The sequence below is a fragment of the Carcharodon carcharias genome, chromosome 14, assembly GCF_017639515.1.
Source record: "Carcharodon carcharias isolate sCarCar2 chromosome 14, sCarCar2.pri, whole genome shotgun sequence".
Lineage (NCBI taxonomy): Eukaryota > Metazoa > Chordata > Chondrichthyes > Lamniformes > Lamnidae > Carcharodon > Carcharodon carcharias.
Genome location: NC_054480.1, coordinates 9,176,143 through 9,291,200, shown reverse-complemented (window position 1 = coordinate 9,291,200; position 115,058 = coordinate 9,176,143). Strand labels below are relative to the sequence as shown.

At 44.1% G+C, this 115,058-nt stretch overlaps 1 protein-coding gene across 1 annotated transcript; it reads right to left on the bottom strand.

The window, feature by feature from the left end:
* Positions 1 to 10,319: 10,319 nt before the first annotated feature.
* LOC121287245 (double-strand-break repair protein rad21 homolog) lies at positions 10,320 to 92,380 on the bottom strand. The gene is made up of 13 exons (XM_041204944.1): positions 92,237 to 92,380; positions 90,221 to 90,350; positions 85,267 to 85,366; positions 69,112 to 69,212; positions 64,081 to 64,272; positions 61,326 to 61,433; positions 60,130 to 60,243; positions 50,060 to 50,289; positions 48,577 to 48,691; positions 45,222 to 45,367; positions 36,491 to 36,601; positions 31,474 to 31,551; positions 10,320 to 11,668 (listed from the first exon to the last, which is right to left on the bottom strand). The coding sequence occupies exons 1-13, from the start codon at positions 92,378 to 92,380 to the stop codon at positions 11,480 to 11,482; spliced, it is 1,758 nt and encodes a 585-aa protein (XP_041060878.1). The 3' UTR covers positions 10,320 to 11,479.
* Positions 92,381 to 115,058: the final 22,678 nt, after the last annotated feature.

Sequence of the window (115,058 nt, the reverse complement as noted above, 5' to 3'; positions counted from 1 at the left end):
GTTCATGGAGTGGAATCTCTTCCTGTTGATAAAGGCACCCAGCTGACCAACTGCTGCCTTGATGGCCACGTGTGCAGTCGATGGCACTCTGAATGTGGGGTAACCTAGCAATTGCTGCAAAGCTTCTGACTCACTCAACCCGCTGACCTTGTTTGTGTGGTACAGAATAAAGGTCAGTACCTGTCTGAACAGAGCTGTTGACACCAGCTTGATGCAACTGTGGACAGCTGATTGGGAGACCCCACACAGATACCCCATTGACTCCTGGAAAAAGCCGGAGGCACAGAAGTTGAGGGCCACAGTGACCTTCAGAGCCACTGTTACGGGGTGTCCACCCACACAGTTGGAGCTGATCTCAGGGCCACTCATCTAGTAAATGCAGGTGACAGTCTCCCTTGAGAGGCGGTGCCTCCTTCGGCATTGCACCTTTGACATATTGAGGTAGCTGCATCACCGCCTGTAAACCCTAACAGTGGGATAGTGGTGTCTTCTGCGACCCCTTCTGCCTTGGACTGCGCCTATTGTGCCTGCGCCTCTCCTCCCACAGGTCCCTCCCCTGGAAGCTGCATGGAGACATGTAGCCTTCTTACCCTCCCTCCTCAGAGGAGGTACCCCCAGTGAAGACCACAATCCCCATTATCATGGTAAAGGAAGGCTGCCTGATACCTGGAAGGGCCCATACGGTCTGAATTCTCCAGGGGCCTGGCAGACAGCAATGAGTCCTGAAATGAGGCCTGGAAATGCTAAGAATGGAGCCCTGAACAGAGATGAAGCTGGCAAATACCAATAAGCAATCAGCTGAAAACTGTCTCCAAAACCATTCATAACTCACACCAGCAATGCTGCTGATCCTTTTAATCCCACCCTTGGATGAGGTTTGAGGAAATGTCGGCTGGCTGCCTGCCCATTTTTGCTGTGTGACGAGCAGAAAATTGCACGGGCAATGAAAAATCTCAGACAATTGCACTGTTGAGGGCCTTAAGTAGCCTGTTAATTAATGGCGGGCGCAGCTCCACGTGTGCCCGCTGAATGAAAGATCGCGAGAGTGAGCAAAGATGTCGGGACACTTGCCTGACATCATCATTCGGGTTGGGTGCGCGCTCGCCCAACGGGGGCAAAATGCAGCCCCTTGGGTCAGTGCGGTGTTGAGTAACGATGTGCAAAGGCCTTGACATAGAGATAACTCCTTGTTTGTACCCTTTACTGTATATTGTTAGGAACTAGAGATAGTTTTAAGTATGTTATATTTGTATTTGTGGGTGTTAGGAATGAAGTTTAATATGTGTTTCTGTATTGATGTGTTAATAAAAGGGACAACTTGAGTTTTAGTTTCACTTTAAGAGATGGAGGCCCCGCCGCCCCCCCCCCCCCCCCCCCACCCGCCACACACACAGGTGAAGAAATCAAAAGCAGTTTGAGTTCAGTTGGTCAGTGTGCTCTAAATTTGAAAAGAGTTGCCAGCAGAAGCAGCATAGGAGAGTGACAGATAGCAAGTCCCAAACTAAAGTGGAAGCAGGTGTCAGAAGAGTCTGGACACAGTAGGGGGATCTGCAAAGAAAGCAGGTTTCCCCAAGGAACAGAAGAAAGAAGGCCCCAAGAAGACCTTCTAGTCAAAGGGAAAGAATAGGAATCTGGAACAGGTCCTGTTAAGTGAAGTTAAGAGTGAAGAGCAGAGGTAGGCTCCAAGTTTAAAAAGGGAAAGCTTCAGGATGCAGACTTAAAGCAAAAAATAGGCTTGCGAGAAGCCAGAAGATCCAAGAAGACAGCTGAAGGTCTGTAACTGTTTACTATGGGCATGTGAAGCAGTGGCATTCTGTTGGCATGGCCGAGCATTTGAAAGAGAGTGCCTGGAAGGAAGCTTGAATGCATATGGCGATCAGAAGGAGAGTTCAAAACACTGGAGGTGGACACTTGTGGAAAGCGTCTGACAGAAAGAGTTGTTTGGGAGAAGATTCCAAAGCAGGTTCTGTGAGAGTGGAGATTGGAAACCCTCAACAAAAACAGAATTACCTGGAAAAACTCAGCAGGTCTGGCAGCATCGGCGGAGAAGAAAAGAGTTGACGTTTCGAGTCCTCATGACCCTTCAACAGAACTTGAGTTCGAGTCCAGGAAAGAGCTGAAATATAAGCTGGTTTAAGGTGTGTGGGGGGCGGAGAGATAGAGAGACAGAGAGGTGGAGGCGGGGGGGGGGTTGTGTGTGGTTGTAGGGACAAACAAGCAGTGATAGAAGCAGATCATCAAAAGATGTCAACGACAATAGTACAATAGAACACATAGGTGTTAAAGTTAAAGACAGAGTTCAGTGAGACCAGTTGGCTCACAGTGCGACAGAGTGAGTTGATGAGGGATCCATAGAATCTGTTTGGGTGGCATCTGTCACTTGGTTTCAGAGTGTGTGTCCGACCACAGGTTATCAATTGGTTTACATGGACTGTGTACTTACTGTGAACATTAGAGTATAAGATAGCTTTTGTAGCTCCTTACAAATCTGTATATATCTGTAAAGGTATAGTTGTGGACGAAGGATTGTTGTAATATAGTTCACCTTTTCCTGTTTTAATAAGTGTTTTATTCTTTAGTTAAAAGTTCATCAGCTGACTCCTGTGACTCTGTTCAGTAGCCACTCTCCATGCATCTAAACAAAAAAAAAGTTGGGATCTATCAAGCCTGATTCCACTCTGGGATCTGGCTTGTCCAGTAGTAACATCAGCTGGGATCATAACAATATGTACATAGTTACAAGCAGTTAATAAATACTTGCTGTTAACTTATTGAAGACTACGAAGACTTCTTTAAGAGACACCATTCTGTAACCAACACCCTCCCACAGCAGGTTCAAAGGACATACTTAGTCGGATACGTCCTTTTGACAGATTCATCCCAGAGCATTTTTCTTTATTTGTTATCCTATTGCACATATGCAGCAGGTTTTTATGGTGTTGAGAGGGCAATCACCTATTGCCATCTTCTGCCAGGTATTTTAGATTACTGTTCTTTAGAAACAGTTGCCTTTGAAAGTCACAAGGGTACCCTTTGTTTACCTCATGTACCATTAAGGCTCCTCAAGGGGACTATGGGCAGAATTTTTAGGTTGGCGAGCGGGTATACGCCTGACACCTCTGACCGAGAAATGAAGTGTTTTGACGTTGGCCGAGCGTGCCGACGTCACCGCACACCCTCACGATATTTCACTAGGCGGGCGGGCAATGAAGATGGAGGCACGCCTACCTTACATTAACTGGTCAGTTAAGGCCCTTGAGACACCAATTGTCCCAGAGTTTACGTGGCCTGTGCGATTTTCAGGCCATTGCAGAGGCTAAACAGGCAGGCGGGCAGGCCACATTTTCAAAAACCTCATCCACCGGCGGGATAAGTGGGGTGAGTAGGCTTGTTAATGCGAGTAGTTTCCACTTTAGCTTATAACTTGCTGCTGCTTGCTTGTCTGAACAGGGCATCTTTATTTCGCTTCAGAGCTGCTTTGACAGAAATAAGACGCTTCAGTTCAGGACTCTGGAGGAGTCTTACCACTTGGGATCTTCCAGGTATCAGACAGCCTTCCCTTACCTTGGGAATGGGGATTGTGGTCTCCACTGGAAGCACCTCCTTAGAGGAGGAAGAGAGGGCCAGAAGGAGGAGGAGGCCAGGTGTCCCTATCCAGCCTCCAGGGGAGCACCCTGTAGGAGGAGAGGCGCAGGCACAAGGGCGCAGGGCCAACAGGAAGTCGAAGGCGGAAGGGCTGCAGAAGACGCCACTATCCTGCTGCCAGGGTTTACAGGTGGCAATGCAGCTATCTCCATATGTCTGAGGTGCAATGCCGAAGGAGGCTCCGCCTCTCAAGGGAGAGGGTGACCTCCATCTGTTAGAGGATCAGCCCTGAGATCAGCTCCAGCTGTGTGGATCGACACCCCAAGCCAGTGGCACTGAAGGTCACGGTAGCCCTCAACTTTTATGCACTTTAGGCACTTTCCAGAGGGCGATGTTCCCAATCAGCTGTTCACAGTTGTGTCAAGCTGGTGACAGATGTTCTGTTCAGGTGTGCACTGACTTCCATTAATTTCTGCATGGATGACGCCGGCCAGACAGAGCGAGCCAGAGGCTTTGCAGCAATTGCTGAGTTCCCCCACGTCCAGGGTGCAATCGACTGCACACGTGGCCATCAATGCACCAGTGAGCCGGATGCCTTCGTCAACAGGAAGGGCTTCCATTCTATGAATGTGCAGATAGTGTGTGACCATAGGATACAGATTTTGCAAGTCTGTGAACAGTACCCAGGCAGCTCCCATGACACTTACATTCTCAGACACTCCCAGGTGCTGAGGCTCTTCAGTGCTCCAGCCTGGCTGGATGGATGGCTGCTGGATGACAAGGGCTATCCCCTCAAAAGGTGGCTCATGATGCCTCTCCGCCACCCAAGAACAGAGGCTGAGCAGCAGTACAACAGGAGCCATGGGTCCACGAGGGATGTGGTGGAGAGAGCCATTGGTCTTCTCAAGATGCGCTTCCGATGCCTGGACCGTTCAGGGGGCGCACTCCAATACCTCCACATCATTTCACTGATACTGGTTGCACGCTATGCTCGCCACAATCTGGCGCTGGAAAGGGGGTATTGGAGGAAAAAGATCTTGATGCAGCTGCTCAGACAACAGACGATGAGTCTAGTAGTGAGTCCGAGGGTGAGAACAGTCAGGATAACCTGGGCAATCTCCAGGGAGACAGAAACACCCGGAACGCTTTGATCCAACGCTCCTTCAGCTAGCTTACCAAATAAGAACAACCACCACCACATGCCAGGGCTGCAGGCTCCATACTCGATCCCTGACAAGAACATCAGCTTGGTCAACAACATGCACTATGTGCCATTTCAATAAAGCTTAATGAGAAACAAGTCAGTCATAACATAATGGGTTACCCTGCACCTGCAAAACTAATGAAGCACCCAGAGGCTTGTTGTACGAAAACACATTTAATAATATGGTGCCTGCCATAAAGTTAAATGAAATTCAGAGGTGTTTTCCATCACACCAATTAAGAATTAAATTAAAAGTGGGGAAAACAAATATCACCTTGCTTAGGCTATGTTGTGATTAAGGTGCTTTAAGTTTGCGTTTGCAGCTGCTACGTCTAGGCACTCTCCTCTCACTGGCATTGGCATTGGAGACAGCCTGCTCACAGTGCTTGGCCTTGGTGACCTTGGCGGGCGTCTGCTGGCCTGTAGAACCTGTGCTGGCCCCGCCTGGGAGGGAGCAACCAGTTCCACAGCTGGCTTCACCTCAGTCACTGCAGCCTCATCAGGTGCCACGATCACTGGCAAAGGGTGGAGGAGCTGCTGTCCTCATCTGGAGCGCCCTAAGAGGTGCCTGCAGAGCCAACAGGCAGCTTGTGCGCCAATATGAGGTCACTCTGGACCTCCCTGCTCACGATTGATGAACGGGCACCTAGCTGGGATACTGGGTGCCCAATCCATCTCCCATACTGACAGTGACCACCTGAGGTCATTGCCAGTGTGAGGGCTTGTAGGTCCGAGCGCACCCCCAGGAAGCCCTGATTCAACTCCTGGAGGATTCCCTTTGTGGAGGAGGCATTGCACGCGACCATGAGGGTCATTGCATTGCTCACGCTCCTCAAGAACCCCTCCACAACGGAGAACAAGACACATATTCCCTCATGTATCCCCGCCAGATCCTCCCACACACACTGCTGGATGTCCAGCATCTGCTGCCTCAGGGACGACTCCAGAGGCCCATCATCAGCCACTGACTGAGCATGTTCCTCGTCCCCAACAGTTCTCCAACTGCCGACGTCCTGGGCACTCTCTCCCTCCGCCTGTACCTCAAGCAAGTGTGAAGTTCCCTCACCAATGTACTTGAGATACTAGCCACCAATCTAATGCCCACCGAGGTGCTGGTATCTGCGCTGGTGCCTGCTTGGCAGAGAGGTGTGATGCAGGTGCATTCTGTTGGGTGCTGTCCTCCGGGGTCAGTAGTGGGCCTTCAGGCTTCTCACCCCAATGGGCTGTTGGTGAGCCTGAAAGAAAGAACAAGGACGTGTCATTAATTTAAGTCATTACACTGTTACTGTGCTTGCCTGCCACCTGGATGAGACAGGATGCCCTTGTCTTTCCATTATCAATGGGGATTACAGGTTCGAGGTTCACAGATATATAGATACTACAGTGGAATGGTTGCAATGACAGACATTCTGACTTCAGTGCACTGCACTCTTACCTCCCTTGGCACCCCAACCTCACCGTGGTCGGTTGACCTAGGCACATGGCGCCTCTCCAGCTCCATGGCCTCCTGCTCATATTGGGTCAAGATGAGTAGTGGAGCAGTCCCCTGCCAGTCTGCAATCTCTCGGCATTGTTATGGAATGTTTTCTCCTGAAAGGATAGAGGGGCATTGATTAGTCCACCCTGTACCTGCATTGTCATTGCAGCCTGGCCAACCCCACCTTAAGAATACCTCGCAGGGCTCAGCCAATTTGTGTCCCTGGACTCAATCTAAGCACCCCCTTGCCCAGATGCTTCCTCTTTGACATTTGCCACTCACACTGTAAGACCGTGAGGTCCAAGGGAGGGATTGGCAACTCTTAACTGTTGTGCTAAGTGACCCATGCCAACACGGTACTCACCCTTCCTGATCGCAGGAGATTGTTGAATCGCTTCCAGCATTGGATTCATGTGTGCCTCACCATATCAAGACTACCGACCTTGGATGCCACTTCTTCTCAGGCCCTTTTAATGTTGGGGGGTGGGGTGCGCCTCGTTCCTTCCCTGAGGACAAGGACTTCTCACCGTGCTGCCACCTCCTTCAGGAGGGCAGCGAGGCAATCGTCAGAGAAATGTGGGACCAACTACCCCGCCGACCTGCCCTCCCACCTGCCATGTCCACCAGCAACCGGATCCATCATGATGACTTCGCGTCCCTCTGTGGCAGCCTTCCAGGGGCTGCCTGGGCCACTTTTGAATTGGCTGCCGGGTTACCGTTGGACCTGGTGGGTACTGAGCTTGCGCCCCCCCTCCCGCCCCTTCTTGCTGTTGCCACTGCCGCGTCTTACGCTGGGTGGGTCTTAATTGGCTCACCCGCATAAAATCACAGTGCGGAGCCAATCATGGGCGGCGGTCAGGTTCCTGACTGTCCCCCTACCCCAAACCTGCCTGACAAGCGAAAAGTTCTGGCCCATTTATACACACTTTCAGGAACTTTCCACTCAAAGAAAACTTGAAAGAAAGTGACTCTTTAAATCCTGTCTTTTCATTCAACACAAATATAAAAGACGCATTGATTAAAATTCTAAATATCTCCTGTTTTTAAGGCAATTTCATCAACTTACAAATTATAAACCTAAACAGATTCCACTTTTTCATACAGTGCCTTTGATGACTGTGTTGGCAGACACATGATTTGTTAGTGAGCTGTTGGTAAAACTGTGCATTCCATTTTCTTCTTTCTGCACTCCTTAATACAACCGTATGATCTGCTGGGGATAATTCGATTTGTCTTTCAAAATCCGCCATTTTATCCATCAGTGCAGATTTAACCATAGTAGGATGCACCATTTAATTATGCTGGTATAAGAGAAGCTAAGGATGTAAATTTAAATTAATGAGAAAAAGTAACTTGCATTTACTTTCATATGTTCAGGACATCCCAAAACACACCGCAAGCAATTATTATATTTTGTTATACATAACTTGAGAAGATGTTAGAAAAAAATTCTGGATTCAATTCTCCCCCTACCCAACAAGCAGAAACCAGGTAGCTGGGCAGTTATAAACAGCCAACTTACTTAACAGCTTAGACCCTGACCTTTTGCGATGTTAAGTTTGCAGACTTTTGCAGGTGGATGAGGTACCTGCCCAAATCAGGCAGGAGCCTCATCAGCATATGCAAATATTGCACCCCAGTTCCAAGTGGGGAAATTGCTGTGGGTTTTCCATTTGGCAGAATTAAGGTGCTTCGAAGACAGAAAAGGCCCTTCTAAAACTTACCTCTGTGAAGTAGAATTGCTCCCGGGGCCTACAAGAAAAGTAATGGTCTCACCTATCTCAGACTCCATAGAGACCCTCCCAAAACTCTCTTCCTGCTAAATACCTGGAATCCAATGAATCGATTGAGAATTTCCCCTGCAGGCACCCACTTTCCACCCTCTTCATTCCAGTTCTAGGCAGGGAGTGGATGGATGGTATTTAAATGAGGTTCAGGATTTAAGGAGAGCAGTGAATGTGCTCTGCTCTCACCCCTGTGCCCTGCCAAAACCCAGTAAGGGATGTGTAGGAAGCTGGAAAGTAGGCAGGAAAACTTGGTACATGATTCAATGGGTTGAATGGTCTTTTCCTGTCCTTGACTTTCATTCTGCTCTTATGTTTCAGTGCTTGGATTTGTCAGCTGGCAGGATAATACAGGCAAGGCAGAATCCCAAATTGAAGCAACCTTTAACTGATTCATTGTCACTAATAAACCCTGTTGTTACCAGTTTTGATCGCATAGGGAGTTTATCTGGTCTATAAGTAAGCCTTACAGAGGGAACATTTCTTGCCTCATTTATAGCTGGAGCTGCTGGGGATGCAGGGTGCAGGCCAGAGGTTTTCTTCTGCCGGTCAGACAGCTGTTTTTATTTTTAAATGCCATTTTATGCCATCAAAGTGTTATGTGGGTTTGCAAGATCTAAACACAACTGAGCCTGCATTTAATTAAGTTGGTGCATGGAATGCACCCATCTCCTCCTGATGGGTCTTTGGTCTGATTTTTACTGACGAATCTCTATCAACAAACAGCTCAGTTGGGAATAAATACAAGCATTTCCTATCATTTGATTCTTCCATAGAACCACACATTACAGCAATGAGATAGAACTCAATGCTTAGAACCTCTGGAAAAGGATTACAAATCCCAAAGAAAATAGTTTAACATACCAGTGACAGTTGAATAATTTATTCCTTGCTAACGTATTGACTAATGCAAGTCCATGTCTGCCTTCAGGTGAATGTAAAAAAAATCCCATGGCACTATTTTGAAGAAAAGTAGGGAGTTTCTCTCCAGCGTCCTGGGCAATAGCAGTATTTATCTCTCAATCAACTTCACAGGAACAGATTATCTGGCCATAATCACATTACTATTTATGGGAGTTTGCTGTGTGTAAATTGGCTGCTGTGTTTCCTACAGTACAACAGTGACTACACATTAGTGTATAATTAGCAACAAAGCACTTTGGTACAATCTAGTGTCATGAATGATAGCATATAAATGCAAATCTTTCTTTCTTGTGATAAATTTGAACTAGTTTAACCAGAAGGATATGGTCTTTTAGCAGGTTATTTTTTCCACTGTTTTGAAGAGCTCTGGAGAATGCAGTGAAATCCCTGCTAATTCAGGTCACAAACAGTATAATGGGCTGGGAATGTTAACTGTTTTCTTCTCCACAGATCCTGCCAGACCTGCTGTATATTTCCAGCATTTTCCATTTTGCCAGGTTTCTAGCATCTATTTTAGTATACCATTTTAGTATGAGGTTTGTTGTTTCATCACCCAAAAGGTCAACTTCCAGCTCATAGCAAGCTGGCTTTTGTGGTGGGAACGAGTATTGGAAAGTAGCCTGAATTGGAACAACCTTTCTGGGTCTAATGATCTTTTAATGCTCTCGTGTTTATGCTGGGCTGTTATACAATTGTATTTGAACACACTGCTTATAAAACTTATTAAAAAAATGGAACTAAATTTAATGTTCAATAATCTCTGTACACACAAGTGTAGTAGAGTGGTGGTGTGAACACTTTGGCCAGAATTTTACGTTCGGCATGCGGATGCATGCCCGAGTGTAATATGATGCGCGATACATCGGGCGTGCTTCCCGACGTCACCACACACTCACGCGATTCTTCGTTCGGCGGGTGCACACCACAATCCGCTGCCTGTCCACTAATGATTGAAAGGCCTATTAAGGCCATTAACGAGCTCATTAAGTTGAAATTTACGCTGCCTGTCCAACCTAACAGTTGACAAGTGTTTTAAAAAGCACTTCAATCTCCCTGAGGCAGCGCCAGGCCTACTCTCCCTCCTCCCCCCGCCCGCACAGGGTGCTACCTCTTGCGATCCATACTCGGCAGATCTTAATCAGCCCACCCGCGTGAAATTGCGGTGCAGAGCTGACCACGGGTGGCAGCTGGCTCCCTGGCCGCTCTCGCCGAGCCCACCCAATGAGGGAAAAATCCAGGCCTTTAAATCTAATCTCCCAACAGATCAAAGCATATTTCTTGGCCTTTTATAAAGCTAATTTTTATAATTATTGCAGCAACATAATAAATCATTCTGCCAGCCTACTGTTTGCAAACACCAGCAAACATGTTTATTTCCGTACAAAGGTTAAATAATCACAGCCAAAAACCACAGTTCCAAAAACCTCAAAGCAAACACTTCCAATTGAGCAACAGAAGCAAATACAAATTATTTTGTGGCAATTATTGCTGGCCATAATAAAATTATTACCTGCCTTCAAAGTGAATACAGCCATAAGGAATGATTATAACAAATAGAAAAACACAAAGTGAAGCAAATCAAGCTATTTGCAAAAATACAACTGCTTTTAAATACCAAAACAATACAAACCTAAAACTTTTAAACTAACACCTTAAAATAATGTTTTATGATTGAAATTATGCTGATATAAAGAAATGTATAATCTTTCTGAACACTCAATGTTAACAGGACACATTGATAGGATGAGGACATTCACCACATACCAAGATAAATAAGTGCATCAACAACCATAGATCTTTAGGAGTATATTAATTATTCTTGTTTCTGGGACTATTGGATCGCCTGGGTGGGTGCCCTTAGGGCTGTGCACTCCTCCCTCCCTTTTTCCTGTATTGTCTGAGCACAGGTCAATACCCCAGGCACAGGACAAGGAAAATCTTCCCTTATAAATTAACTTAGTGGGGCTGAACATTAGTGAGTGAATGGAAGTACAGGACAATTGGACCAAAATACCCACCTTGGCCAACTGCTAACCTCACTGTATCTAATCAGTGTAAGTAGTGTGTGGTACTGCTATTACATTTCAGGCTGACCTTTGTTTAATGTCCTTTGAATTCTTGCCATCATTAAGCTACACTCAAGGCATTAATGGGAATGTTGACAACAAGCTACTGAAGCAGTAGATCAGCTAGGAATTTTTCTCTGCGGAGTCTAATTAATTCTGAGAATTTTTTTGGATTGGTCAGTGTGTTTTAATTTACTTGAAACTTAAATTCTCTGGGAGGAACTCTATCTTTATCCTGAGGTGAACTCTTCCTTTATCACAGGAGGGCTGCTGTAGTATCTCAGGTCAGAAATATAAAAAAAAGCTTAAGACATTTGTGGCTTGAGAAATGGTCATCATCATCTGAATCATAAGTTGTAATGCAATGTTAAAGGGTATAAAAATACTTCTTGTAATCCTGAAGACTATTTTAAAGAGACAAAAAGAATACAGTACGTAATCAGAGGTAAAATGTTGCTCCTGGGGTTGCGACGATGTCACTATAGGGTGATTTTTGGATGAGTTCAAGCACCAACTGTTTCTTGAGCATCAGGAGACTGTAGAATTTAGCAGCAGCCTGTTTGCGATTGTGGTCCCTGCACAACTCCTGTAGGCTGAAAAACTTTGTACCTGTTCTGTGATGGATCCGCTAGAAAAAATCAAACATAGAGGTAAAACAAACCACCAGTGCATTGAAAAGCATGGAAAATGGCCAGAGGAAAAATTATGCTATTTTAAAAAGATCGAAACCTCAGGTTATGCGCAGCACTAAAGGTGTAGCACAGTGCAAAGGAAAAACATACAAGAAAGTGTAAAATCATAAAATCATGGGGAGGCGGTGGCTTAGTGGTATTGTCGCTGGGCCAATAACCCAGAGACCCAGGGTAGTGAACTGGAAACCTGGGTTTGAATCCCGCCATGGCAGATGGTGAAATCTGAATTCAAAAAAAAATCTGGAATTAAAAGTCTAATATAAAACCATCGTCGATTTGTTGTAAAAACCCACCTGGTTCACTAATGAAGGTAATCTGTCATCCTTACCTGATCTGGCCTACATGTGACTCCAATGTGGTTGACTTTTAAATTCGGGATGGGTAATAAATGCTAGCCTCCCCATGAATGGAAAGGGTTTTGTGATGGAATAGTAGGATTAACAAGCAGAGTCAGCATGGCTTCATAAAGGGGGAATAATATCTGACAGATTTATCAGAATTCTTTGAGGAGGTACCAAGCAGGATAGATAAAGGGGAACCGTAGATGTAATATATTTGGATTTCCAAAGGGCGTTCGATAAGGTAATGCACGTAAGGTTACTTAATAAGATAAGAGCCCATGATGTTGGGGGTAGTATATTAGCATGGATAGAGAATTGGCTAACTAATAGAAGACGGAGAATTGGGTTGGGGGGGTGCATTTTCAGGATGTCAACCTGTCACATGAGTTGGGACATGTCCATAATTTTTACAAAAACTTTATTAAAATTTTTAAGAACCTACATGAAACCTCATCCCGGCCATGGATGAGGTATCATGCTATTTTAAATTCCTGCCGGGGCTCCAGGCCTGCCTGCCAACCTTAAATTTAAATGGGACGCAGTGACATCGGGAGTTCCATCCGACATAACCACATGTCATTTTACGCGTCGGCGAGCGGGCTCCAGCCCCCGCTCACTGATGGGAAAATCCTGCCCCTAGAATACTGTGATTAGTTTTGGTCCCTTTATCTAAGTAAAAGATATATTGGCATTGGAAGCAATCCAGAGGAGGTTCACTAGGTTGATTCCAGGTATGGAGGGATTTTCTAATGAGAAGAGGTTGGGTAGGTTGGGCCTGTCTAGGACCAGGGGGCATAATCTCAAGGAAAAAAGCAAATTCATTTCCTATTAGGTACAAAGTAGATAGGGAACTAAATCATTAGATTCTAACTAATTAACAGAAAGAGGGAAATCAGGAATTAAAGGCTAGTTAGCCTGGAATCTGTTGTTGCAAAATTACTGGAGTCAAAGGATAGAATGACTGGATATATGAAAATTTTCAGCTGATCAGAGAGAACCGCCATGGATTTATAAAGGGTAGAATATGCCTGCCGAACCTGATTAGTTATCTCTTCAAAAAAATTCAAATTAGTGACAGGAGTAGGGGGATGTCTTTGAACATTACTTATATGGACTTCCAGAAGGAGTTTGATAAAGTCTCTCACAACAGATTGTTAGTTAAAGCCAAAGCTCATGGAATTGAATGCAAATTATTCACCAGGGTAGGAAATTGGCTGAGCGGCAGGAAACAAAGAGTAGGGATAATGGGCAGATTCTCTACTTGGTAGCATGTGACTAGTGGTTTCCTGCAAGGATCTGTGTTGGGCCGTCAACAATTCCACATATTTATTAACAATATTAACAACTTTGATGGTGGGATAGAAAGCCATATATCCAAGTTAACCGATGATGCAAAGGTAAGCATTGCAGATGAAAGCATAAAATTACAAAGAGATTTTAATAGATTAAGTGATTGGTAAAAACTGTGAAAATAGATTTCAATGTAGGCAAACATGAGATCATCCACTTTGGATCTAAAAAGAATAAAACAGAGTACTTTCTCAATGATGAAAAGCTAGAAACAATGCAAATCCAGAGACCTGGGGGTTCATGTACTTGGATCATTAAAATGTCATTAACAAGAACAGAAAATAATCAAAAAGCCTAATGCAATGCTGGCCTTTATATCTAGAGGACTGTAGTACAAGGGGGTAGAAGTTATGCTTCCACTATACAAAGCCCTGGTTGGACCACACCTGGAATACTGGGAGCAGTTCTGGGCACGACACCTTCGGAAGGATATACTGGCCTTGGAGAGAGTGCAGTCTAGATTTACCATAAGATCTCTAAGGGTTAAATTTCAAGAACAGCTTACACTAACTGGCATTGTATTTCTTAGAACTTAGAAAGTTAAGAAATTATGTGATTGAAGCTTTCTAGACATTAAGGGAAACCAATAGGGTAGTTAGAAATAAACTATTTCTGCTGGTCGGCAAGTCTAGGACTAGGGGGCACAGCCAAAAAATTAAAGCCAGATCTTTCAAGAGTGAAATTATGAAAAACTAGTAGAAGTGGTCTATGCATGAAGCTGGGGACATTTCCAGTGCCCGGTACCAGCATGTGTGCAGGAAGTGTGTCCAGCTGCAACTCCTGGAAGCTTGGGTTTCAGAGCTGGAACGGCGGCTGGGGACACTGTGGAGCATCCGCAAGTCTGAGAGCATCGTGGATAGCACGTTTAGAGAGGTGGTCACACCACAGCTGAAGGGACTTGAGGAAGGAAGGGAATGGGTGACCACCAGGCAGTTCAAGAGAAACAGGAATCCCCTGGGGACCCGCTCGCAAATCGTTATTCCATTTTGGAGGCTGTTGAGGGCGCAGGTTCCTCCAGGGAGTGCAGACAGAACTAAGCTTCTGAAACCACAAGCAGCCTGTCTGTACAAGAGGGCAGGAAGAGAGGAAGAGCAATAGTAATAGGGGATTCTATAGTCAGGGAAACAGATAGATGCTACTGTGGCCATCAACATGATTTCAGGATGGTATGTTGCCTCTCTGGTGCCAGGGTCCAGGGTGTCACTGAATGACTGCAGGGCATCCTGAAGGGGGAGGGCGATAAGGCAGAGGTCATGGTGCATATTGGTACCAATGAGATAGGTAAAAAGAGGGATGAGGTATTGCATCAAGAATTCAGGGAGTTAGGCAGTAGACTAAAAAGCAAGGCCTCTCGGGTTGTAATCTCTGGATTACTCCCAGTGTCACGTGCTAGCGAGCACAGAAATCGGAGAATAGCCAGATGAATACATGGCTTAAGAGTTGGTGCAGGAGGAAGGGTTTTAGATTCCTGGATCACTGGGGCCGTTTCTGGGGAAGGTGGGACTTGTACAAGCGGGAAGGTCTACATCTGAACCACAGCGGGATGAACATCCTTGCGGGCGGGTTTGCTAGTGCTGTTGGGAGGAGTTTAAACTAATTTGGCAGGGGGAAGGGACACAGAATGTTAGCAGAATAGGGACACATCATAATACAGTAAAACAATCAAGTCAGAGGGCGTACAGATGCATGAAGTTCCAAGGGAATAAGGCAAGGCTGGATGGCCTCTACTTTGATGCCGGGAGTATTACAGGTAAAACGAATGAGTTAAGGATGAGGATTTTTCACGTGGAATTGTGATATAGTAGCCATCACTGAGGCATGGTTGAGGGAGGGGCAAGATTGGCAGCTCAACATTCCGGGATATAGAATCTTCAGGCGAGACAAGGGAGGAGGTAAAAGAGGAGGAGGCATTGCATTATCAGTTAAGGAGTTAGTTACTGCAGTAAGGAGAGATGATATCTTGGAGGGGGCATCGACTGAAGCTTTGTGGGTAGAATTTTGGAATAAAAAGGGGGCAGCCACATTGTTAGGTGTTTATTACAGACCCCCAGATAGTCAGCGGGAAATTGAGGAGCAAGTATGTGCACAATTTGCGGAGGTGTGTAAAAACAATAACAGCAGGGTAATTATATTAGGTGATTTCAACTTTCCCGACATTAATTGGGATAGACATAGGCCAGAATTTTTCCGTCGGCGAGTAGGGGACAGGGCCCACTTGCCAACGCGAAAGTGATGTGGAATGACGGCGGGGGAAATCCCCGACGTCATCCCGCCTCATTTAAATATTCAGGAAGGCGGGTGGACAGTGAAATCAGCTGTCCGCCCGCTGACCTGTCAATAGCCAATTGAGGCCATTGACAGGTTAATTAAGCCAATTAAAGGCCCTGCCCGTCCAACCTAAGGCTGGCAGGCAGGCCAGGAGCCCCAGCGGACTTCTGATAATACATGAAATCTCATCCATTGGCGGGATGAGGTTTCATGTTTGTTTTAAAACACTTTAATAAATTTTATGTGATATTTATTAACATGTCCCATCTCGTGTGACATTGTCACATGAGGGTGACATGTTAAAAATTTTGTTATTTTTTGATTTTTTAAGTTTATAACGCTTTCAGCGCTCTCTCTGAGACAGCAATTAGTCTCAGGGAGATGTGCGCTCTTTCGCACACGTGACAGCTGGGGAATCCCTCCCGCCTGCACAGGAAGCGCTTCCCGTCGGGTGGCCCGCTGGGCGAGCCTTAATTGGCCCACCCACTCAAAATGGCTGCAGGGCCCGTTTCGGTGGCAGCGTTTGGCTGTCCGCCCACCGCCAAGCCGGTGGGCCCGCCCCATCAAGGGCAAAATTCTGCCCATGGCGTTAAAGGCTTGAATGAAGTGGATTTCTTGAAAGGAGAACTTTTTAGGTCAATATGTCGAGGGTCCAACAAGGGACGGCGCAGTGCTGGACCTAATTCTGGGGAATGAAGTCAGACAGGTGGCTGAGGTGGTGGTGGGGGAACACTTTAGTGATAGCGATCACAACATGGTACAGTTAAAGTCTGTTACGGACAAAGAAATAGACAAGTTGCAAAAAAATGTGTTGGATTGGGGGAGAGTGGATTTCAGTAAAATAAGGCAGGATCTGGCCACGGTAGACTGGGAAGAGCTCCTTGTGGGAAAATCTACAGAGGAGCAGTGGGGGGCGTTCAAAAATGAAATGTCGAGGGTACAGGCTCAACATGTCCCCTCTAGGGTGATAGGAAGGAGTAACAAGCCCAGAGAACCATGGACGACCAGAGATGTTCAGGTTACGATGAAAAGGAAAAGAGAGGCTTTTAGCAGGTACAAGGGAAGCAAATCTGTGGAGGTATTAGTGGAGTACAGCAAGTGCAGGGTGGAGCTTAAGAAAGCAACTAGGAGAGCAAAGAGGGGATATGAGAAAGCTCTGGCTGGTAAAAGTAGGGAAAATCCCAAGATATTCTATAAGTATATCAATGGGAAGAGGATAACCAGGGAAAGAGTAGGGCCCATAAGGGACCAAGGGGGCAATCTATGGGTGGAGCCAGAGGACATTGTGTTGAATGAATACTTCAAGTCCGTCTTCATCCAAGAGAATGAGGATGAAGGTATCGAACTTGGGGAGAGAGACTGTGAGGTTCTTAAGCAAATTGATATAGGGAGTGACAAGGTATTGGAGGCGTTGGAAGGCTTAAAAGTGGACAAATCTCCAGGTCCAGTTCATTTGTGTCCCAGACTGCTGAGGGAGACTAGGGAGGAGATCACAGGAGCTCTGACCCAAATTTTTAATTCCTCTCTGGCCACGGGGTAGGTGCCAGAGGACTGGAGAACAGCTAATGTGGTTCTGCTATTTAAGAAGGGTTGTTGAGATAAGCCAGGGAACTACAGGCCAGTGAGTCTCACCTCAGTGGTATGGAAACTACTGGAGAAAATTCTAAAGGAGAGAATCTATCTCCACTTGGAGAGTCAAGGTTTGATCAGGGATAGTCAGTATGGCTTTGTCAGAGGGAGGTCATGCCTAACAAAACTGACTGAATTTTTTGAGGATGTGACCAGGTGTGTAGATGAGGGATGTGCAGTTGATGTAGTTTATATGGATTTCAGCAAAGCCTTTGACATGGGAGACTTATAAAGAAGGCAAATGCACATGGGACACAGGGTAATTTGATCAGGTGCATTCAAAATTGGCTTAGTTGTAGGAGACAGAGGGTGATGACAGAAGGATGCTTTAGTGACTGGAAGCCAGTGTCAGTGGCGTACCACAAGGATCTGTGCTGGGTCCTCTATTATTTGTCATTTATATAAACAACATAGATGACTATGTGGGGGGCAGGATTAGTAAGTTTGGGGATAACACAAAGATTGGCCGGGTGGTAAACAATGAGGTTGAGTGTCTTGAGCTACAGAAAGATATAGATGGGATGGTCAAATGGGCAGATAAGTGGCAGATGGAATTTAACCCTGAAAAGTGTGAGGTGATACACTTTGAAAGGAGTAATTTGAGAAGGAAGTATTCAATGAATGTCATGACACTAGGAAGTTCTGAGGAACAAAGGGACCTTGCCGTGTGTGTCCATAGATCTCTGAAGGCGGAGGGGAATGTTAGTGGAGTGGTGAAAAAGGCATATGGGACACTTGCCTTTATCAATTGAGGCATAGATTACAAAGGTAGGGAGGTCATGCTGGAGTTGTATAGAACCTTGTTGAGGCCACAGCTGGAGTACAATATGCAGTTCTGGTCGCCACATTATAGAAAGGATGTGATTGCACTGGAGGGGTTGCAGAGGAGATTTACCAGGATGTTGCCTGGGATGAAACATTTAAGTTATGAAGAGAGGTTGGAAAGACTTGGGTTATTTTCGCTGGAGCAGAGAAGACTGAGGGGCGACCTGATCGAGGTGTACAAGATTATGAGGGGCATGGACAGGGTGGATAGGGAGCAGCTGTTCCCCTTAGTTGAAGGGTCAGTCACAAGGGGACTTAAGGAGGAGAGAGTGAGAGGAGGACTCTGGGACAGGCAGTCAGCAGTACCTAGAGGAGTCGGGAGTAGAAAAGGAGCACGAGAGGAGCCTGGAGTTGAAAAGAAGCATGAGAGGAGTCGGGAGTTGAAGAGGAGAGCTAGAGGAGCCAGGAGTTGAAGAGAGGTCCTAGAGGAGTCCGGAGTTGAAGAGCAGCACGAGAGGAGTCGGGAATTGAAAAGGAGTGCAAGAGGAGTCAGGAGTTGAAGAGAAGCGCAAGAGGAGTCGGGAGTTGAAGAGGAGTGCGAGAGGAGTCAGGAGTTGAAGAGAAGCTGGGAGAGCAGAGGTGACTGAGGGAGTTCGGTGAGGAGGGAACGAGGTGATTCTTTGAGTACCATGAGTATGGCCGGATAAGCATTTACTACTTCAATTGCTTATAGTTTTTAAGGTCTTATTTTGTGGTTCGTCGTTTATAGGGGCTATATTCTGTAACAACGAGGAGCAGGGAAGAAGGGGCCTGAGAGTAATTGATATTAAGTATCTTACAAAAGATTTAATTTAATTTAAAGGGGTAAGTCATGGCAGGAAAGCTCAAAGCCGTGGTGTGCTCCTCCTGCTCTATGTGGAAAGCCAGGCACATTTCCAGTGCCCAGGGCCAGCATGTGTGTGGGAAATGTCTCCAGCTGCAGTTCCTAGAAGCCCAGGTTTTGGAGCTGGAGCGGCGGCTGGGGACACTGTGGAGCATCCGCGAATTGGAGAGTATCATGGATAGCACGTATAGGGAGGTGGTCACACCACAGGCGAACAGTCCACAGGCAGGAAGGAATGGGTGATCACCAGGCAAAGCAAGAGAACTAGGCAGGTAGTGCAGGAATCACCTACGGCTATTCCCCTCAGTATCTGCAGTTTTTTGTTTTTATACCACTTTGGATACTGTTGGGGGGATTGACCTCTCAGGAGACAGCCGCAACAGCAAAATTCATTGCACTGCGGTTGGCTCTGCTGCACAGGGGAGGAGTAAAAAGTATGGAAATGCAATAGTTATGGGGGATTCAATTGTAAGGGGAATAGATAGGCATTTCTGTGGCCACACACCAGACTCCAGGATGGTAAAAGCAAAAAGGATGGTATGTTGCCTCCCAGGTGCTAGGGTCAAGGATGTCTCAGAGCGGCTAGAGGACATTCTGAAGGGGGAGGGTGAACAGCCAGTTGTTGTGATACACATTGGTACAAACGACATAGGTAAAAAAAAAGGGATGAGGTCCTAAAATCTTAATATATGGAGTTAGGAAGTAAGTTGAAAAGTAGGACCTCAAAGGTAGTGATCTCAGGATTACTACCAGTGCCACGTGCCAGTCAGAGTAAAAATAGCAGGATGTATCAGATGGATACGTGGCTGAAGAGATGGTGTGAAGGGGAGGGTTTCAGATTCCTGTGGCAATGGGACCAGTACAAACTGGACAGGTTTCACATGGGCAGGACTGGGACTGATTTCCTCTGGAGAACATTTGCTAGAGTGGCTGGGGAGGGTTTAAACTAAAATGGCAGGGGGTTAGGAACCTATGCAAGGAGTCAGAGGAAGGGGAATCAAAGACAAGAATAAAAGACAGAAAGTGAAATAAGTGATAGAGAAATCAAGGGCAAGAATCAAACAGGCCTCAGTGAAAAATAGTGGGAACAGGACAAGTGATGTTAAAAAGACAAGCCTTAAGGCTTTGTGCCTTAACGCAAGGAGCATTCGCAATAAAGTGGATGAAGTAACTGCGCAAATAGATGTAAACAGGTATGATATAGTCGGGATTACAGAGACATGGCTGCAGGGTGACCAGGGATGGGAACTGAACATCCAGGGTTATTCAGTATTTAGGAAGGACAGATAAAAAGGAAAAGGCAGTGGCATTGCATTGCTGGTTAAAGAGGAAATTAATGCAATAGTGAGGAAAGATATTAGCTCCGACGATGTGGAATCTGTATGGGTAGAGCGGAGAAACATTAAGGGGCGAAAAACATTAGTGGCGGTTGTATATAGACCCCCAAACTGTAGTGGTGATGTTGGGAATGGCATTAAACAGGACATTAGAGATGCATGTAGTAAAGGAACATCTGTAATTATGGGGTGACTTTAATATGCATATAGATTGGGCAAATCAAATTAGTAACAATACCGTAGAGGAGGAATTCCTGGAGTGTATACGGGATGTTTTTCTGGACCAATACATTGAGGAACCAACGAGAGAACAGGCTATCCTCGACTGGGAATTGTGTAATGAGAAAGGAATAATTGGCAAACTAGTTGTGCGAGGCCCATTGGGGATTAGTGACCATAATATGATAGAATTCTTCATCAAGGTGGAGAGTGACATAGTTGATTCTGAGACTTGGGTCCTGCATCTTAATAAAGAAAACTACGATGGTATGAGGCATGAGTTGGCTATGATGGATTGGGAAACGTTACTTGAAGAGATGACGGTGGATAGGCAATGGCAAACATTCAAAGAGCGCATGGGTGAACTGCAACAATTGCTTATTCCTGTCTGGCGCCAAAGTAAAACAGGATATGTGGCCAAACCATGGCTTACAAGGGAAATTAGAGATAGTATTAGATGCAAGGAAGAGGCATACAAATTGGTACGAAAAAAACAACAGACCTGAGGACTGGCAGTTTAGAATTCAGCAAAGGAGGACTAAGGGATTCATTAAGAAGGGGAAACTAGAGCATGAGAGTAAGCTTGCAGGGAACATAAAAACTGACTGTAAAAGTTCCAAAGGTATGTGAAGAGAAAAAGAAACATGGGAATTTATAATGGGGAACAAAGAAATTGCTGACCAACTAAATACATCTGTCTTCACTAAGGAGGACACTAATAACATACCAGAAATGTTGGGGAACACAGGGTTTAGTGAGAGGGAGGAACTGAAAGAAATCAGTATTAGTAGGGAAGTGGTGTTGGAGAAATTGATGTGATTGAAGGCCGATAAATCCCCGGGGTGTGATAATCTACATCCAGAGTACTTAAGGAATGGCTCCAGAAATAGTGGATGCATTGGTGGTCATCTTCCGAGATTTTATAGACTCTGGAACAGTTCCTACAGATTGGGGGGTAGCTAATGTAATCCCTCTATTTAAAAAGGGAGGCAGAGAGAAAACAGGGAATGATAGACCAGTCAGCCTGACGTCGGTAGTGGGGAAAACTCTAGAGTCCATCATAAAAGATTTAATAGCTGAGCACGTGGAAAACAGTGGCAGAATCGGACAGAGTCAGCATGGATTTATGAAACGGAAATCATGCTTGACAAATTTACTGGAATTTTTCGAGGATGTAACGAGTAGAGTTGATGAGGTGGAGCCAGTGGACGTGGTTTATTTGGGCTTTCAGAAGGCTTTTGACAAAGTCCCACATAAGAGATCGGCGTGTAAAATTAAAGTGCATGGGATTGGGGGTAGTGTATTGAGAAGGATAGAAAACTGGTTGGCAGACAGGAAACAAAGAGTAGGAATAAATGGGTCTTTTTCCGAATGGCAGGCAGTGGGGTACCGCAGGGATCAGTGCTGGGACCCCAGTTATTCACAATATATATTAATGACTTAGATGAGGGAATTAAATGTAATATCTCCAAACTTGCAGATGACACAAAGCTGGGTGCGAGGGTGAGCTGTGAGGAGGATGCAGAGATGCTTCAGTGTGATTTGGACAAGCTGAGTGAGTGGGCAAATGCATGGCAGATGCAGTATAATGTGGATAAATGTGAGATTTTCCATTTTGGTAGCAAAAACAGGAAGGCAGATTATTATCTGAATGGCTTTAAATTGAGAGAGGGTAATGTGCAACGAGACCTGGGTGTCCTTGTACACCAGTCGCTGAAGGTAAGCATGCAGGTGCAGTAGGCAGTATAGAAGGCAAATGGTATGTTGGCCTTCATAGCCAGAGGATTCAAGTACTGGAACCGGGATATCTTGCTGCAATTGTACAGGGCCTTGGTGAGACCACACCTGGAATATTGTACGCAGTTTTGTTCTCCTTCTCTGAGGAAGGATATACTTGCTATAGAGGGAGTGCAGTGAAGATTTACCCGACTGATTCCTGGGATGGCGGGACTGACATATGAGGAGAGATTGAGTCGATTAGGATTATATTCGCTGGAGTTCAGAAGAATGAGAGGGGATCTCATGGAAACCTATAAAATTCTAACAGGACTAGACAAGGTAGATGCAGGAAGGATGTTCCTGATGGTGGGGGAGTCCAGAACCAGGGGTCACAGTCTGAGGATACAGGTTAGACCATTTAGGGCTGAGATGAGGAGAAATTTCTTCACCCAGAGAGTGGTGAGCCTGTGGAAATTGTTACCACAGAAAGTAGTTGAGACCAAAACATTGTATGCTTTCAAGGAGTTAGATATAGCTCTTGGAGCAAAAGGTATCAAAGGGTATGGGGGGAAACTGGGAGCAGGCTACTGAGTTGGATGATCATCCATGATCATAATGAATGGCGGAGCAGGCTCGAAAGGCCGTATGGCCTACTCCTGCTCCTAGTTTCTATGTTTCTAAGTTCAAGGTGAGGGGCAGGAGGTTTAGGGGGATGCAAGTAAAACTTTTTTTACTCAGAGGGTGGTGATGGTCTGGAATGCACTGCCTGGGAGGGTGGTGGAGGCGGGTAGCTTCACATCCTTTAAAAAGTACCTGGATGAGCGCTTGGCACGTCATAACATTCAAGGCTATGGGTCAAGTGCTGGTAAATGGGATTAGGTAAGTAGGTCAGGTGTTTCTCACGTGTCAGTGCAGACTCAATGGGCCGAGGGGCCTCTTCTGCACTGTGCGATTCTGTGAAGTTTGGAACACTCTTCCACAAACAGCAAATGATGCTGGATCTGTTGCTAAATTTTAATGTTGAGATTTATACTTTTTGTTAACCAAAGGTATAAAGGGATATGAGGAAAGTCAGGTATATGAAATTAGGTCACAGATCAGCCATGGTTTTAGGAACAGACTGAAGGGACTAATTGGCCTACTCCCCCTAACTGGTTGCACAGTTCAATTTAATATAGTGGAATATTCACGTATTACAATTGTATTAACCTGGATATTGCTGAAAAGAGAGACATATTGCTGAAACTTTTGTCTTGCACTCATCAGGATAAATGCAAGAATACCAAACTTCAAACAATCAAAACAATTTATACAACAGGAGAAAAGTATGCTGCTGATTGGTTGGTAAAATGACTCTGATTGGCCAAGATGTTGGTATGGAGAAAACAACAGGGATATGCTCCCCAAGCTTCTGGGTAATTCAAAATGGCACAAGGCTTGAACAGTGCCAGTGTTATGCTAGGTACTTAGGCTGTACGTTCCAACAATTGGCTGATCAAATCAAACAGCAAGTTCCTATGTTTACATACGAAATAGAAGCAGAAGTAGGCCATTCATCCCATCGAGCCTGCTCTGCATTCAAGAAGATCATGGCCGTTCTGTTTATGTTTCAAGTTCTACATTCCCAACTATCCCTGATAACCTTTGATTCCCTTGCCTAACAAGAATCTATTGACCTCTGCCGTAAAAATATTGTGACCCCGCTTCCAACGTCTTCGGAGGCAGAGAATTCCAAAGTCACACATCCATCTGAGAGAAAAAAAAACATCTCCTCATCTCTGTCCTATATGGGATCATTTTAAAACAGTGCTCCCTAGTTCTGGACTCATCCAAAAGAGGAAACATCCTTTCCACGTCTACTTTCTCGAGATCGTTCCGGATCTTATGTACTTCACTCAAGTCACCCCTCAGCCTGTCCAGTCTATCCTCATCAGACAACCTGCTCATTCCCGTTATCAATTTAGTAAACCTCCTCTGAACCTCCTCCAATGCACTTACATCCTTTCTTAAATAAGGAGACCAAAATTGCACACAGTATTTGAGACGCGGTCTCACCAATGCCCTGTAAACAGAAGCATAACATCCTTACATTTATATAAAAGCAAAAAAACTGCAGAGGCTGGAAATCTAGAACAAAAACAAAAATACCTGGATGAAGGGTCATACGGACTCGAAACATCAACTGTATCCCTCTCCGCAGATGCTGTCAGACCTGCTGAATTTTTACAGGTATTTTTGTTTTTATCCTTACATTTATGTTCAATTCGTCTCGTAATAAAGGATAGCTTCCATTTGCCTTCTTGATTACTTGCTGTCCGTGCATACTAACTTTTGTGACTCATGCATGAGACACCTTGTTCCCTCTGCACCTCGGAATTCTGCAGTCTTTCTCCGTTTAAGTAATACTCTGCTTTTTGGTTCTTCCTGCCAAAGTGAACATCTTCACATTTCCCCCATTATGCTCCATCTGTCAGATTTTTGCCCACTCACTCAATCTATCTGTATCCGTCTGCAAATTCCTTGGCCTAAAACTTCTGGTTGGCATGTGGGGGCGGGCCCCGCTTGCCGACGCGTAAAATGATGTGCGGTGACGTCGGGCACGTGTCCTGACGTCACCATGCGTCATTCCGATCTTCAGTTCGACAGGTGCGCACTGGAGTCGACTGCGCGCCCACCGAACTGTCAAAGGCCTATTAAGGCCATTTATGAACTAATTGAGCTGATTGTCTAGGGTGCCCGTCCAACCTTAAGGTTTGCGGGCAGGCGAAGAGCCCAGGCAGCCTTCACATTGGCGGGATGAGGTTTCATGAAGGCTTCATAAATTAAATAAAATTTTTTATTGAAATACATAAATATGTCCCAACTCATGTGACACAATCACATGAGGAGGCATGTCTGAGTAATTTTATTTTTGCAATGCTTTATTCTTAACTTAATCTCCCTGGGCAGCTCCGTGCCTCAGGGAGATTTCTGCGCTCTTTTGCGCGCAGGCCCCAACTCTCCCTTCTCCCCCCCGCCCACACAGGTAGCGCTGAGCGCTTCATGCTGGGCGAGACTTAATCGGCCCACCCACATAAAATGGCAGCACGCAGCTGATCGCGGGGGGCAATCGGCTGCGTACCCACTCTCATCCGACAGGGAAAAAATTCTCCCCATTATGTCTTATTCACAACTAACTTTCCAACTTATATTTGTGTTATCTGCAAATTTGGCAAATCATTGATATAAACTGGAAAAGTTGAGGCCCCAGCACAGACCCCTGAGGGACTCCACTCGTCTCATCCTGCCAATAAGAAAAAGACCCATTTATGCATATTCTCTGTTTTCTGCCAGCAAGCCAATCTTCTATCCAGGCTGATATGTTACCTCCATGAGCTTTTATTTTCCGCAATAACCTTTGATGTGGAACCTTATCAAATGCCTCCTGGAAATCCAAGTACAGTACGTCTACTCTTTTTCCCCTATTTTCCACAGCACATGTTACTCCATCAAAGAACTCCAATAAATTGGTTAAACATGATTTCCCTTTCACAAAACCATGCTGACGCTTCCCAATTACCTTGTAATTTTCTAAATGCTCAGCTATAACCTCGTTAATGATCACCTTTAACACCTTCCCCATGACAGACATCAAGCTAACTGGTTGCTCATAATAGGCAGATTACAGACCGTACTCAAACCTTGCAAAACCCAAAACAAAACGTCGACTGTTAGATGTGATTCTGCGACAGGGCAGCACTTGCTCAACAATCATGAGTGCGCTAATAGCTACACTAACAACCAATTTAAGGTAATCAGTCGAGCTGATAACATGGCTAATTTACACCAGTTAGAAGGGACATACTTTCATTTGAAGGAACCTGTGCTCTGCAAACAAAATGAATATGTTTAAGTCTTGCACCTTTTTTGAATTACCCAGGAGCTTGGGGAGCCTATAGTTTCCTTGTTGCTTTCACCATGGCAATACCTCGCCCAATCAAAGATGACTTGCCAACCAATTAGCACCCTTTCCTCCTGTAATAGTCCAATATATTTTTTGATAGACTGAGAAACCTAATCGAAGGAAAATGGCCCAGGATGCAGGATTGAAGATAGCAGTAGAGATGAAATAAAACAATAAGTAACAATTAGGTCTGGATTTTAAAAGTCTGAAAGTTGTGCGAGGAAGGAAATATTGAGGGAGATAACTAACTCCATAGTTCTAAGGTCATGGAAAAGAATACATTTTAAGTAGAAACAGGTGTAGTTTCACCACAGGGAGGATGCAGAGAAGACTGGTAGATTGCTGTTATGCAGGGAAAATAATCTATCATGCAATAGTTAGCTCAGCTGACTCTTAAAAAACACTTTCAGAAATAAATCTGCACCGTGACATTTTTAAGGTGCATTTTTACAGGATTGCTTCAAGTCAGGCTAAATCTTACTTGTACTGATACAAGAGAAAAGTACAACGAATGCTGGAGATCTGAGATAAAAACAGAAAATGTTGGAAATATTCAGCAGGTCTGGCAGCATCTGTGGAGAAAGCAGACTTAACTTTTCAGGGTCTGACAGGGTCCCAAAACATTAACTATTTCTTTCTCCACAGTTCCTGCCAGATCTGCTGAGTATTTTCAGCATTTTTTGTTTTTATTTCTTACTTATATTGCCTGGCATGTAATCAAACTTTCACAGCCACAGGTCAGTTTTATGCCTGTTTTCTCAAAATTTAAGTTTAAAGAATGCCCAGATCTCAGCATCTTATAATCAGTGTAAAACCTAAGCAGTCTAAACATAACCTCTCCAATGATCTTTAACTTTGATTAATTCATGGGATTTGTGCTTTACTGACAAAGATGTCATTTATTACCAATTCATAGTTTTCCTGAATGCAGTGGCTTGCTAGGCCACTTCAGAGAGAAATTAAGACTCAACTATAAAGGTGTGGGACTGGAATTATGTATAGCCCAGATTGGGAGGGATGGGAGATTTCTTAAACATAAGAACATAACAAAAGAAATAGGAATTAGGAACAGGTGTAGACCATTCAGCCCCTTGAGCCTGCTCTGCCATTCAATATTCCTGTGTTTCGATTTCCACATTCCCATCTAACTGCGATAACCTTTGATTCCCTTGTCTAACAAGAATCTAGCTACCTCTGCCTTAAAAATATTCAATGACCCCGCACCCACCACCTTCTGAGGCAGCGAGTTCCAAAGTCACACAACCCTCAGAGAAAAAATTTCCCCTCATCTCTGTCCTAAAAGGGTGACCCCTAATCTTAAACAGTGCCCCCCAATTCTGAACTCACCCACAAAAGGAAACATCCTTTCAGCTTCCACCTTGTCAAGGCCGTTCAGGATCTAGTATACTTCAATCAAATCATCCCTCAATCCTCTAAAGTCCAGTGGAAACAAGCCCAGTCTGTCCAATCTTACCTCATAAGACAACCCACTCATTCCAGGTATCAATCTAGTAAACCTCCTTTGAACCGCCTCCAATGCATTTACATCCTTCCTTAAACAAGGAGACCAAAACTGCATAGTATTCGAGGTGCAGTCTCACCTATGCCCTGTATAACTGAAGCATAACATCCTTATTTATATGTCTAATCCCTCTCGTAATAAAGGATAGCGTTCCATTAGCCTTCTTAATTACTTACTGCATCTCCAAGCTAACTTTTTGTGACTCATGTACTAAAAAACTAAGGTCTCTCTGCACCTCAGAATTATGCAGCCATTCTCCCTTTAAGTAATACTCTGCATTTTTGTTCTTCCTGCCAAAGAGGAAACCTTCACAGTTTCTCACATTAAACTCCATTTGCCAGATCTTTGCCCACTCACTCAACCTATCTATATTCATCTGCAACCTCCTCATGTCCTCTTCACAACATAATTTACTACCTTTGTATCATCTGCAAATTTAGCTACCATGTCTTCACTCTCCTCATCTAAGCCATTGATGTAAATCGTAAAAAGTTGAGGCCCCAGTACAGATCCACTCGTCACATCGTGCCAATCCGAAAATGACCCATTAATGTATACTCTTTGCTTTCTGCCAGCCAGGCAATCTTCTATCCATGCTAATATGTTACCCACTATGCCATGCGCTTTTATTTTCCGTAATAACCTTTGACATGACACCTTCTGGAAATCCAAGTACAGTATGTCTACAGGCTCCCCTTTATCCACTGTGCATATTACTCCTTCAAAAAACTCAAATAAATTGGTTAAACATGATTTTCCTTCCACAAAACAATGCTGACTCTTCCCAATTGCCTTGAGCACTTCTAAGTGCCCAGCTGTAACCTCCTTAATGATTGATTCTAATAACTTCCCCACAACAGATGTCAAGTTAACTGGCCTATAGTTTCCTGTTTTCTGCCTCCCTCCCTTCTTGAATAGAGGGGTTATATTTGCTACTTTCCATCTGATGGAACCTTTCCAGAATCTAGCGAATTTTGGAAAATTAACACCAGTGCATTGACTAACTCATTAGCCACCTCTTTTAAGACTCTAGAGGATGTAGTCCATCGGGAAACAGAGATTTGCCAGCCCGCAGCTCCTTCAATTTGCTCAGGACCATTTCCTTAGTGATTTCAATTTCACCAATTTCTTTTCTCCCGTTCATCTCCTGATTTGCAGCTATTACTGGAATGTTTTCTGTACCCTCTATAGAGAACACAGAAGCAAAATATTTGTAAATTTCTTCCACCATTTCCTTATTATCTATTAACTCCTCATTGTCACTCTCTAGAGGGTCAGCACTCACTGTACTTAATCTTTTCCTTTTTAAATACCTGTAGAAACTCTTACTGTCCTTTTTTACATTTCTAGCTAGCTTCCTCTCATACTCTATTTCTTTCTCCTGATTAATCTTTTAGTCACACACTGCCATTTTTTATATTCTGTCCCGTCATCTGTCCTGCCACTCATCTTTGCAGAGTTGTATGCTTTTTCCTTAAGTTTGATGCTTTCCTCAGCTTCTTTAGTTAAACACTGATGGTGGGTCTTCCCCTTAGAATTTTTCTTTATAATTGGAATGTACTTATTCTGAATACTCTGAAGTATCCCCTTAAATGTCTGCTACTGCTTCTCTATAGTGAATAGTGAACCAGTTAAGTTCTTAATGACAATCCACAGCTTCAAAACCAGCTCTTTAAAACTGAATTCTAATTCTTAAACTACAAAGTAGGATCTGAATTTGCATTCTACAGGATTATTAGCCCAGGCTATCAGTAACATAACCACTATACTATTGCATCCCTACACCAAAGATATACTGTCATTGTTCCATCCTTACAAAGTGAACTCTATTCATACTGCTTTGAGTATAACTCTCAAAACTGGTGATAATTTGTTTAGTTCTCCTGGGCACTTTATAAACTTAATCTGACAGCAACCATAGTTGTTGTTTTCGAACTGCTAATTAGACAGTTACAATTATGTAGCATATTTCACTACCTCAGGATGTCACAAAGCACTTTGCTGCCAATAAAGTGCTTTTGGAGTCACTGCTGTCATGTAGGAAACATGACAGCCAATTTGCACACAACAAAATTCCACAAACAGCAATATGATAATGACCAGGTCATCTGCTTTAGTGATGTTAGTTAAGGGGAGAATAATGACCAGAACAACAGGAATCCCCTGCTCTTCTTCAAAAGTGTGCCAAGGAATCGTCTATTTCCACTTGACACGGCAGACACAGCCTCATATGAATCTCTCATTTGGAAGACGGGATCTCTCACAATATAGAATTCCATCATTATTACACTGAAGTATCAGCCCAGATTTTTTGCTCAAGAACCTGGAGTGGGACTTGAACCCGCAACCTTCTGAATCAGAGTGTTGCCGATTGAGACATGGCTGACACTTTATGGATCACAGACATCTGTCAGATTTTCTTCTCTCAGCCTTAGTGCTGGGAATCATTGACACAGCACCTCTGCTGTTGTACCCATGGTCAGAGAGAGTGGAGGAAGCAGCACGTGGTTTCTCAGTAGCAGCTGCAGCATGAATTTCGACAGGGTTGACTATCATCTTGCAATGGGGGCTGATTTATACCTGATGCTGCTGGAGTTACATAGGATATAGGAGCAGGAGCCATTCAGCCCTTCTAGCCTCCTCTGCCATTCAATAAGATCTTGGTTGATCTGGTTATGACTTTAACTTCTCTTTCCTACCTTCACCTTCAAATGTGGTTGACTCTTAAAAATACACTCTGAACAAGGGCAATTAGGATGGGCAGTAAATGCTGGCTTAGCCAGCGATGCCCACATCCAACAAATGAAATTTTAAAAAAACCTGCTCCCCTCTAACTTTTGACTCCCTTCTGGATCAAAAACCTGTCTAACTCAGTATGAAATATATTCAATTACCCAGCCTCTGCTGTTCTATGGGCTAGAGAATTCCAAAGATTGATGACCCTCTGAGAGAAGAAGTTTCTGCTTATTTCCTTCTTAAATGGAAGACCCCTTATTCTGAAACTGTGCTCCTTGTTCTAGATTCCCCATGAGGGGAAACACCCTCTCGGCATCTATCCTGTCAAGCCGCCTCAGAATCTTATATATTTTAATAATATCAGTTCTCATTCTTTTAAACTCCAATGAGTTTAGCTACGAAGTCTCCAAAAAACAATGAAACGGGACGGACCACCTGGCATTGACCTAGGCATTGGAAACAACAGCAGCATAACCCAGCCTCGTCGACCCTGTAAAGTCCTCCTTACTAACATCTTATGGCTTGTACCAAATTTGAAAGAGCTGCCTCATAGACTAGTCAAATAACAGCCGAACATGGTCATAATCACGGAATCATACCTTACAGACAATGTCCAAAATACCATGATCACCTTCCCTGGGTCTGTGCTGTTACACCGACAGACACACCAGAGGTTTTGGGACAGTGGTACACAGTCAGGAAGCGTTTGTCCTGGGAGTTCTCAACATTGACTCTCAACCCCATGAAGTCTCATGGCATCAGGTCAAACTCGATGTTAAACACCACTCGGAGGAAGCAATGAGAATGTACTCAAACCTACCTGTTCTACAGTATTGTTCCCTGCACCCAATTTGCACTGGTAATCATTTATCCAATTTCCCAACTCCTCCCTTGCTGCCACAACCCCAGTGTTAATCATTACTGCCACAAAATAGTTATCACAAACAGAATCATTTTTATATAATTATGTGTACGAATAGATAGTTAGCTTTGGTTGTAAACACAAGAAAGTGCTATGAAGATGATTACCTGTAGGCTGTGCCAAAGGTGCTGTGATCTTTTGTTGCAATGTGTCTCATCATAATCCTGATTTCCTGCTCCACTTTGCTTCAATGCAATAAACCAGAGTGAAGATTAAAATTTTAACAGTTCTCACTTTAAAACATCCATCTACAATTCACTAAGACAAATACAGTAGTGTTGCGATTATGTTTCTGGACTAATAATTCAAAGGCTTGAGCTAATAATCCAGAGATCATGGGGAGAATTCTTTCCCCGTCGGGAGGTTTGTGCAGCTGATCGGGTCCGCGCTGCCATTTTACGTGGGCAGGTCAATTAAGGCCCACCCAGTGTGCTGTGAGGGCGAGGGGGGTGGTTCCCTGATTTGGGGCCTGTGCTCTTTCACGCATGCGTGTGAAAGAGTGCAGAAACCTCCCTGGGGCACAGAGCTGCCTCAGGGAGATCAGTTTAAGTTCCAAACGTTTTAATAAAGAAAATAAAACGTTTTAAGACATTTTTCCTCATGTGACAATGTCACATGAGCTGGGACATGTCAATGAACATTAATGAAAAAAATTATTAAATTTATAAACCCTTCATGAAACCTCATCCCGTCCGTGGATGAGATTCCATTAAAAATGCGAAGGCCGCCTGGGCTCTTCGCCTGCCCGCCAACTTTAAGGTTAGACAGCAGCTCAGTTTATTAGTTTAATTGATATTTAAATGGTCTTAATAGGCCTTTGACAGTTCAGCAGTGCACAGCCGAGTCAGCTGCGCGCCCGCCAAACTGAAAATCTAAATGACGTGCGGTGATGGCGGGACACACATCCGATGTCACCGCATGTCACTTTATGCCTTGGTGAGCAGGCCCTACCCCCACTTGCCGAGCCAAAGATTCAGGCACGAGTTCAACTGTGATTCTGAGTTACCAAACCAGAAGCAAAAAGACGATACTAGTTTACCAGTAAAAGTGACCATGTAAGATACTGCCCTTGAAAGGGTGATGGTGAGCTGCCTACAATGTGGGTACACCCACAGGTGGGGAATTCCACAAATCTGACCCAGCAACAATGAAGGAACAGCAATATAGTTTTAAGTCATCATAGGGTGTGAATTGGAGGGGAACTTAGGCTTGGGAATGAAGGTCAGCACACTTGATTCACTGCGTTCTTGATTTTCTGGTCATTCAATTTACTCTATCCTAGTGCCAGGTCATTTGGCCCATCATATCTGTGCCATTAGAAGCACAGCCTTGCTGAATTTGCCCTTTTATCGTTAAGCTTAATATAATCCACAAATTTTGAAATCCTTTACTTTCCCAAATTATTTATATCAGGGGTGGGGAACCCCTGGCCCAGGGGCTGCATCTGACCCGCGGGGAGATTTCAAAATCCAGCCTCATCCCTTCTCCTCACCATGTGCTGCACTTTGGGCTAGCTGCTGCCATGTTTTGCTGCCTGAGTCTCGGCTGCAGTCACCAGTGGCCCAGGCTATGGGGAGAGATCTAGGAGCAGGAGTGCAGGGCAGGGACAGGAAGCTGCCAATCGGGTGGTGAAGTGAGTAATCCGGACCACCAAAGTCAGTGGCCAACTCAAGAGCCTTAATAGGAAAGATCTGGAAAACAGATCTCCAGATCAACCATGACTAGGCTGGTCAGAATGATGTGTGCTGCAGGGGAAGTGAATAATAAAGGAGGACAAGATAAATTACTTTTATACCATGGAACAGAAAGAAGGTAAACAAGTACTTTAGTATTCTTTATCCACTTCTAAAAGCTTCCTATTATGTTATCTACTTTTCAATGGGACAGTCAGTATACTAAATGCTCAGGTCTCAAGTCAGAGAACTTCATTTCCCAGATGGATCTGACAACAGAGATAGGACCCTTTTCCAGGATAGAGGAACTTGTTGGCTCAGCACAGAAATTAGAAGTTCTGCACTATAAACTTTACAGTGAGTAACCCGAGGCAGGGGAGAAAGGCAGCAGGACATGCAACTTTATTGGCGGCTCACGCCCCCGCCCCTCCCCCTCCCGGGTCCACTGGTGTCCCAGGACATGGGCTCAGCCCCTGAGGAAGAAGCCAAGGCTCCGGGTCCAAGAGCAGACTGGGAGTTTGCCAGGGCCTTGGATTGTTAAGTCACTGCCCTGGACTGGTTTGGGGTTCAGAAAGTGAGAAAGGAGAGGGAGAGAGAGTGGGAAAGGAAAGAGAGAGACACACACAGACAAAGTGGTAAAGGGGAAAGGGAGAGAGATGGAGAGAGAATCAAAAGTTGAGCAGAATTCAGGAGTGCTGTGCTTGAAAGACAGAGGTTGTGCTACTCATTAAGGAAAAGCAAATTCAGCCATCACTTTAAGGCAGTGGGCGAGTTTAATGTTTCTGTATTCACTCAAAAAAACAATTAAGTTGGTTTTTATGTATGTGCGGACAGTGACTGATTTTGTCTATGGGCAAACTTTTTAGGTCAGCGGGTGGGCGTGTGTGCGCCTGACCAGCTTGAACATAAAATGACGTGCACTGACGTTGGCTGAGCATGCCAACATCAAGGCACCGTTGCACGATAGTTTGGTTGGTGGGCGCATGCCGGAGTCGGCAGCGCGCCCGCCAACAGTTAAAAGGCCTGCTTAGGCCATTAAAGAGTCGATTAACTTAAATTTTTCGCTGCCCATCCAATCTTATAGTTGGAGGGCAGGCAAAAAGGCTAAGTGGCCTTTGTATTTTTTTTTGGAAAGCGAGTTAGGTTTCCAAAAGCAAATAAAACTAAAATACAAGCTTTAAAATTAAATTGAATTAATAACATGTTCCTTCTCTGCTCATGTGACAGAGTCACAAGAGGGGACATGATTTATTACATTTTATTTTATCACTGCAAAGACTATGGGCCCTGACAATATTCTGGCAATAGTACTGAAGATTTGTGCTCCAGAATTTCCCGCGCCCCCAGCCTAGCTGTTCCAGTACAGCTACAACACTGGCATCTACCCAGCTATGCGGAAAATTGCCCAAGTATGTCCTGTACGCATAAAGCAGGACAAATACAACCCGGCCAATTACTGCCCCATCAGTCTACTTTTGATCATCAGTAAAGTAATGGAAGGAGTCATCAATAGGTCTATCAAGTGGCACTTGCTTAGCAATAACTTGCTCACTGATGCCCAGCTTGGGTTCCGTCAGGGCCACTCAGCTTCTGACGTTATTACAGCCTTGCTTCAAAGATGGTCAAAAGAGCTGAACTCCTGAGATGAGCTGAGAGTGACTGCCCTTGACATCAAGGCAGCATTTGACCAAGTGTGGCATCAGAGAGCCCTGGCAAAACTGGAGTCAATGGGAATCGGGGGAAAACTTTCCGCTGGTTGGAGTCATACCTAGCACAAAGGAAGATGGTTGTGGTTAAGGGCAGTCATCTCAGCTCCAGGACATCACCTCAGGAGTTCCTCGGCCCCAACCATCTTCAGCTGCTTCGTCAATGACCTTCCTTTCATCATAAGGTCAGAAGTGGGGATGTTCGCTGACGATTACACAATGTTCAGCACCATTCGCGACTCCTCAGACACTGAAGCAGTCCATGTCCAAATGCAGCAAAACCTGGACAATATCCAGGCTTGGGCAGACAAGTGACAAGTAACGTTTGCACATGTGTCAGGCAATGATCATCTTCAACAAGAGAAAATCCAACCATCATCTTCTGATGTTCAATGGCATTACCATCACTGAATCCCCCTCTACTATCAACATCCTGGGGATTACCATTGACCAGAAACTGAACTGGACTAGCCATATAAATACTGTGGCTACAAGAACAGGTTAGAGGCTAGGAATCGTGCGACGAGTAACTCACCTCCTGACTCCCCAAAGTCTGTCCAGCACCAACAAGGCACAAGTCAGGGGTGTGATGGGATACTCCCCACTTGCCTGGATAAGTGCAGCTCCCACAACACTGAAGAAGCTGGACACCGTCCAGGACAAAGCAGTCTGCTTGATTGGCACCACATCTACAAACATTCACTCCCTCCACCACGACGCACAGTAGCAGCAGTGTGTACCATCTACAAGATGCTGGAATTCACCAAGACTCCTTAGTCGGCACATTCCAAAGCCATGACCACTAACACCTAGAAGGACAAGAACAGCAGATAGATAGGAACACCACCATATGGAAGTTCCCCTCCAAGTCACTCACGATCCTGACTTCGAAACATATTGCTGTTCTTTCACTGTCGCTGGGTCAAAATCCTGGAACTCCCTTCCTAACAGCACAGTGGGTGTACCTATGCCACATGGACTGCAGCGGTTCAAGAAGGCAGCTCACCACCACCTTCTCAAGGGGCAATTAGGGATGGGCAATAAATGCTGGCCCTGTCAGCGGAGCCCACATCCCACAAATGAATTTTTAAAAGTCTTTTTTTTAAAAAAATGCTTCATGTCCCTGAGGCAGTTCTCTGCATGATGTTCGTTCTTGCCCCCTTGCCCTCCTCACCTCCCCAGGCAGTGCTGCTGTTCGCGGCTCACACTGGGCAGGCCTTAATTGGTCTGCCAGCGTGAAATTGCAGTCCGGCCCCGATCGTGGGCGGCGGTTGGTTTCCCAACTGCCCCGGGTAAAATTCTGCCCTATGTGTGAGTGGCCCTTGATAAAAAAAAACGGTTCTCCACCCTGATTTATATGCAGACTGGATAGATGTAGTTCCAGTGTCAATACCTGGAGGATGCCATTGGTTATTACTCACCAATCAAAAATATCCCTTTGATACCAGCTCTGTTCCTTTTAACTCCCAACCAATTTCCTGTCCACACAATGTGCTTGCTTTCCCTTTCATGCAGTTCATTTTTAGCTTGAAATGTCTTCTAAATATTCAAGTGTATGACATCCATTGATCTCCGACCTGATACCTCGATGAATGTGTCAAACAACTGTTAGATGAGATGGACAAGAGCTGCTTTTTACAAAAAAGCTCTAATCATAAAGTGCATTTATTGCTTACACAGCTCTCTGTTTCGCCTGAGTTTTTCATTTCAGTCTACACTGCACCAAACATTTGCATTTTACTCACCTCCGCAACTTTATTTTGCTGACTGTCTCTCTCCTCTCTAGTAGAAAGATGAATGGCTAAAGGGTTCTCAAGAGGAAGCTCCACTGGTATTAAATCGACATCAGATCTTACCTATTTAAAAGTAACACAAAAAACATTTGTAACTGTACCTATTATCAATACATTCTCTTGTGCAGGGTCATTAACATTACGAAATCTTCTCTTTCCTCCCACCTCCTACCATTTCACCTCTCATAATCTCCCCATACCATGCCTGTAACCTCTCCAGTAAACACAAATTAGGTTAGGTTTGAGACTGGAGCTCATTGTGTTGGGTTTTGCAGAGGCATTTCTGCAGTCCACCACAATTTAGCACAGCATTCTGCAGTTGATTGTTGTATCACCTACTTAAAAAAAAACTTGCTTTGCAGATGTTAAATTGGGGCTAGCCTCTTGCAGTATGCTGAAAAAGTGCCATTTAGGTCATAGAGTTGTCAGGAAGGTAATCCCTAACTGAAAGCCTATCTGTAGATGGCTGCACAGGATCCAGTATTACTCATAGCTTTTCGATTCCGGGTACTCATCAGAAAGCACCCTGAGATTGAAAAATCTACAACCAACTGAATACTAATCTGTGCTGGATCAATGCTAAACATTTCAGTCTCAAAACACCTTCATCATCACCTTCTCAAGGTATGTGGAGACGGACAATTGCCAGCATCACCCACATCCTAAGGATAAGTGAATTAAAAAAAGAGAAACCTCTAGATAGCATCTGGGACTGAGTAGGGAACCACTCATTGACAAGGTTTAGGGGTGAAATGAGTTCAGATCTTTGTGTTTGCAATGGTACTTCTTAAGGAGTTTGGAAGAGCTTAATGTGTAACAAAATCACAGACCCAATTTATCAATATTAGTGCAAATTTAAAAGAATCTTTGTTTTTATACATATACGGCACAGAGGAAATGTTCTTATGTGGTTAAAACTCTTGGGGCAGGATTTTCCCCCCATTGGAGGCAAAGTTGAAGGGTGGGCATCCATAGGTGCACTTCTGATCAGTGCCCCATTTTACGTGGGCGGGCCAATTAATTTCTAATTCCCGCCGGGGCTCCTGGCCTGCCCACCAACCTTAAGGTTGGACGGGCAGGTCCACTAATTAGTTTAATTACTCTGTTAATGGCCTCAATTGGCCATTGACAGGTCGGCGGGTGCGCAGCTGATCTTGCTGCGCCCCTGCCTACCGGAAAATTTAAATGGGGCGTGGTGACGTCGGGGGTTCCGCCCGATGTCACCATGTGTCATTTTACGCGTTGGTGAGCAGGCCCTGCCCCCCGACGGGAAAATCCTGTCTTGAGATGAAAGTGGGATTCTTCTGCTTGTCTGCCACAACATCATTGTAAACACCATATTGTGGAGTTGCTCCAACTCGCTGTCGAAGTAACGGTAGACAACCAGGAGAATCTTATACAAAAACTCACCTGGAGCAAAAGGGATTACAATGGACGGTTCTGTTGAAGGGTCATGAGGACTCGAAACGTCAACTCTTTTCTTCTCTGCCGATGCTGCCAGACCTGCTGAGTTTTTCCAGGTAATTCTGTTTTTGTTTACAATGGACAGGGTCTGGAGCTTTTCTGCCCAATGCCCTGCATGGGACCGGAGGAACTAAGTCTACATAAGTAATCTTGCTGCAAGACAAGTGGCAGGAAATTCCTGGATTGCTATTGCAATCCTCTAGTGTTAACTTTCTGCAAGTGTGGCAGAAATAAATTTATACTATGGGCAGAATTTTCCGTTTGTCGGTCGGGCGGGTGACTGATTGCCGCTGGAGAAATGGGCCGCGCCGCCATTCTCCGCGGGCGGGCCAATTAAGGCCTGCCCAGCTGGTAAGCGACTCCTGTGGAGAACAGGAAAATAATCACGGGGGCGGGCGGCCTCAGACTGCCAGTTCCAATGGGGAACCGGCAGCCTGTATAAAGAGTGGCCAGGCAGCCTGCTTGAGGCAGTGCACTGTGGCCACTCATAGAGAAGGACATGCTGGATTGAGGGCTGAGGAGGAGGAGGAGGAGGAGAAGGAGGGGGAGGCAGGCTGCAGGAGAGGCCAGCGGGGGGGTCACTGTGCCCCCCAATTTTCAGATGCATGCCTTGCTGTCCTCCTGCAAGAGGTGTCTATCCGTCGGCACGTTCTGTATCAGGAGGATGGGAGGAGGAGGGCCCCCCATGTCATCAGCCAGGCGTGGGAGGAGGTGAGTGACGCTGTAAGCGCCCATGAATATGTGTGGCGCACTGGCACCCAGTGCAGGAAAAGATTCAATGATTTGTTGCGCTCTGAACGGGTGAGTACCATGTCTGTCTTGGCTATTTGACCCAGAAGGCAGCCTTAGCCTTTGAGCCCCCCCACCATATCTTGCTGTCGTTATTGAATAGGGCATCTGTCACACATTGGGTGGGCAAATGGGTACTGACCATGCTTACATCAGCCTTAGTGGTTGAGGAGAAGATGGGTTCTCCCCGCAGCATATGCTGGTGTTTGTGGCATTTGAGTAGTCTGGGGGCAACCTGCAAGGGAGGCCGCAAGACAGATACTCAGAACTCCAACACATGTCATGTTGATGGTAATGAGATGGTGCAAGGGGTGCCTCAAGGTGTTTTGGGCATGTGCCATCTGCTGGCATCAGCACCGTACCTAGTTGCACCTCCTTGCCATGGGTGCTAAGACCCATGCGCTATTCAAAGTGATGGATGCCGACTGTTGGAGGAGGGGGTTGCAACCAGCCGTACTATCTTCTAGGGACTGATCACCAGTAGTGTGGATAGGAGCCGCTGGAGGCCTCAGATGGGCCACTGTGGTTGGGGTGCGGCGTGCACGTGCAGAGTACATGAGCGAACAGTCCCAATAAATCCTCTTCTCTGTTTTGTAGGCAAAAAGTCACCACAATACCTGGGAGTGCCAGAGGACTGGAGGTGGGCGCGCCCTCCTGCAGCGCCTCATGCCCTTTGAAGAGCAGGCCACGGAGCTGGGCAGAAGTCAGGAGGCCAGGGGCAGCGAGGCTGGAGTCCAGCGGCCAGGTATTTCAGGTCCACAGTCCCATCCACTCTGTCTGCCCACCATCCAAGCCACTGATGGTTGCTGTAATTGTTAATGCTGAAACACTGCTCATTCACAGACTGATACAGTCAGATATGTGGGTCATACAGAAGGGACCCTCGTCCCCTTGAGGAATCGCGACTCCACCACCTTCCAAAGTCACCTTATCCCATTTGTGACCACTATCACCATGGTCTAACATGCTACTGGATTGTTGCTGCACAGCCAAAGACTTATCTCATCTTAGTGGGTTTGGGAGCTCTAGCACCCTTTCAGCCAGTGCGCCCCACATTACTTTGTCCAAAAGGTCCTCAGCAGTGAACCTCATGGCACTCAACTTAGATGAATGCCACCATGTTACTCATCCCTGCACCAAGGGGAAATGTTGCCTTCTGCCCACCCGGTCTATGCCCCTCCTTCCGGAATGAAGGCCAATAATGTGACCTCTCAATCTCCTGTGACTGACAGCAAATGTCACAACTGTTGGCAATGTTTCCTCAGACCCGCAACTATCCAGGCTACAATCCATCCAGGTCAGGTACCGCTGCACTCTCCCCACTCCTATGGTTCATAACATGCCATGTAGCATTCCTGAGGCCATCTGACCAGCCTGTCTGCATGTGCGTTTAATATGAGGCAACTTATGAGGCTGGGGGGGGGGGGGGGGGTGTGCGGAAGAAGGAATGAAAGGTTGAACTGAATGCTCGCTAACTGATGCATTATCCTTGTTGTTAATTTCAGCATCACCAACAGAGCAATCCGCACGTCAACACCGCAACCCCCCATCCACACCCGAGGGCCAGCACGTGCAACTTGCAGCACATCATTTCAGCCAGTCAGGCACCAGCACAGACACACACTCCTCGGTGGGGACTTTACCGTCGGCTAGTGTCCCAGGTCACAGTGGAGAGGGCACATCACAATTGCTGGAGGAGATGGTAGGGGCAGAGAGTGCCGATGGCCCCAGCAGCTGGAGGGCTGCAGGGGACTAGGCACATGCTGAGTCCGGCACTGATGATGTGCCTCTGGAGTTGTCCCCAAAGCAGCAGCTGCAGGACAGGCAGCAGGAAGTGCTTTTGCATCTGGCAGGGTTGCATGAGGGAATGCTTCAGTTGCTCTCTGCGATGGAGGAGTCCAGGCAGAATGAACGTGAAGGTTTGGCCCTCAGGGCAGAGCTTCAGACTTCCTCCAATAAGAGATTGGCGACTCTCATAGAGAGGGGCTTCAATCGAATAGAACTTTTTATGCTTGGGATATGCTCTGACCTGCAAGCCCTCATAGCGGCACTGGCCAATGTGGGAGATGTTGTGGGCACCAAGCGTCGGCACTCGGTGGGAGGTCGACAGGGACTTCGCGTTGGCGCAGCAACTGCCTGTTGTCACTGCAAGCTCCTCCCAGGGCGCACCAGATGAAGACAGCAGCTCCTCCATCCCTCTGCCAGTCAACGTTTCTTCCGCTGAGGCTGCGACAACTGGGGAGGTGCCAGTTCAGGAACTGGCCACTCCCTCCCAGGCGGGGCCATCACAGGCTCCACGGGCCGGAGGGTACCCGCCAAGGTCATCGAGGCTAATAGGACAGCAGGCTGTCCCTCAAACCACTTCGAGCAATGGGGCGGCATGTAGAAGTAAGCATAAGGCACCCCACGGGTATGTCACTGGTGATTTTGTGTTGGCCTTGGAATAGGCACCCACATTTTTCTTATCGCAAAGAAGTGGTGTGTGTTTTTCTTTTGGACACAATAAAGCCCACCTTTGTTACCACGGCTGAGGGTCTTTTGTTTGTGGTGCATTTTTCTTTTTCACATATTTATCATGAGTGTTTGAGTGGACATTGATGTTTCTGTACTAAACCCTTATTTGCAGCTGAACAGGTGGAAGATGTGGCACCTAAGTGCCACGTGTGGATGTGCCAGGCAATGCGGTTCCATCTGATCCATGTGTGGAGCTAGCTGAAGGTTCTTTGGATTAAATTATCCCGGGTGTCCCTGCCTCCTTGGTGTAAATGCGGGTCGTCATTCTCCCCCTCATCATTGCCCTGTGCTTCCTCATCCCCTGAGGCACTGCTGGGTTCATCATGTGCAGCCTCATCCAGGGCGTCAAGGTGTTCATCATCAACTGCATCCCCCCTTTCCAGCGCAAGATTTTGCAGGGCGCAGCATGCTACCACTATCAGAGAGATGCGATCGGGGGTACTGGTGCGCGCCCCCTGAGCGGTCCAGGCAATGGAAGTGCATCTTGAGAAGACCGATGGCTCTTTCCACAACCCTTGTGGTACCCTGGCTCCTATTGTACCGCTGTTCAGCTTCTGTTCTTGGACGGCATAGTGGTGCCATGAGCCACCTTCGCAGGGGATAGACCTTGTCGCCCAGCAGCCAACCATCCAGCCAAGCCGGAGCACTGAAGAGCTCCAGCACCTGGGAGTATCTGAGGATGTAGGTGTCGTGGGAGCTGCCTGGGTACCTTCGGAGCTGCCTGGGTACCTTCCACAGACTTGTAGAATCTGCATCCTGTGATCACACACTATCTGCATGTTCATGGAGTGCAAGTCCTTCCTGTTGACGAAGGCACTGGGCTCACCTGCTGGCGCCTTGATGGCCACATGTATGCAGCCTATTGCACCCTGGACACGGGGAAGCCAGCAATCGCCACAAAGCCTCTGGTTCGCTCTGCGGAAGTGGATGAAGGTGGATACCTGTCTGAGCAGAGCATCTGTAACCTGTTTGACAGAAGTGTGGACAGCTGATTGGGAGACACCACAAAGATCACCCACCGAGCCCTGGAAGGAGCCAGAGGCATAGAAGTGGAGGGCAACTGTGAGCTTCAGAGCCGCTGGCTGGGGTGTCCACCCACACAGTTAGGGCAGATCTCAGGTCCAATCCATCTAATGGATATAGTTGACTGTCTCCCTTGAGAGTCAGAGCCTCATTCGGCACTGCACCTCAGTCATATTGAGGTAGCTGCTTCGCCGCCTGTATACCCTTGCAGCAGGATAGTGGCCATCTTTTGCAGCCCTTCCGTCTTGGACTACTTCTTGGCCCTGCGCCCTTGCGCCTGGCCACCGAAAGGTGGCTCCCCGGGAGGCAGATTGTCCTGTCCTGGCCTTCTCCTTATTCTATCCCTCCCTTCCTCCTCGGGCGAGCTGCCTCCAGTGGAGAGGTCAGAATCCATACCCCCAGGCTAATGGAGGCCTCCGGAAAGCTGCAGACCCGAGAAAGATTACTGTCTGCAGACTGGTTTCAAAGTACACAAGAAGCTCTTGGAAATCGATGAGAACCGTTAACAATCACACAGGCAACTTTTAAACACTTTCATCAATTAAAACTTTGTGTAAAACATGAACAACCCCTCTGAGTCCACATATCCCGACACTGCATGAGTTTTCTTAAAAAATCTCCTACCCGCTTGCCTGTTGGGCCTGTGCGCCCATCTGAAGTTCGCACGGGCCCCTCAAAATCTAGGACAATTGGCAAGTTAAGGGCCTTAACAAGGCCTTCAATTAATGGTGGGCGAACGCCCCGCTGCTGAGCGCGCCCGCCGACCGAAATATCACTATGCCACCGCTGATGTCAGCGCGCGACATTATAAATTCTGACGAGCGGGCTCCGCCACCCGCACGTCAGCCGGAAAATTCTGGCCTATGGGTTTCCACAGCACTTTCAACAAACTAAGATAGGCAGAACAGGATTAGCACCAACAAATTTCCCAGTTCTTAAAAAGCTGTTTTTTTTGTCAGATTTCTGCATTAAAATGCCCACTGAACAAGTCTTCTATAAACAATTTCATTACTTCTATATGTTTCTTTGTGTCACAACTTGTTCCCTGTCAGTCACTGTTTTGTCCTCAGAATTCTTTGAGGATGTAACAAGTAGGTAGGGTGGATTAGGGGAACTAATACATGTACCACATTTGGATTTCCAAGACATTCTATAATGTGCCACGTAAGAAGTAACTAGACAAAATAAGGGTTCAAGGTATTGGGAATAACATATTAGCATGGATAGAGGATAGAGTTAAATAACAGGAAGCAAAGAGTAAGAATCAGGGCTGGGGCCTCAACTATTTACAATCTATATCAATGACTTGGATTTTTTTTTCCACCAGCGATGGAATTTCTATCGGATGAAAGCCTTCCCCCAGGAGCTAATTGCAACTGGGCAACCTGGAAGTGCCTTACAGACTTAGGACTGGTGTAGGTCGTTCAAAGAAGTCACTAAGCAAATGGGGATATACAACCAGCCCGACAACTTGTGAATGTGGAACTAAGCCACAGACTATACAACATCTCCTGCAATGCCTATCGCTAGAGGAATCCTGCACTGTTGCAGAACTTGCTGAATTCAACAACAAAGCGCAAAAATGTGTCCAGTTCTGGCTGGGCCATGTATAGCTTGTCCGTGGACACGATTAAAAAAAAGACTTGGATGATGGGTATTTTAGCCAAATTTACTGATGATGCAAAGATAGGTGGGATGTGAGAAGGGCACAAAGTTTGGAATTTAATGCCCCCCAACGCTCAGACTGAGTTTGGCAGTCCAGTGGGGGGATGCAGACAATTTGACTGGGCCGGGAGGTGTAATGTGGGTACCCTGCCACCTTCCTGCCTCCCCCTGATCAAGTTTAGGGTGGGAAGAGTGGAGGGTGGCCTTCCTGCCCGGAGGTCAATTGAGGCCCTTAAGGAGCCACATAATGTGAAGCAGAGTCAAACATGGCTTTGTGAAAGGGAAATCATGTTTAACTAACTTATTAGGAGTTTTTTTCAGGAAGTAATAAGCAAGGATAAATGGGAATCTGTAGATGTGGTGTACTTGGATTTCCAAAAGGCATTTAATAAGGTGGCACATAAAAGATTACTGGGCAAGAGAAGAGAACATGGTGTAGGGATAACATATTAGCATGGATAAAGGATTGATTAGCTAACAGGAAGCCGTACAAGGATAAATGGGTCTTTTTCAGGCCCCTGACCTGTTTGGGTTGGCATGCTGGAACTAGCAGAGCTCACATTGCTTATGGGGTGGGGAAGCATTGGGTGCAGGCAGGAAGGTGAAGTTAAGGCCATGATTAGATAAGCCATGATCCTATTGAATGGCAGAGCAACAATGGCCTACTCAGAATCAGGATCTTTACAGTGCAGAAGGAGGCCATTTGACCCATCAAGTCTGCACTGGTTCTCTGAAAGGGCATTCTACCTGGTTCTACTCCCCTGCCTTATCCCTGTAACCTTGCACATTATTTCTTTTCAGATAGCAATCCAATTTCCTTTTGAATACCTTGATCGAATCTGCCTCCCCTACCCTCTCAGGAACTTCGTTCCAGATTCACACCACCCTCTGGGTGAAAAAAAATTCCTCATATCACTTTTACTCCTTTTGTCAATTATTTTAAATCTGTGCCCTCTAGTTCTTGATGCTCCCTTGAGTGGGAACAGTTTCTCACTATTTACCCTGTCCATACCCCTCAGGATCTTGAATAGCTCTAATATAAATATTTCTTAGCAGGAATACTTCAGCTCCTATCTTTTAATATTTTTATGTTTCCACAATAATCAGATGTTTCTTCAATAAATATTAGTAGGCTTCCTACTAGGCAATAATAAAAGCACCTCTAACATTTTTAAGAAGTATGTTGTTGCTAATTCAGAGTGGAGAACTTCCAAATACAGACACTTACAGAACCATAGTTCTCGTTTTCAGATGGACAGTCCTGCTCTTTGCTTATTTTCTCTGTTGACATTGGTCTGTGATCAATACTGCTCCTTCTGGATTCAATTATTATAGAATCTTGCAGATTACAAGGCTCCTCCATACTGGGCAAATCTTTACCAAACCAGGAAAGGTTTGTGAGGGGGCGAGTGAGGAAAAAGAAACATGTAAAAGTATTATTAGGAAACAGAACTCTTCAAAACAAAATATGCTTGGAATGGCCATATTCACATTTTGTAAACTATTTTCCATTACATTAAAAATCTTACATCTGCATGCAGTTCTCCTCTAAAAATCTAATGTTCTATTGTCACATTTAGTTACGCCAGCGTGACTCAGATATGATAGTGTAGTGGTTATGTAATTGGACTTGTAATCCTGAGGCCTGGACAAATAATCTTGATGCATGAGTTCATGATTCCACCATTGCAGTTTGTGATTTGAATTTAGTTAAAAAATAAATCTGGAATAATGAGCTGGAATCAGTAGTGGTGGTCATGAAGTTATTGATTGGATTGTCATAAAAACCCAACTAGTTGACAACTGTCCTTTGGAAAAACAAAAAATACTTGCATTTATGTAGCACCTGTAGTACTAAATCGTCCCAAGGTGCTTTACAGATGCAAGTTGTTTTTTTTAAAATTTGACACCAAGTCATAAAGAGATAAATATGTGGAGACATTTAGGGAGGAAATTTCAGAGCTTAGGGAGGGGACTAGGCAACTGAAGCCAATGGTGGGGAAGTTAAAATCAAGGATGCATATGAGGACAGAAGTGGATGTTTTTCATTGAATTTAAGTAGCAAATGATCTGAGGCAGTGATGGCATTGGGAGATGGAGATGGAAATCGGTGATCTTAATGCTGGTGCGGGTATTTGGTTGGAAGCTCATCTTGAGGTCAAATGTCACCAAGATTGCAAGTAGTCTGGTTCCATCTCAGAAGCTACCTGGGAGAGGGACAGAGACAGTGGCTAGGCAAAGGAGTTTGAGATGAGGACCAAATCCAATGGCTTTGGTTTTCCCAATATTTAGTTGAAGCAAGTTTCTGCTCATCCAGTATTGGTTGTCAGATAAGGAATATAAAGTTAGTCTAGATAATGGTGACCACAACAACTATCATCGAGTGTTGTAAAAACGCACATGGTTCAATAATATCCTTTTGGGAAGGAAATTTGCCTACATGTGACTCCAGGCTCACAGCACTGTGGTTGGCTCTTAACTGCCCTCTGAAATGGCCTAACACTCAGTTCATGGGCAATTAGGAATGGGCAACAAATGCTGGCCTAGCCAGCAATGCCCACATCCATGAAAGAACAAAGGAATAAAAAATGTCACTAAACCAGCCTTTTAGGGCTACCAAGGGAAAGCTTAGTGATGAGAACTCCAGCACCTAAGAGGTCAATGTGCTAAACTGTGCACTCTGTGCCAATAATACTCACAAGAAACATAAGTTGGAGAACTGGGCTATAATAAGAATTGGGCTATCTCCAACCTATTCTGTCTGCAAGTAGGGCTTCATTGTAGAGGGATGGCAGAATTAACCCATAAATGTATGCAACAGTCACAAAATAAATTTTTATAAATAAATACTTTGGGGAGAATTTTCTCCCCATCAGGCGGGCCGGTCGGGAGCGGGTGTGGGCAGGTGCAGAGCCAATTGTTGCCTGCGATCGGCTGTGCGGCGCCATTTTATGCGGATGGACCAATTAAGGCCCGCCCTGCATGACGCATGTCCAGAGGCGCTCAGTGCTACCTGCGCGGGTAGGGGGAGGAGGGAGAGTCGGGGCCTGCACTCTCATGCATGCGCGCGAAAGGGCACTGAAATCTCCCTGAGGCATGGAGCTGCTTCAGGGGATTAAGTTGAATTTGAAACTTCACAATAAAAAAAGTTTAAAATCATTTATGCATGTCCCCTCGTGTGACAGCATCACATGAGCTGGGACATGTTTAATAAATATTTATTAATTTAATAAACCCTTCATGAAACCTCATCCCGCCCGTGAATAAGGTTTCATGAAAAATGTGAAGGCTGCCTGGACTCTTCGCCTGCCCGCCAACGTTAAGGTTGGGCGGGCAGCCCTGTCAAATTGCTTAATTAGTTTATTAATTGGCTTAACAGGCTTTTGATAGTTTGGCTGGTGTGCAGCCAACTCTGGTGCGCACCCACCAAACGAAAGCTCGGAATAACGTGTGGTGATGTCAGGATGCATGCTCAACATCACCGCGTGTCATTTTACGCATCGGTGTGCGGGACCAGCCTCCGCACGCCAAACAGAAGATTCTGCCCTTTATCTCTTCTGAGAATTCGACACAGTATTTGAGAATTTAAATTCCCCAGATGCTGTGGTACCATATTCCTGGATCATTAGTCCAGGGCTCTGGATTTCTAGTTCAGTAACATAACTACTCGCTCCATAAGTTTTTCCAAAGCAATATCTGAACAACTGATGAATAAAATACCACTGTAATATGAAGATTTTAGTCCCTCGTGACATCATTCTATTCATAAAATTCATGCAACACAATGGAACAAAGGGATTTCCATCCTTGCAACTTTATTTGTTGCTACAAATTAAATGATTGCAGAAAAGTATTGCATAGCAAAATGAAAACTCCTGCAAAAATCCCGAACTGTTCAGTCAAAAATAGCTCTGCACAATGTAAGGTGCATAAAATAAATGCCCACTGGCAAGAAGAAACATTCACCACCAACTCCAATAATCAAAACTTTAAGAATTACGTCAAAGTGGGTCAGGACTGGAACTGTTGTGTATCAATTTTATGTGGGCAGGTGCCACTGGCAACATAATTTGCCAAAATCTGTAAATATGAACGTACTTATATCAATAATTCTAACATTAAAATGAGACTTCCATTTGCCTGAAGCAGAGGCTCATTTGGCTGAGCAAAAACATACATTGGAAAATCTGCTGTACTGTAGATCAAGCACACAAGGTCATGCATTTGATTCGTGATTTGCGCCTGCCATAAATGAGGCTCTGCAATGTTAATGCTGAATCAGGACTCTTACGTATTTTGTGATGATTGAATTTCATTGCTTAATCTTCCAGAATATTTTTAATAAACATCTTCCTTATTCCCAATCTAATCTATCAATAAAAAGATAAGAAAATTGTCAACTATAAAAGGAAATGGTGCAAATACATAGTAGGTCCCTTCTGTGTCTGTAAAAGTAAAAATGAATTAATATTTCCAGCATGGATCCTTCAATTCTGATGAGGATCTAGAGTTAAAATGATGGCCTATTACATAAAAAAACTCTACTTGAAATGTGTCATAAAAGAATATTTTCAATTACTGACCAATTACATTGCACTCCTCGCTTCTCATTTGTTCAATATCAGATCTTCTCTCCGCAGCATTATTCTGATCATTTTGTTCCCCCGATAAATTTTTTCTAAGGCAATGTCTGAACAACTGATAAATAAAGTAAATTAAAAAACAAAGAATTTATAATCAGAAGTATGTAAAAAGTTGCATTGCATATATTGATTACTGCACACATTCCTGTTTAAAGAATGGGACGCAAAAAAAAATCTACCACTATTCTGGCATCCGACACACTTGACCCAAAAGTGTATAGCCCTTATTTGCGATGGCAGCAAAATTAGGGCTGCATTCACCTGCAATATAGGCAAGCCTGCAGCAGCAGGAGAGCTGGCTTCAACGAACTTTGTGAGACTATCTCCTAACTTTAAAATCTTGCATTTATACAGCACCATTCATATCCTCAGGACATCCCAAAAGTACTTACAGCTAATTAAATATTTTTGACATGCAATCACTGTTGTAATACAGGAAATGCAGCGAGCAATTTGCACACAGCAAGCTCCCACAAACAACAATGAGTTAATCACTAGATAACCTTTTTTTAGGTTGGTGGAAAATGGGCAAAGTCTGACCAGCAAAGGGAATTTAAGGGGGAGGTGTGGCGGGAGGGGGGGTTGCGAAAGTAAGGGTAATCCATTAGTGCAGCAGCTTTTGCAGGAAAGGAGGTTTTTTTTTGTCCCTCTTTTCCATACATTCATTTTCACAGAAAAGCCAAACAGAAATGGCATAGATTTTGTGGGTTACACAGCTGAAAAAGCGTGGCATACTCTAATACACTCATACAAGGACTGGCCACAGCAGTGACTATCTAGGTGTCCTAACATCTAACATCAGATGTATGTTTTCGGAAGGCTAGATACACATTCATTCTCTGATTGATGAGCATCCTGCACTGCAGAAGTTCAACCTAGCTCCGATCAATATTCTGGAAAAATCAAATTCTGTGGGTTCCCTCCAACTGATGTTACTGAGCTCCAGATATTGTGGGGTTGGGTGATGCTAATCTACCCACTCTTGCATTCTAAATGAAGCCTCTACCTCAAGGGGAGGAAGAAACGGGTTGATGTCCCCGTCAGGAACAATGTTCTTTGCCCTAATGCCACCCATTTCACCAAATACTCTCTCTCTGAACAGGTTAACAGTAATTTCTGGTACAGTGCATAAATTGGGTCCAATTTATTTGTTGCTTTCTATTGCTCAATCATCACCTAATTTCTCTGTAAAACAAATCAGCTACTTAATAAAGCTAAAGCATTTTGATACTTTTTGAGGCACTCTGATAGGATATCTTTAGAGATCTATTTGTTTTCTTTTTGAAGATGAAATATTTACTTTTTAATAAAAAAGACCCAACTTGAACAGTGGACTAGCGAAGCAAATTGTGCTGTACTAAAGGGCTGTTCTTAATTTTTACCATTACTGTGGCACATGCTCAAATTAAACACAATGAGTTACCTTTAATAATCTGTAATTTATTAAGGGTTGGGCAGGCTGAGAGTTGAATTTTTCAACTCCACCTGTCTCCTTCCATATCATCAGCTTTTTGGTGGGTGGAGCTAGCTCTATCATTGTGATTATGTCTGAGAAGTCTTCAATCTGTTCACGAATGGTCTTACTATCGAGCTCCTTAACACAATCCACAGTAAGTTTCCGCCTCCTCTTACCCCGTTTTCTTTCTGATGAAACTAACAAGACAAGAATAATATCAGGATGACACCTGTATGACTTGTTCCACAGTGCTTACAACATTTTTGACAATATGCTGTAGGTACCAATTACCAGTCACTAGTTTGCCTCTTAGGCTGTCACTATGGTATAATTCAGATTGCATCACAAGCCTTGCTGAAAAATAACGCCATCTGTAAATATTTATTTAAAATATATAAAAGGAAGGGAGCTTTTGTGCAATGAAAGTGCTGACTTTGCTTAGTACTTAGACAAATAATGTATCTTGTCACTACTAACAACTCTATGCATAATTCTTTCATTAGTCATTCTGCCTTGGTTACAGTAAAAACTTATGTCCTTAGCTATCAATATCTTAATATCAATATCAATATCAATATCATATTATGGTAACTACTGCCTTGATGTTCCTCTACTTTTACTTCTCTTATCAACTCTGGTTCATTCTCCATTACTAGATCCAATAGCAAATTTTCCCTTGTTGGGCTTTTCACATATTGGGTTAGAAAATAATCCTGTGCACAGTACAGGGTCTCCATCCCCTTATCCCCTTTACCTACCACTTCCATTTAATATTAGGGTAGTTGAAATCCCCCATAGCTATTATTGCATGATTTTTAACCAATTCCTTAATTTGTCTGCATATATCTTCCTCCACCTCTCTTCCAAAATTACGTGGTGTGTAGACTACACCTATTAGAATGATTGATTTATTAAATTTTTTTTTATCTCTATCAATATGGATTCTATTTTTGTCTTGCTGATAACTACTTCTGTTTTTTCAACTGCCATTACGTTATCCCTAATAAGCACAGCTACTCCACCTCCTTTCCTAATATGTTGTACCCTGCAATGTTTAATTCCCAGTCTTGATTTTTCTGTGGCTATGTCTCAGTAATCCCTTCTGTGTCTCGTTCCTCCTAATGCATCATTGCCTCCTGTTTTATTCTAGACACTGTGTACACTGCTGTACAAACATTTTAACTCATTTTAATAGGATTTCTTCTCACTTTGTGTAATCATCCTTTTAGACTCTTGTTCTATAACTCTATTTATTCCCTTGCCATCAATGTCCACCCTTCTTTATTCTTTCATATGTTCTCTTACCCTGTTTTGTTTACATTTAGGCTACTTATGTTTCTTGTAGCTCCCTCCTCCTCCCTTAAAATTTTAAAGCCATTGCTCCCTTTCTGCTAGGACATGTGTCCCATTCTGGTTCAGGTGGAGACCATCCCATCGCTACAGCTCCTTCTTGTCCCACAACTGGTGCTAGTGTCCTATAAAAAGGAACTTTCCATGCCAGAACGAGCAATGTCGGTTCCTTCTCTGCCTGTAACATGTGAATTATGGCAAGGAGACAAAGCTTGGCAGGCCAACCCTTTTTTCTACCTTTGGTCTTTGATCTGGCTATCCTAAGGGGCTGCTAGGGAACAGGTGTTTGCAGATGAAAGACTACTGATACCCTTTAAGAATGAGGAGAACTGGTAGTGAGTACTTTTCCTTATATTAGGCTGCAGATGTTTACCTTTTAGATGTCTTCCTAGGTGCAAGACAAGTTCTTTCAAGATGCTTAGGGTAGGGGGATTCTTGTGGCCCTTTAAATATTTCCCACCTCTCTGGGTGCGGCAATGGTGACATTTTTCTCTCTACAAGTGACAGACTTCCTTTGACATTGAGGATCCTATCCATCCAGTGATAACTTACGATCCAGTTAGGGACCAGTCACTACTTCTTTAAAGTAGACAAAGTTTGAAATCTCAGTTACTCACTAGGAGAACAAACCACAAGATCCCACAGTTTTAAACAAACATAATAAATTTTACTATACAAAGTCAGGAATGTAAAACAATTTACAATATCTATCTTATACTCTAGCATTCAGAATTAACATGAGGTAAACATGAATTAACAGGCAACCAGTGGTCAAACACACCACACTGCATGTTAAATTGTAGATGTGACCAAGACAGATTCAATGGATTTCTCAGCAACCTACCCAGACGTCAGTGACCATTGTGAGTCACAATATCTTGGTAAAACTGTCTCCCTCAGGAGGGATTTAACTCTTCACTTTCAAATATCCAGCCTCTGAATTCCCTCAGAAGGTGCCCCAACTGCTCACCTCCCGATGATTCAATCTCTCCCCCGAGACTGTGTTCCACGGGATTCACAAAGCTGCACTCCTGCCTACAATCAGATCAACCATGATTTTACTGAACGGCGGAGCAGGCTCAAAGGACCAAATGGCCTTCTTTTGCTCCTAATATGTATGTTCGCCTCTAATTACCGGCACAATTCCAACTCTTTTGGAGGCTGCTAACTTAACTAAGCTGGCACTTCTCCAACCTCCTGGCTGCACTGAGCTATACATGGTTCCCAGGGCTTCTCTGAGCCCTAACCGCCTGGCATAGAACCAGTGGCCTGATGTCACCTTCTCAGCTCTCTAGGACCTTTCTGAGCCTTACCTGCCTGGAGCCTGTTAACAGCAGCACCATATTGGTATCCAGCATCTTCCCCTGTTTCAGAAAACACTCTCCCAGCAAACACACAGATAAATTGAAGCCAGAGAACCTTCTTAAGCTCCACCCATCTCCATGATGATGTAGCCTTTCAGTGTTCACTGAACGCTTTTAAACTAATTTAGCTGTAGCTCCCAAAACAAAACATTTCTCTGGACTGCACTTTTTTGCAAGCAGTGTAGACATCTGGTCTCCAGCTCTTCAGCTAATTAAGCCCACCTGCTGTTTTATGGTTCTTACCTTTCTAGTCATTAACCTCAAAAGTCAATATGGCCCCAACCTTTTAAGTGTAATATACTCCAAGCTACTATAGTTATATTATCCCATTTTCTACAAGTAAACTTTAATATTCTGTTATGAAAACCAAACTTACTTTGTTGGGCTTGAAGATCAGGAACTCCAAGTCCCGACAAACCTCAAACATTCTGCGCAGGCAGAGCCTGACAGTGGGCTGCACATGCACAACTCAGCAGTTCTGCAATTTGAATGTTCTTCAGGCCTAGGACAGGCCCAGCTCACCTGTGCATAAAGAGTGAGAATAAAAAGGCACAAAAACCCAGGTCAGGTGGCTGGGTGCAGAGTGCCATTGCCAGGCAGGGGACAGGGAGAAGTCCCAAAAAGGAAAGAGCAGACAGGGAGAGGTCCCAAAAAGAAGTCCCAGATAGGGGAGAGAGAGACAGCAGACAGTAACATGCCCCGGATAAGGGAAAAACAGAGGCAGAGAAACAGGCTCCAAATAGGAAAAGGGCTGCAGGAAGCAGACCTTAAGTGAAGAAGGCAACCAAAGGCTGAATACTTTATGCTGTGCGCCAGTGGGGCAAGGGTACTCCTTTGGAGCAGCAGCATTCTGCTCGATGCAGCCAAAGATGTGAAGTTATGGTGTTTGATTGTATACTTGGGTATCCAGGAGAACAAATCTCGAGAGATGAGATTTAAACTCTGCAAGCTGGGTCATTGTTGATGCTGTCCAAGTCTGGTAATTGAAGAGGGCTCAGGAGAAGCACTGAAGGTCCAAGAAGGCAGCCGAAGGTTGGTGAATCCGTACTGCGGGCCGTCAGGACAAATGTACCCCTTTGGAACAGTAGTGTTCTGCTTGGCTCAGCTTAATAGCTGAAACTGTGCTTGTAGATTGGTGCTTGAGTATAGGCTCGGGGATCCATGGGAAGGGAATCTTGGGAGAAGAGATTGAAACTCTGTGAGATGGGCCATTATTGAAGTCGTTCGAATTGGAGCACATTTGGAGAGAATTCCAAGAAGAGAACTTCAAAGGTAAAGACTGGAATCTCTCGTGAGAGAGACAGAATTTCAGTGAGATTGGTTGACTCAGTGCCTGAATTTTCCCCTATTAAGGCCCACCCAGTGTAATATGTGAGTGGTAGCATTGAGTGCTACTTGTGCGGGCAGGGGGAGAAGGGAGAGTTGAGTCCAGCCTGGAGCTGCCTCAGGGAGATTGAAGCACTTTTGAAAGAAATAAATGAATGCAATAAAAATTTAATGAAACATGTCCCCTCATGTGACACAGTCACATGAGATGGTACATGTTTTCATTTTTCAAAATTATTTAATTCCTAAGAGCTTTAGGAAACTTCATCCTGCTCATGGATGAGGTTTCCTAAAAACCGTAAAGGCCACTTGGCTTTTACGCTTGCCCGCCAACCGTAAGGTTGGCTGGGCAGTGTAAACTTGAAACTAATTACTTCGTTAATGGCCTTAATAAGCCTTTCAATTATTGGCGGGTGCACAGCTGACTCTGGCGTGTGCCCGCCGAACGATACATTGCGAGACTGCGTGATGACGTCGCAAGATTGAGCAATGACATCGGGAAGCATACCCGACATCATCGCATGTGATTTTATGTGCAGTATGTCAGGCTCGCCCCGCACACTGACTGTAAACTCCTGGCCAATGTTACTGACATCTAGGTGGGTTTTTGAGAAATTCATGGACTCTGTCTTGGTCACATCTGCCAATTATTGTGTAGTGTGGCATGTTCAACCACAGTTGGCTTGTTAATTCACATGTACCTTATACTCTCACATTCACGGTAAGTAGTAGGAATTGTTTTATCTTATAGTAAAATTTATTTTTGTTTGCTGAAAATTCGTGGAATCTTGTAGCTTTATTGACTAAGGGTCTTGAATCTCAAGCTTTGTCTACTTTAAACAAAACGTTATTGGTCCCTAACCAGATCTTATCAAAAGTTTGGGGGTCTCGCCATGAATCATAACAATTCCCAGAACTAAACATTACCTCTAAAATGTTAATATGAACTATGAACTAGGTATTCATCACATAACCATTAGAGAGGTCAGGTTAGCAAGATAAAATTCTAGTCTGGCCTTCTTAGGGAAGATTAAGGAAAACCCAGCCCATTTTCTTTGGGGTGTCATCAATGATGAGACTGGCAAGAACAAACTGCTGTACTTACCATACAGGCATTATGGCTCAGAAGGAGGCCATTTGACTCATTGAGTCCATGCCAGCTTTCTGTAGAACAATCCAATCTGTCCCATTCCCCCCCTCGATTCACACAGCCCTGCAAGTTTATTTCCCTCAAGTGCCTATCTAATTTCATTTTGAAAGCACTGACTGTCTCCGTTTCCACCAGCCTTTTAAGCAGCAAGTTTCAGGTCATTGCCACTCGCTGCGTAACAACTTTTCCCTCACATCTCCCCTGTATCTCTTACCCGAGAACTTAAGCTGTTCCCGCTGGCTGATGATACAAGGACTAGGAGACAAGGACTTTATCTTTGTCTACCTTTTATAAGCCTGTTATGATCTCGTACATCGCCCTCCCCTCAACTTTCTTTGTTCCTAGGAGAACAGCCTGTGTTTCTCCAACCTAATCTTGTAGGTACATTCCCTTATGCCTGGGACTATTCTGTTCAATCTCCTCTGCACCCTCTCAAAAGCACTCACATTCTTCCTCAAGTGTGGTGACCAGAACTGGAAGCAACGCTCTGGTTATGGCCTAATTAGAGCTTTATAAAGTTTCAGCTTTCCTCTTTGGACTCAATGCCTCTATTAATGAAGCCCAAGGCTACCATCTCAATATGTCCTAACTCCTTCAAAGATCTTTGCACAAGAACACCCAGGTCTCTCTGTCCTTGGACATTCTTTAGAAACGTGCCATTAAATATTAAGGGGCGGATTTTTGCTACCGCGGTGGGTAGCTCGTGTTGGGAAATTTGTCAACACGACAGACTCACCTCAGTAGAAAGTGCCCTGTCAGATGCAGTTTTTGTCATGGGGTGGTAGGTGCAGGAGAGAGTCAGGCCCACCACGCCCCCCAAAATAGATCGGAGGCAACCATACGGACAGTCGAGTGCCAAGGTAGGCTGGTTAAAACGCCTAGGTTCTCTGGGACTTTGTCCCACTTGTTTTGTTAAATTTTGGACCCTCTAGCCCTAACCCCTCACGACCTACCACTCATCTGATCCATTCCCCATGCCATCCCACACAGCCTCTCATTGCCTCCATGCCAATTCATGCCCCCCCCCACCCCCATGGCCCCTTATAGCCCACATGACATCTTACTGCCAACTCATGCCCCCATCCCATTGTCCTGTATAGCCCCATGTTAACTTAATGCCAACCCATACCCACCCTGCCCTCACAGCAGACCTCAGGGGTCATCTCAGATTAAATAAATTCAAAGTCTAAATATCTATTACAACCTTCACTATATTAAAAAAAACTTTCATGAAATCCCATTTAAAACTTCTAAATCTCAAGTGCTTAATCCCTTATAAAAATACAAACTCCTATTCATAACCTCCTCCCCCACCCACTGAGATAATTATAGCTTGTGGAAAGTGGCCAGGCATTCACAATGATAGCCTCTGGGGAAATATCAACACAACAGTTGTTGTAGCCACTAGAACAGAGCTTTTTCAACTCTCATTGACAATGGCAGCCTACTTTTCATAATTTTTAAAAGGCTGGGGATTTAAATAATTTCACAAAATGGCAGTTATACTGACCTTATCCTCCCTTCAAAAGCATGTATGTCTACTCTAAAAATTTGAGACACCCACAATGCAGGTTAAGACCCTTGCAACAGCCAAAAAATGGGGCCTGTATGAACTCAACACTGCGCTCAAATAGCCCTGCTGAATTTGGGTTTCCCTGATGTGTGAGTCACACCCTCCCACCCTCTTTCCCCTTCTGAGAAAAATTTGATCTGTTGGAAATAGGCGCAGGACTTCAACATCCTCGTCCCACTCACCATTTTTAAAGGTCCGCTGAGTCTCCAATGACTCCGTGAAAATCCAGGTCTAAGTGTCCAGAACGCTATGTCTTAGAGACATGCTTGGTAAGGCAAAATTAAACCAGCAATTCCAGGTAAATCTTGTGTTCCATGGGATCAAATATTTGATAGATTACCATTACTGGGATATCTTGTATAGCCTGGAGTACACTCGATACAAAGTTATTATTCACCAAATGATACTACAGGTCGAGGATCATTTATCCGTAAGTCTGAAAACCGAACACACCCAAAAACTGCATTTTTTTAAACCTCATCAACCTTATAGTCATTTAATTTACTTTAGACTATAGCTAGCATAGGCTTCAGCCATTGCAATGTAAGTAGGCCTAAGCCAATTTGCGGTATCCAAAAACCAGAATTATCTGAAATCCAAAATGCAATCGGTACCAAGGGTTTCAGATAAAGGATACTCCACCTGTATAAGACTGTTTTGGCACCCAACTAAAGCTATCTATTTTTGCCAGGTTGTGAGGTTTTCCAGTCACAATTGGTTAACAGTTCAGTGGTTTGTTTGTTTTTGCCTGTACCAAGTGAAGCAAAAAAATTACTTATTTGTCTGCAGGTTCATCTACAAAAAAAAAAATCCCATCCTTCTGTTTATCCCTAGAATTTCCTAGTTATTCAGTGATGTAGTCATCCTGTCCTCCTGAGAAACTATAGTCAAGGCAATTCTCAAATTCTCTCACCCTGAAGCTCAAGGGCAGAAGGAAATTGGAATGAGGCAAGATCAGGATGAGGGTTATGAGCCTGAATGTCAAAAAGATGGTTTATGTAATTCAACTCATCAAACCCTGAATTGAAGAAGCAACGGTTTCAAGGATAAGAGAGGCAAGGATAAGAAAGTTGGAAAATTAGTGGCCGAAGACAAAATAATCTGAAAACATTTTGAGACAAGGAATAATGTACAGTAATTATAGCACTTTTTACGATCTGTAATGAATGCCAATGCTTCTAAGCCACTTGAAATTGGTGGAATTACTCGACTTCAAGAGAGTATAAACATTTTCCCTTTGCTTGCCTTCTATTACTGTCAAGGCAGTGGGCCAATGCATTTATATCAAATCACCAGAATGACCTCAGAATTCAGTGCAGTTAGTGCATGTAGTACAGGATAAAGTCCATACTAATAACAGAACTGGATTATATACATGCGAAGTGAAGCAAAAGACTATGGCAATGATTCACAAACTATTTTCCAATGTGACCCCATTTTAACTCACCACCATCTTCTCAAGGACAATTAGAGTCATGCAATAGCCTTGCCAATGACACCCACATCAATTTATAAAAAAACTCTTGAAAATTAACACGAGCCCAGACATCAGCAAAAGTAAAACAGCAATCTTCTTATCATGTCCACGGACAGTCTATACATGGCCCAGCCAGAACTGGACACATTTTTGCGCCTTGTTGTTGTAATCAGCAAGATCTGCAACAATGCAGGGTACCTCTCGCGATAGACATTGCAGGATATGTTGCATAGTCTGTGGCTCAGTTCCACGTTCACAAGTTGTCGGGCAGGTGGTATATCCCCATTTGCTTAGTGACACCTTTGAATGACCTATCTACTTAGGAGTCACCCTTGACAGATGCCTCACCTTCAAGAACCACATCGAAAAGACAAAAGCAAAAGTGAGCACACAAAACAACATCCTGAATAAAGTCACTAACACAAAATGGGGAGCAAGCTCGAACAAAGCAATAAAGCAGCATAGTAACATTAAGTATATAATTACTGAAGTTTGTGTATTATAGATCAACATATAATAATACATCATATAAAAATGAAAGTCTATGTTTTCAAAGTACTTTATAAAAATATTATTTTATAAACTCGTATGTGAAGCCTACTCAGTGAAGCTTCTCACATCCTCATCCACACACACTACGCACATTGCAATCAGCATCCCTCCCCCAACTACACACACAACCCTCTTCCCAAGCCCCCTTCCCACAACTCACTCAGTCACTCAGCCGTTCCTCTTCCCACACCGACTCACTCACTCACAAGCCCCTCTTCCCAACCTACCTCTCCCCACACACTCAGCCGTTCCTCTTCCCACATCCCCAACTCACAAGAACAGCAGCCCCTCTTCTTAAGCCCCCTCTTGCCCCACCCACTCACACTCTGAAACCTGGCCTTTCTAACAGCCTTACAGCCACACCGAGCCACCCTTGGGCCCCACAGGCTTCTTCATGGTTAGGCCACTATGACTAAAAACCGGCGCAGATTCACTAAACTCAGCCAGGACTCTGTTTCGTGTCTCCCTCAAGGGTAGCTAGCTACATTGTGTCAAAGCATGTCTCTTAACATGTCAGTTTTATCTTATTTTGCAAGAGCTCTCTTTTGACTTCAACGAAGAACAAGAAACATACCAGTATGAATTAGCAGCAGGGGCAAGTTGTCAAATTAATTTTAGAATACCAAGTCATCTAAACTAGGCTGTTCTGAGTCTATTTCCTAAGAGTACTTTGGTTAATGAATAAAACTTTTCACAATAACTGCACATTTGATTCTCAGTATGCCAATGTTGCATTGTTTAAGAAAGATTCTTGCATCTTGAGAATTTTTTTTTTGCAATGGGCAACTATTGCACACTCCTCTTCCCAATTAGAGTATAACTTCTCACTGAATGAAGAAAAAACCTTTGTCTTATGAGCTTTCTTAATACAGCAGAGTTGTGTAATTTCTTTTACTGCTGAAGATCAGAAGTCATCAACTTTCACATGTTCCCTTCCAGTGCACAAGTTTAAACATCTCACTCTTTTGACTTGACAAATCAATAAATAACACACAGTGCAGAATGTACCTCACTAGTTTTGACACATCTTTATTCACATTCTCTGTCTCCACTGTTTTCAAAGGGAGGAAGGGAGAGAGAGAAAGGGAGGGAGGGGGAGAGAGAGAGGGAGGGGGAGAGAGGGAGGAAGGAAGGAGTTTAGGGAGAGAGGGAGGGAGAGAGGGGAGAAAGAGGGAGGGGAACTTCGACATTATGTCTCTTTTTTCAGAAATATGTGCTTCATAGATGAAGAGGAATAAAACTAACCAGTAGTATCAACTGGCTGTAAGGCAAAGCCCTCCTCTTCATTGAGCAGCAGAGTTGTTTGATCATATAGAGTACTTTCTGCTTGAAGCAAAGGATCAGGAACATCTGAATCACCTAGTAAGACAATGAAATGTAAAAATAAATCAAAAACACCTAAGTATTCCCTTTATCTTTTAGGTGTTCCCTTGGAAGCAGTGCCGCAGCACACATAATGATTCCAGTAGTTGCATGCAGATTACTGCATCTGTACACAGGGGATGTTCATGGGTGTTATACTGATGTACTGTCTGCGCTCCATAGGGTCTTCAGGTCTTCAAGAGGTCAATTTTACACATTTCTTTCTAGGTCAACTGATGGTACCTCAGTGGAATATCTTACAATGTAGACATCATAATCTTTATGCTTCAGGCAACAGTCAAGTACCGTAATACCTATTAAAGTAATTGGCATGTAAGGCAGTTTAACTGGAGGTCAGGTTTCAGCTAGTCATACAATTCATATACTGCCACCATTGTGAGTCACAGTACATAAAGACAGAGTTCCTCAAACAAATCCATGTTAGTGCGCCTCAGCCTGGAGACTAATGACAGGTGCCACTTGTTCATGTCTGCTGCAAGGCCACCTACCAGGGAACCATCCTTTGCCTCTTCTCTTTCCATCCAAATAAGATGAATACATACAGAAAACCTGAACGTGTTCGCACCGACACCAAAGAAGTGGATTGAAATGAACAGGTTAACCAACTTAATAAGTGCAAAGCACCAACAGTGACATGGAGGGTTTCACCCGCTAACACAAAAATTCAGTATACAAGTGTGAGATTTAGATTAAAGGAAACTGCAATGATTTAAATCTTTCATTTCATGTAAGTTAACCCAATTTTTGGAATTGGGTGAGATTTTTGTTAGGTAAGGGTATTAAACAAAGGATATGAAAACAAATCAGATAATTGGAGTTGAGGTACAGATCAACCATGACTCCAAATGAATGCTGGGTAGGCTGAAGGAGCTGAATGGCCTCCTGTTCCTATGTTCCTTTCATCTTTGGATCAAACATGTCAAAATCACTAGCTTACAAAATGGTTTCATTACAGTTGAACTTTTTAGCTTTGTAACCTTCAAAGCTAAAGAGAACTAACATGGAGCATACTATTGCATAGCATGAATTTTCACTTCAAACATTATAAAAGTTCATACCAGTTATATTAGTTCGTAGCTTTTTATTGGGTAGATCGTTAGCAATGCTTCCCTTAGTATCTGCAAAATCCACAAAAGCATTTTCAGCTTCGCCACTAAGAAGCTCCTCTGAAAATTAAATGAAAGTTCCCTTAGTCGTTATAAGTCATTTAAATACATATCTATTCACAATGAATTAATTTATTTCTATGGGATTGCTTCTTAAATAATGGGTTTGTAATTATACCACATCATCAATTAGGCAAAGCATTATATACAGACTGGATAAACCCACTTGACAAAGGGATAATCAAACACGAGTGCTGTTATAAAGATGCAAGGTTTACTTTAGTTCATCTAGGGATGCCAACCTTTGCCACATCCAAACCAGACAAGGGATCGGACAGCTGTGGAGCAGGAAGCAGGATCATAGCTTAAGTTCTCAGATTTGTTTACCTGATGAAAATTTATCAAGTCATTTTAATAATCTATTTTTCTCTATCCTGTTACTTGTCTCCCCTTCTCTTCCTTCACTGGGGTATGCTGACATACACCTATGCTACTTCACCAAGTGATCATTGTTCTTGGGCAGAAGTGCTGCCCCAGGGAGATCAGCTGTACATTAAAAGCTATTAAAAATAGAAAAAAAAATTCCTTGACATGTCCCCTCATGAGACACTGTCACATGAGTTGGGACATGTCCATAACTTTTCAAAACACTTTAAATTTTTTAAAACCTACATGAAACCTCATCCCACCCATGGATAAGGTTTCATGCTTTTTCTAATGCTTGCCAGGGCTCCTGGCCTACCTGCCAACCTTAAGGTTGGACGGGCAGGTCCATTAATTACTTAAATGGCTCTGTTAATGGCCTCAATTAGCCATTGACAGGTCGACGGGTGCACAGCTGATTTTGCTGAGCCCCCGCCTACCTGAAATTTTAAATGGGGCGCAGTGACATCAGGAATTCTGCCCGACGTCATAGCGCGTCATCTTACGCGTTGGTAAGGCCCCCACCCCCCCACTAGCCGACGGGAAAATCCTGGCCCTTGTGTAAGCCTGAACAATGCATATTGGCAGAGTGTAAATAACAGCTCCCCAGCTTCTGCTAGGGAGTCCTATCAGTTTGGGGTGAAGTTTTGTCACTGTAGCAAAGGGGTAGGCAGTCACCATGTCAATTGCAAAAGGGGCTAAATTAATGGGGTCTGTCCATCAGTACATGAGGAGCTGCCCTCCCCCTTAGGCCACAATAATGCTCAATGTCAAAGACTAATGTTGCAAAAAGAAAGCAGGAAATACTTTGGAAGACGTACTTCCCTAACTTGCATCTTATATTCACATCCCCATGCATCTATAGATAAGTGTGCTCTACACTGGGCCAATGCAGCAGGAAATTGTGTATTTGGGGTGGTGGTGAGGCGGGGTGGGGGGGTGGGTGGAGCAGATTGCAGACACAGAACTAGGTGGGAACATATCAGAGAGCATACACAAGCAAATTTCTGCCCTACCCAAAAAATAGGGAGACAGGATATCCCAGCATATCTCGCACCCATAATACTGTAATCAACTGTTGCTAAGGCATTGACTCTGCAAATTTTGATTCAAGAAAAAAATATTTAATACGAATTATGGGAGAATGTGGTGGGGGCAGGGGAGCATGTAGCTTCATAGAGCTAGGTATATGACAAAAAATAATTTGAATGACCTACTACAGTGAAACCACACCACATAATCAGACGATTTGGTCCTCAGGAGGCCAAAAATGGGACAAAATGCATTCCTATAGGTTTGGTCTTGGGCCAAACTCAAACCCTGTATCTTAAGGTGGGTGATTTATAAGATCAGTGAGTATAACATTGGAAATTTAAGTACATTTACTTATTGGATGTTTCACAGTGAAGATGTTTGATCCACTTGTTCATGATAATTATAGTTCTGCACCTTACAGTGAGCAACAGAAAGAAGTGTGACAAATGATCCAGGTGTAGGCCAATAAATTACAAACAAGCTAAATGTTTTGAGACTATAACTTTACAGTACAACCTGCAGTCAATACTCCTTTCACCATTACATCGCATGCTCATCATACAAATATTCACAACTCAAATACAATTCACACAAGTGGTTTTATGCAAAAATGATTTCCCAACATCTGTCCAAATCTTACAACAGGCTACTCTACAGCTGGATAGCAAATCACAGTACAAATAAACCTGACACAATGTATGTATTAATATAACATACAGCTAGCCTGAAAAATTAATGTTCCTGTGCTACCCAAATTTTGTGTATTTCAGAAAAGAAAATCAGGTGAGGTGTAGAAAGCAAAAGCAAAATACTGCAGATGCTGGAAATCTGAAACAAAAACAGAAAATGCTGGAAAAACTCAGCAGGTCTAACAGCATCTATGGAGAGAAAAACAGAGTTAATGTTTTGAGTCCGGTCTGAAGAAAAGTCATACAGACTTGAAACGTTAACTCTTTTTTCCCTCCACAGATACTGTTAAACCTGCTCAGATTTTCCAGCATTTTCTGTTTTGTTTGAGGTATAGAAGGGGATGTTGGTTCCCTTATACTTGGTTTTTGCAAGATGATAAAAGTTAAAGTTACTCCATTGGGAGTTTTACACTAGAACATTATCACATTCCTTGAACAGACAAAATCAGAAAAGTTAAGATAACAATTATAGATCAAGAAATGGATTAAGCAAACAAAACATTTTAACATTCGAATGAATGAAAAGAATAGCTTAAGATGCTTTAAAAAATGAAACATACCTAACATATAAGCTGCTCCTTCATCTCCAAATCCATCATTATGAAAGCTATTTTTATCACCGTTTAATGCAAATGTTTCTTTTGCAGAATTATGGGAATTATTTTCTTGTGTTTGAGCAAAAATGGATTCACTGGTGCTCATCAGATTGTCATCCAATGTACCATTATGACTTAACATTCCATAATCATCACCTGGCAAAAACAACAAGTACTTACAAAATTGTGTTTTGTTAAAAAACAAAAGGACACAAACAATATGGTGAAGTCATAGCAATTCTGAGAACACAGACATTTTCTGCACTTTAAAAGCCCAAGTGAGCTACGAGTAGGATTAGCAGTGAAGATGAGTGTTCATTACAGTACTGTGTGCAGTTTTGGTCTCCTTACCCAAGAAAGGACACACTTGTCCTAGAGGGAGAGCAACGAAGATCCACCGACTGGTTCCTGGGATGACGAGATTGTCCTATGAGGAGAAACTGAGGAGACGAGCAGAAGCATTTTCCAGTCGGCAAGCAGGGGCGGGGCCCACTCACCGATGCGTAAATGACATTGGGCGGGTGTCCCGATGTCACCGCGTGTCATTTAGATTTTCAGTTCGGTGGGTGCACAGCCGACTCAGCTGCGTGCCCGCCAAACTGTCAAAAGGCCTATTAAGGCCTGTTAAAAACGAATTAAAACGGTTAAATGAGCTGCCTGTCCAACCTTAAGGTTGGCGGGCAGGCAAAGAGCCCAAGCGGCCTTCACATTTTTCATGGGCGTGATAAGGTTTCATGAAGTGTTTTAAAATTCAATAAAAATTATTTTAAAAATTCATTGACATGTCCCAGCTCATGTGACACTGTCACCCACTGGTGGGAAGCACTATGTGGGGGGATTCCCTAAAAGGGAGATCGCTTTCACTTTGAAAAATATTAAAAACAGAAAAAAAACTTCCCTAACATGTACCCCTCATGTGACAATGTCACATGAGTTGGGGCATGTTCATAATTTACACAATAACGTTATTAAAATTTTAAAAACCCTGCATGAAACCTCATCCCGTCACTGGATGAGGTTTCATGTTTTCTCTATTTGCCGCCGGGGCTCCTGGGTTGGACGGGCAGGTCCTTTAATTGTTTAAATTATCCTGTCAATGGCCTCAATTGGACATTGACAGGTCGGCGGACGCACAGTTGATTTTGCTGCGCCCCCCGCCTTCTTGAAAATTTAAATTGAGCGGGATGATGTCGGGGGTTCCACCCGACGTCAACCCGCGTCATTTTATCCGTCGGCGAGCGGGCCCCGCCATCTGCTTGCCGACAGCAAAATTCTGCCCATAGGGTTGTGAATTTTTGGAATCTCTACCCCAGAGAGCTGTGGGTGCTCAGTTGTTAAGCATATTCAAGACAGAGGTCAATAGGTTTTTCAGTAATAAGGGAATTAAGCAATACGGGAAGGCAGAGTTGAAATAGTTCATCCACAATCTTGTTGAATGGAGCAATAGGGTTAAAGGGCCAAATGGCTACTTCAGCTGCTATTTTTTGCGACAAAATACCTACCTGCTATAAGATGAACAAGAATTGCCCAACTAAACTCGCTTTTGAAGTTTATTAATAGAAATTTAATTACCTTCCCAGTTGGCTCTCAAGTCAGAGAGTTGTGGGTTCAAGTCCCACTCCACAAACTTGAGCATGTAATCTAGGCTGACACTTTGATGCAGTACTGAGGGAGTGCTGCACTATCAGGGGCACTATCTTTCTTTAGGACATTAAACTGAGATAGTGTGGTCTCCTCAGTGTCCTGGCCAATGAGGAAATGATGAGGCATATAATGAGGAAAAACAAAAAGGATTATCTCCTTTAGGATGTTTTAATGTCTGTAATTTATTGTTGCCTTTTACTGTAGACTCTGATAGAATACGAATGTGGTTTTCAAAAGGAGAACGCAAATAGTATCACTAAGTTACTTGCAGGAAAGAGGGAGAGAGGGGCCACTGGGATGGTTCTGTGGTATTTTGGTACTGCCTTTTGAAGAAACAATACTGGCCACTGGGCAGCTCCATAATGGGGTAGATAAATTTAAGGAAATAAATACTTGCATTAGCCAGCTTTCTTGTCACACAATCAAATCACCAGAATTAAACCCTTCTTGAATTTAGTGATTGTTATTATGTGTGCAAACAGAATAAGTAAAGGTATAAAGACAGTTCTGCAGATCCTCTCCAGTGTGCCTTAAGGTCGGCAAGAAAAGACCTAGGCCTGAATTTTCCCGTCAGCAATTTGGGGGCGGGGCCCGCTCGCCAACGAGAAAATGACACGGGATGACATCGGGAAGAACCCCCGATGTCATCCCGGTCCCTTTAAATGTTTAGGAAGGTGGGCAGACAACGAAATCAGCTGTCCACCCGCCGACCTGTTAATGGCCAATTAAGGCCATTGACAGGCTAACTAAGATAATTAAAGACCTGCCCATCCAATCTTAAGGCTGGTGGGCAGGCCAGGAGCCCCAGCGGGCTTCTGATAAAGCAAGAAACCTCATCCACTGGCGGGATGAAGTTTTACGTCCGTTTTTAAAAAATCTAATAAAATTTATGTCATTTTTATTAACATGTCCCATCTCTGACATTGTCACATGAGAGGGACATGTTAATAATTTTTTAATTTTTCTATTTTTTGACTTTTCTTACCTGTCATGAATTTTCTTGAGACAGGACTTTGCCTCAGGGAGCAGTGTGCTCTTTCGTGTGCATGCGCAAAAGAGCGCACTTTGACAAATGGGGAATCCCTCCACCCCCTGCACAGGAACAGGCCACTGGGCGGGCCTTAATTGGCTGGCCTACTCAAAATGGCAGCGGGCCCTGTTGCGGTGGCGGGGGTTGGCTGTCCTCCCACCGCTGAGCCGGTGGGGCCCGCGGCCATCCGAGGACAAAATTCTGCCCCTAGTGAAGTGACACTTAACGAAACATTTTCTCCTGCAACAAAGCAGGGTGCTGAGCCATGTTGCCAACTTTTTGTTACAGCTATGCTAGAAAAATGTGCCCTAGATTGGGCTCCCATAAAAATTTTTGTTCGATCAATTTGACATATTAAAGACATTTTAGCAAACAAACAGTAGTGTCTACATCCCATCTTTGATTTGCTTGAGAAGTAGAATGAGCAAGCTGTATTTATGAATGGGATCTCAAAACAGCCACGTTAACAGGCTGATCTATTCAAGTAACGATTCTGAAGTTCGCTAATTCTTCTGGTTGAAACTACTCCTATCATGGGAAGAGGCTCTGTTTAAGAAGTTTTAGCTCAAGGAACTGGAAGATTCACAGAAGAGCTAAATTCAGTCCCTTGAGAAAAACAACTAGGTTTTCATATCATTGCCAGAGTAGTATTGGCCACAGCAGATTGCCTGCAATTTATAGAACCTGCCTAATTATCATTCCACTAAAATTAATAAAGTTAAAAATCAGGCAGATTCTACAGCTGGTTGATGATTCACTCCGCCATATTACCAAGATATGAAGATGAAAACCCACCCCATGGTGAAGGGAGATGAGTTCGCTTAGATTTTTTAATTCATTCCACAAAATGGGCTACACAGGTTATGCCACATAAGAACACATTCAGAAAATATAGAAAGCTACAATATGAACTTGGATTTCATGTTGAAGTACAGGCTCCAACACCGACACTAATCAATCCCATAAGGCTTTGATGGGTACCAACTCCAGGGGCTGAATTTTATGGGAGGGTATATTGCTCCCCCCAGTAGAAAAGTCAGTTGCTTAAGGTTGCCTCGCAGCGATAATATGCTGGGGGTGGCCTTAACGAGGTGAGAATAGAGCTTCGCCCCTCAGGCGTAGGAAATCCCTCCCTTGTGAGCTGCCAGCCAATCTGATCGGCTGGCAACTGAGTAGTCCCAGCAGTGCCAGAACTCAGTAGTGGGCGCTGCTGGGACTACAAGGAGTCCCAACAAGAAGATCATGGCGACCGGACTCAAAGGTGAGTCCCAGGGCTTTTGGACAGGGAGGATTGTGGACCGTAGGGGAGGGGGCTTTGGAGGCCAGGGAGGAAACACAAAGGCGAGGTATCATTTTGGGTGTCTGCCCCCAGTGAACAAAGGGCAGCCACCAAAGGAGGTAACCCCTCCTTCCCACTGTTTCACCTCAGATGGTGAAAAAGCAGGATAGCCGCTGCCAACCATATTATGGCGGCGGAGGCAGTATTCGGCCTGTAATTGCCCATTAATTGGCCAGTTAAGGGCCTCAGTAGGCCTAAGGACAGGCAGGCTGCCTGATGCCTTACCTGCCCACAATATTATGGGGGGCAGCTCAGGGGTGGGTGGAGAGGTGCTGCTTTAGCCACTAGTCCTATTTTATGTGACCCCCTGAATCAAGCATGCCTGACGGGGCCTGTAAAATCCCCCTCCAAAGGTCGAGTGAGTGAGCAGAAAGACCTCATCCACAATGACAGTTGATATGTATTTACAGAGCAGTGTCAACTCCAGTATCTGGAGCACAACCATATCATTTAGCAAATTTCTTGGTTGCCATTACCACTGCCAGTTGAACAGCACCCTAAAGGGAATGGGGTTCCTTTTACCTCAAAGCAGAGATTTCCTTCAGGCAGAATTACCAATGAGAGACTCTAAACTGGAAAATCCAAATCAGGAGAAAGAAGTAAACCATTTATTTCTCCCCTCTTCTTTAACCAAATATTTTTGCTAAATTTCAACGCTTTTGCTCTCCCTCCCACCCCAATGGCTTAACATGTATTTCTTTATGTGTTTCACTCTCCCTCCTCACCATATCATCCCCTCCTTCTGCAATGTAAAATGCCTTGAGATGTTTTCGACCAAAGAAGCACACATACGTTGTCATTGCTGCTGTTGCATGATTTACAACCATCCCAGTCTAATGTCTGCCTCTAACGGTTAGAAATATTTGCTTATTCTAAGGGTTGTCATGTACTCACTACATACTGTATGGAGAAATTTCTAGATATAATTGCAGATCTTGAGTTAGTTAGGCAGTAACTTTAAAGAGTTATCATCTCTCCTTACCAAATCCATTATCGTGAAGAATACTGCACATATCTTCTCTAAGGGTGATCGCCTCAGCCGTGCTCTGGTTTAGCGTAAAGTGCTCAGCAACATCAATTGCACTAGAGGTGAAGTCAAATTTAGTTTAGTAGCCGCCACATTCTTATACTGTAAAACAGTTACATTTAATTCTCCAGAAACTGCATGTAGTTCTGCAACATAAGTTATTCACACAAAACAATAACATACCTACATTTATCTCATTTTATGTCCTAATACAGGCAATTATATTGTTGTTGAATTAGCCAAAGTTAACCTTAGTTTTACGTATGTAAATTTCTCAAATCTTTTTATATTCAGTAAAACTGCAGATAGAATCATGATAAGAAACAAATTGCTGAGAACTATCAAATGCATAAATATGGAATGAAAATTTCAGCCTGGGGCTGTGGATTTGATTTTGTGTTTCTCCAAATTTCAACCAGTTTACTGAAGGGAAATATCAACATGTCAGAAGTAAACAAACACTTCCCTTTAGCAATGTTAGAGATCTTTTTTGCTTTATAGCTCTGGGGTTCACAGATAAGTGCTGAACTCTCAACCTGCAATGTGCTAAAATACCCAGGGCTGGACCACTTTTTAATGCAGACCCAGTAAAGTACACTGACTTTGTCATCTTTGGAATCTTGTGCACCGCTTGCTACTTTTTCAACAGCACTACTTAAAATCAGAGCACTCTAATTAAAACAAGGGGCTGGATTATACACTGAGAGCAGGCTTCCCGCATCCCAACGTAAATGTCGGTGGTGAGCCCGCCTTCACATAGCTGCTGCACCTCACTTTATTTTTTCAGGCAACAGCCCTTTAATGTGAGGCGAGACTTAATTCATCTCCAGGATCTGCACATCGGCGGTGCTTGCAGGGGCGGTGGCCACCTCTGGTGCTGTAAGTAGGCCAAAGAGGTAGATGGAAATGATGGCATTAGCGGTAACGTCACTGGGCTAAAAATCCAGATGCCCAGGCCAACACCCTTGAGACATGGGTTCAAATCTGACCACAGCAGCTAGTGGAATTAAATTCAATTTTTTAAAAATCTGGAACTGAAAGCTAGTCTCAGTAATAGTGACCATGAAACGATCATCAATTGTTGTAAAAATCCATTTAGTTCACTAATGTCCTTCAGGGAAGAAAATCTGTCGTCTTTACCTGTCTGGCCAACATGTGACTGCCTCTTAACCGCTCTCTAAAATGGCTACTAAGTCATTCAGTTCAAGGACAATTAGGGATGAGCAACAAATGCTGGCCTTGTCAGCAAAACCCACATCACATCAAAAAATAAAGGAAAAAATGCAGCGATAAGCCCGGACATTCAGGTACTTCAGAATCTCTTACTTCGGCATTGCTCATGAAGCTGAGGGAGGAGAATGCTACATTTAGAAAGCACAATCTTTGTGAATTATGTCACTTAAAGTGCATTTGTGAATGCTATGTTAAGTCATGCAACTTCGGTGATTGAGGATTTTTAACTAGAGTTTAGCACCAATCCTATTTGAATTGTTTGCCGGTCAGCATGAATGGAACTGGGAAGCATAGACAGAAAAGCAGGTGTCACCACTCTCATGTAGAGCTTGAACCTGAATCAGATACAATTGTGATGTGTGCAATCCTTAATTGCTACTCTCATACTGACAAGCATGTTTAAAACGTTATAGAAAAGGCATTGCGGTTCTGACAAAAAATTTTACATTTGGACATTTCAGGATACATGTTAGAAGGAGAAGAGGCAAGGTCTGGATTTTAGCCTAGAGGCGACTACTTTGCAAGGCTGAGGAATGGGGGAAATGGGACGCAGAAGAATGGGTTTCCTGAGTGTCCTGCAGTTTTTAACTGCAGGGCTCTTTTAAAGGTTTTCTGCCGAGTTCCTGCCCATAGGCAGTCTGATGGACAGGGTGGAGGCTTTTCAGGTGGGAGGCCTGCTTAATAAGGCCAAAACCTACGAGATCAGATGGGTGTATTAGAGGAATGAGACAGACATTGTTAGGCAGAGGTCCAATAGTGATTGGCCATGGGGCGGTGGGAAGAACAGGCAGATCACAGACAGCAGGATTGGGAAGAGGCAGTTTGGGTTAATGGGTAGCTTGTTGGGCCTACAGGAATCACTCCTTGCTAACAAGGAATTTTCCTGAAGGCTGGGAACCCGACAAAAATGAGTTAAAAAAGGTTGTCTTAAAATGAAGGCAGGCAGCTTCATTGTAATATTTAAATAATTAGCCAATTTCCAGTGAGCAGATTGGTCAATCATCCCTTGTTCCACCTCTGTTAGAATCAACAGTGGGTGTGTTTGAGGCATCTTGGATTCCTGGTTCTGACTGTTTGCATTTTAACCTCTGACCTGATCCCAACCAACCGTTTTTGGGATTCAGGCAAAAGTCATTCAAAGATTTAAGTGAAGTAATGGTAAAATGGATGATTTATGCATATGGGTGCTAGTAAAAAATATAAAATGCTCAAATGAAATGGCTGACAAACCTGGCCATTTTGTCACTTTAAGAACTTCATTCAATGAGCAAACAAGTCCTTTCAGTGCCAGTTAGCCACACCAGGAGCTGTTCTGCAAAATAATCTCAAAAGGGTGAAAGTGGTTTTCCTCAGGGTTCGGTGTTGGGACCCTTGCTGTTTGTGTTATGTGTTAACAATTTGGACGTGAACGTGGGGGACACGATTGGGAAATTTTCAGATGACACAAAGATTGGCCAAGTAGTGGATAGTGTATAGGATAGCCATAATCTGCAAAACGATATAGATGGGTTGGTGGAGTGGGCGGTAAAGTGGCAGATGGATTTTAACATAGAGAAGTGTGAGGTCATACATTTAGGGAGGTCAAACAGTTACAGGGATTACAAAATAAATGGGAATATACTAAGAGGGGTAGATGAAGTGAGAGATCTTGGCGTACAAGTACACAGGTCCCTGAAGGCAGCAGTTCAAGTTGACAAGGTTGTAAAGAAGGCATATGGAATGCTCTCCTTCATTGGCAAAGGTATAGAATATAAAAGTAAGGATATAATGTTGAAATTGTATAAAACACTGGAGAGGCCACAACTGGAGTATTGTGTGCAGTTCTGGTCACTACATTACAGGAAGGACGTAATAGCTCTGGAGAGAGTGCACAGGAGGTTTACAAGAATGTTACCAGGGTTAGAAAAGAGTAGCTATGAGGAGAGATTGGATAGGTTGAGGTTATTTTCCTTAGAACAAAGAAGGCTGAGAGGTGACTTGATTGAGGTGTACAAAATTATGAGGGGAATAGATAGAGTGGCCAGGATAAAATTGTTTCCCTTGATGGAGAATTCTAGAACCAGGGGACATAGATTCAAGATAAGTGGCAGAAGGTGTAGGGGAGACATGAGGAAGAACTTTTTTACGCAGAGGGTAGTGGGTGTCTGGAACTCGCTGCCCAAGTTGGTGGTAGAGGCAGAAACTTTAAACTCTTTCAAAAAGTACCTGGATCTGCACCTAAAGTGCTGTAAGCAAGGCTATGGGCCGGGTGCAGGAAGGTGGGGTTAGAAAGCGCACCTAGGTGTCCTTGGGCTGGCATGGACAAGATGGGCCGAATGGCCTCCTTCTGTGCTGTAACTTTTCTATGGTTCTATGGGTGATTCCAAAGACATGAGTGGCAAAATATGATTGAGAATAAAATAAAAAGAGGTAGGGGTTATTTATACATTGCAATCAATGCAGCATCAGAGAAGACCAAAAGATCCCTTCACCCACCATACACATATTCATTTTTCAAAATACAAATGTTAAAAACCTAATTTAAATAGCAAACCTTAAATTACATAGGATATGCTCCATAGAAATAGGCTATTTAACTCAACCAGCCCATGCAAGTGCTAATGCTCTGCTCAAGCCTTTTTTGCATAAATTCATGGGATGTGGGCGGGCGTGTCCTGAAAATATAATAACTCTTATAATATTATTCTGATTTATTGTAAAAGTAGGTTAATAGTGGGGTTTGGATAGTTTGCCTGTGTGTGTGGGGAATTTAATTGAATTGGAGACAGCTGGTCTGGAGGCTTTGACTCATCAAAAGAAGATAGGTTTGAAATGCTAAATACATAAGCATGGCTGCAGTTTTAGAATGTGAGGTGAGGAGAATTTGCATTTTTAGATAAATCAAGGTAGTTCAAATTTCAAAGAGATGGTAGGATGTTACATCTAGCCAGAGAAACTCGGACAAGCAGTCTGTTTATTTTTCCCAAGGGTTACTGACAATATTAGCACCACGAATAGATCTATATTATGAGGAAAGTAAAGTTCCAAAGACACATGGGAACAATGGAATTTGCATTAAAAGGGAGAAGAGGCTATTTGTCAGGGAAGGCATTGTAATATCTACCAGAAATGTGAAAACCCCCCAGTATTTGTGCATTAAGCTGCTGTCTACAGAAACCCAAACTAAGAAAAGCCATTTTGAATTCTACTGTCCAGGGTATTGTATTAACTGGCTGGAACCTATTTAAAATGTTTTTTTTTGTTTCCTGTTGCCTTAACAGGGGTGTAACTGGACAGATTAATTAGGGGTTTTAGGAGTTATTATAGTAGCAATTTATAGGCCTATGTATATGCTTGGAATCTTTTCTTTTTTAATAAATGTTTAATATAGTTTTCTAAAAAATCTCTCAGGTCTTGGTGGACTTGTTACTACTGAATTCAGGGCATGCATCTCGAAATAACTACAAATTGCAATATCATGTGACCGCATGATCAAGTTTCCCTCGTGGATTTGATCCGCCTGGCACAAACCATCTGCTGCATCGTAACTAACCGGGGACTCTTTGTGGGATGTTTGAAATTCCTTGATTGGTTTGGAGTTAGTGAATCTTAAGGTTATGAGTACTAGAAGGACTTTGAATTCAGGAGTTGGTGTGAGGGTCTTTTTTTCAAGTGTTAAGTCTGCAAAAATGGCTGTTTCCATGGCTAAAACATTTTTTGGAAGTAGAAGCTATAACTCTGGTTACAAAAGTATCTAAGGGTAAGTTAACAGAGTTGGTGGATAAGTTGCAGTTGATGTTACCTGTAGGGATAAAGAAAGCAGACATAGGGCAAAATTTCACCCCCCCCCCGCCCCCATCACCACGAGAGTGCGGGAGCGAGCGGCCCTCCGATCGGTGCCATGCCACCATTTTTCATGGGCGGGCCAATTAAGGCATGTGCACAAGGGAGCGCTCTGATCTTCCTGAGACTATGTGCTGCCTCAGGGTTCCCAAAGGGAAAATATTAATCTTTGGAAAATTTCATTAACCATCCATGTCCCCTCATGTGACAATGTCACATGATTTGGGACATGGACATAACTTTTAAGTAAAAGTTAATTTTAATTTTTAAATTCAGTCATGAAACCTCATCCTGTCCGTGGATGAGGTTTTATGCTTTTTCAGGTGGCCACCAGCGCTCCCGACCTGCCCACCAACCTTAAGGTTGGACGGGTAGGTCCACTAATTGCTTTCATTGCTATCTGAATAGCCTCAATAGGCCATTGACAGGTTGGCAGGCACACAGCTGACTCGTCTGTGCACCCGCAGACCTGAAAATGCAAATAACGCGGGATGACAATGGGAGTTCCGCCCGACGTCATGCCGCGTCACTTTACACATCGGCAAGCGGGCCCCACCCCCCACACACCAACAGGAAAATTCTTGCCATAGTTGAAGTGATAGCACAGCATTTAAAGTTGAAAGTAATACCTGACACTAATGAATCACAGCTGGAGGTAATGAGGCGTGATTTAGAAATGAGGAGGCTTGAATTTGAACAAACAAAGGAACCGAAAAAACTTGAATTAATCACAGAGTTATACAGCACAGAAGCAGACCCTTCAGCCCATCATGTCCATGCCAGCCATCAAGCACCTATCTATTCTAATCCCATTTTCCAGCACTTGGTCCATAGCCCTGTAATCTTTGGTGTTTCAAGCGCTTATCTAAATACTTCTTAAATGTTGTGAGGGTTCCTGCCTCTATCACCCCCTCAGGCAGTGTGTTCCAGATTCCAACCACTCTCTGGGTGAAAATATTTTTCCTCAAGTCCCCTCTAAATCTCCTGCCCCTTACCTTAAATCTATGCCCCCTGGTTACTGACACCTCCACTAAGAGGAAAAGTTTCTTCCTATCAATCGTATCTATGCCCCTCATAATCTTGTATACCTCTATCAGGTCCTCCCTCAGCCTTTTCTGCTCTGTGGAAAACAACTTTAGCCTATCCAGTCTCTCTTCATTCATGTGCCATTTCAATTTTCAGGTTGGCGGGGACGCAGCCGAATCAGCTGTGCACCCGCCAACCTGTCAACGGCCTATTGAGGCCACTGACAAAGTCATTAAACTCGTTAATGGATCTGCCCATCCAACCTTAGGGTTGGCCAGTAGGCTGGGAGCCCTGGTGGGCTTCAGACAAGGCATGAAACCTCATCCACGGGCGGGATGAGATCTCATAAGGGTTTTAAAAAATTTAATAAATGTATGATTTAAAGTGATGAACATGTCCCAACTCATGTGACAGTGTCACATGAGGGGATATGTCAAGGAAAATTTTGTTATCGCACCTTTACCATTTTTAAATTTGGCACCGATCTCCCTGAGGCAGCACTTAGCCTCAGGGAGATGAGTGTGCTCTTTCGTGTGCATGTGCGAAACAGTGCACTCCTGGCTGAGGGAATCCTCCCCCAGTCCCCACAGGGAGCGCACAGTGCTTCCTGGTGGACATCACACTGGCGTAAAATGGCGGTGCGCCCCCAATTGGGGGTGCCACTCCTGCACTTCTGCCAGGGAGAAAATTCTTTCCCTGGATCCCACTGGCTCTTACCGACTTGACCATGAATTGGAGGCAAAAGAAAAAGAGAGATTATTTCACTAAGAAATGGAAATGCGAAAACTTGATCTCCAGAGGGAAAAATCAGCAATAGAGGAATGAGAGAAGGAAAGGGACAGAAAGTACTGACTTAAAAAGCACAAGATTTATGCTTCACTGACAGAAGAAATGTCAGTGGATTACGATATGGTAAAAAATGATATTTTGAGTGTATAGGAGTTGGTTCCTAAGGCATACAGGCAAAAATTTAGGAATATGAGAAAACAGCATGGGCAAACATACTGAGTTTGAGAGAGTAAAACTAAGTAATTTTGAACAGTGGATACGGGTGTTAAAAATAGAGACAATATATGCAGCTCTTACAGAAGTAATTCCTTTGGAAGAATTTAAAGATTCAATTCCTTAGGTAGTGAGAACTCATGTGGAGGAAGAGGGTTAAAACCGTAAGACAAGCAGCAGAAATAGCTGATGATTATAGCCAGAATTTTGCCCTCGTCGGGCGGGAACAGTTGGGAAGCCTGCCACGATCGGAGCCTGACTGCAATTTCACGCTGGTGGGCCAATTAAGGACCGCCCAGGTGAAACACATGCTGAAGCGCTCATGCTGTCTGTGTCAGAGAAGAGGGCAAGCGGGGAAATTTGCGCAGGAAAAGCTCCCTGAGGCACAGGGCTGTCTCAGGGAGGTGAAGATTTTAAAAATTAAAAATAAGTAACTTAAAATGTTACAAAACATGTCCCCTCATGTGACCCTGTCACATGAGCAAGGGCATGTTATTAACGAAATGTTAAAAATTTTATTTAATTTTTAATAGCTGTTGGGAACCTCATCCGTCCTGTGGATGAGGTTTCCTAAAAAATCCAAAGGCCATTTGGCCTTTTCGCCTGCCCGCCAACCATAAGGTTGGATGGGCAGCGAAAAGTTTAATTTAATTATGACTTTAATGGCCTTAATAGCCTTTTAATTGTTGGCGGGCACGCTGCCAACTCCTGCACGCGCCCGCCGACCGAAACATTGCGTGAGTGCGCAACTGTCTGGATGCTCGCCCAACATCACTGTGCATCATTTTACATTTGTGCACATGCCTGCTCAACGAGCTAAAAATTCTGGCCAATGAGTTCATAGATCTAAACCTTTTCTCATCACCCTTTTAAATCAGAGGAGGATAGAAAGTGGGGAGGTGAAAAGAAGGTGGGTAGTCAGGGAAGAGGAGGAGGTGTAAATTCCCACGAACTTTTTTCTCAGAATAAAAAGGAAGGTGCTGAGAGTAGAAATGACACTCGAAAATTGAGGTGTTTTCATTGTAATAAAGTTGGGCAAGCAAAGTCAGTGTGTTGGAAATTACAGGGAAAATCTGTTGGAATTATTGGGATGCAGGAAAGTTCTGGAAGTAAAACTGTGGGTTCTGAGGTTCAGGCACAGGAAAAGAACAATGGTTTGTGTACAGGTAAAACAGGAAGAATCCGTGATAAGATGTGGGAATGTGTTCACAATTTACCCAAGGAAGTTCTGAGGAGCAGATTGCAGAAATGTTTAAAGATTTTTTATGTGAAAGGGAAGCCTTTCCATGTGTTCAGGGTGGAGTAGGTAAAGATATTAAAATTTTAAGAGACACAGGGGCTTGTCAATCTTTAATGTTGTGAGATAGTGATATTTGTTGCTCATAGGGAATATTGCAGGAACAGGTGATAATAAGTGGGGTTCACGGAGATGCTAAACCATTGTGGAAGGTAAATTTAAAGGGTAAGTGGCAAACAGGTGAGATGGTTATTGGAGTATTGGAAAAACTGCCCATTGCAGGGGTTCAATTTATTTTAGGTAACGATATAGTTGGATCATAGATGTGGGTGATGCCTATGGTAGTTGAGCAGCCTGTAAAGGTATTTTCAACATAAGTGTTGCAGAAAGAGCATCCTGGATTGTTTCTAGATTGTGTGGTAACAAGGTCACAAGCTCACAGGCTGAAACAGGAAGGAGAGGGAGTTAAAAGGTGGGGGAAAAGTGCTGAAATTCAATTAGTTGATACTGTTTTTAATAAGATTGTTTGGGAAATAAGAATGGAAGATAACGCAGCTGAGGTATTTAGCTCGAGGCAGTTGGCTGAGTTACAGAAAAAGGATCCACAAATACAACGGTTATATCAGACAGCTTACTGAGAAACAGGCAGCAGATTGTATTCCGGAATGTTATTATCTTAAGAGTAATGTGTTACTGAGAAAGTGGCGGCCATATCAGATTTCAACAGATGAAAGCTGGAAGGAAGTACATCAGATTGTTATACCGTTTGGATATAGAAATGAGATTTTGAGAATAGCTCATGAAATTCCAATGGAGCGACATTTAGGAATTAGAAAGGAACAGGTGAAAGTACAAAAACATTATTATTGGCTTGGATTGCATAGAAATGTAGTCAAATTATGTAGAACGTGTCACACATGTCAGGTGATAGGGAAACCACAAGCACTGATTAAGCTGGCACCTTGAATTCCATTTCAAGCATTTGAAGAATCTTTTACTAGGGTCATGATTGATTATGTAGGACCCTCCCCAAGACTAAAAGTGGAAATCGGTACTTACTGACAATAATGGATGTGTCTACAAAGTTTCCTGAAGTGATACCTTTGAGAAATATTATAACAAAGAAAATTGTGGAAGAGTTGACTAATTTTTTTTCAAGATATGGATTACCAAAAGAAATGCAATCAGATCAAGGTTCAGATTTCATGCCGCAGCTGTTTAATGAAGTAATGAACAGTTTGGGGATAAAAAAAGTTTAAGTCAACAGCTTACCATCTTGAATCACAAGGGGCTTTGGAAAGATGACATTAATCTTTACAACTATATTGAGGGTGTATAGTCAGAACTAGCCACAGGATTGGGATGGGGAATTCCATTCTTGTTATTTGCTATTAGGGATGTTCCTAATGCATAACTAGATTTAGTCAAAAACAAAAATACCCGGAAAAATTCAGCAGGTCTGGCAGCATCTGCGGAGAGGAACACAGTTATTGTTTTGAGTCCGAATGACCCTTCAACAGAACTAAATAAAAATAGCAGAAAGGTGAAATATAAGCTGGTTTAAGGGGGTGTTGGTGGGACAAGTAGAGCTGGATAGAGGGCCAGTGATAGGTGGAGATAACCAAAAGATGTCACAGACAAAAGGACAAAGAGCTGTTGAAGGTGGGGATATTAGCTAAGGAATGTGCTAATTAAGGGTAGAAAGCAGGACAAGCAAGGTACAGATAGACCTAGTTTGTTGGGGGGTGGGGGGGGGGGGAATGAAGGAATCAAAAAAGGCTAAAAGGTAGAGATAAAACAATGGACTAGATTTAGTCCTTTTGAATTAGTCTATGGTCATGAGGTAAGGGGACCACTGAAATTGATTCATGAGAAACTGGTGGGTCAAAATTCAGAAACTATGCTCTTTGATTTTGTATCAAACTCCAGAGAAGGATTGGACAGAGCACGTGAGTTAGCTAGGGAACATTTAAAGATATCACACCAAGTGATGAAAGTGAAGGCAGATAGGAAAGCTACCACTCATAGTTTTGTTGCTGAGGAAAAGGTGTTCATTTTGTTAACAGCACTGGGTGACTCATTAAAGGCAAGGTTTGGTAGGCCTTACAGGATTGAAAAGAAACTGAGTGAAGTAAATTAGTTCATAAATACTCCAGATAGAAGAAAACAGAGAGTGCGTCATGTAAATATGCTTAAAAAGTACTTTGACAGGGAAGAGGACCGAAAGGAGGTATTATTGGATAGATAAGGAAAAAGAGGTAGAAATGAAGGATTCTGAAATTGATTTTCCTCTATCAAATTGGATAATGGGGAGGTACTTAAAAATTTAAATGTAATATTGAATTACCTTCCAGACAAGTGTCAAAGTGATTTGGAGAAGCTATTGCAGTTTCACAAAGCTATTTGTGGGAATAAGCTGGGAAGGGGGACAAATTTAGCTATACATGATGTGAGCGTAGAAGTTCCATCTTCGATAAGACAACATTCTTATAGATTAATTCCAGCAAAGTTATCAGAAGTACAGAAAGAAATCAAATTCATGACATCATTGAGTCTAGTTGTGATGGTGCCGAATTCAGATGGAACACAGGTGGGCGCGGCCTGACCCAAACAGGAGTGAAATAGTGCCGTTCGGTTGGTGGGTGGGCGAATAGGCCAGGCGGCCTTTGCATTTTTAATGCAACCTCATCCATGGGGATGAGGTTTCCAACAGTTACTAAAGAAAAATTATTTTTGTACATTTTTAACATTCTTTTTTACATGTCCCTTTTCATGTGACTGAGTCACATTTGGGGACATGTTTACATAATATGTAAAAAGTTTATTTTTCATTTTTAAATCCTCCAGCTCCTGGAGGCAGCTCTGTGTCTTCGGGGAACTGCCAGTCCGTGCACCCCCATGCACGCGCTCGCACTCCCCCGCCCTGGCAGTGCTGAGGCTCCAACCACGCCTTTCACACTGGCTGGCCAATTAACGGCCAGTCAGCGTGAAAGGCACGGTCGGAGCCCAATCATGGACAGCAGTCGGTCTCGCAGCCGTTTTTGGGCCCGACCGACAAGGGGAAAATCCTGCCCAAAAACTGTCTGTGGACTATGGAAAGGTGAATGCAGTGACAAAAGCAGATTCATATCCTATACCACGGTTGGAAGATTGCATTGAGAAAGTGGGACAATCAAAATTTATCACAAAGATTGACTTGTTGAGAGGATATTGGCAAGTATCGAAGAGAACAAATGGGGATATTGGTTTTTGTGATGCCAAAAGGACTATATATGTTTAAAGTCATGCCTTTTGGTATGAAAAATGTACCTGCAACATTTCAAAGACTGACAAACAAAGCATTTGCAGGACTGAGCAATTGTGCTGTTGATAGTTTTCAGTCAAACATGGGAGAAGCATTTACAACATCTGGAAGAATTATTTAGTTGATTCCAAGGAGCTAATTTGGAGATTAATTTCGCTAAAAGTGAATTTGCAAAAGTGCAAGTTACATATCTAGGCCATACCATTGGACGTGGTAAGGTGACTCCAAGAGATGTGAAAGTCAAAACTATCATGGATTTCCCCGTGCCTACAAAAAGATGAGAAGTTTTGAGATTTCTGGGTATGAGTGGGTTTTACTGGAAATTTATACCAAATTTTAGCAGTGTGGCTGCTCCATTGATTGAACTATTAAAAAAGAACAAAAAGTTTCAATGAGTACAGTTTGAAAACTGTATTGACTATGACACCAGTTTTGGCAGGACCAAATTATGCCAAGCAATTTAAGTTGGCCATTGACGCAAGCGACACAGGCATTGGGGCCATATTGTTGCAAGAAGATGAAACTGGAATTGAAAACCAATAGGGTACTTTTCACAGAAGCTGAATGTACAACAGAGAGTTATTCAATGATCGAAAAGGAGACTCTGGGTTTGGTGTTAGCATTGCAGCATTTCGAGATTTACGTTGCAAACAATTCATCAGAAACAATTGTTTATACAGGCCACAATCCTTTAACGTTTCTGGACAAATTTCGAGACCGAAGTGCAAGGCTATTCAGGTGGAGTTTATTACTGCAACCATTTAATCTACAGATTATACATGTGGATGGATGAGAAAATCTAATTGAAGATGCAGTGTCGAAGGTTTAAAGCTTAAAAGGAAAATTGGACATTTAAAACCTGGACGCTGGACTGAAATGACTTCTGTTGATATCAAGGATTTGTATATAAAAATATATGGTTATATATATTATGTTATATATATATATATGTGTGTATATATATATATATATATAGAGCATGCATCTGGTAATGTAATAGTATGAGGATATAGATAAGTATAAGAGGTAGGGTAAAATGGGTTAAGAAAATGAAGCCGTCTTTCAAAATTAGGACGGTTCATTACCTGGTAAGGAAGGGGGTGTCACGAAAATATAATAATTCTCATAATATTATTGTGTTATATTGTAAAGATAGATTAATAGTGGGGTTTGGATAGTTTGTTTGTGTGTGTGTTAGGGATTTAACTAAATTGGAGAGAGCTGGTCTGGTGGCTTTGACTCATCAAAAGAGGCTAGGTTTGAAATGCTAAATAAGTAAACATGGCTGAAGTTTTAGAATATGAAATGAGGAGAATTTACATTTTTAGATAAATCAGGGTAGTTTGAATTTCAAAGAGATGGTAGGATGTTACACATAGCCAGAGAAGCTAGGACAAGCAGTGTATTTATTTTTCCCAAAGGTTACTAACAATATTAGCACCACGAATAGATTTATATTATAAGGAAAGTAAAGTTCCAAAAATACATGGGGACAATGGAATTTGCATTAAAAGGGAGAAACATGTATAAAGGAGAAAAGGCTATGTGTCAGGGAAGGCATTGTAAAATCTACCAGAAGTGTGAAAAACCCACTGTATTTGTGCATTAAGCTGCTGTTTACAGAAACCGAAGCTGGGAAAAGCCATTCTGAATTCTACTGTCCAATGTATTGTGTTAATTGGCTGGAATCTATTTAAAATCTTTTTTTTGTTTACTGTTACCTTTACAGGGTGTAACTGGAAGCCAGATTAATCAGGTGTTTTAGGAGTTAGTATAGTAGCAATTTGTAGACCCATGTATGTGCTTGGAATCTTTTCTTTTGTTAATAAATGTTTAATTTAGTTTTCTAAAAAATCTCCAAGGTCTTGGTGGTCTTGTTTACGACTGAATTCAGAGCATGTATTTCAAAATAACTACAAATTGCAATATCGTTGTGACCACGTGATCATGCTTTCCTCGTGGATTTGATCCATCTGGCATACATCATCTGCCGTGTCATAACAGAGTATCACTGTATTGTCCATCACTAATTGCCCTTGCTCAAAGGACATTTTTAAGGGCCACTAATAGGCTAGATTGGTAAGAACAGATTTCCTTCCCTTATTATTAGTGAACCAACAACAGGCAATCATTTCGTGGTCATCCCAAATTTTAATTGAATTCACATTTCGCCAATCATCACCTGCGATTGGCTCTGCACCGCAATTTCACGTGGGCAGGCCAATTAAGGTCTACCCTGCGTGCATTGCAAATGGCAGCGCTGAGCGTTGCCTGTGCAGGCGGGGGGAGGAGGGAGAGCCAGGCCTAGTGCGCAGTTCACACATGCACACAAAGGAGCGCGACAATCTCCAAGGCATGGAGCTGCCTCAGGAAGATTGAAGGCCTTTTTTAAAAAATTTATAAAGACAGTAAAAATTCAAAACTCATGCCCCATCTCATGTTACATGAGATGGGACATGTTTTTAATTCCAAAATAAAATTTTCATTTAATGTTTATTTGCTTTAGGAAAACCCATCCTGCTCCTGGATGAGGTTTCCTAAAAAATATAAAGGCCACTTGGCCTTTTTGCCGGCTCGCCAACTGTAAGGTTGAACGGGCAGCGTAGATCTGAATTTAATTAGCTTGTTAATGGCCTTAATGGGCCTTTCAATCATCGGCAGGTGTGCAGCCGACTCCGGCGCGCGTCTGCTGAACATAATATCGTGCGAGTGGGCGATGATGTTGGGGCGCACGCCTGACATCATTGCGCTTCGTTTTACGCTCAGGCGTGTCGGGCATGTGCCTGCACGCCGAGCGTAATATTGTGCCCAAAGAGTGAAGATTAGATCGGGTAAGAGCAGGTCTGAACTTTATGCATTCATTTTGGATAGCCAGGGTACCGCTTTGGATCCAGTCCTGGGACACCTTTGGGGATGTAAGGTGCCCTCTGGTGGATGGCAGTTACCCTTTGGAATAGTTAAAAGTAGACATAAACATGTGTAAAAAGTGCACAAACCCATTACTGTCAAGCTCATTGGAACTGTCAGCAGACCTGTCAAAAGTGCCAGAAGCACCTATCAAAAAGAGCTGCCAAAGGGGCCTGTCAAAACTATCAGAAGCACCTGTCAAAGGGATCTGTCAAGATATTTAAAAGTCCTGCGATTTAAATCTTTGAAAGAAAATGCCTGGAGTGTTTAAAGAAAAGATTGCTTGCTACTTCACTCTGTCTGTTGACATAAGCCTGAGGGCTTCAATTACTGGATTAGAGCTGCATGACTGATTTTACAACTATCCATTATCACAGTAGGGAACCTGCTAATTCACAGTGATTGACAGCTACAAGTGGTTTTAGACACTTTGATGTGGGACCATGAATTCCAATGCATGTTGTTATAGCAAATTTATTTTTATGAATGAGTGTTTTTTTCACAATAGTGGTCAGTAATACATTTAGAAGTTTACTTTATCTCATTTCTGCATGGCTCTTGAGGTGTACCCAGGGTGGACACTAGATGAGTTGGCAACGTAGGTGTAAGGGAAAAGGGTGCGGTGCATGGGCTGGCATGTGTTGGCACAGGGTCTATAAAGGGCCATGGGGGTGGCTGGAAGGGCATAGTTTAGCACAGAGGCTATAAGTCACCACGGGGGTAGGTGGGGGCCATGGTTGGCACAGGGGCTATAAAGAGCAATGGGGGTGGGTGGAGGGGCAATGGGGCATAAAGGGCAATGGTGGGTGGGAGCACAGGTTGACATAGGGCTATAAAGAGCCATGGGAATTGGTGAGGTGGCAAGGGGTAGCATGGGTTGGGGCACAAGCCGTGTGTGGGATGGGGGGATGAGGGGTGAGGGATGGAGGAATGTTTCATGTTGTAAACTTTATTTTTAAACTTTGGACGCAGTGCCAGAGCCCCAAGTCAGGCCTTCCGTCCAGTTCACATCCGTGCCTGGCATCCTCCTCAGTTCTTCCTAGGTTACCCGCCCCAGCTGCTAATCCAGCGTAAAATAATTAAAAAAACAAAAAACTGCGGATGCTGGAAATCCAAAACAAAAACAGCAATATCTGGAAAAACCCAGCAGGTCTGGCAGCATCAGTAGAGAAGAGCAAAGTTGACGTTTCGAGTCCTCATGACCCTTCAACAGAACAGGTTCTTTTGAAAGGTCATGAGGACTTGAAACATCAACTTTGCTCTAATCCAGCCTGCTCACACCTGGCCAAAAATCTGACAACCAGGCAGCCATTTTTAAAGGTCAGATTCAAACACCCAGCCCGGGAGGGAAAATCTGGGCCATTCTCTTGGTGTCTCATCTATAATTTTAAATACCTCTGTTTGCTTTTATTTAAAACACAAATGAAAACCACTCTTTAAGAAAGCTGCTTTGTATCACTTACAAATTAAACACCTTTGGGAGCACAAATTTAGCTAAGAAAAATAAAACTCCAGCATCATTCACACAGCACAAACAGGCACAGATTTGCTCATCAGTGTATAAAGTTCAGGGACTCACTCCACATCAGGCAGTTGATTGGAAAATTCATGAAACTCTTCAGGCAACGTTATGGCATTGTAGGTAGCTTCAAGGTTTTCTTCAGCAAGATCCACAATATCTGTAACATCAAACAAAATCAGTTAGCACATTACAATGATTCAGAGTATATGGATTAATTTGAGTCATTTCTAGTTTTCTTTCCTAAAGTTTCAAATAACAATGCAGAAAGCAGCAGCAACAAAAGAAAAACGGTGATTTGATTTTTGCCTGACAGCAGTGACTGCTAACAGTAAATTGGAATTGCATATTAGTGAACCATTCTACTGTTATTAGCTTATCATACTGGGATTATAGCCGCTCAAAGATCATTCCTTGGCTGTGATTTCCTCCAATAGCTCAGGGGTATTGAAGTTACCTGCAATACTATCATCATGGGTGGCCTCAGACAAGTGACAATTATGAGATTTGATGCAGCATTTGACTATAGGAGGCACAATAGCAAAGCCTGAGCCTGTCTTTACCTAAATTTCACACACGGGATATTCCAACAGGGGTAAATAAGAAATGTTCAAGTGTAGGAACCCTGGCTAATTTTCTTCTTCCTAGTCAATGTCATGACAGTATACTAATTTTTAAAATATTTTTCTAGTTTATTGTAAAGTAGGTTTATGGGGTTGTGTTTTTCTGTCTGTATGTGAGATTTAATTACATTTTGTAGCCAAACAGACGGCAAGTTGAAGTTATCAAGATAAGTAAGGAACAGACGTGCTAATGTGCAAACATGGTTGGGGTCTTAGCATGTAAGGTGTAAAGGCAATTTGCATTTTTAGATCGATGAAGGGGATTTAAATTTCAAAGAAGTTAATGATAATAGTAGCAACATGAAAAGCTTTATATTATAAGGTAAAAATTCCAAAGAAATATGGAAACTATGAAATTTACATATTAAAAAGGGTGAAACATATATAAATGAGAATGAGGCTATGTGTCGGGGAAGGCATTGTAAGATCTAACAGAAGTGCGTGAAGTCGCCTCCAAGAAGCATCCAGTATTTGTGCATTAACCCTGCTGTCTACACAAACCAAAGCTAGAGAAAGCCACTTTGAATTCCACTGTCCATGGTACTGGATTTGCTTAAAATCTAAAATATCTATTTTTGGACCATTGCCTTAAAGGGGGTGTTACTGGTAGCCAGGTTAATTAGGGATTTAAGGAGCCCTTATAGCAGTAATTTGTAGACCTACCCATGTGCTTAAAATCTTTTCTTTTGTTAATAAATATTTTAATTTTAGTTTTTTAAAAAATCTCTAAAGTCTTGGTGGACTTATTATTCCTGAATTCAGTACACGCATCTTGAAATGAATACAAATTGCAAAACCGTTGTGACAACGCGATCAAGTTTTCCTCGTGGATTTGATCTACCTGGCATACATCATCTACCATGTTATAACACCAAAAAGTGCTGAAGTCAATTGTAATGCCTGTGCTGCTACCACAAATAATGCAGCTATTTCAGCACAGGCCAGAGGTCGAACCAGAGATCTTTCTAGGTTGAATGACTTGGCTAATCACTCTGAGCCATAAGAGAGGACTTTAAATAACATTCTGAGCAAATTATGCATAGCATATTGGAAGGAGCTGGTTTCGCATTTGGAGCCATACAATTTTCCAGGAGCAGGAAAATCACAACATCTTTTCTTATAACAACTAAAGGCAAATCAGTCCCATTGTGCTATCTGCATATCACTGAGTGCCTTAATGTTTCTCCAAACACTTATTTGCTACAGAAATATTTAGAAAAAGATTTTCACATTCTGTCTTATAGTCCCTTCTGAATCTCATTTTCTACTTCAGTTTTTCAACCAGTTTAATCAAACAATTTCTGGATTTCACTCAATTCATCTGTCTCCTAACTTGGACAACAACTAGTTGATGCTTCATGCTGATTCCACCCTACCTAAGTCACTACTAATTCACCACGGGACCTCTGACTTTAACTCTATGACTCCATCCCTGTGCCTGCCAATAGTCTGAGATAAAGCTAGCCTGTTTGCAACCTTTGTAAGAAATTGGGGTCCTGCGTAAATAAAAAAAAAGAACTCTCATCTAAGTGGATATCCTCTGCATTTTGAAGCCTCCTGGCATCAGGTCAAACATGGGAGAGAAAACCTCCTGCCGATTACCATGTAGCACCCTCCCTCAGCTGATGAATCAGTGCAGCTCCATGTTGAACACCTCTTGGATGAAGCACTGAGGGTGGCAAGGGCACAGAATGTACTCTGGCTGGGTGACTTCAATGTCCATCATCAAGAGTTGCTCAGTAGCACCACTACTGACTGAGCTGGCTGAGTCCAAAATGACAAAGATGCTAGACTGGGTCTGTGGCAGATGGTGAGGGAACCAACAAGAGGGGAAAACATACCTGACCTCATCCTCACCAACCTGCCTGCCACAGATGCACCTGTCCATGACAGTATTGGCAGGAGTGACCACCGCACAGTCGTTGTGGAGATGAAGTCCCGCCTTCACACTGAGAATACCCTCCATTATGTTGTGTGGCACTACCACAATGTTAAATGGGGTAGATTTCGAACAGATCTAGCAACTCTAGACTGGGCATCCATGAGGCAGCAGCAGCAGAATTGTACTCAAACACAATCTGTAACCTCATGGCCTGGCATTTCCCCACTCTGCCATTACCATCATGCCAGGGGATCAACCCTGGTTCAATGAAGAATGCAGGAGGGCATGCCAGGAGCAGCACCAAGCATACCTAAAAATGAGGGGTCAGCCTGGCAAAGCTATAACACAGGATTACTTGCACGCCCAACAACATAAGCAGCAAGTGATAGACAGAGCTAAGCGATCCCACAACCAACGCATCAGATCTAAGCTCTGCAGTCCTGCCATATCCAGTCGTGAATGGTGGTGGACAATTAAACTGACTGGAGGAGGAGGCTCCACAAATATCCCCATCCTCAATGATGGAAGAGCCCAACACATCAGTGCAAAGGATAAGGCAGAAGCATTTGTTACAATCTCCAGCCAGAAGTGCTGAGTGGATGATCCATCTTGGTCTCCGCCTGAGGTCCCCAGCATCACAGGTGCCAGTCTTCAGTCAATTCAATTCACTCCACGCAATATCAAGAAATGGCTGAAGGCACTGGATAGTGCAAAGGCTATGGGCCCTGACAATATTCCAACAATAGTACTAAAGACTTGTGCTCCGAACTTGCCATGCCACTAGCCTAGCTGTTCCAGTACAGCTACAACACTGGCATCTACCTGGCTATGTGGAAAATTGCCCAGGTATGTCCTGACCACAAAAAGCAGGACAAATCCAGCCTGGCCAATTACCACCCCCGTCAGTCTACTCTTGATCATCAGTAAAGTAATGGAAGGGGTCATCAACAGTGTTATCAAGCGGCACTTGCTTAGCAATAACCTGCTCATTGATGCCCAGTTTGGGTTCTGCCAGGGCCACTCAGCTCCTAACCTCATTACAGCCTTGGTTCAAACATGGAGCTAAACCCCCGAGGTAAGATGAGAGTGAATGACCTTGACATCAAGGCAGCAATTGACCGAGTGTGGCATCAAGGAGCCCTAGCAAAACTGGAGTCAATGGGAATCGGGGGGAAAACTCTCTGTTGGTTGAAGTCATACAAAGATGTTGTGGTTGTTGGAGGTCAGTCATCTCAGCTCCAGGACATCACCGCAGGAGTTCCTCAGGGTAGTGTCCTCAGCCCAATACATCTTCAGCTGCTTCATCAATGACTTTCCTTCCAACAAGAAGTCAGAAGTGGGGATTTTTACTGATGATTGCACAATGTTCAGCACTATTTGCGACTCCTCAGATACTGAAGGGCCCATGTCCAAATCCAACGAGACCTAGACAATATCCAAGTTTTGGCTGACAAGTGGCAGGTAATATTCGCGTCACACAAGTGTCAGGCAGTGAACATCTCCAACAAGGGAGAATCCAATCTTCGCCCCTTGATTTTCAATGGCATTCCCATCACCAAAATCCCACTATCAACATCCTGGGGGTTATCATTGACCAGAGGTTTGCAGTGGTTCAAAAAGGCAGCTCACTGCCACCTTCTCAAGGGCAATTAGGGATGGGCAATATATGCTGGCCTAGCCAGCAACGCCCACATTCCGTGAATGGATATAAAGAAAAAAACCTAGCTGGCAAGCCATATATACTGTGACTACAAGAGCAGGTCAGAGGCTCGGAATCCTGTGGCGAGTAACTCATCCTGCTCCCCAAAAGCTTCCACCATCTACAAAGCACAAGCCAGGAGTGCGATGGAATACTCTCCACTTGCCTGCATGTGTGCAGCTCCAACAACACTCAAGAAGCTTGACATCATCCAAGGCAAAACTGCCCATTTGATTGACAGCCCATTCACAAACACTCACTCCTTCCACTACGTTGCACAGTGGCAGCCTCCTCAGGGCAATACCTTGACCAATCAGAGTCAAGGTGCCTGGTTTAAATTTCAAACAATGTTTGGGAGTTAACTGTCAGTCACCAGAAAAAAATCTTTTTTCAGCAATACTCAAGATTAAGCAATTGTAACATTAGCTGACGATGTTACAATTATCAAAATTTTATTCAAAAGCTTGAGTAAAAAGTGTTCCAAATGCCAGTGACACTGACATAGTGTCACAAGGAGAGAAACCAATGCATGCATGTGACAAGGATTTATTTGAGAAATTTATGAACTTTAAGAAAATCCCACAATGTGTAATTTTATGACGATGTGGATGGGCTGTCAATCAAATGGGCAATCCAAGGGTCAAAATAAAGCCTGTGAGGCTCTGATGTGTCTTGTAGCAATATTTGTACAGTCATCCATTAAATTAAATCTGAAATAAAAATCTAAATGAGAAAGTAATCTTACATTAATCAAAAGCAAAGCAATCCTTTACTAATCAAGATGTCAGAATTGCAGTGAGTGTACAGTACCAGGACGAAAGGCAATCTTAATTTTTGTGAATGCCTCATTGCAGTCTGCCAAGAGGTACTTTGCTTTCCGATGGTAAATCCTCACCACCCCTAAAAGCAGGTGTCCCGAAGTTCTCAATGCTATTTTAACCTAAAGTGGAGACATAAACATCACTAAATTTATTTTTCTATGAAGTTTTAATTTATCACAGGTCCTAGCCTTATTTGTGTATCCTGTATATTCTAAAGTAATTTCTATCCATTGCTAAAAATGCACATCTCAGCATCTACTTTTGGCATTCATTGAGGCCCTCATGAATGCAAATTTTAGTCCCTCTCTATGTCCTAATCAAAGCCTACTAAGTTCTGAGAATAACACCATGGGTGGGATTTTCCGGCCCTCCATGCCAGTGGGATCTTCCGGTCTCACCAAAGTCAATGGACTTTAGGCTGGCTCACTACGGCAGAACCCTCTGCACTGGTGCATTCAATCTTTAATTGAGCTTTTAGCAGGATCTTTGAATAGTAATCAAGAATGGTGACTCTGGCTGATTTTCCCCCAAGGGACCCGAGGCCGATAGTAGAACCCCCACCTTTGCCCTAACTGAGATCAACTAATTCATAGAGCTGGGGCTCTCCTGCTCTTTACGATCCAAAAACTCACTGACAAATTCACTGGGGAATCAGCAGGGAGCTTTCATCTGGTCAATGATATGGCTCTTTCCCAAAAAGCTACTGATAATTATCAATTTTGAAGGGTAATACATCATTGCTGGTGTGAATTTAACAAATATCGAACAATACAAAAGTCTAATTTCCTTATCTTTAAACCTGGTTTACTGTTTAACTGAACTTTTCCATCATTCCATAAATTTTGGTGACATATATGTGCCAATTAAATTCATGCATTGATTTTCGCCTTCCAGTTGCTACTTACGCTAGTGTGTGATTAACAACTGAAAAGTGTTTTTTAAATGTTGTGCTAAAAGAGATCGTAAATCTTAATCCAACAATTTAGTGGATCTGTAACAATTCAAAAGAGCAAACATGCAAACTTTCTTTCTTGCCAATGTACAGCACCTATCATTAGCACATATGTTTTACCCAGATGTGACACAGGCCAAAAACATTCATTTAAGTAAACATACAGCATGTACTGTGTATCCCATTAGATGTGATAACCTGTAGTGTAGCTAAGTGTCAAAAAGTAGCCAACATTCAGGTCTAATTTAGACCTATATGGGAGTCAGGAAAATATGCATCTTATTTATTTATTAGGCAAAATTATAATCCAAATATTTGTTTTAAGCAACTGAACTCCTTGTAATGTTGGTTGCAAAGAGGAACTCTGTCTCAGTCAAGATCTAGTGTCTCTTTTCCATTGTTGTTAGCCTCTAGTGGGAGAAGACACACAAAGACCATCAACTTCCAACATCTCTGCTGTCATGATTGATAGCAATTCTGGGAGGATGAGCTGGGATACAGTCTAGTGGTCAGAGCTGGAGGGCATTGAGTATACCAGAATGCACAAGGAATGGATTTCTACTTCCGGTGACTTGAATATAACGAGCATCAGTCACTACAATATTTTAGAACAGGAAGTTTACAAAAACATTATTAAGCAGTGAAATTAACACACAAGACTAAACAATGAAAACACTTCCAATGTGAATATTTACTGCAAATGTTTATAGTTAGTATCATCTTTAATAGATTAATTTGTAAGCATTCTACTTAGCTTTGAACAGTAATTAAAACACAAACTCGAAACAGATGTGAAGAAAGGCTAAGCCAACAAGGAAGAATGAGCATCTTCAAATTTTAACTAAGTAACTGAGTAGTGAACCTTTCCAGAGTAGCCATTTTGAAATGCCAAAGGCTTTGGATTGTAATCTACTGAGCTCTACAGGTTGACATGAACTAATTTATAATTTGACAAATTAAATTCAAAGTATAAATCAATGTTATACTGTCAATTCTGTCTTATATATTAATACTTCAGCTTGTGATCATTTAATGCATACTCAGTTATTTTACCTTGGGTGAAATAATGCTTTCCACAGTTGTCTCCAGGTTGCACTCAAACACATGGGCTTTCGTTAGCTTTTTGTCCCAATGGGCAGCAAGCCAAATCTTAGCCAGCGGCCCACGCTTGCTGAGAAATAAGGTAGCATAAAACATCACTGCAACTGCTACAGCTACCACAAGTTAGAGAAAATGCTGGTGAAGGAAAAAAATAGTGAAACATTGCAGAATAAGGGAGTCATAGCATTAACAATACAGTTAGGTGTTAGAATCCTAAATGCACAGCTACATCACAGCATGGCCTCTTTTCCACTTGTTTTCCACTGACACGGGCCATTATATAAACTGTTAGGGTTGACTTTAAGCTAATCTGCAACATATTAGCCATTCTATTCTAATTCTTTCCAGCAATATATGGAGCTTTCCAGTTTGTCATCACCCTCCAAGCCAAAAACCACCCTGACTTGGAGGGTCTGAACCTCCAGAATGCTGGCAGTCAGCATTGGAAGTCCCAGGGGTTAGTCCCATGTGGTTGGAGGGAAATCCCATGGAGGTGGGGGTGGTAGTAGGACACAATCCTGGTGGAGAATGGGAGAATTCTAGGGGGGGGGGGGCGTCAGGGGAGTTCTGTGGGTGGGGTAATTGGGGGATGGGGGTCCCCTGGGGGTCAGTCTGGATCTGTACCCACAAGTTAGAAGTGGTTTTAATTCTTCTAACATTTTCTGGGTAAGCATTGGTGTAATCCAGTCGGAACCATCCGAAATTTGTGAATTAAATCACATTTTCACTGTTCCCAGTGCAGGACAATTGCCCAGGGGAAGTTTGCACTTCTGGGCAACTGCTGTGTAAACCTAACCTGTGCATTCCCCAGCACATCTTTGGGGTAACCTCCCAACCCGAAGCTCAGAAGTTAAGACCCTATATCACTGCTCCTTCACTGTAACTGGATCAAAATCCTGGAACTTCCTTCCTAACACTACTGTGGGTGTATCACAAAATTATCATATTATTATTGTGGGGTATTGTAGTCTTATGTTTGTTTGTATGTGGATGGTTCTGTCCGTGTGGCTGATTTAATTAAATTAGAGATGGACTGCAAGGTCGAAATTATCAAGTTAGGTGTAAAGGGCATGTGAAGTGCTAATGAGTGAACTAGGGTAAAGTCTCAACAGATAGGGTGTGAATGAACTTTACATTTTAAGATCAGTGGAGATGTGTTTGGGTTTCAAAGAGACATGGCAGGATGTTTACAACTAACAAAGTAAATAAGGCAAGTTGTTATGTTGATTTTCCCCAAAAGGGCTGACTATAATGACAACATAAAAGATTTTTATATTATGGGAAAAGTAAATTCCAACGACACGTGGGAACAATGGGATTTGCAAATCAAAGGTGGCTGTATAAGGTGTGACCATGTAATATCTGAAAGGTACCCCGTGTGAAACAGGCTTGAGGAAAAGCCTCTGGCCACTTTGCAGAAGTCTGCTGTTCATGTAACCAAAATTGTGTTAAAAGCCTTTAGAATTCCCCTGTCAAGTGGGTGTTTATAGTAACCTTGCTGGATTGTCACTATAAATTTAAAATCTATTTTGAACTGTTGCCTTAAAGGGGGAGTCTGGTTAAGTAGGAATTTTGGGAATTGGTATAATATTAAGTAACCATGTAATTTTAATCTTGTAAATGTGTTTTATTCTTTTCTTTTGTTAATAAATGTTTTAAGTTAATTCTTAAAATCTCTAAAGGTGTTAGTGGACTCTTTACTTCAGAATTCAGTGCACAAATTCTCATGTAATGAATACAAATTGCAAAACCGTTGTGATAGTGTGGCCAAGTTTCCCTTGTGGATTTGGTCAGCCTGGCAAATACCACCTGCTGTATCATAACAGTGTACTTCCACCAGATGGACTGCAGCAGTTCAAGGAGGTTCATTACTACCTTCTCAGGAGCAACTAAGGATGGGCAATAAATACTTGCCTTACCAGTGATGCCCAGATACCATGAAAGAATTAAAAAAGGGTTTGGTGCTTGGAATCTGATCAGTTTTGTGAGTACAGATGCTGGTGATTCAGCACAAACATTTACCCCAAAAAAGATGTATTTATTCCACAGGCAACCACAACTACCATGTTCATTGATCACAAGATAAAAGCAAAATACTGTAGATGCTGGAAATCTGAAATAAAAACAGAAAATGCTGGAAAAACTCAGCAGGTTTGGCAGCATCTGTGGAGAGAGAAACAGAGTTAATGTTTCAAGTCGTATGACTGTTCTTCAGAGCACTGAAGAAGAGTCATACGGACTTGAAATATTAATTCTGTTTCTCTCTTCACAGATGCTGCCAGACCTGCTGAGTTTTTCCAGGATTTTCTGTTTTTATTTCATTGATCACAAACTATTTTTCTCTGTGGCACAACTATTACTCCAACAATAGGACTGTACTGCAGTTACTTATACTTGCAATTTTAATTTGAATTGTAAACAAATGGAATGATTACCAAAGTATGGTATTAAACATTGGAGGATACTGTAAGGAACATCTCTTTTTATTTCAGCTGGACTGCTGTAAAGAACATATCTTTTTATTTTCTGTTGGACTAGGGATTAAAGTTACAATGGCTACCATTTGAAAGACATGTCCACTAGAATTGGATGAAATATATATGCTGTAGTTCCAGAACAGAGTATGCCATGAAAGACAGGATGGTGCCAGAAAGAAGTCCTGGACCAAGGGAGCTGCCTGGCAACAGCATTTTAATTGGCTCCTGACCAGGTGACCAGGCTTTGTGTGAAGTCAGTGCAGAGGAATAGCTCCTAGCCTGAAAGGAACAAGACCTAAAATAAAAGCAAAAAACTGCGAAGCTGGAAATCCGAAACAAAAACAAAAATACCTGGAAAAACTCAGCAAATCTGACAGCATCTGCGGAAAAGAATAGTTAACGTTTCGAGTACACTAGACTCTTCACCAGAACTAAGGCAAAATAGAAAAGAGGTGAAATATAAGCTGGTTTAAGGAGGGGGGAGGGGGTGAGACAGGTAGAGCTGGATAGAGGGCCAGTGATAGGTAGAGATTGCCAAAAGATGTCATAGCCAAAAGGACAAAGGGGTGTGACGGTGGTGATATTACCTAAGAAATATGCTAATGGTGACATTAAGGGTAGAAAGCAGGACTAGCAAGGTACAGATAGCCCTAGTGAAGGTGGGGTGGGGTGGACGGGATCGAAATAGGCTAAAAGGTAGAGATAAAACAATGGATGGAAATACATTTAAAAATAATGGAAATAGGTGGGAAATGAAAAATATATATAAATTATTGGAAAAAGGGGGAATCGGAAAGGGGATGGGGATAGAGGAGTGAGTTCATGATCTAAAGTTGTTGAACTCAATATTCAGTCCGGAAGGCTGTAAAGTGCCTAGTCAGAAGATGAGGTGCTGTTCCTCCAGTTTGCGTTGAGCTTCACTGGAACATTGCAGCAAGCCAAGGACAGACATGTGGGCATGACAGCAGCGTGGTGTGTTGAAATGGCAAGTGACAGGGAGATCTGGGACAGACCAAAGGTGTTCCGCAAAGTGGTCACCCAGTCTGCGTTTAGTCTATCCAATGTAGAGGAAACCGCATTGGGAGCAACGAGTGCAGTAGACTAAATTGAGGGAAGTGCAAGTGAAATGCTGCTTCACTTGAAAGGAGTGTTTGGGCCCTTGGACGGTGAGGAGGGGGGAAGTAAAGGACAAGTGTTGCACCTTCTGCGGTTGCATGGGAAGGTGCCGTGGGAGGGGGTGGAGGTGTAGGGGGTGATGGAGGAGTGGACCAGGGTGTCCCGGAGGGAACGAGTGGTGGCATCATGCTGGAGTTAGCGGAAATGATGGAGGATGATCCTTTGAATGTGGAGGCTGGTGGGGTGATAAGTGAGGACAAAGGGGACCCTATCACGATTCTGGGAGGGAGAGGAAGGTGTGAGGGCAGATGCTTGGGAGATGGGCCGGACACGGTTGAGGGCCCTGTCAATCACCGTGGGTGGAAAACCTTGGTTAAGGAAGAAGGAAGACATGTTAGAGGAACTGTTTTGGAAAGTGGCATCATTAGAACAGATGCGACGGAGGCGAAGGAACTGAGAGAATAGGATGGAGTCCTTACAGGAAGCAGGGTGTGAGGAACTGTAGTCGAGGTAGCTGTGGGAGTCGGTAGGCTTGTATTGAATATTGGTGGACAGTCTATCACCAGAAATTGAGACAGAGAGGTCAAGGAAGGGAAGGGAAGTGTCAGAGATGAACCATGTGAAAATGATGGAGGGGTGGAAATTGGAAGCAAAATTAATACATTTTTCCAGGCCCAAAACCTCTTTCTCCTGTGTGTGGGAGATTCCAGTAATTCCACAATAAGAGCTAACTGGCTTTTTCTCCTCATATCTCTAATAGCCTGCTCTCTCTGAAAATCCCTGTCAAGAGAAAAAGAGGAAAATCACCGTTAGAGATATTGAAAAGCTATTGCTCCACCAGTGAACTAAATACTGAAAGTGGGGTAAGACCACCTTCTGTCATCAACAAAGAACTGAAAGGAACTTGGAAGACATTGATCAAAATCAATCTATCAAATCCTGTACTCCGGATTGGTGCTATTGAGCTGTTTTATCCCTCACTTAAAATTAATGTTTTGTGTGTCGTGTGTGTGTGTGTATGGAGATTTAAGAAGGGGGTAGAGTTTAAGTTAGAGTGATAGAGGTTAGCAGTTCCTATATCTTTCTTTTGCCACAAGTTAAAGACAATTTGTTCAATAAACAGTTATTGACTTATTAAGTTTACAAACCTGGTGCTCCTATTCTGTTAATCTACTTTAAAGAGTTAGGTAGAATTGGGGCAATCTGGTCAAACTTTTCACATTTGTTGCGGCTCGGGAAACAGTGGAGCTCGATATTACAGTGCACTATCCCCAGTGAGTCGTGACAATTCAAATACTGTTTATCACTCTGAAGGTCTTGTAAATCTAAATATTATTCTTATTTGGGAGGAACTGACATAAATAACTGTCTATTTTTAATTGATTATGTAATCAAAAATTCACATTAACATGCAATGAAACACAAGATTTTCTCCACAATAGTTAATCATACTCTTACCAGCATCTCAGAAAAAAAGACAATTAAACAAATGGTTGTATTATTTTTCATATTGTATTCAATAGTAACCTTTAACAGGGAAGTGGATAAACATTTGAAGGGGAGAAAATTTGAAGGGCTATGGGGAAAAATAGGGGAGTCGGACTAAATGGATAGCACTTTCAAAGAGCAAAGAAACTATGGGGCAAATGATCTCCTATGCAATAATATTCCATCTTGAACGCATAAAACTATGCGTAGAATTGGGATTAGTGGTAAATGTTAGAAAGAACATCATATTTACATAGAAAGTAGGAGCAGGAGTAGGCCATTCTGCCCTTCGAGCCTGCTCTGCCGTTCATTATGATCATGGCTCCCGCTTTCTCCCCATACCCTTTGATCCCTTTCGCCCCAAGAGCTATATCTAACTCCTTCTTGAAAACATACAAGGTTTTGGTCTCAACTACTTTGTGGTAGCGAATTCCACAGGCTCACCACTCCCTGGGTGGAGAAATTTCTCCTCGTCTCAGTCCTAAATGGTCTACTCCGTATCCTCAGACTGTGACCCCTGGTTCTGAATTCCCCCACCATCGGGAACATCCTTCCTGCATCGACCCTGTCTAATCCTGTTAGAATTTTATAGGTTTCTATGAGATCCCCACTCATTCTTCTGAACTCCAGCGAATATAATCCTAATCGACTCAATCTCTCCTCATATGTCAGTCCCGCCATCCCAGGAATCAGTCAGGTAAACCTTCGCTGCACTCCCTCTATAGCAAGTACATCCTTCCTCAGATAAGGAGGCCAAAACTGCACACAATATTCCAGGTGTGGTCTCACCAAGGCCCTGTAAAAATGCAGCAAGACATCCCTGTTCCTGTACTTGAATTCTCTGGCTATGAAGGCCAACATACCATTTGCCTTCTTTATTGCCTGCTGCACGTGCATGCTTACCTTCAGCAACTGGTGTACAAGGACACCCAGGTCTCATTGCACATTCCCCTCTCTCAATTTATAGCCATTCAGATAATAATCTGCTTTCCTGTTTTTGCTACCAAAATGGATAACCTCACATTTCTCCACATTTTACTGCATCTGCCATGCCTTTGCCCACTCACTCAGCTTGTCCAAATCACACTGAAGCATTTCTGCATCCTCCTCACAGCTCACCCTCCCACCCAGCTTTGTGTTATCTGCAAATTTGGAGATATTACATTTAATTCCCTCATCTAAATCATTAATATATATTGTGAATAACTGGGGGCCCAGCACCGATCCCTGCAGTACCCCACTAGTCACTGTCTGCCATTCAGAAAAAGACCCATTTATTCCTACTCTTTGTTTCCTGTCTGCCATCCAGTTTTCTATCCATCTCAATACACTACCCCCAATCCCATGCACTTTAATTTTACACACTGATTTCTTATGTCGAAAGCCTTCTGAAAGCCCAAATGAACCAAGTCCTCTGGCTCCCCCTCATCAACTCTACTCGTTACATCCTTGGAAAATTCCAGTAGATTTGTCAAGCATGATTTCCCTTTCATAAATCCATGCTGACTCTGTCCGATTCTGCCACTGTTTTCCATGTGCTCAGCTATTAAATCTTTTATGATGGACTCTAGAATTTTTCCCACTACTGACGTCAGGCTGACTGGTCTATAATTCCCTGTTTTTTCTCTGCCTCCCTTTTTAAATAGTGGGGTTACATTAGCTACCCTCCAATCTGTAGGAACTGTTCCAGAGTCTACAGAATCTCAGAAGATGACCACCAAATGCATCCACTATTTCTGGGGCCACTTCCTTAAGTACTCTGGGATGTAGATTATCAGGCCCCAGGGATTTATCGGCCTTCAATCACATCAATTTCCCCAACACCATTTCCCTACTAATACTGATTTCTTTCAGTTCCTCCCTCTCACTGAATCCTGTGTTCCCCAACATTTTTGGTATGTTATTAGTGTCCTCCTTTGTGAAACCAGAACCAAAGTATGTATTTAGTTGGTCAGCAATTTCTTTGTTCCCCATTATAAATTCCCCTGTTTCTGACTGCAAGGGACCTACATTTGTCTTTACCAATCTTTTTCTCTTCACATACCTATAGAAACTTTTACAGTCAGTTTTTATGTTCCCTGCAAGCTTACTCTCGTACTTTAGTTTCCCCTTCTTAATCAATCCCTTGGTCCTCCTTTGCTGAATTCTAAACTGCTGCCAATCCTCAGGTCTGTTGTCTTTTCTTGCCAATTTGTATGCCTCTTCCTTGCATCTAATACTATCTCTAATTTCCCTTGTAAGCCATGGTTTGGCCACCTTTCCTGTTTTACTTTTGCGCCAGACAGGAATAAGCAATTGTTGCAGTTCACCCATGCGCTCTTTGAATGTTTGCCATTGCCTATCCACCGTCATCTCTTCAAGTAACGTTTCCCAATCCATCATAGCCAACTCGTGCCTCATACCATCGTAGTTTCCTTTATTAAGATGCAGGACCCAAGTCTCACAATCAACTACGTCACTCTCCATCTTGATGAAGAATTCGATCATATTATGATCACTCATCCCCAAGGGGCTTCACACAACTAGATTGCTAATTATTCCTTTCTCATTACACCATACCCAGTCGAGGATGGCCTGTTCTCTCGTTGGTTCCTCAATGTATTGGTCCAGAAAAACATCCCGTATACACTCCAGGAATTCCTCCTCTACGGTATTGTTACTAATTTGATTTGCCCAATCTATATGCATATTAAAGTCACCCCATAATTACAGATGTTCCTTTACTACATGCATTTTTAATTTCCTGTTTAATGCCATTCCCAACATCACTACTACAGTTTGGGGGTCTATATACAACCCCCACTAACGTTTTCTGTCCCTTAGTGTTTCTCAGCTCTACCCATACAGATTCCACATCGTCGGAGCTAATATCTTTCCTCACTATTGCATTAATTTCCTCTTTAACCAGCAATCCAATTCCACTGCCTTTTCCTTTTTGTCTGTCCTTCTTAAATACTGAATACCCCTGGATGTTCAGTTCCCATCCCTGGTCACCCTGCAGCCGTGTCTCCGTAATCCCGACTATATCATAACTGTTTACATCTATTTGCGCGGTTAATTCATCCACTTTATTGCGAATGCTCCTCGCGTTAAGGCGCAAAGCCTTAAGGCTTGTCTTTTTAACATTACTTGTCCCATTCCCACTATTTTTCACTGAGGCCCTGCTTGATTCTTGCCCTTGATTTCTCTATCACTTTTTTTATTCTGCTTTTTGTTCTTATCTTCGATTCCCCTTCCTCTGACTCCTTGCATAGGTTCCCACCCCCCTGCCATTTTAGTTTAAACCCTCCCCAAATGTTCCCCCTAAGACATCAGTCCCGGCCCTGCCCAGGTGAAACCTGTCCAGTTTGTACTGGTCCCACCTCCCCCAGAACCGGCCCTAATGCCCCAGGAATCTGAAACCCTCCCCTTCACACCACCTCTTCAGCCACGTATTCATCTGATACATCCTGCTATTTTTACTCTCACTGGCATGTGGCACTGGTATTAATCCTGAGATCACTACCTTTGAGGTCCTACTTTTCAACCTACTTCCTAACTCCATATATTATGTTTTTAGGACCTCATCCCTTATTTTTTAACCTATGTCATTTGTAGCAATGTGTATCACGACCACTGGATGTTCAATCTCCCCCTTCAGAATGTCCTCTACCGCTCTGAGACATCCTTGACCCTAGCATCTGGGAGGCAACATGCCATCCTGGAGTCTCGTTTGCGGCCATAGAAACGCCTATTTATTGCCCTTACAATTGAATCCCCTGTAACTTTTGCATTCCCACACTCTTTACTCTTCCCACACTTTTTACTCTTCCCCTGTGCAGCAGAGCCAACCGCAGTGCAACGAATTTGGTTGTTGCCACTTTCTCCTGAGGCCATTTCCCCCAACAGTATCCAAAGCTGTATATCTGTTTTGCAGGGGAATAGCCACAGGAGATTCCTGCCCTGCCTGCCTAGTCCTCTTGCTTTGCCTGGTGGTCACCCATTCCCTTCCTGCCTAAAAACTCTTAGCCTGCGGTGCAACCACCTCTCTATACGTGCTATCCATGATACTCTCTGCCCCACAGATGCTCTACAGTGTCCCCAGCCGCAGTTCCAGCTCCAAAACCTGAGCTTCCAGCTCCTGCAGCTGGAGATACTTCCCACACACTGGAAATGTGCCCGACATCCCACAAAGAGCAGGAGGAGCACACCACGACCTTGAGCTCCCCTGCCATGGCTTACCCCTTTAAATTAAATTAAACCTTTTGGAAGATACTTAATATCAATTACTCTCGGGCCTTTCTTCCCTGCTTCTCATTGTTACAGAATATAGCCCCTACAAACGATGAACCACAAAATAAGACCTTAAAAACTGTAAGCAATAAAAGTAGTAAATGCTTTCCTGGCTGTACTCACGGTACTCAAAGGATCACCTCGTTCCCTCCTCACTGAACTCCCTCAGTCACCCCTGCTCGCCCAGCTTCTCTTCAACTCCCGGCTCCTCTCGCATTCCTCTTCAACTCCCGACTCTTCTTGCACTCCTCTTCAACTCCCGACTCCTCTCGCGCTCCTCTTCGACTCCCGACTCCTCTTCAACTCCTGACTCTCTTGCGCTTCTCTTTAACTCCTGACTCCTCTCGCGCTTCTCTTCAACTCCTGACTCCTCTCGCGCTTCTCTTCAACTCCTGACTCCTCTCGCGCTTCTCTTCAACTCCTGACTCCTCTCGCGCTTCTCTTCAACTCCTGACTCCTCTCGCGCTTCTCTTCAACTCCTGACTCCTCTCGCGCTTCTCTTCAACTCCTGACTCCTCTCGCGCTTCTCTTCAACTCCTGACTCCTCTCGCGCTTCTCTTCAACTCCTGACTCCTCTCGCGCTTCTCTTCAACTCCTGACTCCTCTCGCGCTTCTCTTCAACTCCTGACTCCTCTCGCGCTTCTCTTCAACTCCTGACTCCTCTCGCGCTTCTCTTCAACTCCCGACTCCCCTCGCGCTTCTCTTCAACTCCCGACTCTTCTTGTGCTTCTCTTCAACTCCTGACTCTTCTCGTGCTTCTCTTCAACTCCTGACTCTTCTCGTGCTTCTCTTCAACTCCTGACTCTTCTCGTGCTTCTCTTCAACTCCTGACTCCTCTCGCGCTCCTTTTCAACTCCTGACTCCTCTTCAGGAGGACCCATAACAATGCAAGTTATGCATGGTTGTTGGAAAAAGCAGGTCTCATGGGCTGAATATTCTTAATTCATTCAATACATTAAATAGAATGTTAGGTAAAAATTACAACATGAAAACAAGCCATTTGGCCCAGCCAGTTCATGGTGGTGAGTAGCAGTTTGAATCCAAAGTGCTTACAAATCTCTTTATTCTTCTTTCCTTCAACTACCTATCTAAAGTCTTCTCAACTGTTGACATGTTCTCTGTCTCAAACACTAATTCCAGTACATTCCACACAACTGTCTGTGTAAAAAGGTTTCTCCTTTTCTTTGTTGTAAGATTTAAAATGTAAAAGATTAAAGACAATGTCCCATCTTTCTAAATCCTTCAACCACTGGAAAGGTCTGTTTCTTCCATAATTCCATCCCTTCATAATTATAAATATTTCTATCAAATTACACATAATCTCATGAGAAATGTCCCAATTTTCAAGTCTTTCTTTATGTTTGTATACCCTCATACCAGGCAGCATACAACTGATTCTGTGCTGCACCCTCTCAAAAGCCTCGACATCCTTCCAAGTGTTGAACCTTAAACTGATACTTCTACTTGATACCTACTAAGGTTTATATAGATTCACAATGACATCTTAACTGCTATTTTCTATAAACTTGCAATAAAACACAGAATTCCATAAGATTTTTTATGGCCTTATTTATTTGAGGTGCTGCATTTTATGCCCAAGGAAGCTACTGCTTTCCACCCACTATTCGCACAAACCCTCTATTCTTCTATGGCCAAAGCGTCCAACCTTCCCCAAATTCAAAGAATAATTACTTTATTTATATAGAAAATGTTCCAACTTGAAATCACTGGCATTATTCTATCTGCCCATTTTACTATCTTTCATCTACTTGCAATGTCCTTTCCTCCAAAGAATGGTTACTTTGCCTATTTTATTATAGCCTGCAATTTCGCACACTACACCCTCCAGCCCTAAATAAACTTCATTGATAAACACGGTGTTGAGAAGTTACAAAATGGGTCGAGATTACTACATACTCCCAACCACAGGCTAACTGCCATCACCCTTAATTCTGTGTCTCCCCCTTTCTACTCAGTTTTTAATCCAATTTGTTGACATTTCTCTATGCGCATACCCCTTATTTGTTTATGGTTTTCTGTGTGTTGCCTTGTTAAAGGCTCTCTGAAATCTGTGTACAATAGATTCTGTAATTGAAGAGGCCTTTGGTCAGATTTTGTTGAGAAGTTAACAGGGCCTCAATGATGCACACCTTTATTAGTGTGCAAATTGGCCACCAAATTGTAATACCCCATGAATTGCGAATCACAAGAATCTCTCTAGCACTGTGGTACAAGATTTGTTCATTTTTATTGAATGGAATTTGGGGCAGCAGTGTTCTTTCACCACCAAACTTTGTTGTTGAATCTAATTCAGGTTGATGGGATGAAAGCTTCGATTGTCAGTCGGCTGTAAGAATCTTAAGCAAAATAAGTTTGGGTCAGTTCCAAGTTGACACAAATCTGTACCACAAAATATTTGACAATTCAGCATAATTTGGCAATCTCTATCAGGGTAAGGTTTCCCTTCTAATCTACAAGGATTAGTTCTAGAAATGCTTTAGTGAGCACATGATCACATTATAGTTCAATGGTGCATAAATGTTGGCTGTAACATCTACTTCCACAACAAACTGTCTTCCACAGATAGCAACAATGAGTCAAGCTTAATTTCTATAATTTAAAACATGCTACATTTATGTTTAGTTATAATATTTTAAACTTTTACTTGTGCATATGGTTCCTAACAAGTTTACCATTAAAAATTCCTAGGTCCATATTTATAATGGAAACTGTTCATGTAAACTGGTAAAGATATAATTATAACCCGCAAGTGCAGGTATAAGACTCTCTGGTCAAATTATCCCCCAGGTTGTAACCCCACTTCACTTGAACACCCTTGCTTCAGTAGGTCTTTATTTCCTATCCACAATGCCACAGGATATTGACTAATATATGTCCATATTATATTGAAAAATAATACATTGACATGATTTTCCTGTCTACAAAGCCTCTGCTCCACTTGTCACAATCTTGTTAAAAAAATTCCCATATATAGTGCAATTGTAAATTTGTCACACTGTAACTGAATCTTCCCACAGTGACAGAACTAATGTCTTGCCTCCCAACTCCTCAACCTAGTGGAGAAACTAATGCTCAACTAATTCCAATTCACTCATTATCCTGTTTTGATATTTAACTGTCAATAATATAAAATCAAATATTATAGTAAGAATAGGCCATGTGACTTTAAAAAATCAAATTTATGCCTGCAAGCCCAGGATTCAATGATCCCCCACCTTCAAATTTTGATTCACCTGAAGGTAACACTTAATCTTGGCTCTCCATGAGATTGAATAATACGTATATATTAATCTACATGTGGATAAATATTCCACCTCAGGTGCTCTGTGAATTGATGTCCCAGATCAAAAGACTATAAAGGCGGCTTCAGGAGGGCGGGCCACAGGTTCGAGCAAAATAGCTACAGGCAGCCGGAAGGGTACCATTGGATAACAACCAGATGTTAGCTAGGCCAAATGCCTTGGAAATGGAAAGAGGAGGATTCATTGGTGAGTTAAATATAGTACTGGTACTTTCCACAGTGAGAGAGAATTAGCATGACAAGAACTGACTAATCAAGAAATGCATACTAACACAAGACTTTTGCTATATTATAGATACAAACACATGTTTAAAAATAATGTATTTTAAAGTAAATCATAACATAACCAAGTCGATAGCACTATCCCTCTGCAGAAGATTGTGACTTCAGTGCAGTACCAATGGGAGTGCCTCATTGTTACTGGTGCTATCTGTTGGATGAGATGTTAAGTCTAGTTACTGTCTGCCTATTAGGATGCATTGTTAGAGGTTCCATGTCACTTGAAGAACTGCTTGTTACCTTAGTCCTCAACCAACATCACCAAAAAAATTCAAATCAAAACCTTTTGAGGTGTCATTATTACAAAATGGCTTAAATATTTACTCACATAACAGTCACCGTATTTCAAAAGTAATTTTCTTTGTAAAGCACTTAGAAAGGTTTAATGTGGTAATATGCCATGTCACTTTAAGTATTACATGTAAGCACTTAGGAGGAAATTATCTTATCAAGGGATTCAAATACAACCTTCAAAAGGCATTATGTTCTTGTAATCTTAGCTACCGCTATGTAATGGTCGACCTTGCACCATTTTCTGTATATAACTTCTGAAGTTTATCCCCAACTTGCTATAATGGAAATATGATTCAAAAGTTACTTTAGCAATTGCATTAGATTATTACTGTGTCACACAAGCGAGCTGTACATTCACATATTTTGGCATCCTTACTGAAATCTGTGGATGTAGTGTCAGAGGTTTTCTGCTTCATAACTATAACAAAAGTTGGAGCAATAATCCACTTAGTGAACACCTGCAGCAGAGCTAGAAGGAACTCTTGGGAAAAACGTAACGTACCTTATGGCTTTGGTGTGCACAGCATTCTCCTCAGTTATGAAGGCACTTTTGTCAATAATGCACAACTAACAAAAACTTTCCATTAGTGCAACATGGCAGTAAATCTGCATAACAGGAGTCCAGGGCATTGACCCCGCGCCCCGAGAGTCCGGGAAACTGACCCCTCGCCCCGAGAGTCCGGGGCACTGGCCCCGCGCCCCGAGAGTCCGGGACACTGACCCCGCGCCCCGACAGTCCGGGACACTGACCCCGCGCCCCGAGAGTCCGGGGCACTGACCCCGCGCCCCGAGAGTCCAGGGCACTGACCCCGCACCCCGAGAGTCCGGGGCACTGAGACCAAACCCCGAGAGTCCGGGGCACTGACCCCTCGCCCCGACAGTCCGGGGCACTGGCCCCGCGCCCCGAGAGTCCGGGGCACTGACCCCAAACCCCGAGAGTCCGGGACACTGATCACAAATCCCAAGAGTCCGGGACACTGACCCCAAGAGTCCGGGGCGCTGATCCAGAGCCCCAAGGGTCCGGAGTACTGACCCTGCGCCCCAAGAGTCCGGGGCACTGACCCCGCGCCCCGAGAGTCCGGGGCACTGACCCCAAACCCCGAGAGTCCGGGACACTGATCACAAACCCCGAGAATCTGGGACACTGACCCCAAGCCCCGAGAGTCTGGGCACTGACCCCGCGCCCCAAGGGTCCGGGACACTGATCCTGCACCCCAAAGGTCCGGGGCACTGACCCCACTCCTCGAGAGTCCGGGACACTGACCCAAAACCCCGAGAGTCTGGGGCACTGACCCTGAACCCCGAGAGTTCGGGACACTGACCCCGAACCCCGAGAGTCTCGGTCACTGACCCTGAACCCCAAGAGTCCGGGACACTGACACCAAACCCCGAGAGTCTGGGTCACTGACCCTGAACCCCGAGAGTCCGGGGTACTGACCCCAAACCCCGAGAGTCCGGGACGCCAACCCCAAACCCTGAGAGTCTGGGGCACTGACCCCGAACCCAGAGAGTGCGGGGCACTGACCCCGAACCCAGAGAGTCCGGGACACTGACCCCGAGAGTCCAGGATATTGACCCCGTGCCCCGAGAGTCTGGGGCACTGACCCCAAGAGTCCAGGGCACTGACCCCGCGCCCTGAGAGTTCGGGGCTCTGACCCCGCGCCCCGAGAGTCCGGGGCTCTGACCCCGCGCCCCGAGAGTCTGGGACACTGACCCCGAGAGTCCAGGACACAGAACCCCGAGAGTCCAGGGCACTGACCCCGAGAGTCTGGGACACTGACCCCGAGAGTCCGGGGCACTGACCCCGAGAGTCCGGGGCACTGACCCCGAGAGTCCGGGGCACTGACCCCGAGAGTCCGGGGCACTGACCCCGAGAGTCCGGGGCACTGACCCCGCGAGTCTGGGGCACTGACCCCGAGCCCCGAGAGTCTGGGGCACTGACCCCGAGAGTCCGGGACACTGAACCCCGAGAGCCTGGGGCACTGACCCCAAACCCCGAGAGTCCGGGACACTGATCACAAACCCCGAGAGTCCGGGACACTGATCACAAACCCCGAGAGTCCGGGGCACTGACCCCGCGCCCCGAGGGTCTGGGGTACTGACCACGATGGTCCGGGATACTGACCCCGAGAGTCCGGGGCACTGACCCCGCGCCCCGAGAGTCTGGGGTACTGACCCCGAGAGTCCGGGGCACTGACCCCGAGAGTCTGGGGCACTGACCCCACGCCCCGAGGGTCTGGGGTACTGACCGCGAGAGTCCGGGGCACTGACCCTGAGCCCCAAGTTTTCCAGCTGGTTGAAATGGGCCTCAGGAGTGCCCAAAATGGACTTGATGGACTTTGTGCCATCAGGAATTGGTGCTCTATTGTGGGCAATGGATTTGCACCGAAAATGGTCATAGGAACATTATGCAAAGGAGGTTCCATTTCCAAACTACAAATTGCACACAACCAGGTTTGCATTTTCTTTTTTTTTTTCCTTTGCGAAATTCAGATCTATGGTGATTAATTGCACCGGTCAGCAGTGCTGCATTTGGGAAACGCACCGACCCGGATCTTGGGAAAGGTGCCAAACTCCGTGAAATGTTTAGACTCGTTGCATTTCCACGGGTCCCGCTCAGCCCGTTTGCATTGATTAAAGTGCAATGACTGGGTCGGCTTCATTCACAACTCTCCGTTAGGGAGGGAAAACATCGCTCCGCTATGGAGCATGAGAAGCATGTTCCCCCTCTTATCACTCGGAGCAAAAAGGCCAACAGCAGCGACACTGTAGTAACCTGGGGGGCGGGGGGGGGAGTTTACTCACGCCGGCTGTTTCTGGATAAGAGTCCGCTCGATACTGGCGGGGCCGCCGCTTCCACTACAAGGACAACCCGCCTCGAGCTGCGCGCCAAAGCAGCCCGCGCGCTGATCTCGCGATACTGGAGGCGGCACGCGGCCCAGTGACGGTTAGAGTGGGACAGCACGCGGCCGGCGGTTGGGCAGAGCGTTAGAAACGGGCATGAGGTAATGTCAAATCCAACCCCACCCCCTCCCACCAAACCCAAGCCCACTCACAAAACCCAAGCCCAAAACCAGTCCCACCCACAAAACCCAACCCCACCCACAAAACCCAAACCCAAACACAAAATCCAAACCCAAACACAGTCCCACCCCCAAAACCCAACCCCACCCACAAAACCCAAACCCAGTCCCACCCCCAAAACCCAACCCCACCCACAAAACCCAAACCCAGTCCCACCCCCAAAACCCAACCTCACCCACAAAACCCAACCCCACCCACAAAACCCAAGCCCAAACCCAGTCCCAGCCCCAAAACCCAACCCCATCCCCAAAACCCAACCCTACCCACAAAACCCAAACCCAGTCCCATCCCCAAAACCCAACCTCACCCACAAAACCCAACCCCATCCCCAAAACCCAACCCCACCCACAAAACCCAAGCCCAAACCCAGTCCCACCCCCGAAACCCAACCCCATCCCCAAAACCCAACCCCACCCCCAAAACCCAAGCCCAAACCCACCCTTAAACCCAGCCCCACCCCCAAAACCCAACCCCACCCACAAAACCCAACCCCATCCCCAAAACCCAACCCCACCCACAAAATCCAAGCCCAAACCCAGTCCCACCCCCGAAACCCAACCCCATCCCCAAAACCCAACCCCACCAACAAAACCCAAGCCCAACCCAGTCCCACCCCTGAAACCCAACCCCATCCCCAAAACCCAACCCCACCGACAAAACCCAAGCCCAAACCCACCCTTAAATCCAGTCCCACCCCCAATACCCAACCCCACCCACAAAACCCAAGCCCAACCCAGTCCCACCCCTGAAACCCAACCCCACCCCCAAAACCCAACCCCACCCCCAAAACCCAAGCCCAAACCCACCCTTAAACCCAGTCCCACCCCCAAAACCCAAACCCACCCACAAAACCCAAGCCCAAACCCAGTCCCACCCACAAAACCCAAGCCCAAACCCAGTCCCACCCCGAAACCCAACCCCATCCCCAAAACCCAACCCCACCCCCAAAACCCAAGCCCAAACCCACCCTTAAACCCAGTCCCCACCCCCAAAACCCAACCCCACCCACAAAACCCAAGCCCAAACCCAGTCCCACCCACAAAACCCAAGCCCAAACCCACCCTCAAACCCAGTCCCACTCTCAAAATCCAAGCCCAAGCCCAAACCACCCGAGAACCCAACCCCAACCTACAAACCCAGCCCCAAGCCCAAACCCAGCACCAAAATTCAATTCAAAACTCACCCCCAAACCCCACCTCCAAAATACAACCCCAAGCCCAAGAACCCAAGCCCAAACCCACTCGCAAACCCAGCCCCATGCCTAAAACCCAACCCCAAACCCAAAAACCAACCCCAAACTCAGCCTCTTCCACAACATGGGAACCCAGTCCCACCCCCCAAACCCAACCCCACCCCAGACCCATCCCCAAAACAGAACCCCACCCCCAAACCCAAACCCAGCCACACCTCAAACCCAGCTCCACCCACAAACCCAACCCCACCCCCAAACACAGCACCTCTCCCAAAAGCCAGTCCCACCCCCAAATCTCAAACTTCCAACCCAGCCAATCCCACAAACCCAGCCCCTACCCAAAACCCAGACACACCCCCAAAGCCGAGCCACAACCCCTCCCAAACCAGCCCCACCCCCAAAATACAGCCCTCACCTGCGAAGCCAGCCCATCCCCCACCCCAGCTCCACCCTTAACCCAGAACTTCCCCATCTGAAACCCAACCCCTCTCCAAAACACAGCCTCTGCCCAGAATACAGCCTTCCCTCATCCTTAAACCCAGTTGTTCCCCACCTCAACTCAGCCCATCCTCAAATCCAGCTGCTTTCCCAAAACACACTCCCTTCCCCACACTGAGCCTAGCCCCTCTCCAAGACCCAACCCCCCAGCCACTCCCCCTGAAATCTAGCCCCACTCCTGTAGTTTTGGGGTTTGTAAGGGTTAATGTGTGGGACTTTATAAAAAGCACCTCCCATAATGATGATGGAAGAGAACACATGACTAGGAGAAGAGGGGGAGAACGTTTGTGGCTTCAGCAGTGTAACAGCTCATCATGGATAGCTGTACATGGTTTAGTTGTACAAAATAAACCAGTTGTTTGAACATGCAGTCATTATTCCAAAGCTAGACTAACAAACATGCAACAACCCCCAAATCCAGCCCCTCCCCCAAACCTAGGCCCCCCCCACTATAGTCACAGCACCTGCTCCTAATCCAACTACAAACCCAAACTAAACCCAAAGCTACCCCAACCCCAAACCCAACCTAAACCCGAAGCTACCCCTACTCCAAACCCAAGCCCCACCCCAAACCCAACCTAAACCTGAATCTACCCCTACCCCATATCCACTCCACCCCAGCCCAAACCCCAAACCCATCTCCAACCCCAAAACCCAGCCCCTCCCCCAAACCCACCCCCACCTCAAACCCAGCCCCCACCAAACCCAGCCACCTGACTGCAAACTCAGCCCCAACTCCAAACCCAGCCACCTGACCCTAAACCCAACCCCACCCCAAAAACCAAATCCCTCCCCATCCCAAAACTGAGCCCCAAACCTCACCCCCAAAACTCAACCCCTCTCCCACCCACAAAGCCCAATCCCCTCCCCCACCCACAAAAGCCAGTCCCCATCCCCACTGACAAAACTGAAGCTGCCGTCCCCATCACCAAAACCACCTTTCCTCACCCTCTTGAAAACATGCTCCCCCCAAATCCTGCCCCAAAACTTTTCTTCTCATCTCCCTTGCCCTGTTCCTATATCTACTCAGCCCTACTCCCCAACACCTGTTCTCCACCAAATCTCCAGCTTGTTTTGCCACTTCAAGATAACAGCCATAAATGCCACTCTAGAGACCTGGCTCTATTCATGGATTCCTTGGTTGTGATTCAGGGTCTGGCTTAATTCCAGCTTTGTGATGGATGGATTTATTAAAAGAGGAAGATCCCATAATGCACTTTCTTTTTTTATAAGAGATTGTGGTTTTAATTCTTGTACCAGTGACTGGCCCATCTTATTTCAACAGCACCTCCTATCCCCAGGACTTCTTTTGCCACAAAGAGTAAGAGCAGCTATGTCATTCAAATACCCATCAACTGTAGAATTCCTGGGGCTGGGAGATGCTGGCAAAAGAAATTTGGCCATTTATTATTGCAATAACGAAAACCACAATCTCTTAAAAAAAGAGCCACTATGTCAGGTTTCACCTGTAAATTTCCCTTTAAGTCACAAACCATCCTGACTTAGACATATTTATGGCCACCCCTTCATCACCACTGGGTCAAAAACCTGGAAGCCCCTGCCTTACACCATTGTGGAGATCTCATCACCATAAGCAATGTAGAGGTTCAGGGAGAAAGCCCACCACCCACCTTCTCAGGGCAACCAGGGATGGGCAATTCTAGGAGTAAAATACTTAAAAGGCAATAAAAATATGTGCGATGACAACTTATTCTACTTTTGACCTCTGGTTTGTTAGTAAAATTGTCATTTGACCTTTTTTTAATAATGCTGGTTAATCTTTTGAGTCTGCTGCTTTGATGCAAACCCATTTCTGAATATCAATAGTGAAATTGAAATGTGGATAATCCTATAAACCGTAAGATCTTCATTCTTGGTGCCCATTTAGATATCACAAACTATAGATTGTTTTCATAAATCCTTAGCTCTCCAGGCAGCCGTTTAATTGCGCAGGAGCCATTAGATGCCTGTTGACCTTTATTAGTACATATAGTTTTAATGCTGGTAAGACCAGCCAACCTTAATACAGTGTAGATGGTTCTCAGTCAGTATCAGGAAAAATATAGGGTATTATTTAGATGCATTGAATGGTTTTATGTGACACCAAGCTTGTATGTGTGGGATAAAAACAAAAAAACTGCGGATGCTGAAAATCCAAAACAAAAACAGAATTACCTGGAAAAACTCAGCAGGTCTGGCAGCATCGGCGGAGAAGAAAAGAGTTGACGTTTCGAGTCCTCATGACCCTTCGACAGAACTAGATGTGTGGGAGTTTATTTTAAATTCAGGCACGGGATGCAGGTGTTGCTGGCTGGGCCAGTGTTTTTTGCCCATCCCTAATTGCCCTTGAAAAGGTAGTGGTGAGCTGCCTTCTTGAACTGCTGCAGTCCATGTGGTGTAGGTACACCTACAGTGCTGTTAGGAAGGGAGTTCCAGGATTTTGACCCAGCGACAATGAAGGAACGGCGATATATTTCCAAGTCAGGATGGTGAGTGGCTTGGAGGGGAACTTGCAGGTGGTGGTGTTCCCATGTGTCTGCTGCTCTTGTCCTTCTAGATGGTAGCAGTTGTGAGTTTGGAAGGTGCTGTCTAAGGAGTCTTGGTGATTTTCTGCAGTGCATCTTGTAAATGGTTTATACTGTGCTATACAATGCCACTGTGCATTGGTGGTGCAGGGTGTGAATGTTTGTGGATGGGCAGAAATCAAGCAGGCCGCTTTGTTCTGGATGTGTTCAGCTTCTTGAGTGTTGTTGGAGCTGCACTCATCCAGGCAAGTGGAGAGTATCCCATCACACTCCTGACTTGTGCCTTGTAGATGGTGGACAGGTTTTGGGGAGTCAGGAGGTGAGTTACTCACCACAGGATCCTAACCTCTGACCTGCTCTTGTAGTCACAGTATTTATATGACTGGTCCAGTTCAGTTTCTGGTAACCCCCAGGATGTTGATAGTGGGGGATTCAGTGATGGTAATGCCATCGAATGTCAAGTGGCGATGGTTAGATTCTCTCTTGTTGGAGATGGTCATTGCCTGGCACTTGTGTGGCACGAATGTTACTTGCCACTTTCAGCCCAAGCCTAGATATTGCCCAGGTCTTGCTGAATTTGGACATGGACTGCTTCAATATCTGAGGAGTTGAGAATGGTGCTGAACATTGTGCAATCATCAGCGAATATCCCCATTTCTGACCTTATGATGGAAGGAAGGTCATTGATGAAGCAGCTGAAGATGTTTGGGCCTACGACACTATCCTGAGGAACTTGGCAGTCATGTCCTAGAACTGAAATGATTGACCTACAACAACCACAACCGTCTTCTTTCATTCTAGGTATAACTCCAACCAGTGGAGAGTCTCCCCCCCGATTCCCATTGATTGCAGGTTTGCTGGGGCTCCTTGATGCCACATTCGGTCAAATGCTTCCTTAATGTCAAGGGCAGTCACTCTCAGCTCACTTCTGGAGTTCAGCTCTTTTGTTCCTGTTTAAACCAACATTATAATGAGGTCAGGAGCTGAGTGGCCCTGGCAGAACCCAAACTGAGCATCAGTGAGCAGGTTATTGCTAAGGTAATGTTGCTTGATAGCGCTGTTGATGACCCCTTCCATCACTTTACTGATAATGGAGAGTAGACTGATGAGGAGGTAATTATGCCAGGCTGGACTTGTCCTGCTTTTTGTGTACAGGACATACCTGGGCAATTTTACACATTGCCGGGTAGATGCTAGTGTTGTAGATGTACTGGAACTGCTTGGCTAGGGGCGTAGCAAGTTCTGGAGCAGGAGTCTTCAGTACTATTGCCAGGATATTATCAGGGCCCATAGCCTTTGCAGTATCTAGCGTTTATAGCTGTGTTTTGATATCGCATTGAGTGAATCAAATTGGCTGGCACCCGTGATGCTGGGGACCCCCGGAGGAGGCCGTGATGGATCATCGACTCGGCACTTTTGGTTGAAGATTGTTGCAAACGCTTCAGCCTTGCCTTTTGCACTGATGTGCTGGGCTCCCCCATCATTAAGGATAGGGATATTTGTGGAGCTTCCTCCTCCAGCGAATTGTTTAATTGTGCACCAACATTCATGACTGGATGTGGCAGGACTACAGAGCTTAGATCTGATCCACTGTCTATCACTTGCTGCAAAAGATAATGCTGAAGCACTTGCTGCTTAGGCTGTTTGGCACGCAAGTAGTCCTATGTTGTAGCTTCACCAGGTTGACAGCTCATTTTTAGGTATGCCTGGTGCTGCTCCTCGCATGCCCTCCTGCACTCTTCCTTGAGCCAGAGTTGGTCCCTTGGCATGGTGGGAATGGTAAAGTGGGGCATATACCGGGCTATGAGGTTACAGATTGTGGTTGAGTTCAATTCTGCTGCTGCTGAAGTCCTAAACGCCTCATGGTTGCCCAGTCTTGAGTTGCTAGGTCTGTTCAAAATTTATTCCATTTAGCACGGTGGTAATGTCACACAACATGATAAGATGCATCCTCAATGTGAAGATGGGACTTAACCTCCACAAGAACTGTGCTGTGGTCACTCTTACTGATACTGTCATGGACAGATGCATCTGTAGCAGGCAGGTTGATGAGAATGATGTCAAGTATTTATTTCCCTCTTGTTGGTTCATTCACCACCTGCCGCAGACCCAGTGTACCAGCTCTGTCCTTTAGGACTCAGCCAGCTTGGTCCGTAGTGGTGCTACCAAGGTACTCTTGGTGCTGGACATTAAAGTCCCCCACCCAGAGTACATTGTGCACCCTTGC

What these genes read in the sequence shown, in the direction of transcription:
- LOC121287245 (XM_041204944.1), bottom strand. Translation starts at nt 92,380, where the DNA reads ATGTTTTATGCTACCTTATTTCTCAGCAAGCGTGGGCCGCTGGCTAAG. An exon ending in AAAGCATTATTTCACCCAAG is followed by an intron (nt 90,351 to 92,236) that starts GTAAAATAACTG and finishes TCTCCACTTTAG; the next exon opens with GTTAAAATAGCATTGAGAAC. An exon ending in AATCAACTGCCTGATGTGGA is followed by an intron (nt 69,213 to 85,266) that starts GTGAGTCCCTGA and finishes CTTCACCTCTAG; the next exon opens with TGCAATTGATGTTGCTGAGC.